This window comes from Pocillopora verrucosa, chromosome 7, assembly GCF_036669915.1.
Source record: "Pocillopora verrucosa isolate sample1 chromosome 7, ASM3666991v2, whole genome shotgun sequence".
Classification (NCBI taxonomy): domain Eukaryota; kingdom Metazoa; phylum Cnidaria; class Anthozoa; order Scleractinia; family Pocilloporidae; genus Pocillopora; species Pocillopora verrucosa.
The window spans coordinates 10,363,579-10,502,930 of record NC_089318.1 but is presented as its reverse complement, the minus strand read 5'-3'; the positions used below and the strand labels follow the sequence as shown (position 1 = coordinate 10,502,930).

Sequence of the window (139,352 nt, the reverse complement as noted above, 5' to 3'; positions counted from 1 at the left end):
AATGTTCCAGGTGAATACGGGAAAATGGGTTGAGCAAAATACACATGGTGCGCCTCATCGAGCTTATATCAGACAAGAAGTTAAAGCGGATCCAGAGAAGAAAGTACAGGCAACTTCAGCTGAAACTGTTCGATGCCTGGGAGCAGTGCCCGACCAGCAACAAAAACGCTTCATGATTACTCAGCTGCTGCTCCCACCTGAATGGACCTGCTTGTAGCCAGTAAGAACCCATGTTACTGTATTTGCATAACTTGTTTATACGCGTGCGAAGTCATACTCAAAAGCGGCAATTTTCACGTAAACAACCGTAATTCATAATCTTATGTCATCGTAGGCTTGACTTTATGCGTATGAAGGCGACTGAACTCAAATGCGGCGGTTAACATTTGTGGTTTGAATTCACCACGCCAAGTACGAATCAAATCGACTAACTCCGACTTCGAGCATCAAGCAGGTGAATCAACAACAACGACAACAGTGAGCTTTATTTGCATGACTATAACAATACTGTATTACAAAAGCGTGGAAAGCATGATAATTGCAGTGATTTCAATATCAGGGTACAATTGCAACATTGATATCTATCATAACATTTATCCAATAGTCCAAAAAGGGTCAAATCAATTTGTCTCTCACTTCAAAGCACGATGAGATGAACACTATTCATATACTAATCATACGAATTCATTAGTTGTAATATCAAATTTTCATGCGATAATTTTTGAACATCATCAATTTTTGTTTCAATTGAATCAACTGTTTTACACAATGATTGTCATAGTATGGAGTTTAAGATGTAGGCGAACAGACATATTGGACGAAACGACCCCAACTCCGTGAAGGAGTGGATTCGTACCTGCATGCCGAGAAATCCTTCTGGTGAGCGATCGCTTTTGGTTTAGGACTCCTTTCGTGCCCATCTTACTGAGTCAGTTAAAGAGGCATTGCAGCGGCAAAATATCGATGTAGCTGTTATTCCCGGTGGCCTAGCCCCAGTTCTGCAGCCATTAGAAAAGTGCCTAAACAAGCCATTCATCGAGAATATGAGAAGAGAATACCTGTCGTGGATGATAACGAGCCCCTTCGAGTTTAATCCTGCTGGGAAAAGGAAAGTGGCGTCAAGAAACCTCTTTCTACGTTGGATAAAGCAGTTTTGGAGGAAGATCGCAGAGGAGATGGTGAAGAAATCATTTCTGACTTGCGGCATCTCCAATGCACTTGACGGCACCGAGGATAACGCCATCTGTGAAGAAGAGCCAGATAGGTAGAAGATGAGATGGATGAAGAATTTGATACGGAAAGCGAAGATGAGCCATAAGCTGACACCCTCGATCGTGTAGTTCGCAACAAAAAATAAACGGCTTCTTTAGGAGCCACCACATATTAAAAGTTCATGACCAATAACTCTTACTTTTTTTTCTTTGGGTTTTGCGGGGCTTGTATGCGAATATACGCGTATTTCAACGTATTCATCTTAGTTTGATTAACTCTCGGCTATAAGCCGAAACCCCCTCTACAAGTCAGATTTCAATTCAAATTAGGCTAAACTTATGTAAAAATTGCTCGGCTTATAGCCGATAAAATACAGTAACCGTTTCAAATTTCAAGTGGTGAGCTCACCAAGATTGACACTAATCAAATACAAATCTGGAACATTTAATGTATGTGGACGCATTACGTGGGAGGGATCAGCACGGCACCGAAAGAAGGTTCCGCCAAATTAGTGCAAGTTACGATACTGACAGACAGCACCGGCTCCGTTCCACTGTCTGTCTGGGAGGACCAAATCAGTGCCATCTAGGATGGAAAATTTACAGTCTTACGCAATGTAGATTGCGATACTTTAATGGCAAGTGTCAATCGACAACCAAAACTACCACTGTGACAGAAGCCAAGAGCCAAGATTTTGACACTTAAAATGACAAAAAAGTTGTAAGGGGGTTTGCTGCCCTGAAATTCTAAATATTGGCGTTAATGTTTTTTGGCCGGCAACACAAAAGATTGCAAGAAGAAAGGGAACAGCACATCAGGATCAAAGTTATTAAATGCAATTTTTGTGAAAAATTGCTTCTTTGAAATGAGCGTTAACTTGAACATTGAGAAAGATGGCAATGTTTATTCTGTAACGGTCTTCCCAAAGGTATTGACAGTATTCCTCAAAGAAGACATTTTCAGATACAAAGAGGACACAGATTCACTTGAGGTGAAACTTTTAAACTTAAAGAAGATTGACTTTCACCTAACTCAAACCGGAAAATTGTTAAACAAATCCTCGCACATTGTGACAGTCAGCCGGGAAACAATAGAGGATTGCACTAATGCCATATCAGTAAATCCAACTTCATAAGACAGAAATTTTATGACAGTAGACTAAGTAGCCTTCCCTGCTCCTTAAATACTTCAGTTTTTTTTGTGGTTGAACATAAACCAACTCATTTCTAAAATTTGAAGTGTTCCAGTTAAGTTAATATTACATTTTGTACCCTTTTCAGCTATATAATACAGACATAAATGTTTCCTTTCCCAGAATCAAAATAAATATTTATGACTCTGTTGCATTCACATAGCAACAAAAGAAAATTATGATGGCATTTTATGCACAATCAATTAATAATGTCAGTAAGAATGTTACAGTTCAGTGTTTTTACATATTGTGGGAAATTGTTCCACAGCAAAGAATATTATAACAGTTTCATGTACCAAATTATAAAACTTAGAATGTCTCAGTTAATAAGATATCTCCTTTTTCCAGCTATTTAACTAAAGTTTAGTCACAAAAAATGTAACATTTGTCAGTATTTTGTTAACATTACAAATGTTTTGTATCATTTCGTTGCCATTTTCACATTGCAACGACTGATTAAATAACAATTTTTTAGAAGCAATGCTGCAATTAAAATTTTTTTCAATATAGTAGGAAACATTTCCTCACAAGAATATAAATAGTTTCATATGTTTAAAAAATTGTTACAGTTAACTATTTTTATATTGAAAGAAATACTTTTTTACAATAAAATTAGGCAGTCATCAAACTGAAATTTAAAATTCAAAAGGAGAAGCTCAGTAGCTCAATTTCTATTTTAATATACTGTATATCGCTTTAAAACGGCGTGATTTACACTTCTTTTTAAATTACCGTTACTATATTAATTAAATACCAAAGTATTTTTATGCAGCCACCTTTTCAAATCCTGTATAACAGCTAGTTATATCGTTTCTCAAACCCATCTCGTGCGTACGTACGTACATGCGCACGTATTACAACGCCAAATTTTAGTATTAGGTTCTTATGATTCGACATACCCTATTCCACGTTACCATAATTTGTACTTAACAAGTTTCCTTTGCATTCAAATCAGATCAGATCAAAAGACCGGGGGCACTATTAGTGTCACTATTACTAGTTTATTATTATTATCTTCCAATGCAAACTTGACGAGGTATACAGACATCCCCAGTGCAATGGGTATCGCTGATGACATTGTGGTGTATGGCTCTGTGATGAGAGGCTTTTCACACTAACTGAACCTTTTGCGGGAAACGCAACAATAACTCTCAAGAAAATGAACACAATGTCGCCATGGCATCTCGGTAACTCACCCAAGCCGAATCCAGATATTCAAATATTGAGCATGAGTGCTCAGCTGTCACATATGGCTTAGAGAAGTTTGAGAACAACCTTCTCGGTCGATACGTGATAGTTCAAACCGACCACTCCACTATGGAACAAATTTTCAAGAAAAACATAAACAAGGCTCCAAGGCGGTTGCAGGAGCTATTCCTGAGATGAATGCGATTTGATGTCCATGTGAGGTACAAGTAAGGGAGATCCATTCTGGTTGCGGATGCCGTGTCACGAGTGTGTCAGGAAAGCAGGATACAAGCCTGAGTACACGACAGAGGACTCAGAATCACGGCCTAACATCCACTTCTTACCCACCCCCATTGACCTAACAACAGTGAAGTCCTCTAGAGCACAGAACCACACCATGATTCTACTGAAGTATACTTCCTTCAATGGCTCGCCTCCCTACAGAAAGTAATGCCCACAAGAGTTATGGGAGTTTTGACACTTTTGATGCGACCTCACATTAGAGGATGACCAAGTACTAAAAGACGACAGAATTGTCGTACCAGCTTTTATGAGAAGCCAAGTTCTTCAAGCAATCCACCTAGAGCACCAGGTTAACGAGGTGTTAGGGACTATTTTACAGATCGAGATAACAAACCAAAGTTGACTGTTTGCACGAATCTTTATTCTTGAAAAGCAATCAACCACGAACCACAATCAACGATGAAAAATCACGATCAATTGCACAATCAATCAATCTATCGATCGTAAACTGAAACAACAATGCAACGAAGCTCTATCAAATATAATGAAATGTCGCGGAATGCATAATCAAAGAACTGCGTGTAAAGAACTGGGCCTAAACGTCGATAAAGAGATTAAAAGTGACAAAGAGCAATGCAAATAGCAAATAGAAGTGTACAAAAGTACAAAAGTTTCGATACAATTAACAAGAATTTTAGGTGGCTGGATAACAGCCCATTGTTCTTATCTAGATGGTGGGCGTTCTCTTGTATTTGGTACAATTTTGGCCTTTAAATATTAAATCAATCGCGAATACTGCAATACAACGGAATATCTGTTCGTATATCATCGTCCAACACTGCAAAGGTAGACTAGAAAAAACAAAGTTACAAAAGTACTCACATATCGGTCCCGTTTATGCCAAAGGTTAAGAAAACGAGAAAGAGCGAAAGTTTGCCAAGACAACTCAAAACTCAAGAAGAACTGATTAAAGGGACGCTAAACTCGTCTTTTATATGCGCGTGGTGACGCCGAAAGGTCCCATTACAAAACCAATAGAAATGCAGAAAAAGCAGATAAACATTGTAACTATGTACGTATCTAAGATCATTCTGAAATTATTGAACTAATCAATAATCAATTCAATAAAAATGAGCCTTCTGGCTAATGTCCTTAAAACCCTATTCCTGTCAGCAACAAGGCACACGTAGAACTGGAATATTTAAATAATATTTCTGAGCCGTAAAGAGAAACATTGGAACATGTTGACACTCTAATTGGAGTCCTAAGAACCTATCTGAGTCATTTCTACCTTGCTGTCTCTGGGGAAACAGTGTTGCCTTTATGCACAGAGTTGACCATACAAGGGCAGCCCAGGCGGTGTGCGCACTCCGATTGCGTTGCATTGTGGTAGCTTCATTTTCAATATGGCGATGAAAGCAGCAGAAATCGGCTGATTTTGACTGAACATTTAGTAAAAATTAGGCCGTTCCTTTTTCCTTTCACCATAGGTAAATATAATTTGATTTATTCTGAATGTGTAAAAGTATTTTTTTGTTCGTATTTGTCGCGTATTCTATGGCTCCCAAGGACAAATGCAATAACTGTTTTTCAGTAGGTAATTTGAGACCGGTTTTCGAGAAGGTCAAAGTTGATGTACGTCGTAGTTTGGAGCTTTTCAAATATTTGGATGGCCGCTTTGATCCTTCTTCAGCAGCTCTGACCAAACGCTCTCAAATGTGTTCCTAGCACATAAAGCGATAGTGTTTGAGACCGATTATGGCCAAGAAGAGGCCTACTACTACTCCGGAGGACGCCTTTAAGTGTATGACATGAAAAGTAGTTCGTGTATTAAGGGGTCGCTGTCACTTTGTAATATAATGCGTTTGCATGTCAATGGTCGATTTCCCGTTAAATAACTCGCGAATTTGATATAATTCACACAGCCATCTGCTGTGAGTGTAACTGCTACCAAATGAATAGATTCTTGGGCAAGGCTGTAGTTTTGATTCTTTGTGAATTTCTTCAGTTACCTCCTAATAACGAATTTGTTAGAGAGGAATAACACTTTTTAACTTTCGAAGGAACGGTAACAGACAGTGAATCCCCATTACATTCCACGTTTATTCACGCTATCTCGCTGCCGCAAGAGATGTTCACTCGACCGCGACAGGATGCAAATGACTCGCTTTTCGTTTTACGACCATGATGCAACGCAATCAGAGTGCGCACACCGCCTGAGAGCAGCCAGTCACCCAGGAATTCACCATTAACAACGATTCCACAATTTTCACACTTCAATCTAAGTCCACCTCAGAGAAGAATTTTGCAGTGCACCTGGTACAACAATTTTTTTCCCTCTTCCAAACTGGATGGGTGGAATGTCATAAGAGTTTAGAACAAACTTCCACTTCACACAGAAAAAAATGCTTAGAATTTGGGAAATTGTGTTGAGATAATTTCTGTTGATCAGGAAGGATTAAGGCATGACTGTTGGGTTATGATTGATTCCTGCCTAAGGAATAGGAAAGGCATCAGGAGGTTTGCCCTAATGAATCGTGCAGTAATTAGAAACTGGAAAAGTGCCACATTTTAAAACCTTTTTTCTTTATTTTTTGACAAACTTGTTATAATCTTAGATTTCCCTGCTGGAACTGGGTTTTCAAGTTGTTGTATGACATATTTTGTAAGTTAGATCATTTAGGTCGATTAAAACAGTTGTGTGTAATCACTTCTGTCTTAAAATAGACTTTATTATTTTACCTTCAGATCTCTTCCATTGAGTTGAAGTTTCGTTGACCCCAGTTTCAAACTTTGACGGTTGGCAGGTCGTCTAGGGAGAGAGTCTAAGAATTCTTAGCAACCAAATGGCCAACTTGTTAATGTTAGGAAATGAAAGAAATAGCTTTACGCGACAACCGAAGCATTCGCACACAAGCTGATCAAGATCAGTAGACCAGAAGAAACCAAAGAATAATCTCTCCATACTACATGTAAATCAGTACATTTCCAGTAGGATTCGAAACATGATCAGATAGAAGAATACCTTCAACTGTTGGATACCGTTCGATTTCACAAAATCTTTCACCTTCAACGCGAGAACTGGTAAAGATCAAAACTGCAAAGTTACCATCAACTGCAGTCATCAGACCTTCCTGCAGTTCGAATTCGCAGGACACTCCCAGTTAGTTTTGTAATCGAGCCAATAATTAACCGTTCACAGTAGCTCACAAGCGGTGGAGGTAGCGATTCGTTTCTAATTTCTAGAGGGAGAATGTCTTAGTGAATATTAATGAATATCTACATTTCTTAAAATTTCGAAGACGGTAGACCACACAAAACGAAAACGATGACGCATCACGACATGCTTTTCAAAAATGTAATCCCAAGACGTTGAATTAAAAGCCTTTTTCCAGGACAAAGAGGATGATTTTCACACCCCTAACAAAGATACTTCCGAAACACTTCAGATTCGAAAGTCTTTATGGACTTCCCTAGAGGGCCAGTTCGCATCTTTTAATCTATTCATCGAAAAATGTCGTCGTCTAAACCCTAACCCTAACCCAACCTTTCTTCTGAAGAGTGTCGGCACTAAAAATTCCAAAAGAAACGGAAACACATTGTTATCAAAAAGGCAAAGGTCGCGTAGTAGTTGGTTGGCGGGCCGACCTCTACCAAAAAGCAGCTTTGCGGCAACTTTCTGACACATTTTTTACGGAAAAGTTGACAAAGAACTCACTTTCATCAAGAGATAGTTCCAGTTTCTGAATCGTTTTGGAGTAACTTAATGTACCATCAACCAAAACATTGTACATACGATTAATGATATTCTAGCTTATCAAGAATTTATCTGCAAAAAATTCTCACCATTACCACTCCAAGAACTTTATGTATTTTTTTCATCTATTATCCACAAATCTCACAACCTAGGTCAACCCATCGATATCGTCTCTGCAGTTGTTCCACCGAACTTATTTCCAGCAATTTAGACGAAATGATGGCTCCTATCGTCAAACCTTTACCATCATACATTGGAGACGCACACACTTGAAATTTTTCGCGACTTTCGATTCCTTGGCTGAGACGAACTCCTTTTCACTATGGATTTGACATCTCTTTATACTGAAATTCTCATTTGTTAAGGTCTCCCGGCCTTCTAACTTTCTTCGATCAACGTACTGTTAAGGAACCTAGTTCTGAAACACTACTCCGCTTAGCCGATCGAACTAGTGCTAACACTCAATTGCTTTTCATTCGGGAATAACTATCACAAACAAACTAATGGCGTAGCCAAAATGATTAGGGAGATAAAAGGGTCTAGCAACTAGTTTGGATGCATCCTTGTCATTCCTTCCTACGTCGCGAAGGTGTTCTCGAAGTCGGTCATCTAGTTGTCTTCCTGTTTCACCATTTAAGCATATCTTATTATATTCAGTGCAAGTTATGAAATAGTTGACATTGGCGGAGAAGCACGTGAAGTGTTCAGTAATCTTAATGGATCGCTTGGGTCCCGATATTTTCTCAACGCTATGAGGACAAGTTTTACATCGTCCGCGGGTACATTTGATAAGTCCCGGATTGGTCATTAGTTTGTGATAAACTTCTGACCAAAAAGTTGCCTATGTTTTGGTCAAGTTTGAAAGAAACGCGATTCAACGATTCAAATGCAACAGGAACATAGGCAACTATTTGGTTAAGAAGTTCATTACAAACTATTACTATTCGCAACAGCTTTGTTATCATTCATCGACAGCGAGTGAAAAGTCCCATATAGAGAAGAAACGATGGGTCGAGCTGAGTTGCTAGGTTTGAGGATTTTAGGTAAAAAGTAAATACGCGAAGTTCGAAGAGTGGTGATAGTGAGATTTTTTGCAGTGACCGGAAGATTGTTAATCGTATTTTGACAGTTTTGAAGATACTTTAAATTATTCCAAAACGATTCAGAGACTGCTACTATCTTTTCGCAACCTCCACGAATTTCATTCAAACGTGGCAAAAACAGAGGCAACTTTTTGGTCAGAACTTAATTTCAGACCAATGACTAACCTGGAACTTTCAAATGTGCTCGCTCTTGATGCAAAACTTGTCCTTTCCCAGGAAATATCGGGGCCCAAGAGATCCATTAAGATCACGGATCATTTTACGAGCACCTCCACCAATGTCATTTACTGCATAACTTGCACTTGTTGCAAAAAGTTAAACATTGGTGAAACAGGGACACGACTAGGTGACTGATTCCGAGAACACCTTCGCGACGTAGAAAGAAATGACAAGGACGCATCCAAACCAGTCGCTAGACATTTTAATCTCCCTAATCATTCTAACCAGCGCATGGCAGTTTGCGGCCTTTCCTTACATCTAGGCAGTTTGGAGAGCCGCAAAACACTGTAACAAAAATTATCTTCTAAATCGGCACTCTAAATCCCCAAGGTATCAGCGAGCACTTTTCATTCAACTAATTTATTCTTGTTTTGTCGTCTCCATATTCCCACCAATAGCTAGCTCCATTTTCTGCATATAAACCCATATACAACCCAAAATTCCTCCAATCGCTCTGACGAAGGGCTAACGCTCGAAAAATTAGCCTTTAAACTCGCCACGGTGGCCAATTTACGTTTTTAACTCAGTTGTTAACACTAAATACCAAAAATAACAATAGTTTTACAAGCATCGCAACCATCCATGCTGAGTTAACCGGGAAATTGATCAGACGTCTTTATTTTCACCTCCTTCTATGGCTGCTAGAAAAAGGTGTTTTAATACAAACATTGCCCCTTAGATGCAGGTAATAGTTGCCAGTGTAAACGAAGAAAGCACTAAAGAGTAGAGCTCGTACGAAAAATCTGCTTAAAAACGCGTACGAAGAGGCAATCCAAGACAAAGCAGAGGGTTTTAATACGTCTGAAACTTAAGTTTGTTCTTGCAATGACAGGGTTGCACATTACCATTCAGCTCGAATGATGTAAAATTTACTCAACTTGAAATAGTCCTAGGCTTATGTAGGGTCTATTGAAAGAAAAAAAAAACCAGTTTCTGAAAGTTTGGAACCTCCAGCCCCTCCCTCTATTAAAATTTCCGGATCCGCCCCGATGTGCTCTGCTTATATTCTACGCTGTTTAAAGACTGCCTAAAAGGGAACCTTAGCATCTTTGTGTCTAAAGCCCAACTAAGCAAAGTGAACGGAGAGGGATTCTGTCATTGGACAAGGAGACGTATGTGGGGAGATTGAGAGCAATTTCCGCGAGGCCCAAACTTGTAGGATTTTCGTTATCGACAGAAGAGGAGTTATATCCACTACTCATGAGTTCTAGAAAAATTGGCTCTCGAAATTACTCGGTTACAAATGCTTGCCAGTACCTTTAACGATACTGTTGCAGAGATAAACATAATTGAAAAGCAATTCTCATCTTACTCATGGAAGATAATTCATCTGATGGTTTATGATTAATTACTACGCACTGGGAGCAAGTATTAAAGTTATGATCTCTGCAACAGCCTATTGGCAAAAGGAGTTCTCTAACGCAAAGTAGTTTATTTCTCCTTATCCAAGAGTGTGGGACGTACTGAGTGAATATCAACCATAAAGTTTCTTTTGTGCAGACTGAGAGCAGTGCTCAATACAAAAGAGGTCAACGGGCGATATGTTTCCAGTGGGGGAAATAACAAATTTAATAAGTGAGGAAACACACTGGGGGAATAACAATCATAATAGAAAATGAAATTAAGTTTTCTTTCATTTCTGGCATTTCTGGTTTGTGTATTACAAACTCAACTGGTCATACTAGAGAGCAGACATCTTGAGATGGTTTCAAAACAAATTTTATTGTCATTACTGAACGGCATCAACTGAACATTTTATCCTTAAACATATTCTATCGCAATAAATACCAAGAAGAGAAATACTTTTCGTCTTCGACAACATAATTTTGATTTTCGAGGAGATTAACTTTACTGATTACCTGACGAGTTAAATACATCTCTTATGATCAATCGACCCAAAATCTTAAATAATTTAAATTAATTTGCAACGAGTCTTAACTGAATGTCGAAGGCCACATAACGAAATTCAATCTCAAAACAACATCAGTCAACTCAGTCAAATGACTGTGACATTCAATTTAGGGAAAGGTCCCAGGAGGTTCTGTAGAATGCAAACTGGATCGTTCCTTGGCTCCACACTTCCTTTCTATGTTGAAAGAAATAAAATGTGAACTAAAAAGTTTCGAAGGGTTAGAGAATATAAGTTAATATTTGAGTAGAGAAGATGCAACTCAGTAAAAGGAGCCGCCAAGTGACAGTAGTGTTGACTGAAAAGTGTCAATAAAGTATCAGCTAAGTGCCAACCGAGTATCGTCAGACATGCGTGTCGATCGTGAGGCGACCGATGTCATTCGACATGTCAACATACTCGGTCGATATGTCAGTTGAGTATTAACCAATATATTAACCAACACTTGGCGGACATATCGACCGATAGTATCGACTAATACTCGTCCGACAGATGCCTTAGGTGAACATGACCCGACAAGACCACGTTGATTGTGACGGAAAACAAAACATTACTTTCCCTGGACACTGTTAAAGTTATTTAAAATTTCTTTTTAACTGTCTACCAATACCAGATAATGTTGTTGTAAGGGAACCATTGAATCGGAAGAGAGAATGACTTCGAAGACTATCGTTTTAAAATGTTGAATTCATCAACCCAACTAATTTAGTGAACAGCACGAGGTTTCCCAAGCTTTTAAAAGTCAATTCCCGTTTTGCACCGAAATCAGCTGGGTCCTCAAGTTGGTTACTGTCAACATAACAGCAAGCCCACGTAGGAAAATTTCCTACGCGCATTACTTTTAATGAAGCCGTGGAAGAGTATACATCACTGTAAAGCTTATAAAGTATAAATTATGAAAATAACAACCGTTCTGGAAGTTTTTATTTTGGTAGCCGCGCACAAGGTGTTTCCTATACTGAGTTATTAGTCTCCGCATTACTGCGGACGTCAACACAAACTGGACAGTATCACTTAGCAGATGACAGGCCAACCATGTATGTGAGGCTTATTTGATATTCCTATTGGTTCCTGAGAAAATATATTTTGAAGTTGAACTATAGTAAATATTTCGGTTGTTGTCACACTTCGGGACGACACGAAATAAATATTTCGAATTTCCTAAAGGTGTCACACACTTTGGTGCCTGACGAACAATCTGTCAATTTTCATGAAAATTGAACAAATGTGTCTACGTACCCTTTTAATTCGTTAAAGCAGAAGTAACTGACGTAAAAACAAACCTCGAGTTTTCGGCCTCCTGAGAAATTTACAGTTTTATGCTACACCGAGCGATGAATGGTAACACCCTTGGCCATTTTAGCGAATTATCCATTTATAGATTTACTACTACTCCTTCTCGTATGAGTAGTAAACCCAGAATGGATAACTCGCTAATTTAAAATGGCTTCTTTTCAACATAATAAGCGGTCAAATAACAAGCAATGCACTATGAAAGTAAGGTAAGGTATTTCAATTGAGAATTTGACTGCATTTTTTTTCATTCCTGAGAGCAGTCGTAAACATTTCCATACAAACTCTTATAATTTCGCCAGGACTCTAATTTTGCAAGATTATCATTTTGAAAATATTGACCAAATTATGTTTGATGAACAAGTCCCCCGCAGGCAATCACTGATAAGTATCAGAACTAACCTTCATGGTCCCCAAAAGAGTTTCCATTGTGAGAAGAACTTCATATTTCACACCAAACTCTACCATACGGCATCTCCAAGGAGACGACTGGAAATTTAGGATTGTACACGGCTGCGCAGTCTCGTCCAGTGCATGACGAACTTGGAACTCGAACCCAGGTCCACCAGGTAGACCAACTATGGTCATTCCAGGTTTAATGTGAGGTCTAAGGGCATTAAGATAATCTTCATGGGCAGACGCAGGAAAGACAAAGACTACGAAATCGATATCTCGCATGGCTTCACCTGGGTTCTTTGTTATTAATGCTGGTTTGGATTTGATAGACATCGGCTCATGTCCCCTGCGCTGTACCTCAACTTCAACGCTTGTGGTCTGCAATGCAGAGCTCCAGCGCTCTGCTTCATCTTGATTTAAACTCAGCACACGAACTTCAATTCCCTTCCGAGAGGACGCTATGCCAGCAAATGCGTGCGCATCAATCCCTTCGCCACAGATCAACAACTTAATGGTCTTCACACGACTGCCCTGATAATAGAATTACAAATGATGTAAACTTATTGATAATTCGTTGCTTACAAATTCTTATTGATAAAAAAGAAACAAAAGACAGAAATATTTATCAAATTTCGAGGAAAAGACACCACTTACAAGTGTCGAAAAGCGCTCATTGATTTTCTACGTTCCTTTTTTTGACAGCTATTAAAATTTGAAAAAATAAAGCGTGAAAGAGTTTAAAATTACCCCAAAAGCTCAAGATTAAATTTGGATGTTTGGTTTGTAGGCACAAAAATTGCTTCAATTAATTAAAACACCAAACAACATTTTATCAATACATACGTAAAATCCTGCTCCTAAACCTGATAAAACTCCTCCAACAGTCGCACCGGTTGCGCCAATGGCAGCATTTCCTGCCAGTCCTATGCCAGCAGCCCCTGCACTCTGCAGAACCGAAAAAACACCCCCTGTAAATCCTCCGTAAATTGCTGACTGTGCAGCTGCCGCCACGGAGCCAGCAGCAACACCTCCAGCAGTGAAACCAGCAGCACTAAGGACCACCGGAGCAGCTACCACTGCTGCAACACCAGTTGCTACCGCACCACCTGCGACTGCAGCTACATAGCCCCAGTTGACATCACCTGAAAAAAATAGACCAACTACACTGCAAGACTAGATATGAAACAGTAGAGTGGAAACGCATAAGGGCACAAAGAAAAACCCTGCATATGTCAGCTAGTTGTAATGAGCAAATCAAAGGTAATTCCCTCGTTCCTGTAGAGTGTGCTGCTTCCACCACTTGTACTGAAGTTTCTGTTTTTGGTTTATTTAAATAGTTGCTGTATTGGTAGGTAGCCTAAGTATCAGTGAAATAGGATTTACCAGATATGCTGCTACATCGACAATAGTTCCTCATGTTTTTAATTCCTTTTACCTGAAAATGCTAATTTTCTCGTGGCTTAATCTGTTTTAAATTATTCCACTTCCTTTAGTGCCTGACAAACTTTGAGTTTCACTTCTGCACCTGAGTGTTTCACATGCCCATGCATACTATGTTTTTCCTCAAATAACTACCCATGCTCATTAAACGCCCCTCCCCCGAGCAACCGCCACACCCAAGGCCATAAGATTAAACATTAGAGCCCCCAGCCCCCATTCCTCCCTCACTTTCTTAAATAGCAAGGATACCAGCAAATGTCGTTTCTGTTTCCACTTCATTTATACTTTTTAAGCTTCAATAAAAGCGGATCAGGAAAGAAGAATAATAGGTTCCCCATCAATAAGTTTCCCTCCTTTTAGCCCAGGCGTTTATCCGAGGAAGTAAACCAAATATGCAGTAAATTTCAATAAATTACCTTTTTCTAAAAAAAAGCGTTTCCATGAAAGTAGACCATTCAAATCATTTTCAAAGAAGAGAAAAGTTTTATGAAAGATGAAAATCGCTAATCTTGTGTCGCAGTTGCGCAAACATGCTAGCGGATAGGATTATACAAAGAACCTGTGCATGAAGAGTTCTCAGTTCCTGGAATCTGTAAATATTATAAATGACCCTGAAATATTTCAATACAAAAAATGTATTCAAAGCAGTTCTTGAATTGCTATTAGAAGCGAAAAACGTACGAACTTCTGTAAGGACGATACCCATGCATTTGAATTCACCACGCTCAGATCGTGGTTTACTTGAATTCAAGGCCAGAAAGTCATTTGAGGACCGTCATACTGGAAAAAATCGGAAACGTGTACATTTGACAGAAAATCTTCAGCAATATTAAACACTTCTATTCGGAAATAACATTAACCGGGTCTTGGGGTCTTCAAATTGTTGCTAGGCCTGACTTGACATCTAACAATTCGGTTTTCACTTTACGGCCACGGTTCGCATCGCTCTGGTGAATCGAAGTGACTTTGACTTGACTGATGAGCGTATTCTGTCGCGTCTAAGACTTAGATATCCATCATTTCCTAATAAAGTATTCTGTAGCATGGTTCCCTTAAATTTTGATCTCAAGAAGGTCAAATTCGATCGGAAAAGAACGGAAAATCAAACTTGAAAATTTTGAGAGTCGGCCGCGCGGACCATATTTCTCCATCATCTATTGAACACCACGGGAACGAAGATCGGTCGGATGAACACCGAATGCAAACGAAAATTCTCGAAATCGGCTATCAATAAATTTGATCGTGCACTCATCAGATTGATTGATTACCAAGTGATAACCGACTTAATTACGCGCTCTGCACTAAAACAGTAGACACAAAAACACAGAAGAAATTATACGGAAACGAACACAGTAGACCAGCATCCCCAGTTTCGAGGAGTAACAGTATCCTTAGTTGCTTTAGGCTGTAGAAAGCAGATAATTTATATTGTACAGGAACAAAACCATTAACTGCTTTAACTTACCCCCATTGGTTGGCGGAGGGTTTCCTGCTGGATCCCCTTGACTGGTTGACGAGGTCGTCTGGGAAGCTCGGTCCTTGCAAAACAAGGGGGACAGTACTTTTAACTTTTTGCTAAAACCAAGCAAAGTATAAACCAAGCTGTGGACATCACCTGTTCGAGATGCAAACAGTTTTCAGAGAGCAAAGCTTGAGGAAAACTGAAACCTTCAAGAAACAGGTAATGTCCATGAAGAGATAAACAAGGATGTTTTAGTGCCAAATGGAGGCTATTATGTTTTTATCCTTCAAAATCTTAAAAACACCTTAGTTTTTGCTTTGTGGGATGTTTACTTCTTGGTGTTCACTGGTATGACTGAAGCAAAAAAGAAAAACATTCCTTCCTTTGTAACAACTGCTTAACACTCTCTCATCTTGAATTAAATTTTTAACAAACGCTAATTTTATTAAAGCAGGTGTAAGGTTGAAAACTTGGAGAATATCACTTAGGGTATATCCTCAGATATTCCCCAGTTTTAGCTGGGGCATATTTGATCATGTATAAGCAAAGCTATTCAAAGCCAGATTATAAAAGTTAGATTTCTACATGTGTTGCTGCATACTTGGACAGCATTTCTGCACACAAACACAGAATTCATTAATCAAATAAGATTTGCTAAACAAATTTCTATTTGTTTGTTTGTTTGTTTGTTTTCTTTTTTAATAATGACGATGCCATTTCAATTTAAAAACAGCATCCTCCTGATCATAATAAGAAATAAGGAGTTACCCCACATGTTCATTTGTTCTATCTCGACAAATAAATTAAGCTGTTTCCTGTTACTGGGATTTAGCACCAGTTGTGAACAAAACTGTGTTTAACTGCCCAAATCTTGTCCCAAAATAACCTTTTCTTTCAACTGTGTAAAAAATATTATTTCAAAGTTTATTCTTGAATGTTATTCACTTGTATAGGCCTTTTGATATTGTTTGCATTTGTACGTCTATTTTAACTCTGCATATCATTATCACTGAAACAACATTAGTCTCAATACTGAGCCAAGTCCAATTATCAAGCAACAAATAAACCAGTGAATAAATTAACAAATTAACAGTCATATCATGCCTAAAACATTTCTCACTGAAAATATAAATGCTTTCATCACAAACATCATGAATTAATAATTAAGTTTACTGTGAAATTACACTATATGCTAAAATATACTCAGATAAAATATATATCTTTCAATTTCATTGGTTACAGTTATCAATAAACATGATGTTTCCACAATTCATTTCATTTCTTACATCTTTCATGGAGATCTGATAGCAATGATTGAGGTACCTATCACAATGACCTTATAATTGCCTGTAATGCCTTGACAACTTTTAGGTTGTCAATCCAAATTGGCCTGATTTATCTCTAGTTTTGTTGTTTAAGTATATGTGCACACACTGTTCTAGTCCCATAGTGAAAACTCAAGAGGAAGATCAAGACAGTGTCATGATATAGTGGTAAGTCTGGTTGTCCGTCATTTTTGTCATTTATCATGATTGAAAATTAGGTAAGTCCCTTATAGAGCCAACTTCTAGCTGATAGCTTTACTTGTGGATTGTAACCCAAATTATAATAAGAGAACCCCTCAGAATAAAAAGATGTGACAATATGCTGCCCTTCGTCAAATGAAAACTTCCCCAATTAGGTGAACTGAAATTTGTATTAATAATTCAATTATGAAATTTCCTTTGATCTCGAAATGTTCGGTTGCTTGTGCAGAAATCGCAAGAACTGGTTCCTAGCGTAAATCTTGGTCATCTCGAACTGCAAATTTAAATTTTTTGGGCAAAAAACAGAAATAGGAAGTCTGGAAAATAGAAATGACTTCTTCAAAAGCTGGTTACATTTGAAGCGCGTTTAAAAATTTCCCAAATGCTCGTGAGATCTTCAATATCTTTCCGAAAAATAGCTTAAGGGGCTGTTCACCAGAAATTAACCGACAGTTTTCTCATCTTAAAGCTATTTGAATCACTTACACGTCCTGAGATTTGCTTCTTTCTGTCGGTTGTTCGGTTCTCTCCTTCGTCCGCCATGATTTCTCAACCCAATCACGCGCTTGACTTCCCTAAACCTGATTGACGATTATTTCACTTCCGGTAAAATACTTGGAATTTGTCCGGAAGTTGCGTCTGTCTTACCGTGCAGACACAGGAGATTTCGAATTTTGTTCAAGAGTTGCGATGCAACGAAAAAAACCCAAGAAGTGAGCGCAGCGAACGAGTGAGTGAAACAAGTGAATAAAAATCTTTGAAACACTTTCCATGGTACGGTACATACTGAGATTTTTCCTTATTGACCGATACATTCCAAAGATTGAAAGCGAACGACTTAAGGCCTATTTACACGGTACGACTTTGTCGCATGCGACAAGCTTACGACAGGCCTACGACATGACTTAGGACAATTTACACGCGCACCCCATTTTCACCTACGACATGCCAAAATCGCGTGCAATTCCACTCGTTTCGGCCGCGGTCATTGTTTCAATAATTTGCAAGAGAAGGAAAAGAACCTCTTCCTCGCTCCACAGTGATATCATATTCTCTGTTTCCTCATCTGAGAATGTATTTTTCGCTTTGGAAGCAGTCTTCGACTTTCCGGAGGCGACTTCCTCCGCCATTTTGACGCAAGAAAATTTCACCTTCCTCCCCTACTCAGTAGAAATTTGTCACAAATACGTCATTTTCTATCAATTTCGGCTACAATTGTCGCAGCGTTTTAAAACATGTTTTAAAATCCTACGACATTTTTCGTGACGTGCACGACAGTCGTAAGCGAGTGGTAGGTTTGATTTACACGATACAATTCGTGTCGTAGGCCTGTCGTAAGCTTGTCGCATGCGACAAAGTCGTACCGTGTAAATAGGCCTTTAAAGTGCTTCATTACGACTTAAAATCGTTCGACCAATCAGAGACACGAACGATAGTACAGAGTAAATCTCAGTTTGAATGAAATTTAACAAGTAGAGAAGCCTTGACTGTTCTCTCTTCTGTTGTAAAGCACGTAGGAAGCGGCTAGAACATGAAAGAAGTGTGGGGAGAAACACGAGACGTAGGAAATTGGGGAATAACCAATTCTAAGTGACAAATTGTGCCTTCGTGGACATTCCAGGCAGTGTCCGTTTAGCGTGGAAAACTGCCGCTATTTTTTGGATATTTTCAAGTGAGCAGAGGCTTCAGCGAGGTGACCGCTTCTGAAGGGTAAATCACACACAGGAGGACGAGCGGGGAACAAACTTTACCTCTCCTCCTCTTCCGCGTATAACTCGGTCTGCCCGCTCTCCGTGCGCCTGCGTCTGCTTAATCGCAAAACGCCAAAGGATGAGGCTGTTCTATAGGTTAGCGTCTTTTTGTCATCTACTAAAACATGCAACGATTAAGCGAAGTTCATGGAGCATTATATTTAGGAGAGACCAGGTACCATGTGTTTAAAATGACCGAAAAAGAGCTACTTTTAACCATCCAGCCTCAACCTTTGGTTTTCTTATGAGACTTCTATGAGTAAAGGTTATTTTCCACTATTCCGTCATTCCGCCATTCCGGCTGTCAGGGTCGCCCAAAGGCGGCTTCCATTGTAATTCTTTGTTGCTTCACGATCTTAAGAAAAATCCAATGTATTCTTTAGCATGGTTTGATTTTAAAATCTTATAGTGGTTAATGAAGTACAGAAAGAGTCGATGATTTTTTTTCGACGATGAACCCTTACCTGATAGTCTTCGAAATAAGGGACAAAAATAAAGCACCCGCTTCACACTCCGTAAAAGAACAGCTCAAATTTTTGCTCAGCTTTCAATTTTTCAACCTCTACCACTAGTAATTTCCCTTAATAAACACAGTCGTTTGTCATTTCTTCATCTCATCTTCTAGGTCAAAAATGAATGCAAGACATTTCGATGAGCCAAAACTTGCCGAAATTTAACCAATTTAGGAAAGAAAACAAATGCCACTTAATTCGTTTCATTGCACACCAGCACAATTATTCTGTGGTTTTGCCTATGTTTGATCCTTCTTCATTGAAGGCTTCACTTGCAAACGAATTGTCCTCGAGGCTTTCCTAGCCTCGTCACGCAATCATTTCCTCCCATGAACGTTTGTGGAACTAGAACGAGTGCGTGACGAGCCTTAGAAGCTTGCTACCAAGAAGCCCACGCTAAAAGCACCATTGTAACTTTGCAGGATCTTGCCACGATATGTGTCATGATTCCTATTCACAGAGCCTGCTCGTATGTTGTCCGGTGAAAACCTCACTTTTTGCCGAATGGTTTAAAAATGTACATTTCGAGAGAGCTCTATTTGGATCTTCTGAGATAGCTCATGAACGTGAAAGAATCACCAAAAACGTTTTACCTCCAAATTATAGTTTTGACAACCACTCGACGACTGTCACATATAACTCCATTTTTAATTTTTTCAATCGTTGTTCTAAAGTAGGGATAAATTAGGGAAGAAAAAACTGAACATTTTTCGTAATGATCTATTTCGATTATAGCATCAATTGAATGAAACTGAAACTAAACACATTTCAAGTTTGATTGACAGCTGTTTCACTCTTAAGAAAACCAATAGAAAAGTTGATTTGAGCCTCTTTTCGTGCGAGGCGATGCAGCTGTTGCAAGAATATGATTCCTGTAAAGACTGAGGCAAGGTGACATCAAGTCTTTCTGTCAAGTAACAACTTATGCTTTTAAAAAACTGATAAATTATTGATGTCCCTAAGAGCTCCCATACAGTTTAGAGTGAGGCTCTTGATAATACTTTCCTTGTCTATCTTTCGCACATTCCTGCGAAGTATCATGAACGGATAGATACACCTTTGTCATAAAACTTGGGAAATATTTTCGTTGTGTTGCTAATTAAATATTTGGTTTGGTGATTTTTCTTCCAATCTACCCTTTCTCTCATTTCTAAATTAGCTCCCCAAACTACTCAGATATTTACAAATGCCTGGCAGTACCTGAAACGATACTCTAGCAGAAATAAAAATAATTGACGATCAATTCTCATCGCATTTATGGAAATAACTCATTTACATATTCTTAGTTTATGAAGCACACGGTTTACAATTAATTACTTCACAGTAGGAGGAAGTGTTAAATTTTTAATCTCTGCAAAAGCCTATTGATAAAAGAAGTTTTTCTGACACAAAGTATATCTCCTCTTATCCAAGGGTAAGGGCCGCGCTGGATGAACATCGGCAGTAAGTCATTTTTCATGCAGACTGGGAGCAGTGCTTAATACAAAAGAGGCCAAAGGGAGACATCCTTCAAATAGGGTCTCGAGCAAGCTTGTATTATTCATGTAGACGGGGAAGTAAATAAAAGTAAGAAGGTAGGAAATTAACCGAGGGAATAACACTCCTGATAGGAAAGGAGAAAAATTAAAGGGAAATCAGGGGAAATTGGAAATTTAATTTCATCAATAAAATGAAGTTTTGGAAATTAAGCTTCGTTTTATTTCCGGCATCGCTGGTTTGTGTATTGCCAACTTAACTTGTCATACTAAAGAGCAGACATCTTGAACTGGTTACAGAATAACTTTTAATGACTTCAACTGAAAGTTTTATCTTAAACCATATTCTTTATCGCATAAATACTAAGAGGATAAGTATTTTTTTGTCTTCGACAACATAATATTGATTTTCGAGAGGATTAACTTTAATTACCTATTGAGTTCAATATAGTCTTATTTAATTCATCACTTGTGGAACTAATTCCTTGAGTGAAATTGTAAATCAAAGAGCACAAACTCATTGCAACACATTATTGTCCTGCATTTTGACCAAATACCAACTCACCAACTTGGCTATAAGGAGCTGCTCTTGTTTTGTTAGGGTCAATAGCAATTAGAGGACCACGATTTTTTTCCATATTTCCGTTTAATTTACATCTGCAGTAATTTGCTACATTGGTCTCAAGAAACTTCAGTTTGTTACAACAAAACATTTTTAAATATCGACCAGCCCGATAATTCATCTTTCTTATACTCTGACGAATTGTTCCACAACAATTAAACAAAAAAGTCGTCTTATTTTGTTTTCTAACTTTGACAGTACACTGTAGATGACCACCATTTGTCTTAACCTCACTGCTCTTGTTCTTTAGAGACTTCAAAGTTCTTATCGGTATTCTGCTTAGCTCTCGATCACGCGCAAATGTGGGACGAGACTTACATAGATGATTGTTTAGATCAGTATTTGATAGCTTTGATATATTATCGATAGGCTCTCTCATAGGCACCTTTGATAAAGCATGATTTACGACAGTCCTCAATGAAAGATTCACTCATAACTGTTTGCTTATAAATTGATCTCTCGTAACATTCGCTGACCGACAAGTCCCGAAAACGTTCGACATCTTTTGGTGTGGGTCTACCGCGAACAGTGAGTGCATAATTTGCATGTGCTTTGAGCGTATTATCCATAGTATTGGTGCTTACTTTTAGTCGCTGAAACGTCAATTTCTGTGCCAGTACATGTGGCTTTTTACACGTAGACAAGTTCGCGCGTGCGTGTTAAGGACATTACTGCGATTTGCCAATGAACGTAAAAATGGAAAAAAGGAACGAGACTAGAATTTCAAAACAGACCCCCCTACGGGAAGTGCGTGGGTAATAATGAAGTTAACTGTGAGTTGATACCATATGCAAAATGTACTTCAATTGCTTTAAGAGAAATAGAAATCTACCATTGGATACAGCTATCGACGAAGGGCATGAACTATTTAACTGGGTGAATGAGAACACAGTTCTTTGTTTAATGCATTCGTAGTGAGTGTCGATTTTGGTTCGTTCCATTGCAACATTTTTTGGCACCCTAATTCCCTGACATGATTGACAATTTTAAGAGGGACAATACCCTGACACCGATTGGTGCAAGCTGGTACTTTATCTTAGCCTTCGTAGGGCAGTATAACGGTAAAGCAATAAAACGTTGATTTCATCAACAGATTTATATGCTTGTGTTATTTTTTTTTTAAAAACGGAATGAACTTACAAGAGTATGTGTTTGATCGATGAAGATAATGGCGCCAAGAAGTTACAAAGATAATTGCTGTGTTATAGGGAAAAAATCCTGTACTTATTATATTGTCCACTCGATGGATAATTGCGGGCAGATACTCTTTAAAGATTCCAAATATTCATGTTTAATGTCTCAAACGTGAACCAAAGAAACTCTTAACATAGTAACGAGTCCAAACGATGATTTTGAAATGTTTTTGCGTGACAGCACAGTCTTTTTGGTGCGAGCTACATACAGCAAATATCTGTCTTAAGAGAATGTCGTGATCTTATTGGTTCGAGCAACATACTGTAAATATCTTTTCAGGACGATGCTGTGGTCTTGTTGGTACCAGAACTTTACTGCAAATATTTGTCTTACTCCAATGCTGTGATCTTATTAATGCGAGCAACAAACCATTCTATTTGCTGACATTAATAAAAAAGTAATTGAGTTCTTTAAAATGGGAAAATTTGAAAGTTTTAAAACAAAAAAAAGTCATGTGTTCAGGATTGAAAAAAAAAGTCATCCAGCAGCTTTTATCAGTCCTCGTGTCTTAAATTTTTTGAAAATTGGTAGAACAATAAAATCTCCCACTTAGTGATAAATAATAATAATTGAACTGAGTGGAGTGCAATTTGTATAGATAATGACATGATTTCGAGTGAGCTTTGGTGTTAATAAGCACGGGTAAATTTTTCAAAGACAACACAATTGCACGAGCCCGTAGGGTGACTGCAATTTTTCAGCCAATCAGACGCGCGTCATGTTTTCATGTACTTTATTACATGAAAAATGCTTTAGATTTCAGCCAATCAAATGTGCGTAATTTTTTCATGTATATTATTTGGTATAAAATCATACGAGTGATTTCATAATTGAACGAGCGCGCAGCCCGAGTCTGATTTGAAAGACTAACAAAATTTCACGAGCCTGTAGGGTGAGTGCAATTTGTGGTCCTTGAAAAAATTTACAAGTACTTATTTATTCCAAATTGCACCAGAAAAACCGTGTGATTACGTATTAATAATATACATGAAAACTACGAGATAGCTTATTATAATTATACAGAAGCAAAGCGCGGCTGCAAAAATGATTTATTCAAACCCTGCGAGTGACATTGTGCGTTCGGTTGAAACAACCGCGTACTATCAAAACAAAAATATACAATGCCATTTTTATATTTTTTAGGCGCAAAAAAGATCAAAGTCCGGCAAAACAGTTCAAGGAATTGTTCAGTCTGGTTTTTGTTACTTCTTTGCCCTGAATTAACCTTCTTCTGCATTGAATCATCTGAAAACTGCATTTATCTTAACCAATCAGAACTGGGTAGTTTTTTCATGTATCTTATTATAATGGTAATTGAACTTAGTGGAGTGCTATTTAGTCTGAAATCATACGAGTTATTTCAAAATCGAAAGAGCGCGCAGCGAGAGTTTGATTTGAATTCACAAATATGATTTCAGATCAAAATTGCACTGCATTGGAAATTTCCGTCGCTCGTATACAGGATTTTTAGCCTGTGCAAATATTTCATTGAACCAGTAAAGAGCTGGTCTGTAGAAAGCTTCAAAAGTTATACTCAAACAAAGCCTTGAAATCTAATTGTTTGCTGTGTTTTAATAAAGTTTTCATATTGGCTGAGAAAAAAATGTGATTAAGAGAAAAAAATGGTGCGATTCGTGAAATAATCGCACCAATGAGAGCCAATCAGATTGCAAAGATTACCAGTGATTTCAATATGGATATAATTACGGACCAGAATTGGTCTGCACTCAGTTCACTTACCTCTTTATTACATCAGGAGCCCATAACTTGATTACATCCATTTTAAAATCGCAAATTTCAGTCGCTCAAATACAGGATTATTAGTCTGTACAAATATTTTATACTTAGCTGGTTTGTAAAATAGCTGTAAAAGCTGTCTTTTATTTTCACCTAATTTGATCGGTTACATTAAACAAGACTTGAAATCTAATTAGTTTTTGTGTTTTAGTAAAGGGTTCGTATGAGCTGATGGGAAAAAGATGCGATTTAGAGCAAAAAAATGGTGCAATTCATGAATAAATTGCTCCAATGAGAGTTAATCAGATTGCATGAATTACCAGTGTTTTCAAAATTGATGTAATAAAGGCATAAAACTTCCTAAATCTACAAATTTTATCAAAGCCTTTCAATTTCTGGTCCATATTTTACTTTGATGACACAGCCATTTGTTTCTCCTACAGGAGAAATGTTATAATCGAGACGAGTGATGGTAAGCAACAAAAGAATTCCGATTTTGACCCAATTGACCCGATGTTTCCTGGTGCTTCTGATTGTTTTTTTTTTCAAAGTATCTTATTAGTTCGACATTTGTATTAGATATTCATTGGGCTCTCCTATTGTGATTGCTGAATTATAACCACTAGCGCATTATGTTTTCAGTTAGGCCTACTCTGAGACCTTAAGTCGCCTTAAGTCGCCTTAAGTCGCCTAAAGTCGCCTAAAGTCGCCTAAAGTTCCCTTAGGTTGCTATTGGTTATACAATGTTATAAGGGTTTCAGCCTTCCCAATTGACCCTATCCACCCCACTCCAGTCATAAGGATAAGAGGAGAAGGCATGGTGGCTGAATGGTTGTGCGCTGGATTCGACATTAAGCAGTCCAGTTTTGGTCTCTAGCGTTAGAGCAATGCATCTTGTTCTTGGGAAAGATACTGTAAGCTTCAAAGTGTCTCACCTATTCCGGATGTAAATATGGGTACTGGTTGGGGGGGAGGTAATCCTGCATATGAATCATTGTGAGGATGGCAATGGCTTCCATATACATGGAAACCCCTTGTGAAAATAGTCATACACCTGTCTAGCCCCTGTGCTGGCATGGGTAATTCCAACATGCAGACAATGCACTAAAGTACACACAAGAACAACATGCAGGCAAGCCTGCAAATATGGCCACCAGTCATATTTGATCACTCAACTTAGCTTTGTCCACTAAAGTGCACACAAGAACAACATGCAGGCGAGCCTGCTGACAAGTGTACAGAGAAATAACTAATTTATCTGTCCCAAAAAAAATCATCAAAAGCTTCAAAATAATTTACTCTGAAAGTTTAACTGGGTGATCTGAAATTAATGTCTGATCTAGAAAACCTCTGTTTCCTTTGAACTGACAGAAGGAAGCTACTATGTATCAGCCTCCACAAAAAACAGGACATTCTTAATGACCAAAAAAACGTCATTCTGAATCAGCACTCAATATTGAGGAGTTTAATGTTAATGAAACTTCAGTCATCTTTAAATGCCCATCACAACTTGGAAGAATTAATTCTAAATGTGAACTTAACAGTTACTGGTTACCTAACTCTGAATAATTAATGTTTACGGCAATACATTTGTAAATTTGTGACTTAACCTATATTATAGTATAGGAATATAGACATAAACAAGAAATATTAAACCTTTGAAAAAGCATAACACTGCGTCCCAACATGTACATTTGACTGACTGATCATGTCTTCATACTTGGGCATTGTCAAATAAAACATTAATAAATATTTATGTCAGTCAGATGGTATAGTGGCACAGCAGTTGTCAAAATCTTCAAGACCTACTATGTTGTAATTAAATACCTTCAAATTAATTGTGTTACCAAGTTTACCAACTGCTCTATAATTATGTCTGCATCCACACTCCGCAGTGGTCAAATGCACTAGTTCTGTAACATCTGCTATTCATGTCTTAATTTTTCTCTAATCCTCCTCATCAAGCTTAATGATAAGACAGTAACTGAAAAGATGTGCTTTGTTTGCTGCATGTAAGTTAATGTACCAGGTAAATGTCAAATTCACTTATTGAATTTGAAGTCATAATAAAATGATGGTAACAATTATTATCAATTATTTATGTTTCTGTATCTCACTCTGTTTTTCTCGACACTTCTTCCCACAAGTTTAACATAACTTGGCTGCAAATGAGATGATTTAAAAAATAATAAAAACATAGGAATAAACTTAGAAGCTCTTGCATGTCGTTGTTGATCTCTAAAGTTGTGATAACAGAACGGATGTCATTTACCCACGCGATGCAGATTGCGGCTAATGGAAAAAGTTAGATGGTTCTCGCATTTCAATGCTGTCTATCAATTTATTAACTGTTTGAGCTATAATTGACCTCGGACATCAGATCGCTTAAATCATCTGTTAAATTGCAGCGCTAACTATAACGCGTTGGTTCCATTCGCCAATATTGAGTGTTTTGGTATCTGCTAATGATGGCGTCCAAGTCATCCAACTTCCTCGATGGCCTGGAATTTTATTTCATTACCAAAAAGCCTGACAAAGTTCAGAGATTTGAAGGAACTGTGAGCAACCGCTTCATGATCAGTTTGCTTGATATTGGGCATATAACCCATGATGTTTTCTTGGCTATTTATTAACAAGCTTTGACTGTATAATTTTACAACAACTATTGTGGTAATTCTGTCTAAGTATTTTTAGCTAAATTGATTTGAAATATGGACATTTTAGACTATGGTGACTTATGAGCATACCAAAATAACCGAAATGACTGTTGTGTTTATTGCAAGTGAGTCTGTAGACATTTTTAAAGTTTATGGAAAGACTTTTGCTAACTTTGGTTTTACTGCTTCAGTCAAATAAAATCGCTTTAAGTCGCCTTAAATCGCCTTAAGTCGCGATATTTTTTGTGCCAATTTTGCTAAAGTCGCCTTAAGTCGCCTTAAATCGCCAAAAGTCGTCTAAAGTTACGGCGACTTAGGGCCCAAGAGTAGGCCTTCAGTTCTTGCCGTGACACGTGTATTTGAATCCAACCTTTTCCTTGCAGAAATATTTCAAAGGTGTGGTCTGTGCATCATCGTATTCCAAAACCATTAAAAAGATTGATCTACGCATAACCAAGAATTCCATAACCAAGAGTCTCAAAGGTAGGACATTTAAAAGTGTCGTTTATATTAATAATGTTCTTTTGCTTGAGTTGAGAATTGCAAAATTCATTCCTGTCAAAAATTCAATCATCTCGAGCCACTTCTTTTAAACAGAAGAAAAAAACGTACACAAAATACTGAAAATAAAAACTCATTCGACATTAACAGCTAGATTTTGTGTGCTTTTAGAATTCTCGCAAAATTATAAATGCCCGTGAGATATTCAATATCACCCTGCAAAATAGCCTTAACTTGCCGAGAAACATAAATAAAGTTTTCTAGTCTTACAGCTATTTAAATTACTTACATTTCCTGAGATTGGTCGCGTTATGTCGGTTGTTTTGTCCGCCATAATTTTCTGAGCTCCGAGTATCAGTGCACGTGATGTTTTACCACACTGTTGTAGTCGGCTACCTCGCTTTCAGTGAATTGCTCAAACTCCTAGTGCCTCCCGTTTACGCTTTGTATTCGAGCTAGTTTCCCCCAACAGTCCAACAATATAAGACCACTGATTAAAACAAATTTGAAATGCAGTTATTTGCAGAGTCTTTCTGTGGTTGTCGAAACTGTAATTTGGTCATTATTTCACTTTCATGAGCCACATGTATCCAAGAAGATCCAAATAGAACTCTCCAACTATTTTTGAAAAAGTTACATTTTCAAATCATTTAGCAAAAGATCAAATTTCCCTAGCAAATATATGGGCTGGCTCTGCGGGCATGGCAAGGTGGTGGTAAGATCCCACAAAGATAAAGCGTTGGGGGTTGCCCAATACACGCAATAGATTCCATCCTTTCGCTGGCTAGAAAATTCTGTTTGTGCTTCAGATAACCACTTCTCCCACGATAGAAGCAAATGTAAAAGTCTTCATTTTGATAAGAAACTAAAAGACATGGAAATAATAAATTACTCCCGGGAAAAGAGGAAATTGACTCTGCTTGAGAAAATCGACATTGCCAAGACGCTAAGGGTTGTATAAACTAACAGACAATGCTTCAGTTTTATCATTACCTGAAAATTTCACCAAAAGGGTTGATAACACCTTATTGAAGTTTACATAGGACAACAAACCACATAAAATTTTAGGAAAATACATGAATCAGAGACAGGAAAGAAGGTGAATTAAAAATGATTGAGTTCGATTCTATGAACAAAGCCTGGGAAAGAAGATTTAATACAGTGGGAAAAGCGCCTTGGAAAATCATCCTTAGGCGGTTTAAGTTCTTACTATCATACAGTTATAGAACCAAAGAACTCAAGTTAAACAGCATCCCAAAACTTAAATAGGTGAAGACAAAACTGACGCCATAAGATGGAGCAACCATGAAATAAAAATCGCAACTAAGCCAATATTTCATATGTCATGGCGTAAGGCGGATATTACAAAAGTTAAAGACCTCTCAAACCTTATAGTGGAAAATTTCTAACGAATCAATAATTTGTTAACCTAGTTAAAGTAAAGTCCTGTTTACTACAGAATAAAGGGGTAAGTTTCTAAAGAAACTGTGGTGCTGCGTCGGTGGGAGAGTATAGCAGGTAATTTAGTGTTAACAACTGGGTTGAAAACGTAAATTAGCCACCGTAAAGGGTAAAAAAGCTGACGTTTCGAGCGTTAGCCCTTCGTCGGAGCGATTAGACTTAGACGCTCCGACGAAGGGCTAACGCTCGAAACGTCAGCTTTTCTACCCTTTACGGTGGCTAATTTACGTTTTCAACCCAGTTGTTAACACTAAATTACCTCCTGTTTACTACAAACTATGATCTTCTCAATGCGATTAGCAATAAATGGAAAATTTTGCCTACTGATAGACAGAGGCGGACATGAAAACAGAGCTGGTACGACAGTGAAAAAACTCTTTTTAGCGCTGCTCTGTACAAAATAATTGTTGAAAATAAATTCCAACCACCCACCAATGAAAACTGAATCAGTCATGGAGTGGAGCCTTCTGTAATCGAAAAATTATATAACTGCCTTTTTCTATTAGAAAAAATACAAAGTTATTATTTCCAATTCAAGATGTCAAAATCTCAGTCAAGCTACATTTCTAAATGAAGCTTGACAGAACAATCTTTACTCTTCTCACTTTTTGAGATGCACCTTTGAGAAAAAAATGATACATTGTGCTGTAAAAAAAAACTGCCAATAACAAGACAATTTACATTTAAAAGCAGCAAAGTTTGTATCATAACAAGGTCACCCTTAGCTTCATTAATAAAGATGGCTGCCTATACTCCCTCCAGAAAACGCAACGAGTCCGGACTGTTTTTCTTTTCTGACAATTTCAAGATAATGCTTTCGACAGTATCTTAATTGGAAGAGGCAGAAAGATGCAATAACTTGTCATTTGAGGATGTTGATCACGCACCTGATCGATTGAGAACTGCTGCAGAGACCATTCAGTTACTCACCACAGATATTGGGAACAATAAAGATTTCACTGATGAGGCATCAATCCTAAACCTGTCTGATTAAGGTTAGGAACTTGATTGATCAGCTGCAACAATACAGAAATGAGATGTTAGATATTTTTGGTGAAAGGGCATGTAGCAGCCCACCCGATTCAAGTAGGAATAGTCCTGGGCGCCCACCTTGTGTCATTGAGGAAGAACAGATACGTTTAAGAGAGATGCATTTTTCCTGGAAAAAGATATCCGATTTACTTGGTGAAAGCGAGAGTACCCTCAGAAGGAGGAGATTAATATTTAGCGTGACTGACTAAGAAGAGTTAAGTTGGACTTAAATAACTGATTCCAACTTAGAGAACATTGTGAAAGAAATTCAAGAACTAACTAGGCCCGACTGGTGGCCGCTCTGAGAAGTAGAGGGCTATTTCATGAAGGCGTGTGAGAAATTGTCTTCGAACCCTTGATCCTGTTGGAATAGTTTTGCAGTGGCAGTCTACAATTTATGGAAGAAAATACAATGTTTCTACACCAAATGCTCTCTGGCACATAGACAGATGGAGGTCAATAACTCGTGTGTGTTAATGGATATTCCTGAATTATTATTTATGCCCACTGCTGCAATAACAACAAAGCTGATACATGACTGGAGCAATTTACTGGAGATGTCAACAGTTATGGATTACCTTCTAAGGTGAGAAGTGATTATGGTATAGGAAATTTCAAAGTAATAGAGTTTATGCTAGAACAGAGACTGGTGTTGACAGAGGTAGCATTATAACTGGTAGCTCTGTGTACAACTGTCATGTAGAAAGGTCACACAGAGATATTTACTCAGGAGTATTATGCTTTCTTGCAAGAACACTTTCCTGCTTGGAGGACAATGAGCTACTGGATCCGCTAAATGAGTTGCATTTATTTGCATACATTACACCTTCATCCTCAGAATCAATAAGTGCTTACAGGAATTTAAGAGTCAGTGGGAAAATCATCCACCATCTTCTGAAAAAAAACCTTTCTCCTATTCAATTACACACAGCTGGAATGCTTGAAAGTGAACACTCTGGATATGCCGCAGTTGGAAGTGTGTTTGATACTTGTAATAGGCATGATTATAGAGTTGACCCCTCTACCCCTGTCCCTCTGGAAGAAGACCATCAGGTTGTGGTTCCAGATACAAGTCTTCCACTTTCTGATCAACAGATGGCATTCCTGGAGAATCATTGCAACCCCTTGCAAGAAAATGACAAAAGTGGTGAAAATACATACCTACGTACTTAAGTTGTTTAAGAATTTTGTGTTCTCTGATTTCACAGGATATATATCAACTGAACTGACTTTAGTTGCAAACTTCTATTTAGTATTAAAAAAGCACTGTAGAAGCTAAAAACTTTACAAAACATGATGCGTTTTATTGCACGTAATGTTTTCAAAAGGGAACTTTGGATAATTATGGACCTCATTGTATTTTAATAAATCTAACAATAAAGTAACTGTTTGAAACCCAACAAAAGAAACCTAACATAATTTCCATCAATTACTTTTTCTGACAAAACTCACACTAAGCAGCCTTGATAACACAAGCAAAAATGTAAAAATGTGTATGTCGTAAGCAAGCACACCATTCTTGTAATGACATAACTCAACATGAAATTACATCGTAACTGAACAGTCTGAGAGCAAATGAAGCCTATAAAGATGCACACATACCCTCGTGAGAACAGTTTATGGTGTATATTTATGCTATTTGTTCACATTATATATTCACAGACATATTCTTGCAGTCTATTTTTTTTAGTCAATAGTAACACTTGATGATTGCTTAAAATTGATTGCCATATCAATCATAATTTGTTTGTCTTCCTCTTTTTGGCATGGTGCTCAATAGGCCATTTCACAGTGTACTTAGTTGCCAAGCCTTTGATTTGGAGTGAGGCTGAAAGGGACCTTGCTGTGATAGAGACCAGTATCTAGTTAGCAAAATAACAAGACAATTTACATTTGAAAAGCAGCAATGTTTGTGGCATAACAAGGTCACCCTTAGCTTCACTCCTGCTAAAAGGCTTAGCAACCAAGTGTAGGAAACAGCACTTGAGTATTAAACGGAGATTTATTGTAAAACAAATATATGGAGTCGAGCGACGTTCTACAATGTTTTAGGAACTCCAGCACACGGTTGTGCAATCACGCGTAAATGCATTTCATTGGCTGAATCAACAATATAACAGAAACTCGTGTGGTTAGATATCACATAGCAAGTCACGCAACTTGTCACACCAAGCATGCAACTGTATTTTACATGGTTGAACAACCAAACCCCATTTCAACTCAACTCTGTTTTCAAACTCCTTTGTGATATAGTCCAAGGAAATGAAAGGGTTAATTTCTCATTATAAAACATTCATAAGGAGACAAAATGACAAGACAAAGCCAGGACCAGAAAGAGACAGTCAAAAGAAAGAAAACTGTAATGCAATTTGTGAATTTAATTTGCAACTCATTAGTGTAATATTTTAACCACACAATGGAGCCCTTCCTAGTGAAGCTTACTTGATAGGATAATTGTTACATTTCAATTCTTGGTTTCATAATGAGAGAGTCATGCCAGTCCCCTGTATATGTGGACGTATCTCATTCCTGCATTTATTTTTTTTCCTTATCTAGAAAATTGGCTTCCTTTTTATGAAAACATCTGGTCTGTGAAGTATTTCATCCACATATATTCTCTAGGAGTCATCTCTATAACACAGTAGGAAACTGGAGAACTGTTAGTGTGAAAAACTGAATTTGAATTTCCTTCACTCATCTTTAGCAAACTGCATGAAATGTGTTTACTTTTACATACTTTTTGAAATTGTGATGCCTTAAATTACATTTTGGTTTTGAATGACCCTGCTGATGTTTTAGGACATTTCTGACCACAGAAAAACCAGCCCAAAAAAGAAACATGTTATTATTACATTCTTATGTGCTCAGTATTTAATTTCCTGCAACAACACATTATTTTATGCACCTATAGGTATGTGCAATCAATTACAAATGTTCCCAACACATGAAAGTCATTCAACTGTACAAATTACTCATGGGGGGGGTCTGAAGAACATTTTGGTCCCTCCGCACATGGAGCAACCTTATTCTTGATGTAAGTGCTCACTGCTGCACCCGAGGAAAAGAGAGCCACAATTGCCTTGGCTCCCATGCCAGCTGCACCTGCACTTTGAAGTCCTGCAAATATGCTGCCTGAAGCCACAGCTCCCCCGTACACTGCAGACTGGATACCAGCGGCGACAGAACCTGCAGCAACACCTGCAGCTGTAAATCCTGCTGCAGAAAGAACAAAAGGGGCTCCAACTACTGCTGCTGCACCTCCTACTAAGCCGACAGTAGTATACTCTTTCCAGCACCATCCACCTTTGTTTGAATCATCTAAAAAAAAAAAAGGGTGTTTGTTAAACAGAAAGGCACATCTGGTTATGGGAAAAAGGGTGCAAGATTTTGCAGAATCTATTTCTGTGTCAAGTTTGAGATTGTTGAAATTGTATGTAGTAAAAACAGGGAAGGCCTTCAATTTCAAATTAAATTTAGGCTCAGGGGTTTTAAGTGGGGGAGAGTCCTGTGATTTAAATAGAATGATGTTTCCTTAAAGGGGTATAAGAAATAAAACAATTTACCTCTTCTATGGGTTAAAAGTACTTACTGGTAATATTAAAAGTCTCAGCATACCAAGATGAATTATTGCGAAGCAACAGCTGTAATAAATTGCCCAACTAAAACTGGGTCTTTGGATATGCATTTCTTAACAGTCCTACGCAGCCGAAACCGCGACTGCAAATTATTTTAATTTCCATTTGGAACTCAACGCTTCTTTCAAACGTTATGCTGAAGTTGAGGTGTGACGCCGCACGAGACAGTAAACAGATGCAGCCATTTTTAAAATTCTAATTAAAGGCAGAAATTAATTTTTTAATCGAAGTCTTCCTTGGCGTTGCCGTCCTGACTGCTCAAGGTCGCTATTAATTGAATTACTTCGTGCCTAAACATTGACTCAATTATATTCGAAATAACCTTCTTTACTTCGTAAAAGTTAAACAGCTGATATTGAAGGACGCAAGTCATTCACAACTGTAAAATGAAATAAAAATCATGTTTCTATAAGGCCAGTAGTCCAGCAATAGTCAGTAGTCGGAATCGCAATCATTAAGAAATTCGGAAATGTTTAGAGTTAAGGTAACCACCCTTTCGATACATCACGATTGTTGGCGACATGTAATGTTTTCTCGCAGATTTACATATAACAACTCTCTAAGATGCAGGAGCGTCGATTAACGACGAAATACCGCAATGAGTTACCGGCAGACACAACACTGGAAGCTGTTGCACGGTGCACAAAGTCGCTGAAAATATTTTCCCCTTTTGAAGCAACAAACAAATTTAGGAAAAGCAGTGGGGAAGTTGAATGCTAAAATCTTACTTTAAAACAGCGTTTATGTCAAATAGGCTTAGGAAATAGTTTTCTTTTAATTTAAGGCGTGTTCCAATTCAACGGTGGATACAAAACCGAAAGTTTGGCAAATTTCAGTTGCTTGGACTTACCTTCCGCCCTTATTGGTGACAAGCATGTTATGATAAGATAAATACAAAACTTGGTAGAGTTTTTCATGATATGTGGTGGATAAGATCCTCTTACTCCTTCCCGATTACAAGAATAACTGCCTATTGCTTCTGGTCGGCGAAAACCGAAAATGCTGTAATGTGCATATTAAACTGTTGACGATGCACGCTTGGATTGCATAATAAATTTTTCCGTGACTGCGTTAATTGGTGACCCAGCAGACAAAACAATAAGCCACGCGCATATCAAATTTCCGGATATGTCCTGTAAAGGATCGTTGCAAAAACAAACATGGCGTTCCAACACCGCCAAAATTCAATTGATCAATGTTTATTCAAACATATAAACATTGACTTGTGCTGTGCAATATTTGCTGTTAACTTTCAACTTGTGATTCAAATATTTAATTATGCGCTCCAAATAGTCAGTCAATTAGGTTAAACATTTAATGATAATCCTCAAACCCTTCATGTAACATTTGAATGTTATCCTCCAATAAGCGGGTGTTTGATTTAAACTTGACATCCTTTATCGAAACTTTCCCCTTGAGTATTCAAATGTGTAAATCACACTTGCATGTCGGACATTCATCATTCGATTCAAACATTCAATTCCGACATTCAATGTAAATATGCATGTCGAACATTCGATGTAAACATTCAATTCAAACATTCAATGCGAACATTCAATTTGAATACTCATTGCACATAATGTCAACTTTTATTAACATCGGAATCCCAATCTCACCTTTTTCTGATTTCATTCTATCTTTGAAGCTTTTTGTGGTAGAAAAAGGCAATGGCATGAGATTACTGTTGTGTTTTCCTGCTGAGCGATGAACGCTTGCATTTCAAGTAAAGTGTTATGTCACGCATTCGAATCTTTCATCGTAAACGTTCAAGTGAATAATTGCATGCGGACGCCGAACGAGAGCTCTTAAATGTTGAAGACGTTGTGCTTGCAAGCACTCTAAATTTTTGGTACTGAAAATTTGCTTCATTGTTTGTAATTTATTTCAAACAATTTTTTGCGCTCTTTGGCAGAAGAGGCTATTTTGATCTGCTTCAATTTATTGCTACAGCTTTCTAGCATAAATCGAACAGTTACGTTATGTAAACATTCAATTCGAACATTCAATGCAAACACGCAACTCCAGCATTCTAACCTCCAGTGTAAACATTCAACTCAAACATTCAATCCAAACATTCAATGCGAATATCCAATTAGAACATTCACTGCAAACATTCAATGTTCACGCGGTTCAGTGATCTGGTGCCGAAATTACGGCGCGAGGACGAGGCTAAGTGCGAACGCGCCCTCATCGATATGGATAGTGAAGTAAGAATGTTGCGGTAGTGAACTGGGTATGGGACTCTGAGAATGGGCTTAGCGGCGGCTTTTAACTATCCATTTCCGTTCATTCCATTTTTGTACGTCGTTTTAGCCGATAATCTGTTCTTATATTGCCTAATAGGCCTGTGAAACATTAAAGAAATTTGCATAAATTTTTGCTACAAGGTTCTGCACCAGTTGTAGTTTCTTTATTTTCGACTTGGATATGTTACCCCAAATATTCCCTACTGGAACATGCGGGGTAGGGAGGTGAGCCCTCTCCACATTTTAGTTTCGCTGGAACTGAAAGCCCCCTGACCCGCTGCTTAAGACGTGAATTATTTCTCTCTAAATACTGTAATTTCTTTCAATAGAGAGATTGAGCGACAGAGGGGCTTTAGTTCCCCAAAAGCCTTCGATTTCAAAATTTCTCGACAACGAAATGAGCCTTTTCACTCAGAAACGTATGAGGGTCGACATATCTTTTTCCAATGGTCACATACGCCTCTCACGCGCCTACTTTTTCAAACGAAAAGAGAGCGGGAACGAACAACCAAATTCGAGGCCGTTGCCGTGCTGATCGCGGGCTTGTGCGAGTAATCGACGACAAAACTTTTTTTAAAAATTACCCTGGAGGTAGGAAGGGGTAAAGGGGGGAGAATGGAGGCAGGGAATTTCCTTTTTATTCTATTTGCCAGCCTTTTTCCATTCAGCTCAGCCAGAACGCGTTAATGAACGACGCCGCGGTAGCAACAGTGCGAGAAAAGGAGGATCGACTTGGTCGAGTCACAAGAACTTTTCGAGTAAGAGTCCTATTGAGGCCAAAATCACTCGTACTTGTCCAACACACTCTCTTAAACATTCTTCAACAAACGAAAAAAACTGAAGTATTGAAGCGAAGGTAACAATTGGAGCGAAATGAACATTTGAAGCAGTTGCTAAAATAAAATAACAAGTAACAAGTTACCTATAATAACCCGTAAAGAAATCGACAAACAGGAAACAACATAAAAGACATCTAAAGACTCTTACAAACGTTGTACGAGATGCTGGCCGGTTAAAGATAACATAAAACGATGAAGAAAACGATGGCACAGTGCAAGTTAAACGATAGAGCCAAATGAATAAAATTTACGGTAAAGAACTTGTACGAATGACCCAAACAAAGAGAAACTTGCTCTGTCAAAAAATCGATGAAAGTAAGGTGCGTGAAAACAAAAGAACTTATTGAAAAAGCGACAAAGGCGAAAAAATGAATAATGTCAAAATAAACACCCAATAATTTTGACGATAACATGTCCTGAAACCACAAACCAAGTAGTCACTTGATCAGATAAAAAAAAAATATCACGGAAATACCAGAAGAATTCCAAACAATGAAATAATCACGTGAAAACACGAGTGACCAAATCACTGTTGGCTGGTAATTTAGTGTTAACAACTGAGTTGAAAACGTGAATTGGCCACCGTGAAGAGCGTTAGCCCTTTGTCATCCAATCGCTTCCTATTGTTAGAAAAAATGACGCCAGGATAGAGTTTCTATTCACCCGGCAGTAAACTCGAAATGTACAAATCAAAAGGAGCGAAACAAGCGAGGAGATCTGACTGAGGGAGATAGGTGCAAATGAATACCGAAATTACAAATTAGAATAGGAATAATAATATCGATAAACTCCATCGGATTTCATGAGACGAATCTATTCTGATGGATGACTTTGGACAAAGTTTCTACCCTTCCCGATATAAGTCTGACTTTTTAAAGTGGTCAGCTCACGAAACCTTTGGGGGGTGGGGTGGGTGGGGTGACCTACACTTAAGTTCTCCCTAAGGATGAAGTAGTTTTTTGAAAATGTAAACTGCAAATTAGACAACCTTCTCGTTCACGTCTAATACACACCAATACCTTCAAGTCGTAAAACGTGGTTATCCGAAAAGATAGGAAAAGCGAGACAGCCCGCCGTTTCAGAGCATGCCAACAACACCGGACATAAGCCACTCAGAAACGAAGTAAAGTTTATTGATCATGACCCTCATTACTACACGCGCAGGGTCAAAGAGGCAATTCATATAAGACTTCACCCTGAAAACATCAACAGGGATAGTGGAATAGAAATTCCAGAAGCGTGGATGTCCAAGATCAAAAAACACAACAACAGGAGAGCCGTGAGAGCAAATCACTGAGTGAAACAGCAAGGATCGAAATGCGCCAAGCAGAGCTGTTGAAAAAACAACTGATCACAGCAGAGCATCATGCTTTATAGGATCACGCATGACCAGTCGACCTCATCGCCTGAAGAAGACTAGCAGTATGCAGTCGAAACGTCGCGATCTACATCACACGTGACTACATCGTGAGACAAACGAAAAACCTAGCTTTTATTGTTATTTTCCACGACGAATAACCACAACCTCTTTTACACAGCATTACTGATCAATGGTAAGGTCAAGATGGTTGAATATTCCCCGAGTTTTTTTTTTTTCGTGTTTTTAAGGACCGAGGCGAAATCAAGGTCCACAAAAGCACAAAAAAAGAACAAGGGTAATATCCAGCCATCCTTGCCGAACAAACTTCTTCAGAATAATAGCACACAGGCGCGGGTAGCTTCGGGTGCTGAACTCGATAGCTTAAGAGTGAGCGCCTCGTGAATCCACAACATTTTGACTACTGTGATAAAAAATGTTGGATAAGAATACAGACCACGCTAAACCAATGACGATTTGTCAATTGGCAGTGGACATTCCGTAAGGTGGCTCTTCTTGTCCTCAGTTTCTAGGTCGAATTGAAATATAGAATATTGCGGAGGAAGGGAAAACTTGAGGACCTGGAGAACAACCCTTGGAGCAAGGACGAAAACCAGCGACAAACTCAACCCACATTTGACACCGGTGGCCCATTTCTTAACGGGCCCGGAAAGCTGTTCTGTGTTCTGTTTTCATCCAAGAGAAGGATTTAAAAAGTTTTGAGAATCATGCGATAAAGCTTTCAGCTAAAGAAACAAAATGGACTGGTTAGGGAGCCAGAAACTGCTTTTCTATTGTTTAGGGACGGTTTATATTCTCTTGTTACTAGTTTTTGTTTGATAGATTGGCTGTACTAGCAATGCTGAATAATCAGAGAGACTTTGAAGGGAGACTTGCAGTGAAGGAACTCTCGTGAAAGAATTAAAGTGATTGTCGCATTTTTTAGGGGTTAAATAATTTGTTCGGTATGTTTATCGGCTATCCCAGCATCTGCGTAGGAAATAATAGATTGCAAATGAAAACTGTAGGATTGATAACAAAAAAGTGTCTCGTAACAAAGACAATATCGTTATTTATGCATTGAATGTTACTCTGGTTTCAAAACGAGACCGAGAACGTGGGGCACAGCTGGTACAAAACTAAACACATAGTTTAAGTACTCTGTCGTCTTTATTTTCATGTACTGCGATCGCTTTTTCCCCGTTATCATCGTTGGCAGTACATCTGCATTCACTTGTGTCCAACCGCACGAAGAATCAACAGAAGACATTCAGTTGTGCTATGTCATCTTTGAAGTGGCCATTAAAACTGTCCCAGAAAAAGAAAGAGATTTAAAACATAACACGGTGGCAACGAGTTTACAAAAATAACAGCGAAATCATTAGGACAAAATAAAACAAGTTTGAAACGCCTCGTATTCGATGTGATAAAGGACCGAAGTAATTCATTTGGGTAAAAATGTTGTGAAGAGGTGAGGTACGTTCAGGTGATTTTGATATAATTCTCAGTATATAGTTTACAAATATATTGAAACCAATATCATTAATATTTCGATGCTTCAATTGTCTGCAAATGGCCGTTGTGAAGAGTTTTACATCTTTTTGTCCAAAGTTTTAGCAGATAATAGAGGTACAGGTTGCATGCAAATTGGTTACAAAAATTTTGCTCTGGCAAAGAAAGTTTACGGACTTCATTTAAGAAACAACTTATCACACAAAACACAAGTTTGGAGAATTAAGCATACATGTGTACGACTGGAACTGAATTCGACGACTTGACACAAAAATTTCCTTTGAAACACATAGCAGTTTTGAGTATTACAAAGTCGCTTGTAGTGAATATTTGAGGAGTTACAAACAGTTTACGGACGGCATTTAGTCTAAATTAATGAGAAGATTCAAAATGAAGACAAACATTTCATTTTACCAACACAAAATCGATCCTTACTGGGAAAAACTAAGCGTTATGTGACCCTCAGCCTGTGGCCTCGGGCTGTTCTCGAGACCAAGAATCGTAATGTTTTCCAATATAGCCCTTTCGCCCATTAAATAACAAACAGATATACCGTGCATGTAGAGAGCTTTGAAAGCACTGTCTATGTTCGGTGAAAAGTTGTACTGATACAACAGCCCTGCACGGTTTTGATGGAACTGTAATTCCTTCGGTGTGTATTTCTAGAGAATGGTAACTCTTCTTGAATATGAGTTGCCCACCGATGATAATCTACAAAAAAATACTCTTAAGTTACAGTATTAATAATGAACCTGAGATTCAGTCATACGGTCACTCAGTCAGTGAGTCAGTCAGTCACTCAGGCGATAAAACCGTTAGTTCGTTCGCCAGTCAGTCAGGCAGCCACTCAGAACGTCCGTCCGTTCGTCAATCAATCAGCCAGACAGTCAGCCAGTCAGTCTGTTAGTTAGTCAGTAAGTCAGTCGGTCAGCCAGTTATTCACGCGGTCAGTAAGCAAGTAAATCAGTATGCCAGCCAGTGATAACTATCTTGATCTTTAGGCCGAGTCTAAAAAAGTTACTGGAATATTCTGTTACGTATGTCCAAATTAGATGAATGAATCTACGTAAGAATTTTCTTAAATTTCCATACTTGATATCTGCGATACAGTGAAAAACTTTTGTGTGCTGGGTAACCAGCATGGTACTATATAGTGCCACGCATATATTTATCTCCCTTTCTTCAGCATTGAATAGAATGCACTGTGTTAGTTATTAGTCGTAAAAAGCTGTTCTTTCAGCAATTTAATATGATTCCTATGGATCCTTGATATGTAACACCCGTAAGAATACAATTTACTTCCCTGGTAATTTAAATACATGAAGCGATTCAATTCATGTGCAAGTTTACATGGAGTGTTGCACGAGTGTTGTTAAAGGCAATATTGTGGGTAAAAACTTCACTGATGTAGTCAGACTTTGATCGATTTAGCTATTAAATTTAGATAAAGATTTTTAAATATCTAATTTCCATATTTGATTGAATAGATACAAAAGCAAACAGAAACAAAATTTCGTAGAAAAGGTTGTGGTTATTCATCGTGGTGAATAACAATAAAAGCTCAGTTTTTCGTTTGTCTCACGATGTAGTCACGTGTGATGTGGATCGCTCTACATCACACGTGACTACATCGTGAGACAAACGAGAAACAAAATTGTTAGTAAGTACATACCATTTCGGCTCCACTGCGCAGTACAACATGAATTAGAAAAACCATGAGGTTTAGTATGGCTGTTTCGGCCGAGCACCGCACATATAACAATACGTTATACAACAACCTCTGTTACATTCAAACATGTGGTGGAAAAACTAGAATAGAGCTGAGCGACAGTTTACACAGAATACAGTCAGAACAGAGGCCAGAAAACTCGGCAGGAAATCTGGTTAGGATCCATGGCTCATGCTCTGAAAAGCCCATCCTACGAAGGCTACACGGCTGGAAGGTCTTTACCCTTATTTACTGAACATGTGTTCCAACAAAGCACGGAAAACTCTAAATAATTATAGGAAACGCAAACAAGCTAAGAAACCCCTGCGAAACTCGAACTGTCACTAGTAAATCAAACATATACTAAAAAATAATGTAAGCAAGACGAGGTGTCGGCCTAGAATGCTTCTCCACGTGATAAACATCCCTTTTATAGCACCCCATTCTACCCATGCTGCACCTCAACTGCCCCAGTCCAGAAATATTTCATTTCCGGCTAATTCGTATCCACTCAAACGCCGGAAATTCCATTATCTGTCGGTGCATTGGGCGCATTTCCTAAACACAATAGGGTCCCATCATCAGCCCCTAGCACCAGCTCCAAACCTGTCCTCTCTCAGCGCTAACTGCACTCCCCAGCTCAGTTTTATGAACATTGATCAGTTCTGTGCAGCGATCAATACCCCGTATGATCGCCATCTGGCCATTAACCAGGGGAACTACCTAAGGAAGGATGTGGATCAATTTGTCACATAGTGATAACACGGGGCAACTTGACCTGCTTCTCCTTAAGATGCATGGCTCTAATCCATGTTTCATGGTTACCTTTATTCATAGAAATTCACATAAAAAAACACGTTTTTAGACACGGAGAGAAGGTATGACTTTCTCCAGGAACTAGTTTAGTGACCAGAACTGTGTCTCGCACTTCACTTGGGTAGTAGGCGATCTTCGTAATGTGGCAAAATCTTCGCGATTCAAAGGTTACTTACTATATCTGCAACACAACTTTCTCCAGGAACTATTTTAGTAACCAGAACTGTGGCTCGTACTTCACTTGGTAATTTGACAGGCCATCCGTCCAGTACCTTACCACTGTCTCCTTCTAGAACCCATAGATACCTGTTTTAAGAACATCACGTGTTACGGTTATAGCTTGATAAATTGAATTACGTGTCCCTATTGTAAACATGCTAAATAATGATTTCGCATGCGATTGACACAAGCCAATTTAAGAAATAAAGCCGTTTATTTTTCCAGCAGATGTTCGTCAGAGATACATCGCCATTTCACGAAAAAGGTTTTTGTGTATCTTTTTTCCCTTCTGATTTGTTCATTGAGCAATTTCTTGGGCCTATTTTTCATCCAGACCTATTGAAGGGACGGAGGTTCTAATAGTTCGCTCTTTCCTATCAAGTGAGTTCTTCCTACACGTACCAGTGCATCATAATCTTCACGTTTCACAAAGACTCACTGAGAAAAAAACAAAACTTTCATGTACTAGAACAGATTTGATAGAGATTTATTTTTTCAACCATAAATACCATATGAATGGCTTCCCGTATTGAAGTAACTTTTACAGTCCAACTCACCCATCAAACGTAGCAACAACAGCTTCCATAAAACCATCTCCATTCACATCAGCAACACCGATTCCTGAAGCACTTGAATTGGAAACTGTGGCCTCTCACACCTAAATGAAATTAGTTAATTATCACTTCTAGCCGGTGCAGATTTTCTTGTAAATTAGTTATGAAGAATTTGGTGTTAGATCAAGATAACAACTGTACTGTTGTAGGTCGGTTTTATCTCCCTCCTTGAAAACAGGGGTCCTTTCCACCATCTTCCACATGTTTGGCCAATTTCCCTTTCTAATAAGGGTGTTGTAGAGACTTGTTAAGGACGTTGCTAGACCTTTGGCAGTTAACTGTAGAATTTTCGGAGATTCCGTCCTACCTTGTGGCTTTGTTTGATATAAGCATTTTTAGTTTGTTTTCCTCTCCACCAGAGCCAATTTCGTTAAATCAAAATTGAAGGCCATGATAAGCTTTCCGAATGCTCTCGACACTCGGGTGTTTTTCAAAGTCTTTCTCAACTAAATTCATCACCTGTGCACCATCAATGGCATTTGCAACAGTTGAAAAGTGGTCTCCAAGCTCGTCTGCCGCTACTTTCTGGTTTGTTACAATTCACTCGTTAATCTTAGTGGCAATTTTTGTCTCCTCTTTCCTCTTATCACTTAGGAAAGGTTTAAAGGTTTTGTAGAAATCCCTTGGTCTCTTCCTCAGTTCATCCGATTTCTGGGCCCAGTGAACTTTAATAGCACGTCTCTTATCTTTAGTGGCAAAATTTCGCCATTTCCTTTTTAACTCCCAGTTTTCTAGAGTTCGGTTTTGGGCAAGCAATTGAGCATATTTCCTTTTGTTCCTAATTGCCACTTTCCATTCTTCCGTCACATATGCTGCATCTTTCTGTCTAACTCTCATCTTCATTTTTGGCACATGTTTGTCCAGTACACTTTCAAAAATGGTTTCCATACCATCGCCAGAAATCAAGGACAATTCGAGCCCGCTAACAATTATCAGCGGTATATCGTAGCCTCTCCAGGTTCAGACCATCTGTAATAATAAATATCTGTTTTTTGGAGGGAAGCCCACATGCAAATGTCATTCAGTTCCTCCCCTACACGTTCTAAGTAATGTGGGTCTGGTTGGTGATCCGACTGCTTCGGGGGTCAGTATATCCCGAGGAAAATGACTTCGTTGTTGCCAAGTCTAGCTTCTACTGCAATAATCTCGAGTGTTTTGTATTTCTTCTTTACTTTCAGCTCCTTCGAGGGTAGTCTAGAATCAAAATAGGCTATTATCCCACCGCCTCCTTTCTTTCTGTCTGTTCGATAAATGTTGTAACCCGTTAAGGTGAACTAGCTGTTCTAATAGGACTTGTCGATCTTTGTCTCTGAGAGAAAAATAATTTGCGACTTCATCTCATCATTTAGGAGTTTCAGTTCATCTAATTTATTTTGGAGGCTGTTGAAGTTCAGATGGAACATTAGTATCCGATTGGAATGTTCCGGCCTTTCTTGCAAGAGCAGATCAAATTCCTGTTGGCCGCAGTTGTTAATTGCCGTATTCTCCTGGGAGTGAAATTGTGTGTTATTCATCTCATTTGCATTAGGTTGTAGGAGAAGCTGATTTGCATAGTTTCCTTCGGTACTTATTGTTTCTTCATCCTCAAGAAAAAACGAGTCCCCTATAATCTCGGAAGAAAACATAGCGGATAATTCCATTCGATTGCTGGTCGTTCAAGAAAATATTCAAAAGTCGATGTCGACTTACATGAATCCATGGAGTTGGGAATCTATGTGTAGTGTTTGTTCCTATTTGGATAAATACCTTAGCTGTTATATAATCTTTATTCTATTGGTTAGCACACCTTTGACCGCAGTCACGTTATTATGCTTATAGATCATTGTGTGTAATTAAATTCATGGCATTCTAATAAAGCAGTTGTGTAGAGCACTTGGTCTGTACACGCTTTACTCTATAGTAGTATATAACGAACCCTAATACACAACATTATGTTTCAACGAAAAAGCATTTTTGGCTGCCGTTTACCGTTACTGGTGGCAGATCTATCTTTCAGGAGAGATCAGACTGATTTTAAAACTCCTAAACTAGTTTGGTTTTATATCCATTTGGTGTTGGTTTGGGAACTTTTTAACCCCCCAAAGAAATTTGTACCTTACCATATATACATGGAGCATTTCAGAAGGTTTAAAAGGTTATGCCCCTGTTTCTGATTGGAGGAATTAGTCCTTTTTGTTTCTTTCAATCTGCTTTTATAAGGCCATTATTATGAAAATTGGCAGCTGCATATTTCTGTCTAATAAAATCTCTAGTTTTATTCTCTACTCCTCTAGTTTCAATCTTCTTGAAAGGCACAATACAGTTCATGTAGAACTCCACTAACTCAAACTTCCAAGGGAAACAAAAAATGGTTGGAGTTAGCAGGGGCGTGAGTTAGCTGATCGTGAATGGGTCATGGGAAATTGGATCTTGTTTAAGTTACTGGGGGGGTTAGAGTTACCTAAGTTCAAGCAGACAGGTAATGAAAATTAAGAAAATTATTAATTAGGAGGTAAGGTCTTGATATAACACTCAATTCTCAGGAAAAGCCAACAAAGAAATGTATAGTACTCGCTTAGGAGAATTAGCTTTCAGGTCTTGGAAGTAATAGGGTTAAAGAAAGTGGTTTTTTAGTGACGTCTCGCGTATCGCGCGAGTGTGGGACGGCGAAGACACAAAGGCGGTCGCCCGGGAAAGAAAAAATAATTTTTAATTAAAAGGACAAAGGTTTCTTCCTTGGGCTGACGCCGTCGTGTGTCGCGGCTTCACCGCTCCATACTTGCTAGATACGCACGATCGCAATAAATCTCCACTACCTTTAAGAAAAATAGGAGACTGTTCGCGGTCTAATCTGAGACAATGATAGCGGAGCTCACAGAGCGTAGCCCCATAATTATACAAAATAGTAGTAACCCATCAAGCCGAAAAAATTTGGTTGTACGACCTTACGACCGTACAAGGTGCTACTTTTAACATGAGTGGTCAACTGTACCGCGGGCACGCTAACGCCACGGCTTTGTCCAGTTGTCAGTGCACTGGGCTCCGAGTCGGACGACCCGGGTTCTAGTCCTGGCCGGGGCAAGGCGTTGTGCCCTTGAGACGTGCGGGAAAAAAAAATGCGAGCTCCGCTTTTAGGCTTGGCTAAATCTATATATTAACAGCTGTTAAAAAGCAAAGCTGACATCAAGGCCGGGGCAAAATGTTTTTCTAATATTTCGTTAGGCATGACCTAAGTTCTTCAGGGAACTGTTTTAAATTGTTACGTTTTGATCTTGTCAAGTGAAGTCAATAATTCCCTAAAGAAGTTATGGCTTGCCTAACGAAAAATTGGAAATACATTTTGTCCCCGCCATAAAGCCAGCTTTTTTAAAATTTCCATTAAGGTTTGAATTAACATTCGCCATGAAGACTTTGGTGCATGCGTACAGCATACAGAAAAAAAAAACAGTTTTTCAATTAAAGAAAAAGATTTGTCTGGCTGATTTGGTTCATAGTAGCACTGTAGAGTTTAGTCGATTATCATCATTTCTTGGCATGGGAAAGCTTATAGAACCCTCCAAATATGTGTTCCTTTGGAAGATCGATTAAGTTGCATTTCCTAGTTTCAACTTCATCCTCAGTCACACCTTTACAGTTAATGTTCTTTTTGCTTCCGGTTCATTATCCTGTGGTATGATACCCTGAAATAGGCAGTGGAAATATACATAAATTAAAAAGAAATTAATGGTACAGATATTTCAAAATGAGTTTGACCAAATAAAAAAAAGGCCTTTAAACCAACATCTTGTGGACATTCTTAATATTTAAAGTTTTAAATGTGCACATCAATGAACATCACTGTTTGTCAGAGACGGGAATTTTTTTAAAGATATTCAAAATATGTGTTTATTGAAAGGTCCATTCAGTCACACTACCACGATCGACTTTCTCTCCTTTAAGTTTCAGAGCCCACACCATTTCCATTAATCTGGTTAATGTTTTTTTGCCTTTCCAGTCGCTTTCCTGATAATTGTTTTCCCAACAGTCGCGCTGGTGTTTGCGCATCATGTTTCATCGAAGGTATAGCGACAAGAAATTAATTATACCGACATTGCAAAGTCAGCACTATCTCGAAGTATTCTTGAAAACAGAAAGAAGCCTTGAAAAACATCTCTGTGAATACCCTAATATGCAGAGTTTCAGATGAGCATACAAAAAAGAACCTTTGTTTAAACACAGTAGTATTTAAAGGTTGTAGCCTGTGGCGCCGTGTATGGAAATAAACATTTCAATTAAACATAACATAACTGGAAGGAGGTGACCACAAATGAGCTCCAAACTTAAACTGATATCAGTGTGCCCTTTGCTGTGATGAACTGGCGAAAGAGATTGCGGCAGTGACAACATTTCAACTAAAGGCTTTAGTCGTTCAGGTTAGTGTCGGGATTAATAACACGGTTTGTTTTGCACTGTAATAACGTTAGGGTAATCACTTTCACAATATATGCTTCACGGTTTGATTTGGTCGGGGTATTGAATGGAACATATGTTATTCCGTGTAATAGTGGTAAAAAAGTAACTTTATTTAGCCAGGTCAGGGTAGCCCATTCAGCTACGTGGCTGCTCCAATTGATTATCGTTTTCCCCTCTTAATTAATATATGAATTAAAAGGGCGAACGGTTTGGCACCCTGCTTGAAGCCTCGTTGTTTTTCAGGGATAAGTGCACTGCTGGAGTTTATGATAACATGTTGTGATAGCATTAATGTAAGTATACCGTTTCAGTTTGCGACTTTTCACGCTACGTGGTTCGACTTCCTGTCGTTGGTCCAGTGAATATATGTCATCAGTTTCCGGATATATTGATCCAATATTGATAACTGTTTCCACTCCTTAAATGTAAATGCAGAAACGGTTGAGCACCTCGATTGAATCCTCGTTGTTTTTCAGGGATAAGTTGACTGCTGGATTCACATCATAAAAAGGTACCCTGCAAATCATTGCCTACGCTTTCTTCATAGTTTAGTGTATTAGAGCCAACAAGTGAATTTATCTGGACATTGCTTTGATTGAGTCATCGTTCCTCACCGGCTGGTTACACCGTAAAGTTAGCAGGTTTTGGCATGTTTATTTCTTTTTAATATTGTTGAGAATTTGTATACTATGTATGCTTTTATTCGACCCAAACTTAAGTCAAGAAAATCCACTCAATCTTCGTTTGATTTCAAATCAGAAATCGGCAGATTTTGACTGAACATTCCGTAAAAGTTAGGCCGTTCCTTTTTCTTTTCACCACAGGTAAATGTAACTTCATTTATTCTTTATGCGCAAAAGTATTTTTTGTACTTATTTGTGGCATATTCTATGGTTCTCAAGGACAAACGCAATCACTGCTTTTCAAGTTAGTACGTAATTTGAGACCGGCTTTTCGAAAAGGTCAAATTTGATGTACGTCGTAGCCTAAGTAAAAGCAAATTAACTAATCGCGATTGTTGCATGGTAAATCAACTATCTTGATCATTGAATGAAGGGCGGTTGAATTAGAGCAATGAAAAGAGTCACTTGATCAATGAATAACTCTACAGTGCACACGGCGACGCGCCGGGTAAGTAAAGGGCAGTCCATCGTTAGAAGGTTTTGATAGGCCTATGTGACCCCTGCAATTTGCTTCCGCTTTTAAATCTGCTGACATGAAAGTATACCGTTTCAGTTTGCGACTTTTCACGCTACGTGGTTCGACTTCCTGTCGTTGGTCCAGTGAATATATGTCATCAGTTTCCGGATATATTGATCCAATATTGATAACTGTTTCCACTCCTTAAAATTAAATGCGGAAACGTTTGAGCACCTCGATTGAATCCTCGTTGTTTTTCAGGGATAAGTTGACTGCTGGATTCACATCATAAAAAGGTACCCTGCAAATCATTGCCTACGCTTTCTTCATAGTTTAGTGTATTAGAGCCAACAAGTGAATTTATCTGGACATTGCTTTGATTGAGTCATCGTTCCTCACCGGCTGGTTACACCGTAAAGTTAGCAGGTTTTGGCATGTTTATTTCTTTTTAATATTGTTGAGAATTTGTATACTATGTATGCTCTTTTTCGACTCAAACTCAAGTCAAGAAAATCCACTCAATCTTCGTTTGATTTCAAATCAGAAATCGGCAGATTTTGACTGAACATTCCGTAAAAGTTAGGCCGTTCCTTTTTCTTTTCACCACAGGTAAATGTAACTTCATTAATTATTTATGTGCAAAAGTATTTTTTGTACATATTTGTGGCGTATTCTATGGTTCCCAAGGACAAACGCAATCATTGCTTTTTAGTACGTAATTTGAGACCGGCTTTTCGAAAAGGTCAAATTTGATGTACGTCGTAGCCTAAGCAAAAGCAAATTAACTAATCTCGATTGTTGCATGGTAAATCAACTATCTTGATCATTGAATGAAGGGCGGTTGAATTAGAGCAATGAAAAGAGTCAATTGATCAATGAATAACTCTACAGTGCACACGGCGACGCGCCGGGTAAGTAAAGGGCAGTCCATCGTTAGAAGGTTTTGATAGGCCTATGTGACCCCTGCAATTTGCTTCCGCTTTTAAATCTGCTGACATGAAAGTATACCGTTTCAGTTTGCGACTTTTCACGCTACGTGGTTCGACTTCCTGTCGTTGGTCCAGTGAATATATGTCATCAGTTTCCGGATATATTGATCCAATATTGATAACTGTTTCCACTCCTTAAAATTAAATGCGGAAACGTTTGAGCACCTCGATTGAATCCTCGTTGTTTTTCAGGGATAAGTTGACTGCTGGATTCACATCATAAAAAGGTACCCTGCAAATCATTGCCTACGCTTTCTTCATAGTTTAGTGTATTAGAGCCAACAAGTGAATTTATCTAAACATTGCTTTGATTGAGTCATCGTTCCTCACCGGCTGGTTACGCCGTAACGTTAGCAGGTTTTGGCATGTTTATTTCTTTTTAATATTGTTGAGAATTTGTATACTATGTATGCTCTTTTTCGACTCAAACTCAAGTCAAGAAAATCCACTCAATCTTCGTTTGATTTCAAATCAGAAATCGGCAGATTTTGACTGAACATTCCGTAAAAGTTAGGCCGTTCCTTTTTCTTTTCACCACAGGTAAATGTAACTTCATTAATTATTTATGCGCAAAAGTATTTTTTGTACATATTTGTGGCGTATTCTATGGTTCCCAAGGACAAACGCAATCACTGCTTTCTAGTACGTAATTTGAGACCGGCTTTTCGAAAAGGTCAAATTTGATGTACGTCGTAGCCTAAGTAAAAGCAAATTAACTAATCGCGATTGTTGCATGGTAAATCAACTATCTTGATCATTGAATGAAGGGCGGTTGAATTAGAGCAATGAAAAGAGTCACTTGATCAATGAATAACTCTACAGTGCACACGGCGACGCGCCGGGTAAGTAAAGGGCAGTCCATCGTTAGAAGGTTTTGATAGGCCTATGTGACCCCTGCAATTTGCTTCCGCTTTTAAATCTGCTGACATGAAAGTATACCGTTTCAGTTTGCGACTTTTCACGCTACGTGGTTCGACTTCCTGTCGTTGGTCCAGTGAATATACGTCATCAGTTTCCGGATATATTGATCCAATATTGTTAACTGTTTCCACTCCTTAAATGTAAATGCGGAAACGTTTGAAACGTTTTTCGACTCAAACTTAAGTCAAGAAAATCCACTCAATCTTCGTTTGATTTCAAATCAGAAATCGGCAGATTTTGACTGAACATTCCGTAAAAGTTAGGCCGTTCCTTTTTCTTTTCACCACAGGTAAATGTAACTTCATTTATTCTTTATGCGCAAAAGTATTTTTTGTACATATTTGTGGCATATTCTATGGTTCTCAAGGACAAACGCAATCACTGCTTTTTAGTACGTAATTTGAGACCGGTTTTTCGAAAAGGTCAAGTTTGATGTACGTCGTAGCCTAAGTAAAAGCAAATTAACTAATCGCGATTGTTGTATGGTAAATCTCCTATCTTGATCATTGAATGAAGGGCGGTTGAATTAGAGCAATGAAAAGAGTCACTTGATCAATGAATAACTCTACAGTGCACACGGCGACACGCCGGGTAAGTAAAAGGCAGTCCATCGTTATGCGGGTATCAGCGGCCATCCCGAGGGGTCGACCCCGGGCACCCAGGGGCATTTGTCACAGCTGCCGTGACAAATACATGCTAAAGCCCCTCGGGTAGGGCAAAAAATTGGGACAAATACCTCCACCCCTGGAGCAACCTGGGCAACATATAGTCGGTGTTGCCTGTTCCTCGATGCAAAAGTACGAGTGATCATGGTTTACTGAAGCCACATCAGTACTAAAATCCACACAAGTCTCTATGGAGTCCTCAAATTCGAGCTTTCTGGGGCAAACTTTCTTGGCTTGCGGTTGTTCATCACACTGTCTCTTCCTACCGGCAAGACGCTTCGAATGCGAACTAACCGTATGAAATTGAAATCTCGATGTCGCTTTCCTTAAAATGCAATGAACAGATTCTTGGATCGCCGAGTGTCTTGAATTTTTTATCCGCTCGCTTACAGAAAACCTCCCACTTCTTACTCTCATTGGGCCTTGTAGGAAAGCAAAAATAACAGCAGATTACGTGCAAATCCCGTGGGTATGGCCCCGGGGTATTTTGCCAAAAACGCAAAAGCGCTCTAATGCCCCGCGTGCGGGGCATGCCTTTGCTACAAATCCCCTGCTAAGCCCGTGGGTTGCCCTTGGGTTGCCCGGGGGTCGACCCCTCGGGATGGCCGTTGATACCCGCATTAGAAGGTTTTAATAGGCCTATGTGACCCCTGCAATTCGCTTGCGCTTTTAAATCTGCTGACATGAAAGCTTAGCTGTTATTGGAATATATTTTAATGACTGATAAGGGTTAGATTTAAGGTGTCATTTCGCAATTTGTATGTTCTTGAGGTTTGACAAAGCCGGATGAGATTGTGTTGCAAAAGGTAATATTTTCATGTGTGCGCGCCATTTTTTTGTTTTCAAGGTTACTGTCTCTCCCGCAGAAAATAACTCCAGGGATACGTTTCTCAAAACCTTATCTAAAAACAGAGGTATGCCTAGCATTAAGGTCGAGATTTATCAGGATATGAATGTTACGCATTTAAAATTTTTAAATTAAAACGTGTCTTTTCCGCTCCTTTACTCACAATGCACACGCGAAATAACTTAAATTTCATCACGTAACATGAAAACAATGCGTAAAGTCCAATCACAACATACCTAATTATTGCCTCACATGAACACTAGGCAATTTTTCACGTGCTTGAATTGTATTCCATCAATCAAATTCCATTTTGCCATATTGGACTTCCCTCTATCGCGTGTCATTTTCTTGTAAATAACCTGCATTTTATTACGTGTTTTAGCTGCATTGTCCAAACCCACCGAAAAAAATTCACGTGGAACTAGATGCTACTGAAATTGGGTTTTCCACGCAGTTCTCCCACGTTTGACTTTCTCTACGAATTTAAGTCACTTTAAGCTACCTTGGACTTTACCCAATTGCGTGTTCATTCCTTGTAAAACAACCTGCATTTTTTCACGCATTTCATGCACAGCGGGTAGAGTCCAGATAGGCAACAACCAACTAAGGAGCCCTCTTTGGAATATTATCCTTTCTTTTGTTCAATGTATCTTCACTTATTCGAGATCGCAATATATCTTTGGTAAGGGTCTATCAGAGGTACAACAGAGTTTCAGTTTGCTTTTCGTAGTAAAATTACGCGGAATTATATTTTTGAGGTAACTAACTGTTGACGAATAATTTTGATTTTTACAACAGCTTACTGTACTGTACTTACTGTACTTAATTTTACAACAGTTATTACTTTTACAACAGTTATTTGGTCTCGTCACGCAACGCACTCTCTCTCAAATGGGAAATAGAGGGCGTTGTGTGACGAGACCAAACAACGGCTGCGAAGGAGACAAAAGTAAGTGCGGTACCGATGCATTTCATTTTAACTTAGAAGTATTTGGACAATAGAGACAGTAGATCACGTAATATCTGTGTGAGTTCAGATAAATTAGGTTTTTTTCTGTCTTTCTGCGATATTTTCGTTTTTTGAAAGTTATGCTCTTTCGGTGACAAAAATGAAAACATTAAGTACATAAACTGTCCCATCTCAACCCACCCAGCCAAAACAAAAAAAATAATAACTCTTGCATGCTACGCATGCCTATGTTTTATTAAACTTTTGGTCTTTGGAAGCGGCAAGGCTGAATTTTTTACTCTTTCTGAATCTCCGCAGTTGCCCCATAAAAACGAATTTGTCACGGAGGAATAACAGGAATCGCGCAGGGCCGCAAACACATTTTAACTTTTGAAGGCAGGGCAACTGAGACAGTGTATCCCCATTACATTCCACGTTCATTCACACTATCTTGCTTTAAAAATGACCTACTTTTCGTTTTACGACCATGATGCAACGCAACCAGAGTGCGCACTCAGCCTGATTTCAAATTAACATGGTATCTCGCTTGTATCATTTGTAGCAGTAAATACAACATATTTTGGAGACGAGAGATGTTGATGTCAACCGTTATCTACAAATAAATTTCATATGACTCCAAGAGCGGCATATTTATTGTAACAAAAAAGTTAGTCTGTCCATTACCTTAGTTTGGTTAACTAATTGCTACTGTTGTCTTAAGTTCCACAATTTCACTGTTTCCTTGTTACCCGGTGTCTCCGCGCATCGAACGTTCGGTTTTCGAACAAAATCGAACTCAAATCGTTCGATTTTGATCGATTGTGTTCGGAAATCGAACTCACAAAAAAAAGATTTGTGTTCGATTTCGTTCGATGATAGAACAATATCGCACTCAATCGTTCGATTGAGTTCGATCGAGTTCGATCAAGTTAGATTAAGTTCGATTAAGTTCGATCAAGTTCGATTAAGTTCGATCAAGTTCGATTAAGTTCGATTAAGTTCGATCAAGTTCGATTAAGTTCGATTAAGTTCGATCAAGTTCGATCAAGTTCGATTAAGTTCGATTAAGTTCGATTAAGTTCGATTAAGTTCGATGTTTACTTCCTCGCAAATCACTTACAAACGTGACTTTTTCCGTTTTCTTGTCAAAAGTTTGATCGGTCTGCTATTTTTTTTCTGTGCACGCCGACATCCCCATTAGAGCAGAATAATAACTTTTTAAATTTATGACCATTTCTTTGGGTTGTGAGCGGTCATCAGAGTTTAAAAATACCGATGTCTCAGCCCCCGTCCACTCGTGTATCCGTTTTCGTATGAGAACGCAAAAGATTTTCATTTTTGACTTCCGCGATATATCGGATTAAAACGGTTACCAAAAACGCAAATTTTTGAAAACGTTTTCCAAACTGGACATTTTTGGTTTCTCGTGCGTACACCTGAAAACGGAACGACATACGGGAGTCAATTCACTTCGTATGTGAGCGCTTCAGTATTCAACATGGCGTACTCCATACATTCGAAACTAAAACACAGACTTGCACTCTAACTTTGTGTCATCCGCTCGTGTTCTGCTTCAAATTATTCTAACTTCATGGATCGAAAGCGTTTAAAATCCTGGAGGCCTTAGGAGTCCTTCGTATCTCGAAGATTGTAGTGGTCTTAAATTGTCTAATTTACATAAAAGGAACCCAAAGCCCTCGCATTTTAGAGACATAAGGAAAACAAAGATGGCTATTGAGAACATTCTCGGAATTTCACGCATCGAGGGTCAAAAACAAAGAGTGCATTATATAGTGACCGATTTCGTTGATTCTTTGAAACATAACCCAGCAATGAAATGAAACGTCATTAAATACTTATATCCACTTGACTTACCATTTTCAACGGTTTCCGTTGGATAATCCAACAGATATTCCTACGGTAAAATGGCGCGAAACACCGCATTCAGCGCTATTTTCGTGAATAAATCAGATAAGGAAAAATGGAAAGATAGTAACCCCCCCCTTGATGCTAATATTTGGCGAGTGGTCATTTTTTGTCAGGCTTTTTTAGATCGATCATCAGATCCCACAATTTCACAAACTTGGTCATTTGTGAAGTCACACTTATTACTTTGTTCCTTTGTTCGTAATGGCTTTACGCCAGTTTTTCCACTGTTTTGATAGATAAAGCTTTAATTAGAATAAAATAAAGAACCTTACATAATATACTTTCTTGACGCTGTGAAAGATAATTTTTAAAGTAAAGCGCCATGCAGCATCTCCATGTCTATAGGGACTTCCCCTTTGGGAACATGGCTGGAGGTGTCTTGCAAAACTATGTGATTCCATCTAGCTAACCCTCACTAAATTATTCATTTGAGGGGCTGTGAGGAATAAACGTCAATAAGATTTTAACCATGTCAGTGTTTTCTAATGTAGAATGCCAAGCTTTGGATTTGGTGAAGTTCCTGCTGGAACTGATGTTACACACCTTGTTAGAACTCTAGAAGCAGTGCACCGAAACCCCGCATCTCTGTATGCCATAGAAGAGGCCACAACATCCTGCATACAGTGGGGAGGAGTCTTGCAACAGCTAATGCCAGATGCCCAGCCGTTTTTTGTCCGCAAACCTAACATCAAGATAGGACCCAAAGATTTCAACAGGATTGCTAAAGAATTACGCAAAGGTTATGCTGTGCTTGTTAGCATGAAGTTCCCAGGGAGCACTAATCATGTATTTGCAATTGAAGCTCGTGAAAATGGAACAGCACGTATATTACATGCCTGGCAGGACAAACATCAGTTGAGAGTGGAAAGAACAATGCCAGTTGATGAGATGGTTGGCTATTTGAAACGTCTTCCCGAGTTAGACTGGGTAACCGACAAACCTGAGTTGCAGACCATCCGTCGTCAGCTATGGGGTGAAGACCATGCTGAGGTTCCAGATATTGGAACAAGTTCAAGAAAAAGAATTAGCTATGAAATGCTATTCAAAGGTAAATCTTTCTTTTTTTGAAAATGGAATGGAATACAGTGCACTCTATGTACACTATACAAAATAGACTGGCATTCATCGGAAGCGGTTTGTTTTTACGAGGCAAGAATATTTATTCCCACTCTGGTTCTTTTCTTTTTTGATTAAGGTAAACCTGATCGACCATTAGCTTCCCCTGGAAATAGAGAAAGACTGACCAGTCTCTGCAGTGAGTTGTCCGAGTGGCAGTGTGCCAGGTCCTCAACCAGAGGTGTATCAGAATGGCGTTCAGCATCTAGTAGGCCTTCGCAAATTGAAGGCCAGCGAGCTCAAGGTCGTGGAGGTATTAGTATACGAATGGGTGCCGGCGCAGGTGCTGGTCTTGGCTTTGTGTTTGGAGCTGGCGGAGTCTTGCTTGCTGAGCTTAGAAAAGGAGAGGGGGTTGATTGTGTTGAGGTAGGCTTAGGGGGCCTAAAAGGTGGGCTTGCTGGGGGTTTAGGCGGTGGTGCAGGAGCAGCTGTTGCGAAGGTCGCTGCTCCAACATTTGCAAGGATTGGAGTCTCTGTAGTTCGTTCGAATGCCGTTGCCGGGGTTGCTATGTATGGTGTCCTTGCTATTTGGGATGTGGTTGAATGGAAAATGAATAAAATTACGGAAGTGCAACTGCGCCAACGTCTTGCTGAAGGTGCTGGAGGAGCCGCTGGGGGCATTGGAGGTGGCGCTGCCTTAGGAGTGGCTATGGGTGTTTGGTTGGGCCCAGTTGGTGTATTAGCAGGTGCAGTGATCGGTGGCTTTGCTGGTGGCGTTGCTGGTGCATTTGCTGGTAGGGCAATTGATGGAGCGATGTGGGATCAGAGTGAAGATGCTCTTATGAACAGCTACGAATTTTTCGGGTGGCGCGGTGTAAAGAGGAATACGCGGCCCAAAAAATCTGCTGATGAAATCGGGAAAGCCTATGACAGAAAGCTCGGAGAAAAGCCTGAAAAGGTCAGTGAAGAAGACTGGCACAAATTTTGTCTGGGAAATCTCATGGTTCTTCTTCCCGCAATGTACCCAGATTTTATGAAAATGATGCAGTTGGCAGTTGAGCTCAAGGAAAAGAAAAGCAGTGGTTTGTCAGCCATTGGAACATCCTTCTATGAATACCTCTCTTCAGAATAGATGTATTCGTTGTTACCTCGATAAGTGTAGGTTTGCCACAACAACCGTACGTTTTTGACTTTTAGACCCTCATTAAAAGTAAAAATGGACAATTTAAATGTATACAATGGCCATTACCAAAACTGTAACTCTCTTAATTTACGCCACGAATATGTTCAGCAGCACAAAAGGTATTCGTTTCTTCCTTTGGTTTGCTCTATGTCGACCGCGGCAGGGTTCGACGTCCTCGCCTCCAATTTACCGACTACTTGAACAAATTCAACAGGTCACTTTTCGTCCCATTTTCTCTTTTCCTGGGGCGTTCGTTTCCCTTTTTTTCATTCGTCCTTTTGAATGGCACCCCTTTCAGCGTCGGAGCGCAAAAGTTACCTACATCCTCCAGGTTGTTTCCTGTAAATGCATGTCACATCTTCGTTTTATTTCACAAAGTGTTTCGTTACTAAAGTGTACTTTTGTGATGTTGTAATCTGCACCATTTGAACTTTAAACGCACACACCCAATTAATGTTTTTCAATTATCTAGCATGTCTATTTCATCACATTTGACTCGTTTTTGTGGGTCTCTGCTTCCCCTCAGTTACAATTTTGTGTGATTTATATACTACTTTTTATACCATCCAGATTTTGAGTTTTTTTATTTAGTATTCACTTTCTATTTGCTTCAATTTTATAGTTATTTCTTTATATCCATTTCGGCTTTGACAATCGTAGTTTTTCCCATGTCAGTTACTATCCCTCCTCTTACGGCGCCTTGAGGCACCTCTTTCAAAAGGAGGGAATAATATATTAGCACGCAATTTTACATATTTTGATATTTTGGCGTTTTTTTTTTTATATTAGATTTATATTTAGATTTGAGTGTTTTTATATTTAGTTTAAGTACAAGGTTTAATACAATAAACCGGTTAAGTTTCTAGAAACGTGATCTGCATAAAGTTAGAAACTATTCACATGTACTATAACCAGGTTGTCTGTAAGCAACGCGCACTGTACGATGCGTCCCATGTTGCAACAGGTTTGGAAAGTTCCCACAAGATATTTCGTACGTGCTAAAACCTGTCCTTTTGTCGGTTCTGCGCTGGTCTTAATCAACTGGCCAACCTAATTACTGTAACTCTGAAATCGTAAACAGCCTTTCTTCCAGTTTCCAGTTGTTGTTGTTGTTGGGTTTGCGCCTTATCTGGAGCACAGCACTATTCTGGTTTATCTATGTCACTTAGTGCGTGTAATGCAACACCTAAGTCCTTTAAGTAATTATACTGGTATAGAGAGAATATGTTTTCTTGCTGGTATCTAGAGGCGTCCTGACCTATTCGCCAGCGATGCAAGAACTGTTGAAGTACCTAATATCACTTTTGCAGTGAACAAGAGACACTTTAATTAGTTTGTTTAATTACTTCCTTAGTTTACACGCTGCACTAATAAGCTTTTAACTTTTTGTGATCTGTTTCAGAAACAAGATCATGCTTTGGTAGTTTGGATTATTAGAACTAATCATGTGCGCCACGAGTCAACTGTTAAAGGGCAACGTACGAAGTCCAGTAAACGCAGTATTAAGACATTATCAACTTGGTTTCGACAATTCAGTAAATTTGGCGTTTACCTAAACCTTGGGATACAAACAGTGAAGTAATAGTAATCCATCAAAGCGTTCTGAAAAGTCGTCACGCTTTGTATAGCAACTACTTTTAGGCAAACACAGCCTTGCATGTGGCTCTGCGCGTTTTATTACAAGCGTAGTTTTAGGTTAAAAACAAGAGCTGTTGCTGATCGCCGAGCCGGTACAGAAGAGACAAACCCTACCCTAGACAAGAACACCTTAAAGTCGTCGTGCTTGCGGCAAACAAGCTTTCCCCGTTAATCTTGCTCCGTAACATATGAACTATATATGCTCAGAAGCTCAAAATGAAAGGTTAGGCTAAATAGGACTGACGAGAGGGAGTGCCTAATACTTCACAAATAAGATATCGTTAAGTATCCTGTCCAAAATTAGACATGGGGTAAAGGTGATAAAATTTCCTCATGCTGGAAGGATAGATCCACCAGTGAGGCAAAGGATAGTGCTGTATAGTGAGAAAAAGAAATGTGATGCGTACACAAAGAATAGTGCTGTGTAGTGAGAAAAATAATAGTGCTGTGTAGTGAGACAAAGAATACTGCTGCGTAGTGAGACAAAGAATAGTGCTGTGTAATGAGACAAAGAATAGTGCTGTGTAGTGAGACAGAGAATAGTGCTGTGTAGTGAGACAGAGAATAGTGCTGTGTAGTGAGACAGAGAATAGTGCTGTGTAGTGAGACAAAGAAAAGTGCTGTGTAGTGAGACAAACAATGATGCTGTGTAATGAGACGAAGAAAAGTGCTGTGTAGTGAGACAAAGAATAGTGCTGTGTAATGAGACAAAGAATAGTGCTGTGTAGTGACACAAATAATAGTGCTGTGTAGTGAGACAAAGAATAGTGCTGTGTAGTGAGACAAAGAACACTGCTGTGTAGTGAGACAAAGAATAGTGCTGTGTAGTGAGACAAAGAATAGTGCTGTGTAGTGAGACAGAGAATAGTGCTGTGTAGTGAGACAGAGAATAGTGCTGTGTAGTGAGACAAAAAATATTGCTGTGCAGTGAGACAAAGAATAGTGCTGTGTAGTGAGACAAAGAACAGTGCTGTGTAATGAGACAAAGAACAGTGCTGTGTAATGAGACAAAGAATAGTGTTGTGTAGTGAGACAAAAAACAGTGCTGTGTAATGAGACAAAGAACAGTGCTGTGTAATGAGACAAAGAATAGTGCTGTGTAGTGAGACAAAGAATAGTGTTGTGTAGTGAGACAAAAAACAGTGCTGTGTAATGAGACAAAGAATAGTGTTGTGTAGTGAGACAAAAAACAGTGCTGTGTAATGAGACAAAGAACAGTGCTGTGTAATGAGACAAAGAATAGTGCTGTGTAGTGAGACAAAGAATAGTGCTGTGTAGTGAGACAAAGAATAGTGCTGTGCAGTGAGACAAAGAATAGTGCTGTGCAGTGAGACAAAGAATAGTGCTGTGTAGTGAGACAAAGAATAGTGCTGTGCAGTGAGACAAAGAATAGTGCTGTGCAGTGAGACAAAGAAGAGTGCTGTGTAGTGAGACAAAGAATAGTGCTGTGTAGTGAGACAAAGAATAGTGCTGTGCAGTGAGACAAAGAATAGTGCTGTGCATTGGGACAAGGAAAAATGCTGTGTAGCGAGACACAGAATAGTGTTGTGCAGTGAGAGAAAGAATAGTGCTGTGCAGTGAGACAAAGAATAGTGCTGTGTGGTGAGACAAAGAATATTTCTGTGTAGTGAGACAAAGAATAGTGCTGAGTAGTGAGACAAAGAATAGTGCTGTGTAGTGAGACAGAGAATAGTGCTGTGCATTGAGACAAAGAATAGTGCTGTGCAGTGAGACAAAAAATAGTGCTGTGTAGTGAGACAAAGAATAGTGCTGTGTAGTGAGACAAAGAATATTGCTGTGTAGTGAGACAGAGAATAGTGCTGTGTAGTGAGACAGAAAATTGTGCTGTGTAGTGAGACAAAGATTAGTGCTGTGCATTGAGACAAAGAATAGTGCTGTGTAGTGAGACAAAGAATAGTGCTGTGTGGTGAGAGAAAGAATAGTGCTGTGCAGTGAGACAAGGAATAGTGCTGTGTTGTGAGACAAAGAATAGTGCTGTGCATTGAGACAGAAGAGTGCTGTGTAGTGAGACAAAGAATAGTGCTGTGTAGTGAGACAAAGAATAGTGCTGTGTAGTGAGACAAAGAATCGTGCTGTGTAGTGAGACAAAGAATAGTGCTGTGTAGTGAAACAAAGAATAGTGCTGTGTGGTGAGAGGAAGAATAGTGCTGTGTAGTGAGACAAGGAATAGTGCTGTGTAGTGAGACAAAGAATAGTGCTGTGCATTGAGACAGAAGAGTGCTGTGTAGTGAGACAAAGAATAGTGTTGTGTAGTGACACAAAGAATAATGCTGTGTAGTGAGACAAAGAATAGTGCTGTGTAGTGAGACAAAGAATAGTGCTGTGTAGGGAGACAAAGAATAGTGCTGTGTAGTGAGACAAAGAATAGTGCTGTGTAGTGAGACAAAGAATAGAGCTGTGTAGTGAGACAAAGAATAGTGCTGTGTAGTGAGACAAAGAATAGTGCTGTGTAGTGAGACAAAGAATAGTGCTGTGTAGTAAGACAAAGAATAGTGCTGTGTAATGAGACAAAGAATAGTGCTGTGTAGCGAGACAAAAAATAGTGCTGTGTAGTAAGACAAAGAATAGTGCTGTGTAATGAGACAAAGAATAGTGCTGTGTAGTGAGACAAAGAAAAGTGCTGTGTAGAAAGACAAAGAATAGTGCTGTGTAGTGAGACAAAGAATAGTGCTGTGTAGTGAGACAAAAAATAGTGCTGTGTAGGGAGACAAAGAATATTGCTGTGTAGGGAGACAAAGAATAGTGCTGTGTAGTGAGACAAAGAATATTGCTGTGTAGGGAGACAAAGAATAGTGCTGTGTAATAAGACAAAGAATATTGCTGTGTAGTGAGACAAAGAATATTCCTGTGTAATGAGACAAAGAATAGTGCTGTGTAGTGAGACAAAGAATATTGCTGTGTAATGAGACAAAGAATAGTGCTGTGTAGTGAGACAAAGGATATTGCTGTGTAGGGAGACAAAGAATGTTGCTGTGTAGGGAGACAAAGAATATTGCTGTGTAGGGAGACAAAGAATATTGCTGTGTAGTGAGACAAAGAATAGTGCTGTGTAGTGAGACAAAGAATAGTGCTGTGTAATGAGACAAAGAATAGTGCTGTGTAGTGAGACAAAGAATAGTGCTGTGTAGTGAGAAAAAGAATAGTGCTGTGTAGTGAGACAAAGAAGAGTGCTGTGTAGTGAGACAAAGAATATTACTGTGTAATGAGACCAAGAATAGTGCTGTGTAGTGAGACAAAGGATATTGCTGTGTAGGGAGACAAAGAATATTGCTGTGTAGTGAGACAAAGAATATTGCTGTGTAGTGAGACAAAGAATAGTTCTGTGTAGTGAGACAAATAATAGTGCTGTGCAATGAGACAAAGAATAGTGCTGCGTAGTGAGACAAAGAATAGTGCTGTGTAGTAAGACAAAGAATAGTGCTGTGTAGTGAGACAAAGAATAGTGCTGTGTAGTGAGACAAAGACTAGTGCTGTGTAGTGAGACAAAGAATAGTGCTGTGTAGTGAGACAAAGAATAGTGCTGTGTAGTGAGACAAAGAATAGTGCTGTGTAGTGAGACAAAGAATATTGCTGTGTAGGGAGACAAAGAATAGTGCTGTGTAGTGAGACAAAGAATAGTGCTGTGTAATGAGACAAAGAATAGTGCTGTGTAGTGGGACAAAGAATAGTGCTGTGTAGTAAGACAAAGAATAGTGCTGTGTAGTGAGACAAAGAATAGTGCTGTGTAGTGAGACAAAGAATAGTGCTGTGTAACGAGACAAACAATAGTGCTGTGTAGTGAGACAAAGAATAGTGCTGTGTAGTGAGACAAAGAATATAGTGCTGTGTAATGAGACAAAGAATAGTGCTGTGTAGTGAGACAAAGAATGGTGCTGTGTAGTGAGACAAAGAATAGTGCTGTGTAATGAGACAAAGAATAGTGCTGTGTAATGAGACAAATAATAGTGCTGTGTAGTGAGACAAAAAATAGCGCTGTGTAGTGAGAGAACGAAAAGTGCTGTGTATTAACACAAAGAATAGTGCTGTGTAATGAGACAAAGAATATATAGTGCTGTGTAGTGAGACAAAGAATAGTGCTGTGTCGTGAGACAAAGAATAGTGCTGTGCAGTGAGACAAAGAATAGTGCTGTGTAGTGAGAGAAAGAAGTGCTGTGTAGGGAGACAAAGAATATTGCTGTGTAGGGAGACAAAGAATATTGCTGTGTAGTGAGACAAAGAATATTGCTGTGTAGTGAGACAAAGAATAGTGCTGTGCAATGAGACAAAGAATAGTGCTGTGTAGTGAGACAAAGAATAGTGCTGTGTAGTGAGAAAAAGAATAGTGCTGTGTAGTGAGACAAAGAATAGTGCTGTGTAGTGAGACAAAGAATATTGCTGTGTAATGAGACAAAGAATAGTGCTGTGTAGTGAGACAAAGGATATTGCTGTGTAGGGAGACAAAGAATATTGCTGTGTAGGGAGACAAAGAATATTGCTGTGTAGTGAGACAAAGAATAGTGCTGTGTAGTGAGACAAAGAATAGTGCTGTGCAATGAGACAAAGAATAGTGCTGCGTAGTGAGACAAAGAATAGTGCTGTGTAGTAAGACAACGAATAGTGCTGTGTAGTGAGACAAAGAATAGTGCTGTGTAGTGAGACAAAGAATAGTGCTGTGTAGTGAGACAAAGAATAGTGCTGTGTAGTGAGACAAAGAATAGTGCTGTGTAGTGAGACAAAGAATATTGCTGTGTAGGGAGACAAAAATAGTGCTGTGTAGTGAGACAAAGAATAGTGCTGTGTAATGAGACAAAGAATAGTGCTGTGTAGTGGGACAAAGAATAGTGCTGTGTAGTAAGACAAAGAATAGTGCTGTGTAGTGAGACCAAGAATAGTGCTGTGTAGTGAGACAAAGAATAGTGCTGTGTAACGAGACAAAGAATAGTGCTGTGTAGTGAGACAAAGAATAGTGCTGTGTAGTGAGACAAAGAATAGTGCTGTGTAATGAGACAAAGAATAGTGCTGTGTAGTGAGACAAAGAATGGTGCTGTGTAGTGAGACAAAGAATAGTGCTGTGTAATGAGACAAAGAATAGTGCTGTGTAATGAGACAAAGAATAGTGCTGTGTAGTGAGACAAAGAATAGCGCTGTGTAGTGAGAGAACGAAAAGTGCTGTGTAGTAACACAAAGAATAGTGCTGTGTAATGAGACAAAGAATATATAGTGCTGTGTAGTGAGACAAAGAATAGTGCTGTGTCGTGAGACAAAGAATAGTGCTGTGCAGTGAGACAAAGAATAGTGCTGTGTAGTGAGACAAAGAATAGAGCTGTGTAGTGAGACAAAGAATAGTGCTGTGTAGTGAGACAAAGAATAGTGCTGTGTAGTGAGACAAAGAACAGTGCTGTGTAGTGAAACAGAGAATAGTGCTGTGTAGTCAGACAGAGAATAGTTCTATGTAATGAGACAAAGAATAGTGCTGTGTAGTGAGACAAAGAATATAGTGCTGTGTAGTGAGACAAAGAATAGTGCTGTGTAGTGAGACAAAGAATAGTGCTGTGCAGTGAGACAAAGAATAGTACTGTGTAGTGAGACAAAGAATAGTGCTGTGTAGTGAGACAAAGAATAGTGCTGTGTAGGGAGACAAAGAATAGTGCTGTGTAGTGAGACAAAGAATAGTGCTGTGTAGTGAGACAAAGAATAGTGCTCTGTAGTAAGAGAAAGAATTGCTGTGTAGTGAGACAAAGAATAGTGCTGTGTAGTGAGACAAAGAACAGTGCTGTGTAGTGAGACAAAGAATAGTGCTGTGTAGTGAGACAGAGAATAGTGCTGTGTAGTGAGACAAAGAATAGTGCTGTGTAATGAGACAAAGAATAGTGCTGTGTAGTGAGACAAAGAATAGTGCTGTGTAATGAGACAAAGAATAGTGCTGTGTAATGAAACAAAGAATAGTGCTGTGTAGTGAGACAAAGAATAGTGCTGTGTAGTGAGACAAAGAATAGTGCTGTGTAGTGAGACAGAGAACAGTGCTGTGTAGTGAAACAAAGAATAGTGCTGTGTAATGAGACAAAGAATAGTGCTGTGTAATGAGACAAAGAATAGTGCTGTGTAGTGAAACAAAGAATAGTGCTGTGTAGTGAAACAAAGAATAGTGCTGTGTAGCGAGACAAAGAATAGTGCTGTGTAGTGAGACAAAGAATAGTGCTGTGTAATGAGACAAAGAATAGTGCTGTGTAGTGAGACAAAGAATAGTGCTGTGTAATGAGACAAAGAATAGTGCTGTGTAGTGAGACAAAGAATAGTGCTGTGTAGGGAGACAAAGAATAGTGCTGTGTAGTGAGACAAAGAATAGTGCTGTGTAGTGAGACAAAGAATAGAGCTGTGTAGTGAGACAAAGAATAGTGCTGTGTAATGAGACAAAGAATAGTGCTGTGTAACGAGACAAAGAATAGTGCTGTGTAGTGAGACAGAGAATAGTGCTGTGTAATGAGACAAAGAATAGTGCTGTGTAATGAGACAAAGAATAGTGCTGTGTAGTGAGACAAAGAATAGTGCTGTGTAATGAGACAAAGAATAGTGCTGTGTAGTGAGACAAAGAATAGTGCTGTGTAATGAGACAAAGAATAGTGCTGTGAAGTGAGACAGAGAATAGTGCTGTGCAGTGAGACAAAGAATAGTGCTGTGTAGTGAGACAAAGAATAGTGCTGTGTTATGAGACAAAGAATAGTGCTGTGTCGTGAGACAAAGAATAGTGCTGTGTAGTGAGACAAAGAATAGTGCTGTGTAGTGAGACAGAGAATAGTGCTTTGTAGTGAGACAAAGAATAGTGCTGTGTAGTGAAACAAAGAATAGTGCTGTGTAGTGAGACAAAGAATAGTGCTGTGTCGTGAGACAAAGAATAGTGCTTTGTAGTGAGACAAAGAATAGTACTGTGCAGTGAGACAAAGAATAGTGCTGTGTAGTGAGACAAAGAATAGTGCTGTGTAGTGAGACAAAGAATAGTGCTGTGTAGTGAGACAAAGAATAGTGCTGTGTAGTGAGACAAAGAATAGTGCTGTGTAGTGAGACAAAGAATATTGCTGTGTAGGGAGACAAAGAATAGTGCTGTGTAGTGAGACAAAGAATAGTGCTGTGTAATGAGACAAAGAATAGTGCTGTGTAGTAGGACAAAGAATAGTGCTGTGTAGTAAGACAAAGAATAGTGCTGTGTAGTGAGACAAAGAATAGTGCTGTGTAGTAAGACAAAGAATAGTGCTGTGTAACGAGACAAAGAATAGTGCTGTGTAGTGAGACAAAGAATAGTGCTGTGTAGTGAGACAAAGAATAGTGCTGTGTAGTGAGACAAAGAATAGTGCTGTGTAGTGAGACAGAGAATAGTGCTGTGTAGTGAAACAAAGAATAGTGCTGTGTAGTGAGACAAAGAATAGTGCTGTGTAGTGAGACAGAGAATAGTGCTTTGTAGTGAGACAAAGAATAGTGCTGTGTAGTGAGACAAAGAATAGTGCTGTGTAGTGAGACAAAGAATAGTGCTGTGTCGTGAGACAAAGAATAGTGCTTTGTAGTGAGACAAAGAATAGTACTGTGCAGTGAGACAAAGAATAGTGCTGTGTAGTGAGACAAAGAATAGTGCTGTGTAGTGAGACAAAGAATAGTGCTGTGTAGTGAGACAAAGAATAGTGCTGTGTAATGAGACAAAGAATAGTGCTGTGTAGTGAGACAAAGAATAGTGTTGTGTAGTGAGACAGAGAATAGTGCTTTGTAATGAGACAGAGAATAGTGCTGTGTAGTGAGACAGAGAATAGTGCTGTGTAGTGAGACAAAGAATAGTGCTCTGTAGTGAGACAAAGAATAGTGCTGTGTAGTGAGACAGAGAATAGTGCTGTGTAGTAAGAAAGAATAGTGCTGTGTAATGAGACAAAGAATAGTGCTGTGTAGTGAGACAAAGAATAGTGCTGTGTAGTGAGACAAAGAATAGTGCTGTGTAGTGAGACAAAGAATAGTGCTGTGTAGTGAGACAAAGAATAGTGCTGTGTAGTGAGACAAAGAATAGTGTTGTGTAATGAGACAAAGAACAGTGCTGTGTAGTGAGACAGAGAATAGTGCTGTGTAGTGAGACAAATAATAGTGCTATGCATTGAGACAAAGAATAATGATGTGTAATGAGACAAAGAATAGTGCTGTGTAGTGAGACAAATAATAAATTCTCGCCTTTTCATGTAAGAAGATTTGGCCGATATTTTATCAACAACTTTAGCATTATTCATTGTAGCTTCATCTACTTAAATCACTTAGGGAAGTAAGTTGTATTCTTTCGGGTGTTACATATCAAGGATCCGTAGGAATCATATTAATTTGCTGAAAGAACAACTTTTCATGACTAATAACTAACACAGTGCAATCTATTGAATGCTGAAGGAAGGGAGATAAATATCTGCGTGGCAATGTATACTACCATATTGGTTACCCAGCACACAAAAGTTTTTCACTGTATCGCAGATATCAAGGATGCAAATGTAAGAAAATTATTTCGTAGATTCATTCATCTAATTTGGACGTACGTAGCAGAATATTTCAGTAACCTTTTTTAGACTTGACCTGAAGATCAAGATAGTTATTACTGGCTGGCATACTGATTTACTTGCTAAATGACTGCGTGACTGACTGACTAACTGACTAACTAACTGATTGAGTGACTGGCTGATTGTTGACGAACGGGCTGACTTTCTGAGTGACCGACTGACTGACTGACGAACGAACTCACGGTTTTATTGTCTGAGTATCTGACTGACTCACTGACTGAGTGACTATATTACTGAATCTCAGGGTCATTACTAGTACTGTAACTTAAGAGTTTTTTTTGTAGATTATCATCGGTGGGCAACTCATATTCAAGAAGAGTTACAAGTCTTTAGGAATATACACCGAAGGAATTACGGTTCCATCAAAACCGTGCAGGGCTGTTGTATCAGTACAACTTTTAACCGAACACGGACAGTGCTTTCAAAGCTCTCTACATGCTAGGTATATTTATTTGTTATTTAATGGGCGAAAGGGCTATATTGGGAAAAAATTGTGATTCTTGGTCTCGAGAGCAGCCCGAGGCCACAGGCTGAGGGTCACATAGCGCTTAGTTTTTTCCAGTAAGGATCGATTTTGTGTTGGTAAAATGAAATGTTTGTCTTCATTTTGAATCTTCTCATTTAATTAGACTAAGCGTCGTCCATAAGCCGTTCGTAACTTCTCAAATATTTACAACAAGCGACTTGACAATACTAAAAACTGCTATGTGTTTCAAAGGAAATTTTTGTGTCAAGTCGTCGAATTCAGTTCCAGTCGTATACATGTATGCTTAATTCTCCAAACTTGTGATTTGTTTGAGAAGTTGCTTTCTAAATGAGGTCCATAAACTTTCTTTGCTAGACAAAAAATTTTTTAACAATTTGCAACCTGAATCTCTATTATCTGCTAAAACTTTGGACAAAAAGATGTAAAACTCTTCATAACGGCCATTTGCAGAAAACTGAAGCATCAAAAACTTAACGGTATTCGGTTTCAGTGTATTTGTAAACTATATAGAAATTATATTAAAATCATCTGAAAGTACTTCACCTCTTCTTCACGTTTTTATCCAAATGAATTACTTCGATCCTTTATCACATTATCGAATACGAGGCGTTTCAAACTTGTTTTATTTTGTCCTAATAATTTCGGTGGTATTTTTGTAAACTAACCCGTTGCCACAATGTAATGTTTTAAATCTCTTTCTTTTTCTGGGACAGTTTAAATGGCCATTTCAAAGATGACATAGCGTGGCTACTATTGGTACCGTTTACAACAACTGGATGTCTTCTGTTGATTCTTCATGGTTGGACTCAAGTGAATGCAGATATACTGCCAACGATGATGACGGGGGAAAAGCGATAGCAGTAAATGAAAATAAAGACGACAGAGTACTTAAACTATGTGTTCAGTCCATAAAAACGCAAAAAAAAAAGAACTCGGCCAATATCCAGCCATTTTGACCTCACGCTTGGTCAATAACGCATATGAATATATTTTATGCAGACCCATACGAATCTGGCAAGGGAAGACAGTACAAAAAATGCACTTCCGAGCCCGGAATTTGTCTAACGTATAAGTCGGTGGGCTTCCTTTTCCTTGTAATTCAGTTCATGAAGTGTTAACTTCAGCACTGATCACACAAGTATAACGTCAAAATCTGTTACACTTAAGAGTCTGAGCCAATGATATAAAAGAAGGTTTAAGTCAGCGTTCTCGTTACTTTTGCGTCCGTCAATTTGATGCTAAAAGCACATCAGTATCAGTGTAAGGTTTTGTAGCCAATGCTTCCCAACCTACGTCTTAAACAAATAAAAAGACGCTGATAAATATCAGTGAGCCCACAATATGCCATGAATATTGGTCAGAGGATTCTTTGGTGCAACAGCCGTCACTTTAACATCTCAATGTTAGCGCAGTTAAACGATTGCATAGGAGGTTTATTACATTTAGGACCGAACGTTATTACATTTAGGACAACATTACATTTAGGACTAAATGTTATTATATTTAGGGCTTTATCACATTTAGGACCAAATGTTATTACTTTTAGGACTTTATTACATTTAGGACAGTTACTACATTTAGGACTTCAACACCACCTCGTTCTGTTCCTTAATTATCTATTTAAATTTTTACGTGAATTAATAAATGGTGATTTGGTAGTCCAAAATTTCCTCTGATTTCCACGAGTTTCTTCGCATACTTTGGTAAAACGCTGTTTTACGACTTTCCTCCTCATACTAACGACTTTATTTCGAGTTCTGCGGTAATTTTCCCACTCGTCTGGGCTCCTAGAGTTATTAAATTTCCTCTTGAAACGATCTCTTTGCCTCATCACTTTCCGAATATCGGTTGTAATAACGTGGGATCCAGAAGTTTAACTTTTCTTGAAAGAAACGATGGGAGCATGATCATCATGAATTTGGTTTTTTCCCAACACCAACACACATCATCTGGATCATCGAAAACGTGAGCAGTAGAGAATGGGACTTTGCTAAGATCTTCTAGAAACGCCTCTTGGTTGAACTGTTTCATCGATCGTTACATAAAGATTTCAGATTTCGGGAGAAGTGGCTTCGAATTTAGAACCGCATAAACAAGTCTATGGTCACTTAAACCAGGTTCCAAAACACCCGATGACTTAATAAGTGCTGAAGCATTAGTTAAAATCACTTCCAGACACGATTCCCTTGTTTTGGATATTCTAGTCGGTACATTTATGATGGAACCCAAGTCATACACGTCACAACCATCAGCGGATGGAGTATATCAGAATTTAGGTCCCCAGTACATATTATAGTGTCACTAAACGATAAAGCTTCATCTAACATGGTAGACAGTTCCTTAGAAAATATAGCATTGTCAACGGACGGTGGTTTATTGAGGAAATGTTCTGCTGTGATTGAAAAGAACATCGACAAAAAAGCTTGCAAATAGAATTAGTTACCAAATATGATAAAAAGAATGCTTAAAAGAAAAGTTTGGTAGGAGGGGGGGGGGGTTCAAATCGGCGAGGGGGGGTCCATATCCACTAGCGGATTTGGATCGGGGGAGTCCAAATCCGCGGGGGGTCCAAATCCGCTGTGACACCGGCCGCCATCTTGACATCTCATAAATCAACAACTGTGTTGAAAACGTGAATTGGCCACCGCGAAGAGTTAAAGACTGACGTTTCGAGCGGTAGCCCTTCGTCATCCAATCGCTTCCTATTGTTAGGAAAAATGGCGCCAAGATAGAGTTTCTATTCACCCGGCAGTACACTCGAAATGTACAAATTAAATGGACCGAAACAAACGAGGAGATACGAGCAATCTGACTGAGGTGCAAATGAATACCGAAATTACAAATTAAAATAGGAATGAAAATATCGATAAACTCCGTCGGATTTCATGAGACGAATCTGATGGATAACTTTCGACACTGCCCTTCCTGATGCAAGTCTGACTTTTAAAAGTGAAAAGCTCACGAAACCTTTAAGGGGGGGTGGGGTGACTTACACTAAAGTCCTCCCTTAGAACATAGTTAGTAGAGGTTAGTTAGTAGTCCGCTCTACTAACTATGCTTAGAATGAAGTAGTTTTTTGAAAATGTAAACTGAAAATTGGACAACCTTCTCGTTCATGTCTAATATACACCAATACCTTCAAGTCGTAAAACGTGGTTATCCGAAAAGATAGGAAAAGCGAGACAGCCTGCAGCGCAGATCATAAGTGTGTGTAATACATATGCATTATTGAACAATGGTGAGGTCAAGGTGGCTGAACATTTTCCAAGTTCTTTTTTCGCGTTTTTATGGACCGTAGCGAAATCAAGGTCCACAAAAGCACAAAAAAAGAACAAGGGTAATGTCCAGCCATCTTTGCCGAACAAGCTTCAGAGTAATAGCACATAGGCGCGGGTGGATATGGGGTTTCTCTTCGATCGAGTGCTAAACTCGATAGCTTACGAGTGAGCGCCTCGTGAGTCTACAGCATTTTGACTTCTGTGATAAAAAAATGTTGGATAAGAATACAGACCACGCTAACCCAGTGACGATTTGTTTATTGCCAGTGGACATTCCGTGAGGTGACTCTTCTTGTGCATGTTTCCCAGGTCGAATTAAAACATAGAATATTGTGGAGGAAGGGAAAACTGGAGGACCTGGAGAACAACACCTGGAGCAAGGACGAAAACCAGCGAAAAACTCAACCCACATTTGACACTAGTGGCCCATTTCTCGAAAGGCCCTGCGACTTAACGGGCCCGGAAAGCTGTTCTGTGTTCTGTTTTCATCCAAGAGAAGGATTATAAACGTTTTTTTAAATTATGCAATAAAACATTCAGCTAAAGAAACAAAATGGACTGGTTAGGGAGCCAGAAACTTCTTTTCTATTGTTTAGGGACGGTTTATATGCTCTTGTCACTAGTTTTTGTTTGATAAATTGGCTGTACTAGTAATACTGAATAATCAGAGAAACTTTGAAGGGAGACTTGCTGTGAAAGAACTCTTGTGTAAGAATTTAAGTGATTGTCGCATTTTTTAGCGATTAAATCACTTGTTCGGTATTTTTATCGGCTATCCCAGCATCTGCGTAAGAAATAATAAATTGAAAATGGAAACTGTAGGATTGATAAAAAAGTGGCTCGTAACGAAGACAATATCGTTATTTATGCACTGAATGTTACTCTGGTTTCAAAACGAGACCGAGAACGTGGGGCGCAGCTGGTACAAAACTATAGACTAAACACATAGTGTTATAAACGAAGTCTCGGTCCATAAAAAAAGTAGAAAAAGAACGAGGCTAAAATCCAGTCATCTTGACCATAAAAGCTTGGTCAAGAGAGTTTATATTCTCTTGGCTTAATCATTAAAGGATTCATTGTGTAGCAAAAGATTTCGCTTTGATAAGAATCAAGAATGGCTTGTGTATTTCGAGAACCGATAGTGAAAGCCAAGTGTGTTTGCAGCACAATAAATCCAAGAGGGTCGTTTATTTTTTTCTACGTATATGCCAACATTGTCCAAAAGTTACGAACTTTGTAAGTTTTCTTGCGTGGGATCAATACGCGGAATCCCGAGCGGGCGAGGGTGGGCCCATCATGCCCGCTCAGGTAGCCAATCAGAACACAGGATTTACGTCATCTTACACTCTTGCGCTGCTAGCTATATGATAAAGTGACTTACAGAACAAGATATCTACTGACCAATCGTATGTTATCCCATTTCACGATCACAGGTCTCGACATGTTGCCTTTTTTCCACATAAGAGTCAAATTGAACCATTGAGCTACAACGTTCAACACATGATAGTCAGTTTGTGGTCTAATGAACCATTCATTTTTTCCTTTAGCCCCTTATGACGGGTTCATCAGTTCCCGAACCGAAATATTGGGAAAACATATATTTTACAGTTGATCCCAAGTTTATATTTCATTTTTTGCCTTCATCTCTTCTCCCCGCCGTGAGAGGAGAAAATAAATAAATAATTAAAAAACTCATTAATAATTCATAAGCCCATTAACCTATCAAATGATAGATAATACATCACGTGCAGTGACTTTATATCGATAAACCTCATCCTTATTAGTATGCGGTGTTTTATCAGATATAAAGACACTGCACGTGACTTATGAATATTAATTAATTATCAACACAGAAACTGACACAACAAATAGTGGGAACATATTTAATGTTCTTTCAACAAATTTCACACAGTAAATTTACTTTTGCACCAAATTAATAGTACAGTTGTGAAATACACATCTGGAAAAATTCTCTATTCCATTAGTACAGTAATCTGGTAAAGGCATATTAGACAATACATCATCTGAAACTTCGAATTCAAGATCAGTTGGCAGAAGTGACTCCAACTCGTTTTCGCTAACCTCTGCGTTTGACCTTTTCGTATGCTAATTTCTAACGTTCACAAAAGCATAATTGTTATGAACTCTCTTGACACACGCTTTTCCAAGAATGTTTTTGAAGCCGTTCAAAAAACTCGCAGCACGTGTTTTATCGGGTCAAAAACCCGATAAAACACTCCTGCTCGTTTTTTAAACATTACATAAACGAATGAAAAAAGAAAGCTCAACAGTTTCCACTTATAGTCATATGGTACATGAACTGATTACTGAGGTGGAGTAAAGCCGTAGAGGGCTAGAAATGCAGTATCCCAGTTCAAAATTGAATAAATCAAGATAGTTATTCTTAAAAATGAACTCAAATGCTTCATTAAAATAAATTGACACTAAATAACATTGATGTATAAAATTTCAGGAACACTACTGATAATAATAGTTTTCTTTTGGATTAACATGTGACACAGCGAAATCATTCAAACTGCTCTAAAATGGTGCATCACTACTTAAGACTTTAACACGAACAATAACATCAACCATAGCATGCTAGTTCATCATCAGTTGTAGTCAATTTCTTTTCCAAAAAGTCTTAATGATTACGTACCAATCGATTCCATCCTATTGAGCTTCCAGCCAAGCACTAGCCCACTTTGGGCTGGAAATGATTTTCTTAAACTTTGATCAATAAACCGCTTTAAGGACCATACATCGACTGCTGATATTTCTTATGTCAAGCAAGTAAAAAGACGCTGATTGATATCAGGGAGCCCGTCATGTGACATGTATACTGGTCAGCGGTTTTTTTGTGCAACAGCTGTCACTTTAACATCTCAATGTGGATCGTCTTGCTATCCTTCTTATTTAAAATGATGTGACAATCATTTGAAAAATTTTCTTCCCTGCTTCCTCAAATCGTCCTACTTTAACAGTCACTATTGCAGAACAAAATTGCTTGATCTGTTGAAACTTAGCAACGCGCTTTAAAAACAAAGATCAGTACGAAGCTCATGGCGCTTAAGTTTTTTCATTTTTTCCGATAATTTCCAGATAAAGTCAATACAAGACAGTTGTTTACCTCAAAGGAGTGGAGAAATTTCGTCTCGAAGCACACAACTGCCATTATTGCCTTGTGTACAACAGCATAAAAGAACACACTCTTCAATCACATTTTGCATTAACGTGAGACCTCCCTTCGCGTTAAAATTGACTGAGAGCAAACAGCAAACGGGAAAATTGGTCACTTGTTCATCTTTACCGTTTCCCGTTTGCCGTAATCACGTCCTGCCTAATATCTCCATCAATAGATCACGTATGACGTCAAAATGTGGTAAGAACAAAAGAGGGGCACACGAGGTACATAAAATTTACTTTTTCCTAACTAATACTTTGCAGGTGAAAGGGGCATCTAACATTGTTCATAACAAGAAAGATACAGCACCCAACAACCGAACCTGTATACAGCAGAGGGACATACGCTTATTTTCCATTCGCAGACGGATTTGATCTGACATGTGACTATGTTTTAGTGGGCTGCTTCGGGCTAAATTCTGAAAATATCTCAGTGCCCCAGAGTATTCTTGACGGTTACTTTTGTGGAATTTTTATTACTTCAGAATTATACATTCCTATGCTTTTCACTTCCTGGACTACACAGAATGATTTAACCTCCTAATCAACTTTTGTTGAAGAAAATCCGTCGCTGCAAATACATTCTGTAGCGTGCGACGAGAACTTGGGGTTTGGTGTCTTCTTCATTGAAAATTATGGAACATGTCAAAAAATAATAACCAACCCATCAGTTTCACGGTATTTACAGAACAATGGTTTCCATATCATGCATGTGCTGGCCGAGGCACAGTAATTTATACTGTAATGACAAGGGGTACAAAGGAATATAAAGGAAAAGCACAATTTTGGTTCGTGTGTAGGACATGGCCTGAAACTTACAGCGCCACATAGCATTGGCTCAGGTTAGGGTACAATGCAATGTAGCAGGATGCTCGTCAGGATTGGGTTGGCACTTTGTTGTTGTGCCACCATAGGGTTCAAAACCCCAAGTTGTTTACTGTTTTGATGTCTCAAATCCAATCTTTGATATCTGTATAATACAAAGAAAGAAAGAGAGTTTTCATTATACTATTCTGTACGTGACTCGAGATTGTTACAGTCGTGAAATCATTGTGGTCATGACCGATGATAAAACTGTAAGATTTTCTGTATTGTGGCCAGTATTGATTTCTCACTAAATGCTTTTTTAATAATTAGACTGTTGTTTAGTCAGTTGATGTGCAGGGGATCAAATAGACCCAATTACTTTTAAAAAAGTAAACAATCCTGTAATACTTCTCTGAGAGATACAAAATCTGAAGTGAGATCGTCAGTTCTGCAGGTAAGTGTTTATGATGAAGGTAGTTGCAGTGTTGCACAGTGTTGTTAGTATCATTAGCTACATATACAATGAAGCAACGGTAATTATTACCAGAGCAGTTGCAAGTCATTTTAACTCTTAATATTTTGTGTGTAATAAATCATGTTATTGAAGAAAAGAGATGTTCTGAAATCTTTATTTGAAATTCCGGGTTCTCTTCATCTGATAGGAGAACGAAGTTTGAAATTTTGTGTTTCCTTTTAGTTTACTTCAGTGAAACTTCACTGAAATTTCACTGATGATGAGGGGACATTGTGAATATGAGCCAATTAGGGACATCATAGAAAAACCTTCATTTGAAAAAAGAAAATGCAAAAAGCACCTTGTACGACAAGTTAAGGTTACTGTCAACAAATCGGGTCAAGATTTCGTTTTTCCGCTCTTTAGTGAGAAAAAGCAGTTAAGTAAAACACGAGAGACGTCGCTGAAAGAAAGTTTTGGTGAACCTGTACTGAAGAGCAGACGGTGTCATAATCGGAAAGGCCTCTGAAATATCTTGATTTGCATACTTTGTTTTCTTGCACTGCGCAACTAAAGGGAATTGCTGGCACCTTTCGGAAAACGTCGAGAAAGAAGAGTTCAAAAAGAAGAAATCAAAGTAAAGGTGTTTTTCTCTTAGCTTGCTTTGCCCACTTCTTCTTTGTTTTTCCGGATGAATTTTTGGCAGATTCGTTTTCCTCTTTCGCGATATGACCTCTCCAGGGAATTTCAAAGGAGTTTTTTATCACGAGACTTGCCAAGGGGTTCGATGTTGCCTTTTAATGGTTGGCGGCATGTCCAGTCTGTTTGGAGGTCGGCGGTAACGCGGAGGATGGTAATTCAGTAAAGCAAACACCGTTGGTTGAGTGTTTAAAATTTTGTCATTATCAGAGTCTATACTTTACATTGATATATAGCTTTCCAAGGTTTCTTCTAAAGGTGGCACGTAGGAAGTTTTTTCCGGAAGGTACCCTATTCTGTTGACAGCAAAACTGTAAATACCTGTTTGACCAGTCGACTGCGCGGGCTACGCTTCTCTATTTGCATCGCTTTTCCCGCCTTAAAAATGATGCGCAAAAAATTGAATAAATAACTAGACATTTACATATTTATATTGCTAGTTAACCTCGTTGTTTTGTTTTGACTCGACTGTGGGCTTGTCGAAATACAGCACAGCTCTTAAAAATTCTCACCGAAAACGTCTAACAAGATATATATACTGCACAATACTACAAGCATACACTGTCCTATTAGACCCCAAATTGGGCTGGTCATTAATTTTTGGTTTGTACAAATGTTTACCATCTTCATTTTAAATTATCACTACGCGTAAGCATCACATATCGTCAGTCCTATCCTCGTAGTTTGTCACCACGGCTTAGCTTGTCATGGGTTTCCTTTAGGTGGTGGAAAGTCTGAAGTACTAATCGGAAGGTCGTATGTGCGACTCCTATTGCGAACACTTAGAGTTTTCTTTTTCTCTGTTAATACCTTTGTTACTCAGTGAATAACATCTTCCTTAACCTAAATCACCAGGCTTAATATTAACCATCTTCATTTACATCATCATTGGGCATAGGCATCGCATATCGACATTCTTATTCTCGCATTAAGCAGGAACTTTCCACGAGTCTGAAAAAGCTCAGTGGTAGAGCGTCCGAAGTACTTACAGGAAGTTTGTAGGTTCGAGTCCAATTGGGAGCATTTGGATACTTTCTCTTTCTGAGTATGTCTATGTTATTCACTGAATGACATTTTCATTTATTTAAATCACCAAGCTCGATATCTACCAACTTCATTTATATCATCACAACTCATAAGTATAACATATTGACGTTCCTATCCTTGCAGAATGCAATAAGTTTGTCACCTTGAACGTAATTAACAGGCCAAAGATTAAACCTTGCCTGGGGTCTTCTATAACATAGTGGTAGACCTTGCGAAGTACTAAAGGGAAAGTCGTATGTTGAAGTCTTATTAGCAGCACTTGAATATTTTTTCAAATCTCTGTCTGTCTCATTCTTCATTTACCTAGTTTATGGTTCTTGTGGGGTGTATATTGGAACAATTATTCACCTCCTCCTGGGTAAATAATTGTTTAATATTCTGATACCTATAGAAAAAAGAGAAAAATCATCCTTCTAAGATAAGAATGGTTAACCTATAATGATTCGGGAAAATAAAACTGATTTAATATGAAGCCATGATGCTTTGGGCCCGCTTTACAGGTTCATAATTTGGCTTACGGCCAACGTAGTCGTCCATAAATCGTCGGTTGGTTTTATCATTCTGCGTTGCTTATTGTTTGAACATAATGTTACAGTCATTTCTTGTCTGTTTTTTAAGTCTACATTACTGGTTTGTGCTCACTACAGGTCATACGACAGGAATTGTGTTATAGTTAAGTTGGTGACGTAACTTGATCGCAGACCATGGTGCTACCAAACATCGTAACGCGTATATCGAAGTTTGACACTCCGGCGAAAGAGAGACTTGATTAAGTCTGTTTCCCGATGGAGTAACCTGGTACAAATTTCAGTTATGATCTACACTTCTATTCCAGCGTCCACGACTCCCGCTTCGGCTATCGGTACAAACTTGTCATCAATCTTAACCAATACAATAGGCCGATCAACATGGCTTCTTCGAGCAGGGTCCCTGTGGCACGGTGTCCATCGATGTACCACAATCCCCTCAACACCTTCCACTGGGTTCCAGTCCTTCCAATAAGATCTTCCTCCGTGTTCCCTCATAAGTTCTGAGGGCCACTGAACATCAATTCTCCGCCCCAGGTTAATGCTATCATAAACCTGCCCGCGGTCAATAATCCGTACACGTTGTGTCAGGCCCTCCGCGGATGCAGCCCCGGGACTCTGGAGCTGAGGCATTTGGTGCTGAGCTATGCTCACGGATAATGTACTAGGTCTCTTAGAGCCCGAGCTCGCCGTAGATCTTTGACTTGTTCGGAACCCCTGTTGCCCCCGATTAAATGAGGAACTTGGCGTCGATCCTCGGGTACTAATGTACACGGGGCCCTCACGGAAGCTCGTACAACGTTCCGTAAAAGTTGGCCCAATAGAAACTTCCGGCACATTTGCACCCGTGATGTCTCCACCGCTTTGACAAGTGGCGCCACAACGCATGCGTATACGATGCCACAGACGGCCGAGACAACCAGCAATGCCATTGAAACTCAAAGGACCTCCAACAACTTTAGCTAGTTGTGGGTTTGAGTCCGCATATGATGTTGTTAGTGGTGACACATATATTGGATATCCTATTGGCTGATCACACACTGAATTAATAATGTTCCTCAGCGCTTGTTTAGCGTTCTGAATCGAGCCACGCTCTGGATTCCGATTCCTGAGGAAGATCAGTTCTTGAAGTTGTCCTGCCCACAAACCTCGAACACACTCGCGATTGACCTACAAGGCAAGGGGAAAAAATAGCATTGAACCATTTGACTTCTAGAAGAGAATAATATCTAATTGTCCTTTCAATATCACCCCGGGTCACACATAAGGATCACGACAATGAAGGAAATGATCACCAAGTAAAGAAGCTCTTGATTGCTGATCAAATTCTCCTTGTCAGCACCTTAGGAAATATATACAGAACAGTATGGAGAATATGCATAGTGATGTTAGGGTGTAAAGGGTTAAGCACTGCCACAAGTTAAGACTACCAGCTATATCTTCGACAAGTTTTTAAAAGGCACATCTAAATCCATTATTGTTGTACTTCGTTTTCCTAAATATTTTCCCTTTTCATTTTGTGCGTTTGGCACCAAAATATGAACTATTTAATCTTTAAGAGATGGGTAGAGTTTCCATTTCCTACACTTATATTCAAGAATTACTCCAATACTCACTTTAATTACTCTAAAACTTAAATATCTCTTGTTGAGCATGATAATCTTGTACTCGTCTGTTCCATCATCAAACACATGCCTGAGGAAAGAAAAGTGTCTCGAGTGTCTTCGCCCTCCTCTTACAAAACATTGACGAAATATTACCGCTAATGGAGCCAACTGTTTCAAAACGTCTTATTTCCTATAAAATTCAGTCGTCATACACTTATTTAATTGAAATTCGAATCACTAATGATTCTGAAGGTGATGCCCTACAGTTAAAATAACTTGAGGGAATTACGATAAGCTGACTGAACAACAGCATCCACTTGCCACGAAAATTTGCTCGGGAATTTGTCCGCAGATATTATTTGTTCCAGGAAGTACAGATTTCCCGAGATCGACACCGTTCCGATTCAGTTAAGGACGTTAAGACAACGATGACGACGGCGGCAACAAGAACGTAGCAAAAGATAAGATCTAAATAAACCTCGACAGAAATTTAGTCAAGTTTTCACTTTGAATTCAATACTACAGTCACATGTTGTGCCGCAGTGAAGATGTCGAAGCGTCAGAAACGGTTAACGTATCGAGCTATTAGCGAAAGGCTTACAGGAAAATAAGTAACCACACGTCGCCGTAGAGACACCTTAAACTCCCGAACTCCCAAATGAAGTGGACGGCCAGACTGCTCATGTCATGAAGAAAATTTCCTTTATAAATCAAAACTGTCCAACACGATCTGTCATTACGTTATTCTGATAGCATTATTAAATGAATAAGAAATTGAAGTCTCCACTTAATTAGCCGGTCTGTTCGTCCATCTTTTACTAGTCAGCGCCCTATGAACGCGCTTCTATTTAAAAGCTGACCTGAGCGCCAACAAGGACTGAGTATTAGCAAGCACGGCCTGTCTCCATTTTGGATCTCCTTCATGTGAAATGACCATGTTTTGTTCGTGAGCTGTTATGGCATCGTATAAAACTGAAAGTTCATCGTACTCGTCTGGAGAGGTAAAGTGATCCTGAAAGACGAGAGTAAAAACATAACGGGTTATTTTGTTTTAAAAATGTAAAAATGATTTTGAGTGTGTGGCGTATTTCCCTCAAAGAGCACATTGTAAAATAAGGGTGATGCTTGTAGCAATAGAGGAATGTAACCTCACTATCAAAGTACTGGTCTTCACATTTCCTTAAAAATATCGTTACAAGGGAAACTACGGAAAAGTAACCAGCGTAATAAGAATCTCGAAAAGTTGCGGTCAGAGTAAGAGAATTTCTTGTTTACATTTCTGTTTTAAATTCGTCTGCCTTGTCTTTCAATTAACTAAATATTTTAACCATCCAAGCGCACTATCAATTTTTTATGCGCAACAATATTCTAGTTGAGCCTTTAATATCTCAATACTTCTTACCTGGTGCAGTTTTAGTGACATGCGCACTCCAGGTGCAACAATTTTTCGTAACAGATCCATGTCAGCAAACACCCATTCATCCTTGGCGTCAGTGATTCGAAAATCTCCTTTAAACAGGGCGTGTAGACCGTACAAAAATGATTCCAGACTGGTTGAAAAGTGAGAGGCAGTTAAATAATGATGAAATCCTCTTATCTTCTTAGTTATTATTACACGTTGGTCAATTAAATGTCTGTTATGTGATTTGCTTTATACATCCACACAATGATAATAATCAGGTTTCTTTTGTCACGTTTCTGTTTGGCGACTTGAAATTAATTTTTTTTTGATCGCCCAGAAGGGAATCACTTATTTCGCATTTTCGAAGTTTATTTTCACGAACGTTAATAATAATTTACCGAATGAACAAAACTCCGTATCTTCGAAAGGACGCAGTGCAGATCGACTCATACTTTTTCTTCTTCCAAGCTAGTGAAAGAAAAGAATAACACCTTTCTCTCCTCTACGACCGAGCCCAACACTCACCAGGTCTTTAACCCCAGCAGGTATTTCGTTGCTACAGAAATGTCAAATTCATTTAAAAAGCTGCCGAGAAAATCGAGTGAGCTGACGAGAGAAATCTGAAAAATGTTCGTCAATGGAAATGGCGGCCAAAAATTAATGAGGTTCTACCGAGTATCTTAACTCTTAAAAGTCTGAACAATCGTTCACGACAACTTTTTTAGTCAACCTAACTCTAATTTGAAAGTCACGCTATGCATTAACAAACCTGGCAGACTGTGGATGTGAAGCAGTCCCTAATGCTCTTCTTCCCAGGAGACACAGCGCAAAACAAAGAGTTGCTAGAAAAGAATCTCTCTCACACTCAACCGGCTGAAACCAAAAACAAAAAGACAATATGATGATCAAACTAGATAAACCTGTGCCTAAAACTCGTCACCGGCCCCCTTTTTTGAACAAACAAAGCCTCCGCCGGTTTCAGAATATAGTTATGTCAGTAGTGAAAAGGTGGCTTTCAATACACCCTCAGTCAAACCCTCGAGCTCATATTGCGGACATCACAAATTAGGAGGACTTGTGTGAGAGCGTTCAGTAGAATTGCTGCTCGTGTTTTCTCTTGCTTCTTCCAAGTCAGAAATTTTCCATCCTAATGTTTTCACCCTACCTTATTCTTTATCTAATAAATATAAGAATCTGACTTATTTTTGTGGCACGTAATTATGGAAAAATTTCACTGGAGGGGGGGGGGGGGGGGCGGCGGCGGCGGCAAACAGTTCTTGCTTTTCAAGGAGAGTACTAAATTGCCTAGTTCTTACCTAGTTATGAAATAATGACTTTCTGTGGCAGTCACCTGAAAAGTTGCATTCACACCGCCAACAACATAATATTTCTATTTCTTGGATTCATATAATACAAATCCAGTGGAAAAGTCACCCTCATTGGTCAGATGACCAAATGTTTTTAAAGGTCTCGTGTAATACTTGCAATTATTAATAATCTGAGATTGAACTGTTAACATTTCCTCACCGGATCCTTACGTGAGGCACAGTACTGAATCCAAGAATAGTAACAAGTGAGAAAGCTGGTTCTAGAGATGCCGCTCTGTCGCAGATCGTAATCTTCGTCAATATTATGATAGAAAGATCGATCAACATCCACATACTGCGGGTCATGAACAGACATCAACTGCTCACGTAAGGTCTCGTCACCTAACCAATGATCCAGCTTTGGTGACTTAATTGTGTAGAATATCACCGACTGTAGAGGGAAAACACCAGGTATTTGATGTCACTATTTTACTGTATTCAATGAAGACGTATAGCTCAATCTTTGGCACTTTGGACATTACATAAAAGGGCGATTATACTGTGTTCTTGGGTAAAACGCTTAACTCTCACAGCGCCTCACTCCATTCAGGAGTATGAAGGGGTACTGTTTTGGTGAAACCTGATGAAATGCCAAGGGAGAAGGGGTGGGGAGGACTTGCATTAAGCTACAATCCAAAGACCAGGGATAAGCTCAGTATCAATCTCGCATGGAGATTTAGACCACTTTGTAACTTGCAGAAATTGGTGAACTGTTACTGCTTGGGTTAGCAGACCGGTTTTTACAATTTCAAAAAGCTTTGAAAGGTTAGCTGCCATGTTTTAAGTAGTTAAGTTGTGTGTGTTAAATTCAGGAGACCTAAAGCTTAATTTAGTCATTTAGTGGATACACACCGATTAATGCTCTTTACGTTTTTAAGGCAAATTTCACGATTACACGTTCTTGAAAGAAACTTTGCGACAAAAGGTGGAGAAAAACCAGTTGCCCTTCAAATCAACTATCATCTAGTTGTTTGCACAAAACATTTCATCCTTCAACATGAAGCGATTTTCAAATATTGATAAAGAAACAGCGTTTTCACAGATGAAAAATAAAAGTATTAACATACCTTCACATAATAAGTGACGAGTATCTTTCGCAGATCAAACACTTGTAACATAGATGCTGCTGAGTTGTCACTGATACTGTAACCTTCGATGATATACTTGGTCGCGCTTACTTCCCAAGCTAACCACCGCTGACCAAACGCCGCATTCAGAGAGAGCATGTTGGGAAGATGGCCCGGCTCACAGCAACAGCAACCTGGGAACAAGTAAATGAATAAGAGACATGTACAATTGGTGCGTGCACATGAGGAAAAAATGGAAAGAACGTGAATTCTTATGAAAAGAGTTTTCTTCGTGTATTTTAGATCTATGGCATGGCAAAGAATTCTGTGAGTCTGCCCGAAGGCCGGGTGTGAAGATGAGGCAAATATACTTCCAAAGTTTTTCTATCACTCACACAAAGTCAAACGAAAATAAGAGGCTCAAGGTTAAAAGAAAGTTGTTGCTGCATTAAATTTCACTAAAAATCTGCAAATTCAGAAACAAACCATCATCATCTTCGACTCCTTCGGTGATAGCTTCAACTTCTCGCTGCTGACAGTATGTGCCTAAAGTTAAAAAAATTAAGGTTTAGATTTGACAATGTACCTGAATATTCATCTATTATCAAAACAGGGCTGAGGCAATAATAAGAGATTTAGTAAAGAAAAGGAAAACATTCAGAACTAAATTGAGATAAAAATTTCATGAGTTTCTTTATGCATTGTGCCTACAATGGAATTTTACCACGTAATCCTATTTTCACAAGAATCTATCAAACTAGGAAATTTCGTAAAAACAACTTGCTTGTTTGTTCCCCATATAAGAAAGTTAATAATATGACTGAGATTCTCTTTCATAATTTGCCAGCTCTTCCAAAAGTCCATAGGGGGGGCTGTCGTAAAGACTGCAATTCTTACCTCTAAACTCCAACCCTCGAACCTGAAAGGTAACAAGGCCATTTCCAACCTCTATGACGTGAACCAGAGCATTGAGGTAGTCTGAAGCTAACATGAAACAGTCCCCTGTAGAAAACGGCCCCCAACGGCCCATCATAAGGTCCCCACACAGGCTGTGCTGCAGGGACCTTGTTAGATGTTCGTAGAATATAGAGTTGAGATTGTTGTCGTCACTTCCTGAATTTCGAGAAAAGAAGACGTTGGAAATCGTTTCAGCGTCAAATCAATGATAGTTATCTATTATTTTTACATACGTATATTCTTACGAGCGCGTCCTAATGAAAGTCATACTAAGTCGTTGGACCATTTCACAATTTGGTCTACGTTTAATGACAGTCATTTTTCTACTTCATTAACAACCTGTTTAAGTACAAAAATAATAGGAACAATTTCCAACACTTCGATAGGAGTCAAAACTATTCTTCCACGCGTTGACCCAGCATTCCTCCCAGTGTTGAATTATGATAAAACCAGCTTTGATTGTTTCGTTTGGAAAGGTAATGCAACAGGAAATCATAAGCTCCCTGAACGGTGATTGTTAAGCCTATCGGGTGTGGGAGTATCTGAAGTTTGTTACACTAGGTACTTCAGCTTGTGGAATCTGAGATAAACTGAGAGATAGTGGCTGTTCGTGTTAAGCACCAATACAGGGAAGGACCCAATTGGATACGATAATTTGTGGTTCTCAAGATGAATGCGAAATGCCACTCTCTCATATATCCTCCACGTGACCAACTGCTGTTGGTCAATAAACTTGAAGGCTCTGGGCAACCCTACTGAACAGCACAAAGAAGGAATACATGAAACAAAAACAAACTTACCAGGATTTCTGTCGAGCTGCGAGGAGAGGCGTGTGTTAGAATGATCCACTCGACTAGTGCTAAACACAAGAGAGACATTAAAATAGTTTAATACACTAACTCCTTGTATCTTTAAAAACCATACGTAAATCTACGGCTGAAAGACAGAATTGTACTTACTATATACGAATTGAAAATTACGATAAACGCATAGTTTCCAAAATGTTATTGAAATAACTATTCGATTAAGACGAGGAACGTTTTGATGTTAATTGTATGCATTTATCCGTACCATGTTGGTGGAGAAAAATCTGTCAATCCAGCTATCGAGTTGAGGAGTTACCGAGTTAAAATGTCTTCTATGTAACGTCAGTGTTGCTGAGTCGAGAAAGCTGTTGACAAAGCTCAGCGACGCGAACTAAGCTTAACATAAGGGATACCTTTCGTGCTACTTACTTGTAGTCCTTCTCCCAGAATTTGACAGGCCGCACGTATGACGTAATGAATATAGCGCTACCCAGGAAAGGGTTCAATGGAGCAGACAGCACAGACGACAATACAGCTTGGAAAAACAGCATGGCGGAGTCTGAGGGGAAATATGTCAAGGAAGCATCGAAACAGCAACAGCGACTAGTGAGGATAGCCGGCAAAAAATGGTAATAAAAGAAAGGGTGCTGCACGTATGTGCTTCATGAACGAACACAATCTTCTGTTGACGATTTCACACACTGTGACTAAATACATGATTAAAAAGTTTCCACTGGTCATTTAGGAGAACATTGACCGCTTAGCTCGGTTATGCCCAAGAAAACAAGTGCGGTTTCAAACCCATTACACTTTATTACTGACCATATCAAAACTAACATTCCAATTCATAAACAGCTGGGACTGAAAAGACAAAATCAAAGCTATTTTTGTTTTGAACTCGGAGATCAGGGATAAAAAGGTGCTAAGAGCGTTCGCGTCTCACCGCTGAAAGCTGGTTCTCGTACCAAGGCTTTCTCTTCCAAATCTTTTCTTTCCTCTCTTTCGAGAGTCAACACTCTAAATTAAAATTCTCCAAGGAAAAAGGGAAAGAAGGATGTGTCCTTTCTGAGATCAGTATTCATTGCACTATTTGATTACCACTAGAAAAGGATACGAGGAACACTGAAGGGTTGTGCGAATGCATGAAAAGCAGAGCCCCACGTGATCTGCCATGGAGCTATGTACGTCACCACGAATCGGACCTTTAAGACAAGTTCATACAACTGAAAGAGAAAAAAATGATGTTATTAATTATAATAACAACAATAATAAATGATTATTAATGCCATTTGAGAACACTTTTCGGTTGAGTGTCACAAAACCAAAGTCAACGGCCAATCAGAAGAAAGTAAATACCTTTAAGGGCTAATGAGAATTCAAAGTAAAAACAATGAAACTGCCAAAGTGCGGGAAAACGCCGCCGACCAAGTCGTGATTGGTTTCATTATTGCATCTGACTGATTGATGGAGTGAAATGATTACAGAGGGAAGTAAAGGAGATTCATTGCCATCTCGGAATCACGGATCACTCAATTGAAATTGCTCCAACTTCTCTCGCTGAGAAGCAATTTTATTGCCAACTTATTGCTTTTGCTACACGTTTTTACGTCTTGTTACTCAATACTTTGCATTATTGTGTATATTAGTTTCTATCTTACTCTTACATTTACCTTACTCATGAATATTGACATAAAGAAATAGTCCACAACAAAAGTCTCCGAGCTGTGACTGTAGTCAAAGTGAAAGAAGAGAACTGTCCATAGCAACACCACATGCTGCCGAGAGGAGTCTGAGAACGAGGAGCGCAACAGCTTCAAACCCACGATACATATGACTACTGGCCCTCCGCTACAAAAAAAATCAAGAAAACAAAGTATTGTTCCCTTAGTTCAGGAATGTTCCAAATCGGATTTTTTGAAAGATTCCTGCTCTTAAAGAAGGGCATTCAAATACCATTATAAGAATATGACGCTGAATATGAAAAATGTCTTGCGAGGATAATTTTTTTTTTACAACCAAGGTAAATGTTTGGGGAAACTTACCCTTAATGTTTTATGACCCTATCAAGTGAAATTGAATGGCAAAATGAGCTTCCGTGCACACAAAAACACAACCGTGTACTTACAAGTGGCCAAACTTGTCAACTAATCGGCTAGCATTTGATGTCAGTGCACTCAAAATACAGCAGGATAAATAATGTTCCTCTCTACAAAATTCAACCACACGTGAACCCATTCGTAAGCCATGATCTTGGCTGGAGCTAAAAAAGAGAAAATAATGCTTAAAGTAAGACTACAAAAGTCTTTACTTATTAGTTAAGACGATATGCAAACAAACTGGAGACTGAATCTCCAAACTCAACACGCAGGGGAAAATAACAGAGGAGAGTATTTTAAGTTCCAAACGAATGGTCATAAGTTCCACCTTCGAGAACATTCAGATGTTCCTTTTACCCAGAAGAACTGTGTCACGCAGAGAACTCGAAAAAATGTTTCACCAACCTTTAACTTCGTATTGGTTGAACTCACGACTTCGTAGAAAGGGCCTTGCGAAACACAGCCAGGGAAGAGGTTTGTGAAGCTGAGGCCAAATATAATGGTTGACGACGCCCAGTAATCCGGCTACAGCGTACAACACATAGCTGACATATGGCTATCGAAAGCAACAGGCAAAGATACCATAAGTCAAAACAAGATCACTTCGGTATTGTTTTCATCACCTGTTCGATTGCATTTCGTCTAACCCTTGCATTCTTAAGCTCTGAGTCGCAATTCTCCCCCCCCTCCCCCCCTAGTTGCTACACAAGTCTTTGGACATTAGTTACAAAAATTTGGTAATAATTCAAGACAGCGCCCTCAGTTTATTGGTTTTTGTATTCTCCTACAGTCATTGCTGTAAATCGTATTGATATTGCAAGGAGAAGATAAACACTTCTAGATTGATGAGTTAAAATGACTTCTCAATCTTTTACCATTTTTGCCCTTTCCGGTCTATTATCGAATCAACTTATTTGTCTATTCAACTAAATAAACATTTGAATATTCATTTTTACTCAGCGGCACTTTTCATTACCACAAAAGCGACTCTTAAATGTTGTAACGCTAGCTGACTTCCTAGAGACACCCAACCCAAAACCTCTCTTAATCAAAGTCATTTACGAATGTGGAACCCTACAAGGCATTAAATAATCCTATCAGATTCAGCCACATACTTGGATAAATTGTCAAATAAGCAATAAAAATCAACTCCATACCTGTAGAGCTGTGAATACTGTGCTCAGATGAATAGCAAATACAAACACCAAGATGAAGATACAACAAACGACATCATTCTGAAGACGCTTGGCCTGTCAAAAACAGGAAGAAACTCAGTTACAAGACAACAAATTTTGACCTCGGTCTTGAAATTAAGAGAAGTGATTGGTTAAGCATTTGTCTCAAACGTGGAGCAATGGCAAAGTTTGATTATCCCTTAAGCATTCGAATCTCAAACCTTATGATTTTACGATCGGTTGCTCTCAGTAACTCAACAATAGAGAACTGATTGGTGAGATTGCAAATACAGGTACATATGCCACCTTCCTACCTACTGCCACAATAAATAGTTCTCAGTCCCTGCTGCTCATTTGTTACAGCATCCGACAGAAAAGTGAGAGGTGGCTTGGGCAAGAATCTTAGGGAAGACATAATTTTCGTCCCAAGCTCGCGACATTGTTTGAAATCATTGTCCATTAAAGTAATTTTAAGTAACTTTAAATCAATCGCGAATTGGCGTCCACTTTTTTCCGCGCTTCAAGCTGATTGAATGTTGTTAATTCGAGTTCTCATCGGTTCTCGTTATTTCCCTTCCCTCTGATTGGCTGTTGTGGTAACTTAGGCTTTGATACGTCGGTGAATCGAAAAGCGCTCTAATAAGAGGACAATTAGCTAACGTACCACAGTCGCTCTAAGCTTCTCAGGCAAAGGATCAACAAATTCCTCTTCATTATCCTTAACAGCATCTTTCCCAAAAGCTTTCTTGAACACCGCCCTGTGACACAAACGGGAAAATACGTTATATTAGGTCAAAAAAAATAGGTAAAAACAAAATAATTGTATGTAGTCGAACAATGAAAATGAAAATGAACAAACACACAACTGATCGAGAGATCTCGCAAATTATTTTAGGAAGCGTAAGTATTTTTCAAATCTGGCAAAGTAAGCCTATCATATACTCTTGGTTTAAAGGGATGTTAGACTACTCCGCCATGCAGACTCTCGCTATTTGGTCTCACCCCAAAACTGTAGGATCACTGGCACTGCGGCTCAGGTGATACGAAATGACAACGAGCACACCACTGAACACAGAGAACAGAATATGTTGGCCGCCTTCTTTACCGTGCTATGAAGAAAGAAAACAATAGTAACGTATGGTATATTATTAACAATCACTCTTATCCCCTCTCTTACACTGTTACAACTTGTGACGTTACATTTAATATAGTTTTGACCATGTGGAGATCTCTTCCTATGCGTGCAAAAGTTTTTGGGATTGTCTTGGTTTTGCTTTCCCACGTGAATTTACTTTTCGTTCTGATTGGCCTCTTGTGGTGTTTCCTTTGTTCTGATTGGGTGCTGCAATTACTTTTGTTTTTGATTGATGACTTTCAATAGACCTCCTTGGCTTGGATGTTTTGTTTACCCATTTCAGGTCTGAAGGGAATTCCCAGCTTTATCTTTTGTAGATTATACCTACATAAGCACGTGAATTTGGAAGACACAGTGTCCTAAGGCGATAAGTATCACAAGTTTTTAGTTTCCTTACCAACATAGCTCCATAGCAGAAGCCATAAAGAAAACAGACCGCCAAAAGATTACGAAACAGACTCCAAAGTGCTCCCGTTAAACTTGTAATGGCTAAAAAATTAAAATAATTTGAAGCATTTCAATGATATAGTCAGAGGAATTACACACTAAATTTTCAATGGAATGTGTTCCAACTATTGCAAAATGTACATTAAAGAGTTGGTTCATAGCGTACGTACATCGAGTTATAGATGCACGCCGGAAGTTTAGAGAGCACGAAGTAAGCATAAATTTTCCCTGTTCGTTTCTAATAACAGTGTGGGTTTTAGAGTACAGTTGGGCAATTCTTAGTTGCATCAAGGCTTCCTGAAAACTGATAGATAACATTACTCTCAGAAAGTAATCTAGGTATACTTTACTTTAATTGTTTTCCTCCTTAAGAAAGGTTCTGACTGTGGTCAGTGACGACTGATTGATTGACTTAACAAACAAATTATCTTTACCATTTCCTCCAAACAAATGCATATCCAATTGTTCCAGTATGTACATAAAAAATGTGTTGACTTGGGGTAGGAGACCAACAAGGAAGATTAAAGGAAAGCCAAGAATAAACCCTGCAAAAAAAGAGAAAAAAAATCAAGCAAAGATTTAATTGACTCAAGCATAGTTTTTTCAAATCCCTGTGAGAGCTTCTCCTTGCCCTAGGATACTATCTAAGGACACGTTTTCCAAGGGTTAGCTGGAACCGTTTTGTTCTGTTCTGTGGCAGTGCCTCCTTACACTTAGCTGCGCAAATGGGTACCTGTAAGTTCTTCACAAACATTTGTATGTTTGTAAGGTATTCCTATGAAATACCTTATGTATGACCTTTGCTTAAGCAATTGCTTGGTGATTATAATTCAAATGGCTTTGAATGGATTGCAAAAGATTATGAGAATTGTTTTCCAATAGATCTCAACCACAATTCAGTAAGACTCAATAGTCAACTAAATGCTGTGTTGATTGGTAACCCAAGCATAATGGGTTTTATTGTGCCTGCTTATAGTCATTTATTTGAAACAATTTGTCTTTGTCAACTATGGTAAAAAATGGAAGACAGTTGATTTTTCTTAAGCTGCCTGGAGGTGCAAAGTACTTTGCTAATCACCTCTAAACTCAGACTAAATGTTACCACTCAGTTGTGAGGTACATGTATATACCAAAAGTTGATAGCACTACCTACCAATCAGAAAGTCTCTTGTGTATGTCAGAGTGGAATCAGTGGCAAATGGGATACCATATAATGAGACTGTAACCACTTGAGACTGAGTCAGTTTGTCCAAGGTAAGAATACATATTGCTAAAACACAGAAATATGTTGGCCGACTAAACACAATCATGTGATTGTGTCCCTAGAATTGAGGAAAGAACATGGCTCTATTTAGTTTAAGAAAATTTCAATGTATATTATGAAAATGATAAACATAACAACACACTTTTACTGCACTTCCAGAGATAGTATAGATTATTACTGCTTTGAAATGATGAAAGCAGCCACATCCCCATGAATAAAACATGTGGGAGATGCTCCTGATATTAAAATCAATCAGAATTCATGGTAACAACACTTAAAAGGTGGCACAGTACTTACATGTGTTGGAGAGGCAGCATCAGGCTGAACACTCTGCAAAAATGGTTAAGACATAGATTTTTATTTATTAATTTTTTCTGACATCTGTCTAATTATACATTGCTCATATATCATCTGTGGACAAATGTGGCAAACTGATATAAATTTTCTTTGAGAACTTCACTTTTTCTGTTTAATTCTTATGTTTTCTTTGCAGGTCAACCCCATAATCAGTACAATGAGCTTTCACAACTCAGAAAAATACCTTTCATTGAACACACTTGAAGTTTGAAGAGAACATATATTCAACTAACCACATGCATCAAATCAACTGCTGTGACAGCCACACAGTCTCTTGCAGCTCTTGTGTTTTACATTTAAACACCACTTGCTTGGTTGCTCAAAGAAAACGTCTTACATTACAAGTATAGACATTGCTGTTCATTCATGTCAAAGTGGACAATAAGCATTGTACACCGGACAATTGGAGATGTTAAGTAAATTACTTGCTGGTTATAATTGACAGCTGATTCCAAATAACTCCCAACCTTCGAGTAATATTTCCTTCCCCTCAAACTTTACCCTTGGTAATAGAAAGTCCCAGAATTTTTTCTTGGAGCTTAGAGCTAAGGAAGGTAAAGTGCATGACGGAACTGTTCATCCCATGCAATCATACAATTAACATGCTTCATGAGTTCATTTTTGATAATTCCTGACACTGTATTCAACATTTTGACTAGTAACAATTCATGACTCACCATATTGACTGTAACAGTATTCTAACCTTAATAAGAGAAAATTGGCATCCAGCCAGCACAAAACAAAACACAAAAATCCAGAAGTCTCTAAAGAAGTCTGCCAACAAAAGCCAATAACCCAGAACTGCCACAAGAACAGCCAACAATACAGACACTGCTGCTTCTATCATGTATTTGTTCCTTTAAACAGAATGGTACATGTGTTACTACCAATGGTGATCAATAAATAAAAATCTCCTCTTATGTAAACTTTGGAGCAAAATTACTTCTTTTGATTTAACAATACTGAGAATAAGCACCTGGATCTGTTTCACTAATATTTACTAAAGGCAATATTAAACCCCTCAGGATGTATATGATAGTGTCAAACATGAAAAACAGAATAAATAGCACGAATATTGAAAATGATAAAAGTTCATCTACTACTTGAAATAATTAAAACATTCTCATTGGTTGAAAGTGAACATACTGTATACATTACATGGTTCAAATTTATCCTTGGTTCAAGAAAGAAATATTAAAATTGAACCAAGCCAAGTACATAAAAATGTACATTTTGTATTAAAACATGGAATGCTTATCTATAAGAAACAATGGAATCAAGAAAAATAATGCATAATGTTTAGCCCCTTAAACTCCTTGGAGTGATCATGAAAAAAATTTCCTCTTACAATATCAATGAAATATCAAGTAGCCATTGGCAAGTGATGACAATAAAGAAAAAAATTAGGGGATTATTATTGATCCAATATCAAATTCTCTGAACTAACTTTACAGGAATTGTATGGCAGACAGTAAAGAGAATTACTGATGAGATCTAATTGCCCCAAAGCAATGGAATGATATTCCCTTAGACATTAAATTAAGTGGATCAGTTGATGTTTTTGAATCTAGATTGAAAACTTATCTTTTCAGACTTGCTTTCATTTGACTTTTTGTTTTAGTGTTATTGTTAGTTAGTTATTTTCTTTTTTGATTGTAAAGCGATATAGAGCTTTTGTATATACCGCTATACAAATAAAGTTATTATTATTATTATTATTATTATTATCATCTTGTGGTTATTTCAGTAAGAAGTAAGGTTGGAAATCTGTACCTGTCCATTAGAGCTAGGAGAGCAAGTCGATCAAATTTGATCTTCATGAATTTTCCAGGAAAAAGCTGAAATTTGAAATAGTGAGGCATAGGTTTTATTGTTGATGACACAGATGTTGGCCGGGTGAAAGGAAGGCTAGCTGATGAGATGGTTTCCTGCCATCTTGTCTGAGAAGACCCACGACGCACAGATGATGAGTGTGACTGAGGATTTCTGGGTGAAGTGGTGTGATCAACAACAACTGTTGATGCAGAGCTACTTGTTTCCCTTGAGTGCAACAAAAAAAATTTTCAGTCTTAACAACTAAAACAAAGATCCCATGGGTACTGCCATAAATGAGACTTTTTCTTCATAGCAAGCACAAATACTACCGGAAGTCAATGCCATAAAGGCCTACTGGTCATTGTAAACTTCTTCTCTTTCCAGAATGCAAGGCTATAGGCATTTAATCTTTTTGGTTAATGGTTATGTGAGGCAGAGGGAGAGAAGAATTCCAAACTAAAACAACACAGTCATCAAAAGTGGCACTACTTCAACCACAATCATTTCAAATATCCCCTCAGTGATCAATATTCCTTTATCATCTTATACTTGATAAATGTTTCTCTGGCCAGCTAACACAGCTCTTTGGTTTCTTAAAAAGCAAGTTACCTGTTCATTGCAAATAGGACTCCACAACTCCTCCATTTCAACTATATTTCATAGATAATCAAAATCCTTTTTCCTTAACTATACAATGCTTTGATCAAAGGGAGACCAAAACAGACTACAATAGTAACTTCAGGAAAATCTCCAGTCTCCTTCATTCACACATTTCTACTACTGTCTGTAAGAGTAGGGACATGGAAATTCCCATATGCTTCACAATAAAACGATGAATCTTTTATCATACCAGGTGTCTCTACCAACTAAGTCCCTGATTCGCAAAGGAGACTGAGTAGTGGGTTGTAGCACAGCACTGTAAGGTGAATCAGAATTGAATATATAGGTCTGCCATACACCTACAGAACAAAAGACATTGGTTACAATCACTGTGCACTTATTGCCTTTGATCACTGGTGAATGACGTAAAAATATCTTTGACAAATATTGTGTGCAGATATTTTCAATGTTTGTATGAACAAATACTACCAAGTCAGAGCTATAATGAGATGCAACAGACAAGTAGTTACACACTGTAAACAGTGTCTATATCCAAGAAGGTACTAAGAAGAATTAACATGTACTAAGCAAAAAATCAAAATCTATTACTACTACTACTACTACTCCATCCTTAAGGAGTGTTGATTTGTTTTTTTCTCAGCCTTAATTGATTCATGGATCAAAATATTACAAGGAACTGCAGGTACAGTGTAAATCTGATAGAGGGAATATCTCTCAGATCCAAACCGAATCAGAGGAATTGACACAATTGGAAGAAAAACCCACAAAAAATTCATTTTTATGACAAAAAAAAGTGCCTACCAAACTCATCCTGAAAGCAATGCATAGCTCCTGGTGAGGTATCATCATGTGAAGATGCTACATGAGTTGAAGCACCACCCCCACCACCCCCACCACTGTCAACAGCTTGAAGAAGCATATCAGCCAGCACTCCAGATTCATTGTGTCTACGACGTCTAATACCACCTGTTTCAGCTCTCCTCCTTCTCTGTAAGCTTGTTCTCCTTCTGCGAGCTAAAGAGGAGGAGCGCCTTGCTAGTATGAGGTCTGAGCTTTCTCTTCCTGATCCTTCAGGTTCCCCTATGCTTCCTGTCTGTGCAACAGTGGAAGCAGTGTCTTTGTTCATTGTAACAACACTAACACTATCTATTGATTCTGGTTGTGAGCTTGTTGAAGGATTATGAAATCTTCCAGAGTCTTGCAATGACAAAGTGTCCAAATTTGAAGGAGATGCTCCCACCCGCCTGTCATCTTCCCTCTCTCCAGCCTCTTCTGTTTCTCGTACAATGTCTGATATTGACCTCATTCTTGGGCCTACAGATTTATCACTTTGTGATTCATGGCGAGATAGACTCGCACCTTCGTACTCTGATCCAGACCTACTTTCAATTCCTGATTGGGTACCAAGTCTGGACCCAAATGATGCCCCAACATTTATGTCCCCTGAACTTGTCTGCTGTCTGGGAGAGCTGTGGCCTTCTAGGACTGACACAAGGGCCTGATATATGTTCCTTGGACTATTTGCACCATTGACATTAGAGCCCTCGCTTTTGGTTTGTAAAAGAAGGCCACGATTGGCTTCTTCAGTGGATTTCCATATGTCTGACACAACTAGACCAGGAACAGATCGTGACTCCATGTGGCTGTCCAAGATAGGTAAGGGGAGCGTGGAAAGGTCACTTAGGGTATCTAAAAATATATACAGTTGGTGTCTGGAGTTAAAAGATGTGTTTTAGGGGACAAAATCTCATAGGCAGGATCAGCAATTTCCCCATGGGTCACTGCACTATAGGTGAATCATTGTTTTGCTTGATGATACAGCGGATTGATGCAAATCTTGTAATGGTTAACATACTGAGCACTGAATCAAAAGGTACAGGTTCACACCCTCAGAAGAGTTGAAATTCCTGTATTTGGTTTCGTGACAAGACATCTACACATATAGCTCTTGCAGTGTACATCTCACTAAAGAGTACAAATTAGAGAAACCAGACAAAAATTCTGTGGAAACCCCCAAATCAAATTATATATGTTACCTTTGCTGTCTGATTCCAAGTCTGTCTGCTCTTGACTTGTGTGATGTTCACTCTCCCCACCCACTGCTCCCTCCAAGGTATCATCAGTTTCCATAGTGGACTCGTAGTCTAAAAAATAAAAGCAGTTAGCGGTAATTATCATTATACATTTACAGGATTATGTGCAACAATCACAACAGATTGATACTGATGAGAATTTTTTGACTTGTAAAATTAACATAACACCCTACAAATACTTGAGGAGAAATTGTCTTTTTTCTTTTTTTGTAATGTAGGGCGAGTCAATCAAATACAGTCAATCATTTGCTGACAGAACTCAATGTAGACAGAAACTTTCAGGAACTGGATGCAAATTCAGCATCTTAGCCACATACAACTCATCTTTTTTATTATCTGGTTATTAGTAAAAACATCTCCAGAGATGGGATCTCTTCCATGGCTGAAACTGAGCCTGAACCAAAACATGCCTGGGTGGAAACCTTGCCCTTTTGAGGCAGACACCTCATATAAGCAAACACCTCTCTTGTAACAACACATCTACTTGAAAGACACCTCGGCTACATGTAGATAGCCACCTCTTCCAGATGGACAACTCTACATAAACATCTCCTCAGCAAACAACTAGGTACATCATTTTTGAACACCTTTCTTATAAAGACTCATTGCCACAGAGCCTGCCTCTTCTCAGTAGACATCTCATTTAAACTAAGCCTCTCAAGCTACATTTCCAAACTCTGAAAATAGTACCACAAAAAAAAACAAAAAAAACCTATTCCTTGGAAGAAATGAAAAATTCACACAGTCAATTTCTTACCATTGGCATGTTCAGGGATTGTCTCACAAGAATCTATCTGACCACTTGGACTAAGAAAAAAACAAAATATACTCTAGAACCATTAGCTGTACAAAATGGACCGTACTGGTGTAACAGATCACAACTGAAAATAACTAAAAAGCATTCCAAGTGGAAGCCTAGAAAGTGAATCTTAAAGGGAAAATGAGTATTATTAGCTAAACACACACAAACACACACACCAAAAGTGCATGGACCTGGTTCATGAACAAAACATTACAAACTGAAATGTGAGAGTCATGCTGTTACACATGCTAGTGGTACAGTAATTTATGTATGTTGCTCCTTGACTTACCTCTGTCTAATACTGTTTTCTAATCTGTCTGTTTTCTCTAATTCATCAGCAAAGCTTATCTATGGAGAACCAATAATTACCAGTCATACATGTTTTAAATAAATCATCAATTACAGAGCAATAACTCAATGCACTTCATAAACAGTTGTCTCCTTTAAGCTAATCAAATCCAAATTTGGAGCAACAGTTTTACATCACTGAATAGTTTACAAGTTTTGTGATATTGGCTTAAAATGTACAAACTCACAAGAATGACTTTGACAGAGAAAAAGAAATGACAGTGAATAGTGCAGCAGAGAAACTTTTTTAAAAAAAGGTGGAGGTTTCTATGAGTGCACAATTCTTACTGAGCATGCTCTCAAAAGGCATATTTGGCTTAAGGAGACTGCAGGCCATGATCAGTTCACAAGTTCAACTAAACAAAATAATTTTCATACCTAAGACGCATTAGATTTAGTACTGAGAGAACGCGTTATGAATAAACTGGTGCAAACAGCTAACCTTCTGCACTAACCTTGTTTATAATAAAACAAGAACTTATTATAATGCATTTAACAATCTGAAAGGATTAGTTATTAAAATAAACTATTAAAACATTATAATTGTACCTCTCTCTCCTTGATTCTGCTATTCCGACAAGAAACAACAACTGTGTCTCCATCTTCACCACCATCATCTAAATCTGTGGAAAAGTACAGTACATAATTAATTCATGGTTGAGCTTTTCTCAAACATGTACCATTCTGTTACATGTTACAAACTATCATTTCCTTAAGCTCAGAAATCCAAATGTTTCATAATTTATTGAAACAAGCACTTTGAATCATGTGGAGTGAATGAAAGAAATGTCAGTGTCTAAAAGAAAAAGCTCTACAATTTTACTGCTTGCAAGTTCCCTTCCATGACAGTTCAATACATAATTTCAATTTGTAAAGAATGTAATTATAATAAAGTATATATCAAAATGTATTGCATTTTGCAGTTTGTTGCTTGATGGCCCTCAAACTTTATTTCAACAAGTAATTCAGCTGATCAAGCTTAATGTCCCAGTAGTTTAACCCTTAATACCCTAACATCAGTATACATTTACTCAATACTGATCTCTACTCAATTCCTGAGGTGCTGTTAAGGAGAATTTGTTTAACAATCAAGAGCTTCTTTAGTTTGTGACCATTTCCTTTATTCTTGCAAACTCAATGTGTAATTCTGGGCAGATATGGTGAGGAGACATTTGTTCGTAGTCACTCTTACAGATCAAAGGGTTAACAGAATCACAGCTGAATTTGGTAAAAATGTTCAAAATAATTTATACCTAATTTTCCTGTGATATACGTACCATAACATTCTACTTTATGTATTCCTTGTTCTTCACTTCCCTATCAAACAAATCAAGCAAAACAACATGGACAATCATGAAAAAAAAGAAATGTTTAATTATGCATAGCCAACAAACAGTATTTTCCTTATTTTTTAATTTCATAATAATTATAATATTTTGTATGGAAAGAAATGTGTACAAAAGGCTCACAAGTGATTATGTTAAGATTTTTCACCACTTCACTGAAATTAAAAAAAAAAAAAATTACAGCATACAATAAAGCTAAAGTCTGACTTTAAAATTAAATTGTTATTAACTTTCTACCCTTCCTGAATCCATATCTTTTTAGACAAGCTCCTCAGAGCCTTGGGCAAGCTACCTTAAAAGACAATTCATGTGCCACAAACTGCCATATGTTGTTTAGAAGGATTAGGGAGATTCAAGTGTCTAGCAACTGGTTTAACAAGAGATCCATAAAAATCACTGATCACTTTACGTGTACCTCTGCCAACGTCATTTACTGCATAACTTGCACTTATTGCAATAAGTTATACATTGGTGAAAGAGGAAGACAACTAGGTGACCGATTTCGAGAACACCTTCGCGACGTGGAAAGAAATGACAAGGAAGCATTCAACATATGGCATTCTGCAGCCTTTCCTTATATCTAGGCAGTTCTGAAAGTTGCAAAACACTAGAACAAAAATTTATCTTCCAAATTGACACTCTTAATCCCTATAGTGTCAACTAGTGCTTTCCATTCAACTAATTTATTTTTGTTTTCTCATCACCATACTCCCACCAATAGCGTAGCTCCACTTTCTGCATATAAACCCACACACAACCCGCAATTCCTCCACTCACGCTGACAAGGGGCTAATGCTCAAAACATGAGCTTTTTTACTCTTTATAGTGGCTCTTTACATTTTCTACTCAGTTGTTAACACTGAATCACCTGCTTTACTCTCCCACTCATGCAGCACCACAGTTTCTTTAGAAACTTACCCCCTTAATTCATGTGGATTAGTTTAGATTAGGATGAAGATTAGTTTATTTAATTGCTTTGATTTTACCCCTGAAATTACAAATGCCAGAGCAATTGTAATATAGGCATGGCCTAGCCGTAGTGTTGCCTTTTTTCAGAGATATACACAAAAGAATAAGAGGTTTTGTGCCATAAAGGACAGTCAGTCAATGTTCAAATAGTGTCTCTGTGCAGTGTACGCAAAGTTTGCTAAAGAAAACAAGATCTCTTTTAGGTTTCCTTTTGAACACCTTTCTTACTTCCCTTATCTCTCTATAGTATAGTTGTTTAGATAATAATAGAGATGCAAGTGTTCTGACTGGTCAATGATTGTATCATACCTTGCTATAGTCACTCTGCGCAGGGTGATCAAATGATTAAGTACACTATTGCAATTAAACAAGCCACAATTGGCTTCTAGTTAGACATTTAAGTCTGTTTGATACTTTCTTGCAAACATGCATAGAAAGTAGGACTACAAAGTATCTCTTCTTATTCATTTTTTCTGTGAGAAGTTGGACATAAATGAATGAAATAAAATTTACCTTTTTGGTCTGATGATCACCTGAACAATTGTACCAAAACAACTGTTTGCTGAATAGTGGATTATTCAACAATAAACAGTTAACTTTAACAAATCATTAAATACTATGGAACAGAAGCAATGCTCACTTGAGAAGCAAGAGGTGGAGACCTAATTCTTGATTTTACAGAAGGAGGTTGAAATACAGCAATCTCACTGGTTTCACCACCATTCAGAGACGTTTCACTTTCCCAGTGGTCCCTCTCCTGTTCAACCAATCTCTGCATCTGGTCTTGTTTATCATCAACTTCATCAGGATCATTCTGTTTGAGCAAAATAACATTCAGGTGTTAGTTTATTTCACATTTATAAAACACGCAGAGGTTTGTACTCACTCAAGCCTAAAAAATTGCAGGGAATTTCCATAACCCTTCATGACTTAATGTTTTCAACAGTTTACTATAAATTTAAGAATTTGAGACTAATTTTGAGGTTTGTGTGCAGAGTAAAACAGTCACCAGCTGGGACAATGATCCTATTACCTGGACAAACTTTTCTACTGCAATTCAGTAGATAGGTGGCATAGAAAGGCATTTTGGATCAATGCCAGTATCTGAGAAACTCTGCTCCAAATGACATTGATTCCTGCATTTTCTCATTTACCATGCACTTAAAACCCCTTTTTCCTGTTTTGTTCTTCAAAAAACCATTTCCCGATCAATCTCTAAGTTTCCTGTAGAAAATTGAGATTGCAATACCCCAGCATTTTCAGTTTGCATCACCCACACAAAATGTACTATCTGGTATCATGAAGGCACAATAAACTTAGCACAATGTGAACTCAGGCAACTTCGTTCAAAACTCATTAAGCCGTGGTCACCTGTTCAACAATTTTTCTTTACTTTGTTTTCTACAACTTTAACTCCCAGAGGCAAACATGTCATGAGTTTGAAGGTGTTACCAGTGACTTGATAAAACACCAAATTCTCTTAATTACTTTGCAACAGAATACATTTCAAAGAGGGAGGAAGGAAGGGAGAATTAAACATCAGATCATGAAAATAACTAGGTACATGTACACTGGAGGCATAATTAATGGCTCTGGCTTCCACAAGACAAGAGAAAAGAGATAAGGATAACAAGGCTGTCTAAGATAACACAAATAATGCAGAGCGTAAGAATTCCCTCAATCATGTTTTACAAAAAGTACATGCTGCTTCGAGAAATAGTTTTAGAGGGGGCTCCGATCATAAATTATCATCAGTAGCTGTCAAACATTTGGCAAGTACTGCAAATTATGGATGTGCACAACAAGATCCCTTTCAAGAGCAGTCATGAATATCAAAGAAGGCAATTACCAAGTTATGACATTTGATGATCAAAGTCATACATAATGAAGTAAATCATTCCACACAGAGAGATTAGACTCACAAGTGAAGAAGGGAATGCATGTAAGGGGCTAGTTACCCACATGATGAAGTTGAATTATTTTTGTTACTGTTAGTGTTTTTTGTTTTTTTGTGTGTTCCATTTTGGTCATTTTCTCTTTTCCTTCCTCTTGCTTTCCAGGTAAGGTTTAAAGTTACTAGTCAAAAAATAGTCTGAGGATGGACTCAAAATTGGTAAGTGAAGCAAAGTCCTCTTAAAGAAGAGAGTGGGGTTCAATAAACCTTGATAGCTGATAAGCTGTCATGTTCTAGTGGAGGCTGATTACATTACAAAAGATGCAAGCAGAGAGGCAAAAAAATACATTAGCCTTAAAATAAAATAAAAAGATAAGCGGTTGTTTTTTCTATCTTGAAATGTGTGAACATGATTAATTTACCAGGTAAAGAATATTTCACAAACACCACACAGAAAATTGCTTGTGGCTGTGTGCACAAAAAAATGAAATGGCTTTCAGGAGTTGTTATGAAAAGATCTGGTAAATATTATAGTTAACAAGCATATGAGTTGGACCTGGTGAGGTTTTGTAGCAGTTGCGACTGACGATGCGTTTAGAAGCAGAGAAGTAGAAGAAGGAGGTAGCTGTGGAGGTAAGCCTGAAGGACAACTTGTCGACTGCGCTACATTTTCGGCCCCGGGTTCGTTGGCAACTTCCTCCGAACAACGGTTTATCACCTCCAGTTCAATAACTTCCCCTCCATGTTCCACAGTGCTGCTTCTAACCTCCGCTCTTGAATTCTCGTCTCTGTCGCCTCCCGATTCTCCACTCCGTACTTCTTCCTGTTGTTCACTTTCGGTGCGTATTTCCTCCCCATCGAACATCAGGTGTAGTCGGTAATTCAGACATTTTATCGCCAAGAAAATGACTGCAATGACGATGGAATACAGAATCCAGACCAAAATCGAAGGTGCTGTGCCCTACAATAAAGAAAGAAAACCTTTATCAAAATCGCAACAAAATAATCTATATGAAGAAACAATCGATAAACTTTAAGCTAGAAATCTGCAGAAATCTGCAGTATCGGAGTTTTCGTCAACTTTTGATATCTCTATCGTTCATTTCTTAACTTGTTTTTGCAAAAAAATAAGGAGTGTTAAGAAAAAAGAATTTCTATAGAAATGATTTATCTCACCAGATAAAGAGAAAACGGTAGGCAAAGTAACAACATCCATAGATAAAAATGAAAAGTGTTAGTGAATATTTCTTGATGAGGGTCAAAGAACCAACCGCCAGTGAGTGAGGCCCAAACTCCCTGCCTTAGAATTTCTAACGTCTGTGATCCCATTCTATACTACCTCATGTACTTCCAGGGATCTATTATGATAAGCATCGTAAGGTTACCACGACAGTAAAAAGATTTTACTGCCCGATACAATTTGGGCCTCCATGTTTTCCCTTATGGAACGGGAAATATAAGCGCCTGCAAAACAAACTAGTCAGCCGTGTCATTTTGAAGGACGCTACAATGTGATGTACATGCAATGTTATATGCAGAAAATAATAAATCAAGATGGCTGCCTGCTAAATGATTTGTAGTGAACTATGTTTCGGTGAATATTTGCCACCCGTTCCCCACCGAAGATGATAAATGAAGGGGATTATGTGATTTTAAAGAAGGAGAATGTCACAAAAGCTGTGAGAATTCGCAAGGGAAGGTAGGGATGTCAAGGATGATAATCTAATTTCATCCAAAACCATTGTTGAAGCACGTGGAAACAAAACCTTTCACTTTCTACTCATTGATCGGCAATGAGTTAACTATCCAAGTTTTAAAACCTAGATCTCGTAGAACTTTTCTTCTGAGCTATTCAATCACAAAAGTGAACTCATCATCGTTAAACGATAAAACGTGTGCTCCGCTGTAAAGAATTGACACTTCTGGTTCAAATTCCCCACTTCCGGGAAGGAAAGGTTAAAATTACCCACCCTTTGGGCACAGATGACAGTCAAATGCCCCTTTAGCTTTAGTTTGATCAGTGCCACACTATTGATTCTGAAATGTGCAGTTTGAATCTTGATGATGATACCTGCACAGCTACACTCTGCAGAATGGCTTACACTTACATGTATTATTGCAACAAAATCATCAAAATTTAGCATGAAAGAGTAATCAGTTTATTGACTCTCATACAAGTACTACCTATATACATTAAAGAAATTGCCTAAGGTTTTCTTCATATTGCTCTTTTTCCTCAACTAGCGTACAGTATGTTCTTTTCTTTATCTCAATTTGATCAGATGATGCAAAACAATAACAACTGAAATAGTTTTTGTTTGTACTCTCTGTTGCCTGATTAACTTATTGCAAAAAATATGAAAATAAAGTAAGATTAATGGCTACCTGGAATAATAGGGGATGCCAGTTTGCATTAGCATCAAATGAAAATAAATTACAGGTCAGCAAGATAGCACAAATGCACTCATAAAAAAGAAAGCAAGAGAAGTGGAAAACAACATTACCATGTTAATAGGGCTGGAAGGGTCAAATAATTCAATTTATGAAATATTTATACAAGAAAAGCACACAGTTCATAGCTCTGAGAGATTATCACACATAATAACATAATATACATATTAAATAAATTGTAAAAGAAAATAAATTATATTAAGGCTTAAAAAAATTTAAAGAAAGTGACAGAATACTTTTTACACAACTGTTTTTGTGTGTGTGTTATCATATAACAATGCAGTTAATGCGAAGACATTGAGGAAAAGAGAGCTCTAAGGAGCATAGAGCTTTGATTTGAAGTCTTCCCAAGTCTTAGTAGATTTAATAATTCAGAAAAGAAGCGTTGTTTGCTTAGTACATGTTGAAACAAAAAGTATAATGGTGTGTTTTTTATATAGAAATATCTTTGTGAGTTGTTTTAAGTTTAAAAACATATATCAGCTTTTATTACACCCATTTTGAAATCACTGGTGGTCCCTGTAATCTGATTGGCTCTAAGTGATGCGATTTATTCACAAATTGCACCATTTTTTCCTTTAAATCGCATCTTTTTCCCAGCCAATGAGGAAACATGAGGCTACACTAAAAACAAAAGAGCCAATCAGATTTGAAGGCTTGTTCAAAGTAACCGATCAAATTGCAGAAAAATTAAAGACAAAGAGTATCATGTGGCAAATTTTGCAACTTTTGTTGACAGTTTGCCAACTCTTACTTTTTCCACCCCAAAAAATGGATGAATTTAATTTCAGAACAGTTTGGTACTGCATCAATAAAATATTTGAACTGACCAATTCCTGTATTTGGGCGATTTCAAAATGGATGTAATAAAGTGGTAATTGAACCTCATGTCGTGCAATTTTGGTCTTAGATCATACTTGTGATTTCAAATTGAACTCGTGCTGCGCACTCATTTGATTTTGAGATCATGCATATGATTTTAGCCCAAATTGCACTCCACTCTGTTCAATTACCATTATTAATGGAATTGGGTCAAGAGTTCCATATATTTGGTCCTTGAGAACTTTTTAACATCAGTCCCACAATGGTGAGAATGGTAGAACTTTCCCAGTTTCCTGTCAAGTAATGATGAATGTGATTACCAATTTGAAAAATATGGTTAAAACAAAATGGTAACAGATTATTGTGTTAAAGATACATGGAGTTCATATTTTATGTTACTGATTAAATGAATCTTTCTGTTACTACACTAGGAAGGAGGCTTTTGATAAGTTACACTTTACTTTGGATAATGCAATTGGTTTACCTCTGGGATCATTATTTGAGGTAAAAGGGGGCAAGCTGAACAGATTAGATTTAACAGAGGATGTTGACGAACTTCTTGCAGCAAAGGATGATGTTGGTAAGTGAGGATTACTTTACAGTAGAAAAATTGAGTGGAACCTGTATTTAGCAGTCGCCTACAGGAAATTGTGGGGTGACAGGTTCCACTGCATAGGAGTGTTATTAAAAAAACTAAAATAATGCCATTCTATGACATAATTGACCACTTCATGTACAATGTCAAGAATACTACTAACATCTAAACTTGGATGAAATTTCACTTGAATGAATCATTAACCTTAGTTATACTTGAGTGGTCAAAACCAGTCAATACGGCAGGAGGACAATACTAACAGGCCATTGGCACTTAATGGAGGTGACTGCTTGATAGAAGTGAAACTTAAAGTCCTTGTCAGGACTTTGAAAATTAACTGCCTAACACAAGATGTTTGCTTTATATGGAGCAGCTTAATACAGGTCTGACTGTGATAAAATACCATCATTTTTTTCGTTGTTTGATTTATGAAAGACATGAGTGGGTTTGTATTACGCTGTCTTTACCAAAAGCAATTAAAAAAAATTTATTCATAAGTCATGAATTGTTTCTTGTAGCAGATGATAAAAGTAATCGCTTCCTACAAAATGATGGCACTTCACAGAAGTTGTCCAGAGATGAAATAATGAATCTCAAAGCACAAGGAGTTAGTGGCAAGGTCAGTTTAGTGTGATAGACATGTAACCTATACAAATACAATGTAAACATAATTTTTAGGAAAGGAATCTACAACAGTACAGTGACAGACAGCTTTGTTTTTGGGTATTTAACAGGTCAAGTAATGAACATCATTTGTCTTGTTTTGGTTGGTTTCAGGACATTGTTGAACATCTGGTAGAGAACAGTACAACATATAACGAGAGGACACAGTTTTCTAAAGCAAAGTACAAGAACAAGAAAATGAAAAAGTATGATTTGGCTAGCTGATGTATTTGTCATTTAAATGTATGTGCAGTGAAAGTTAATGCAGAAAATTTACTATTTTCCAGGCATTTTGTGAGATTTTCAATACTGAGGCCTACCACTGATCTCATAGCACAAATGTACTATTGCAGAGGAGCTTCAAAAATATGGTGAGTTTGGTTATTTCATTTAAGAAATATAGAGAGCTCAGCTTTTGATTAATTGAAAACATCCATTAAAATTCTGTTCGCTAAAATTTGTGGGCTCTACACAAGTATGTTTCAAATGTATTTTTTAGGGCAAAATGGAGTTCAGGTTAGAATGATTTCAAACTGGTTGATTTAAACAAAGGAAAATAGAATTAAACTTGTTTAAAATCACTTTGAACAAAACTTGTTTTAAACTATTAGGCTAACCATCAAAAGAAAGGAAAATTTTGCTTAGGGTGTCACAAAAATGCATCTAAAAGATTGAAATAATTAAATTTGAGAAACTACTGATGGAAGATAATGATTACTAAATATTATTTTGATGTGTAATTTAAGAAATGCAAGCTCTAAGGAGTCACAAGTTTTAGGAAGTCCCCCTTATCAAAAAAAAATTTTTTTAAAGTAAAATTGTATATTTTTGTACAAATTCTTTTTTCTATAAATTTGTAGGACACCAAAGGAAAATTAAAGCAGGTTCAACTGTGTCTGAATATATGAATGAATGTTTGTTGAATAATGGTATTTTTTTTACCTGACAACCAAAAGTATGACCTTGAGTAAGTGGGTTGCATTCCCTGTGATAAAGTATAACTACCAAATGCCAGTCAGATCACATGCAAACCAGGGCTCTTATCTACAATAAACATCAAATGTATAGGGATAAGCCCAATAGACAGTCATTGAAATGTTTAGAGTTCTGTGTCATTTATTCAAGTTTGCATTCATCAGGGATATATTTAATGTTTCCTCTAGTGACCTCAGACTTGACTCACTGTCTCAGATTCTAACACTGTCAAATGTAAGAGCACACTGTCGTATTATGGTGACAGAAAGTTGTCAAGGGATGGTGGCAGGAGCTCTACTGGAGAGAATGGGGGGTAAGTATAACACATTTGTAAATACGTCTGTCTCTTTAAGATGGCCATCTTCTTAGAACCTGGCAACCTGTTTTGTCTGGGCAAAGACTACATACTCAAGGAAACACTATGTTTAAATTAAGAGAAACTTTTGTTGTCAATACTTACACTGTACTTTTCTTGTTTGTTTTGTTGGAAATTTTCTCCAAGCATCAATTTCTGGTTTCCCTGTTATTGATAGAATTTGATTGCTTTACTACTGTATTTATTGTCTTAAGTAAGCATATCTACCAGATACATGTCTAATCTTCAAAATAACACAAACATGCATTGTGTAAATATCATTTCCTCTCCATAACAACCACTTCCTTCTGTCCTTAAGAGTGGCCATCATGAATAGCTATGACTGTATTTTGAAAAAGCTTTTCACTTCAGGATTTAATCTTTACACCTTAACATCAATATGCATATTCTCCATACTGTTCTCTATACATTTTCAATGGTACTGACAAAGAGGGTTTGTTTTAATCAAGAGTTTCTTGAATGGGTGGTCTTTTCTTTTATTCTCATTGCCTCAATGTTTGATTCTGGAGGAATTAGAATCTTTGCACTTCTAGAGGATAAAAGGTTCATACATCTCATGTATTGTGATCATAGTGACATCCACAACTTTTATCTTTTCTTATGAACAGGCCATGGAAGTCTTGTTCAGATTTATTCTGGTGATTTTCCAGGAAGGTAAAAACTCATTTTTAAAGACTTAGAAAAAATATGAACAAAAATATCCTGGTGACATCTGGAAGTGCACACAGAAAGATTCTGCAAAGATTGCTGTCTATCTGCCCTTAATTTTCAAAACAAACCCACAAAAATAAAAAAAAACAGAGAACCATAGCTTTTTTTGGTTCTCTTATAGGAAAAGAATTGCTAAGAAAGGTGTTTGGTATTTGATTAATTTTATTGCCCATAGACTGTTCATAATTATGTTTCTTAAGTTAAGGGAAAGCTGCATTTCAAAACTCAGTTTTCTCTGCATTTTGAAAAACCACCTAGAAAAAAAACCTTTTTCTTGTTTTTTACTCATCATAACAAATTTAGATAATTTATACCAAACAAACCAAAATACTCATGCCTGATCTACTGACTTGTTTTTTACCAAATGCACAGTGAAACAAATGTAGTGTGATTTTGTGTACAGTTTCATAGTATTGGGAGTAACACAGGCAATCAATCAATCATTTTATTTTGTGATGCAGGTTGCAAAAGTGGCAGCCATGAGGCTGATGTGGACCTACAATTAACTAATAAAAAGTGAAATAATAAAGGAAATAATTTGTAAAATCACCCTATGGTATTTGAATTCAGTACAAGTCAATAAAATGAGGTTCATTGGCAAATAAAAGTTACAAACTAATCTAGAAATTTATGTACAGTATAGTAATACTTAAAAATATACAAGGTCAGGTCACAAAATAAAAATTAGAAAATAAAAACTTGTCGGAATGGTATTTATCCATTTCCTGTAGTTATTTGTTATAAAATATTTTTCTTTTTTAGACAGGCACTAGATTATTTCAACTTTCCTAAGCATTTTTTGGGATGTTTGAGTGGATTTGCAATGGATAAAGTAACAACACTGGGCCAAAGCAAAGGTAAACATTCAACTTGCAGTAATGTGATACTACTGGAGTGTGAATAGCATCATAAAACTGTAGTATTTCTCACCATAAGTCAAACTCAAAGGTCTGATTATTTAAATAAAGTTTAACCGTTGTTTCACTCAATTTAGGTGAACCTTTTATCTGAACTTTTACTTTTGTGAACAGCGTCAGGAGGGCTGTAAGCTAACAGTGGAAGGATATTTTCTCAATGAAATCAACCCCCTTGTAGAGAAAGTCTGGCCTACTGATTGTGTAAAATTGTGGTTGAAGTGAGACGTCATGTGAATAACTGGTCCATAGTGTTGTAACATGTGTAAGGTGTCAAATAGGACATGTAATTGTAAGATGTTACAGACAGAAGGTTGTTATGTTACTGAGAACAATGAAAGTAAGAGCATAAAGTCATGTGAAGCACACAAGAAATATTTAATTTTCATGCGTTTAGAGCAGTTTTCAACTGAGTATTGAAACTGATCCTGGATTGCTTTGGTTTTACTTTAATTATGTTATCCTTTTTTTCTGATGGGTAGTTGCGATTACTTTGCTTTCTTTTTTTCAAAACTCAGTTGAAAATTTCTCTATCTATGTTAAGTTAATAATTCAGAGTTGGTTCACTTTGTGATTTTGATGTGGTGCGGTGTAGATAAACTGTCTTTTAACCAGAATGGGAGCATCAGGTGTTGTAGTGAGAGTCAAATAGTTAAGCTCAAGACTGTGTCCAACTGTAGCTTAATTGAAGTGAAAGACTTTTTCAGTCTGATAATGACAAAACTTGAGTAAGCAATTGAGATATTCTGGGTCCTGAGTCATGGTAAGACCTTTTTCTTTTCAAGGAAAGTAAGCAGTTTCCTTAAGTTTGGGAAATGAAGATGAACTTTGTCAAATGATGTTAGGAAAGCTTGCCCATAAATGAAGTTTGAACATTTCTTTGTCTAATTGTCTAACAATTTCCCTGTGAATAAGTCAAGTGGTGCCATGTCATTGTAATACTTTCCAGGTGATGATTAAGCTCTTTCTTTTCATTTGCTTGCTGGATGACGTAGCGAAGAGACATGTGAATAAGGGTTTGGAGAAGTAATATGATTAAATATTGAAAATATCACTTACTACAGTGCTTGTTACTCGTTAGGTGCTGAAGAGAGATCAGCATCAATTACTGAGGCAAATAGTTCCACAGTTCGGGATCAAGAAACTGCAAGTGAGCTCTCGGAAAATGGCGACAACTCAGGAAAGGATCAGGAGGAACTAGAAGGTGGAAACTCCATGAGCGAGGAGGTGTGATGAAGTGGTGAACTTCTTGTTTAGAGTGCTTTTTCGACTGAGTGTCGTTCAGCCAGAATTGAATTATATATATAATCACAAGATTATATATATATAACCAATCAGAACGGGCACAAATTCCTTGCGGGTTGCTCGGAAGTGAACAGTACAGGGTCAATCAGAGCGCGCCTTCGACGTTATCCACTGTTTTAGTGTATGATTTAAAGGTAAATATCAACTTTTCCTCAGGAAAAATCTGCGCGGAGATTGTGCAGAAAAATTGAGGAAGCAAGAGCTCGAGAAGAATTAGAACGTGGAAATTTAGACAGGTAAAATGTTAGTTTGTCACATATGGTGTAACTGCTGGAGGAGGGTACTTCTGGCCTTCAATAGGTTACCGTGGTATTTATTGATAAACGCCGCGGCGTCTTAAATCTTTTTAGCGTTTCCGATGCGGCGTTCACTCCAGGAATGAAACTCACTTTCGTGATTAAAAGTATTTTCCAAGAGGTTTGAATATTACTAAGTTGTACCTTGCTTGTACTCATTGCTTCTACCCAGAGTCAGTGAATAAATTAAGCTTCCTTCAGGTTCTAACCTGTTCCAGGCGTCTAATTAGTAAACGGAGCGATAGCTGCGGAGGAGTAAGAAAACGGGCGAGGCTTGGGTCGGATAATGCGATCCGATCCACGCCTCCCGTTACCTGGCTTATCGCGTTAATCATTGTCGTGCTCGGTTTTATTAACTGAACGCCTGGAACAGGGTAGAATTTTTCGTTTGGGTGCGGTGTTTGTTCGAAAGTTTGCCTCCTTCTGCAGCGCTTAATAGAGTTAATAAGGTATACATTTGGGTGGGGTGCCTTTTCAAGCTGTGAGGGATGTAAAAGTTAGGGCCTGAATCTCAGGGAAGAGTATTCTGAGCATCCCCCTTCCCCTTTCCAAACCCCCTCCCCCCTCAGTCTTTCCTGGTCAACTCTTTAACTTTAAATTTTTATTTCTATATTCTTTTAGTTTGGTTGTCGTGAGCCGTTTTCAGCCTAGCCCCATTGTAATGTCTCTCATTCCTCGTCTTGCCCCATCCAGACCCTTTGTGGTTTATTGTCAGTACAAAGAGGTAAGGTTCTTGCTTTATCTAACACCAGCCTTATACTAGCGGATATTTTTCCCGGAGTCGTGCACAATCTGGGAAGTATTAGGGAGCGGATTTGTATTGTGAACGGAGGTGGACAAATTGGAAAAAGGAAAAATGCTTTTCTAGAGATTCCTCGTTAAGGCAGTTTGTTCACAACAAGAGAAGATGGTGTTATTCTAGCGTCGATGTGATCACTTAAAAAATTTTGCTGTGTTCATTTCAGCCTTTGATGGAGTGTTATGTAAATTTGAGGGAGAAAGGTACAGCTATTAATATTCATCTGTCTGAAACATGGTGGCGACATTATCAGGTAAGAGAGCTTGTGTGTGTTGTGGCAAACGAACTTTCCTGCAAAAAAATAGGCGAAAATCTGTCACAACGGAACAAGACTGTAGTTCACTTAGTTCGAGGGTGCATCAGGGGATACGAAGCTTATTGTCCACTTATTCTGAGCCACAGTGGGATAAAATGCGTTTTTATCCGATCATAACGAGCGCTCACAGGAATTAACAAATGCAATCCTTTGCAAATAACCAAAGTTTGATTCAGCTTTTAAATTTGTGACATTTGCCTTCCTCACTCAAATGATTTTCCACGTGCTTCTGTGTCAATAACAATGCTCTCACAAAATTCTTTCAATATTAGAAAAATATTCCACGAGCGCGCCCTATGGGCCTCGTTGGCTATCTAGCATCTCATATGCAACAAGCGCGAGTGGAATTAATATTTCTTGGAGACGCCCCAAAATATAGATAAATATTCCCAACTTATTTTGTACGAAAAAAAGGAATGTTACAATTTACAAAACCACTTCTGGTTTAACTCGCCTTCATGCGCGCGCGTGATGTGATGGCTCATTACCCATGATGACAAAGCTAACGAAAACTCTAGAATTGCATTATCCAATGATCCAGTCTCTAATGACACGGATTGTGTCTCAAGAAATTAAATTAAATTCAGTTCCAATTCTTTTAAGACTATTACATGCAATCCGTGTTCATTTTCTCCATTCTTTGATTTTTGTACATCACTAAAAGCTGTCATTTAAAGACGTCAAAAGCAGTTGTATCATCAACATTAATGAACCGCCAAATAACTTATCTTAATTTCTCTCCCCAGGTTCTCCCTGCCCGCACACACCCGGAAATCAACATGAATGGTACAGGAGGGTATCTTCTGTCCGGGATAACAGTCGAACCAGACACACCCACCACAGAGACACTACAACAAGCCAAGAAACCTAAACTTGACGAATGTGGTTGACTAGAAATAATATTGAATTGACTGTTAATTACGTCAATTTTTTTGCCAACGTTAATTATTTAAAAGACAATGATTTGTTATTCGTCTTGTCGCACGCATGAAGCAGAGATAAAATAGGAGTTCCCCTTGCGAGAATTTAAACCCCAGACCGTTGTAAGAATTTCGCGTTCTAAGGCTCTACCACTGATCTTTACATAACTCGCTGGTATTAAGCTACTTGTAGGTTTCTATAAGACAAGCGTTGTACATATCTCTCAGATGAATGACGTCGAAAGTGTTGAGTGTGTGAATTTCTTGCTCAATGAAAAAAGATTTCATTCATTTTTTATGAGCGTGAAATAAAACGCCCTCGAGACAAATCAAAACCACTTCCTGAATTCGATGAGTGAGGTTCATAATTTACCCTCTGTTGATCTATTAGATACCGTTCTTTGCTTTTACAGTTGTGAGTTCTGTGTGAATCTTTAAAAATTTAGTCTTGTTCTTTTGGGGTTTTTAATAAAGGCCAGTTACCGGCGGTCTATTGTCGCCTAACGCCATCTGTTTAGCCTATGAGCACTCTTTGATTCCTAGAGTGCTGGAAGTTTTCGAAGTTCTAGATGTCAAATTTTCCCGGGGGAGCATACCTCTAAACCCCTTACTCGTGTTAATCTGTGGTTTCCTTGTCATCTTTTCATCTTGTCTAGAATAATTGGGATTCAGTTATTAGATAGAAACTGTCACGAAACTGTCTGGTTAACTGAATGGATATCAGGTTTTAGTTTCCTCAATCCAATTATCTTTGAGCCGAATATTCGATTTTTTTTTCTTACCCCCGCCTACCAACGCATGACCCCAATGGGTTAGAATTTCAATTTTATCATGCCCACAACTGATTTACTCTTATCAAACAATTAGCACGCTTACTTGTGACATGAATAAAGGGGGTACGTTTCTAAAGAAACTGGTACTGCGTAGGTGGGAGAGTATAACAGAGTAATTTAGTGTAAGCGACTGAGTGAAAACGTAAATTGGCCACCGTAAAGAGTTGAAAGGCTGACGTTTCGAGCGTTAGCCCTTCGTTAGAGCGATTAAACGTCAACTTTGAAGCTCTTTATGGTGGCCAATTTACGTTTTTAACTCAAGATGTTAACACTAAATTACTTGTGACATGGTTTTCCGCTGTAAAATAGCTATAGCTTACGTAAGCTCCCTTAGTATCATTCATTGTTATCAGTGAAACCTAAGCTGTCTTCTGGTTCTTGGATCGTCTCTGACCTCATTAAAAAGTATTTTCTTTTTATACATACGGCCATACTGGTGTTTTGTGAAAATACACCAAGCAATTAGTGAGAAACGCTCACAAGCTAGGTTTTAGGAGTAGAGTGGAATCGGAAATTATAACCATCGGCAATTTTCTCATGCTCTGGGGAAAAGACGAGCTTCATTTAGACTGTCCAAAAACAAGATTTCGTATTAATAAAATCAGACAACAACTCAGTTCAAACTTTCTGTTCGCAAATAAACGCACTGGCATAAAATGGTATCTTTCTTTCCTACAGCACACTCCAAACGAAGTTTATGTTTCTCAAACAAATTTTTATAATTTTTACCATTTTTAAATTTCAAAACGCCTTTCCTGACGCTCGTAGGAAGTTGACACAAGGATATCGGATGAAAATGCCCTCCCTCGCGAACTCATTTCCTCTACAGTTGTATTTCGCAAGACTAAAAGGAAGGTAGAACTGCAATGTTCGATCACAAATGTCAACTTCAACAGCATTTTTCCGCCGCATGCAGAAGTGTACGATGATTAAGTGGGATCCATATCAAGTTTACATGTCCTCCCTCACATTTTTTCGTTTCCTTCGACTTATGTTACGCAATCAGGAAAACTAAACACGTTTGATATCCTTTGTGGATTGTAATGATTTGAAAAATCAGATGAATCTTCAGTTGCCAAGTATATCATCTTTTTTTTTTCATATCCAAAGTGAACAGATTTTCTAGGACTCGTCTACTAAACTAGCGGAAGTGTTCTAAATATTTTTTTACTTTATACGAAAAAACTCATGCCTGGCTTATTCGAGTGTAAGAAGCATCTTAAGACGGAAAAGGAGAGTGAGCTGATAGTTGATGCTGAGATAGATCACAAGACTTCTCATAAGGTAACCTAACATTGAATGGCGCTTTTAGGGAATATGAAGGGATTCTTCTGAGAGGAAAAATTGCTTACAAGGATTTCGGAAGAAAACTTGGAAAAATAAATGTCATGTAAAAACCAACAAAAAAAGGAACTCATCAGCTCAAAATGTTTATAAACATAAATAGGAGGCAAAATAATTTTGTCATCATTTTGTTAAAAGAGAGAGAAAATTTCATGCAAAATAAGAATTTTAAAGTACACAAAAAAGGTAAACAAGCCAGAAATAACAGGCCGGAAGAGCTGTGTAAACGTGATCCTAACTGGTAAAATGAACCGGAATTGCTTACTATCTTTATCAGACCTGACCTTATTATGAAATTATGGAAGGATATTTAATGATCACAGCTGTCAAATCTCTCGCGAAATATGCAAGAGATCCGAAATAGCATATTTGACGTAAATACGCCTGTCACGTACATTTGTTATTTTTATGGTGTGAGGCTTCAAAATTTATTACTGGCCCATATCACATGCAGAATTTTGGAATTTTTAAATAGTTTGCTTTGCTTTTGCGGGATATTTAAACGTATGTAAAGCGTGCAGCTCTAAAAGGTGTTCCGAATAAATACTTGAACGGTGATGTATATATATTTTTTTGGATTGATAACGAAGACCTTGGTTTTTGGGAACAAATACTCAACAAAATTGAAATCACGGTTTACAATGAACCCAGATTTTTATACTCGAATCTCAAATCAAACTGTTGAGTCATGTCTAATTATAGCGATGACTTGGTTGGAAAGGCAGTTGGTCTGAAGTCAGATTCTTCTGGGGGATTCCCCGGCAAGCAAACAACTGTACGCAAGGTTACCTCGACTTCGAGACTTTTTTTTAAAATCGGTTGAAAGGAATACTGTGATACCCTTTTGCTTAAAATCATTTAAAAGGCGTGATCAAACTGTTTACTTCTTTGTTTACATGTTTTCTATTTTAGGATTGCTGGAAAGTAATTTACATGATTTCGCCTCGGCAGAATTGCAACAACATTTCAGCTGTCGAAAAAGCTATTATGATAACGATTTTTGAAAATGATATGCTTATGAATTTTTAGAGACCCCTTCTAAACTTATAATTCCAAAACGTAAGGAAGTCCAAAAATTTAAAAAAATGTTGTCACGGTAACTTGTACAATGTCAACTTTCTTGGACACGGAAAGTTCTCTGCCAACCTTTGTACCAATCATATACACTCGACATCTGTCACGTGATAAGATATTGCAACCGCGCCCGCTGTGGAACTGCCTCCATTTTGACCAGCCATTTCAGGGTTTCAGAATTGGAGCTGATTGTTTATGCGGACGAGAGCGGCGATTTTCGAACGATCGCGGTCTCCAAACTCTTGATATTGTCCGCAAGCTAAAGGAAAAGGCCACACGGAGTAATATCTATGTAGAGCGTGCTCAGAGCCGATGCAAATGCCTAGTGCTTTAGTTCAAAGCGAAGGAATGGATACATTCACGGGGAGAAATTCTCCGTTGACGAAGCTTATGACAGGGGAGTTTTGCACAACGTTATACGACTACGATGCAGTAGACGACGATGAACTAACCTTCAAAGTGAGCGATCGCATTGAGATTTTATCTCGAGATCCCGAAGTAAGCGGAGACGACGGATGGTGGGTCGGTCGTGTTGAGGGGCAATCACGAATCGGCTTGTTTCCTTCCAACTACATTACGACTGATACGAAAAGGACCAGTTTGACCGAACCTCTCGAAATCGATTTCAACGAGCTCGACCTGGTAGATGTGATCGGCGTCGGTGCATTTGGAAAAGTTTATTGTGCTCGATGGAGAGAGGAGGAAGTTGCTGTAAAAGTCGCTCGCACTGAGACCTACCAGGACTACAGCGAGATTGTGGACGCCGTCACTAAAGAAGCCAAGTTATTTTCCATTTTTCGGCATCGTAATATTGTTGGTTTATACGGTGTTTGTTTGAAAGAACCGAACTTTTGTCTGGTTCTAGAATATGCCCGAGGTGGTGCTCTCTCTCGCGTTTTAAACACTCACGGTAGAACTATTCCTCCGAATGTTTTGCTAGACTGGGCCTTGCAGATAGCTCGTGGTATGTATTACCTTCATAATGAAGCTCCGCTGAGTATCATTCACAGGGATCTCAAGTCTGGAAACAGTGAGTAATTACATTTCGTGTTCCTTTTCCTATTTGAAGCGAGAAAACGGAGGTGTTCCACGCATTGACCCCTAATTCTGCCGCCAGCTTGTAATACATCACCATTGTTTTCCTTCGTTTGAACATTGTCAGTTGTTATTGTGAATTTTTCATGCTCATTACGTTTTAATGATGAAGACAGTGAGAAACTTTGGAAAATTGTTTTGCACGATATTAAGGAAAATCTAGAAAAGCGGCCAAACGGTGTTTTATTTTCTTTCCGCAGTCAGTAATTCATACCATTGCCTTCTTGAGTGGCTTTTGTTGCGAATATTTCAGTTCTAAGCTTTTGTTTTTCACGTTCGAAACAAAAATTTAAAACAATACTGGACATGATTAGGTGATATTGTTTTTAGTTCCAGTGAGATATATTTTCCCGCAGCATAAAAAGGTAATTTATACGAGGGAACTGAGTGTGTGTTGGGCTTTCCCAGACAGGAAGTGAAAAAATTTTTACCTTCTCATCGGAGATTAAGACGAAAATCGTCTTGCTTGTTGAAGAAATTTCAGTCAAGTCTCAAAAAGACCCTCAGTATTTAATTTGCACGCAAACTGGTTTTTATATTTCATCTGTCTTCGATTGTAATAGAATTTTACTAATTTTGAGATCGACATGCCTTTATCAGATAGCCGCTTGTAGGAAATCATTTTAGTCTCATCCCTATCTTTGCATCTATGTAAATTGAAGTACCACAACATTTAAATACAGTGCTGTCGTTTGTTACTCTTCAAATAGCCTTTGATTAATCGTTCGATTTGCGTGTTAAAAACTTCGTCACCGCATAGTCGGATGCCTTCTCATTTTTTATAGTGTAACCTCATTTTTCTTGTGAAAGAGCCGTTACTGAATTTCTACAAAATGAAAAAGTTATTTGTACATAAATGAATCAAGACAAGAATTTATGACACAAAGAATAACATTCATCAGTATTGCATTTGTAAGAAATTGTTTGCATCAAAAACGACATTTACCTTTATTCCATTTTCCTGTTGTGTATTCCACATTCATTTTGTTGCAAGGTTATTCAACAATAACAGTGAATTTTAAAATGACATAGCATTTTTGTGTGTGCTCTGGTTTATGAAAAAAACAATTAAAATAATTCTGATTGTGCTACATTTTGCACCTATTAGTTGTACATAAATAACATTCTTATCATCTGAGATGAAACTCCTTTCTCCATTTAATTAAGCATCGTTATCAGTGTCACCATTTACTGTAATTTTACCCATGCGTAAACTTTGAGATCAAAACCCAGTAAGGTTTCTTTCGAACCTATAATTCCATCTAATAACATCATAAATATTTCCGGTGATTTGATACAAATAAATCAGTTTTCAATGGACATCTTTTTCTAGTAAATTTCAGTTTTGAAGATGGTGAAGAAGTGAAAGCATTGGCAAATGAAACAAAATCTAATATTTATGCCATGAAAACTTTTCAAGCTTTGTTAGGGTTGAATTAGATACCATATTACTGTTATGTGGGTCCTACATAGTGCAGAACCTGTCTTGTGTCAATCAGACCTTGACCTTGCTTAAGTTTGTTATGAAGAGTTCCATTTTCTACCAGTTTTGCTCCTCAGAATGAGTTTCTCAAGGTTTGCCAGAAATAAAATCACACTTTGGTTGTGTATTATTAGATTACAGATTTGATAGTATGAATGTGCTTGCTGTATGCTGACGTTGTTTAGTGTTTGTTTAAAAAAATTGGCAGTTAACAAAGTTTGGTTAAATACAATTGAACTTACCTTAAACGTATAACTCCCACTCATTTTATTTGTTAAATTTTTTATCCTTTTTTTTCCAGTTTTACTCTTAAATAAAATTGAGGATGGAAATTTTGAGAATGTACTGAAAATAACTGACTTTGGGTTGGCTCGAGAGATAATGAACACAACACGAATGAGTGCTGCAGGAACTTATGCATGGATGGCTCCAGAGGTGATTAGAACCAACACTTTCTCGAAAGCAAGTGATGTTTGGAGGTGGGTTTAAATTCCACTGAGTAGTATTTAATTGTGATTTTTAAATTGAACAAACACATGTGGAAATGTACCATGCAAAATTTTAAACAAATTTTTCAGGGTTTCAATATTTATCTCACAGTGAAAGGTAAAGTCTCTCTGTTTGACTCAATCTTCCATTTAAAATTTTTTACTGATAACTGTACACTGAGCTTGTGGATTGTGCTGTAGGAACAGATCTCCAATCTCAATATTGAGTGAAATTGTCAATAAGAATCAGAAAAATAAGTTCTCTTGCCAGGGAATGAAAAGGTAACTGGCAATTCCTTACTAGGTTCATGCAACACTACAAGGCTCAGTACTCAGGCAATTAAGGAGAAGTAGGCAAATTTTTTAAAAAATAAAACAATAGAGCATGAATAATATTTCATGTAATTTTTATTTAACCCTTTAATCACTAAGAGTGACAAGGTTCTAATTTCTCCTTACAATATCATCCCTGAATAAAAGGTTTAAGTCACGAGAATAAAGGAAATGATCACCAACTAGAGAAGCTCTTGATTGTTAAACAAATTCTCCTTGTGAGCACCTTAGGAAATGTATAGAGAGCTGTATGGAGAATATGCATACTGATGTCAGGGTGTAAAGGACAGAATTTCTCCTCAGAATATCAATACAATATCAAGCAGAAAAGTGATGAGAATAAAGAAAAATATCAGTTATGAGATTACTAATTGATTCAATTCCAAATTATCCAAAGTAACTTAATGAGAATCATTTGAGAATTACTAATGAGATCTAGGGAGTTAAAGGGTTAAGGTTAACTCTGTTTTTAGCTCTTAGAAAAAAGGGGCATTTCTGGTGACTAATTTAGGAATTAAGCAGCAAATTTTATTGACAAAATGGTTGTAATTTGGAATTGTGAAGCAGGGAAATTTTGGTGATGACCATATTTAAGATACATGTACCTTATTGGTGCAGTTTGTTCTTCCCCCCCCTCCCCTCCCTTGACTGTCTCATTAAGGTGTATGGAACTAATTTATATCCTTTAATGGTTCAGTTTTGGTGTAGTTTTGTGGGAGCTTCTGACAGGACAAGTTCCCTACAGAGACGTGGAAGCACTTGCTGTTGCTTATGGTGTTGCAATGAACAGTTTAACTTTACCAATACCCAGCACTTGTCCTGATGTTTTGAAAGAATTAATGAAAGGTTAGACTGGTATACATGTACATAATAGTTACTGTTTTCAGCCAACTGCCTAGAACATACACCTTTACATGAATGACCAGCCCAAGGGATCTGTCTGAGAGAGGCATTTGCCATCAAATGGCAGGAGTAGACTACAAGTATCCATGGTTAGGTGTCATTTGAGAGAAAACTGACTGTAATGCAGAATTATGATTGAGGGTTTTCAGCAACTTGTGCCAGAAAAATGCAAGAGACATACATGTTACATGTAATGGCTGAGTGGTTAGTGCATTGGGTGGGTTAATTTTTTTGGTGTACTTGGCCAAGATAGGTTGCCCTCTTAGCACCTCTCTCCAACTAGGATGGATCATATTACTGGAAATTTCAACCTGGAATGGACTTCTATCCCATCCAGGAGGAGTAGCTTCTTCGAAGTCACTCGTTCCTTTGGAAATTTGCTGCTTTAGTGGCTATCTTAGCCCTTTAATTCCTTGGAGTGACTAAGACAGAATTTAACTTTACAATATCAAATCAGTATCAAGCAAACAAGTGATAAGAATAAAGAAAAATATCAATAAGGGAACTCTTAATTGATCCAATACCAAATTTGCAAAACTATAGCATTGTAAGAATTGTATGGTAGATAGTAAAGAGAATTAGTAGTGAGATCTTGAGTTTGAAAAGGTTAGTTTGTCTTCTGTAATCTTTTTCTTACCCTTACTGGAAAATTCATATAGAGAACTAAGGAATAAAGGCTAAATGTAATTTTCTTTTGTTTAGAATGCTGGAATCAAGATCCCCATAAACGACCTTCATTTCAGGGAATTCTAGAAGATCTGGAAGAAATTTCAGATTCTTCCTTTGTGCAAGATGATCCTGACTCATTCCGCACACTACAGGATGGCTGGCAGACAGAGATTGATCAGATATTTGATGAATTAAGGAAGAAAGAAAAGGTATGATGGTGTGCCTTATGTTGATATCCATACATAATGAAAATCAGCCTTAATTCTGTGGTGCAGTTTAACGCTGCAAAGTCAGTTATTCAAAAGTATAACTTTCTTCTTACAGGAACTTTCCTCCAGAGAGGATGAACTGCGGCAAATACAGATGGCACAAGAGGTACATGCTGAGAGTTTGAAAAAGAGAGAAGAAGAACTTGCGCAAAGAGAGATGATGCTTCTTGGAAAAGAGATTAACATGCTAATACAGGTGAGTGAATGATCTAACCTTAAAAAAGCAATTCTTCTGTCACCTCTTATTAACATTAAAACACATGGTTATTTGTAAAATGACTCACTACTTACTGGTACTTGCTTTAAGTTTGTGTCATCCAGTATGTAGTCATCAATTTAGCAATGATAAACTTATTTCTTCTTGTTGTGATTAATATACAGCAACAGAAGCAACTCAAACCATCTCCAAAGAAGAGGAAAGGTCACTTCTTTAAACTGAGGTTTGGAAGTGGAAGAAAAATTAGTGCACCAACAGGTTTGAAAATGTTTTACCTTTTTTTTTATTTTGTTTGCACCAATTGAATACTTACAGCTCACTACCTGAATAGTGTCTATAGAGTCACAATATCTAGTGCAAGAAAGTCACTTGCTTTCCATGGAAATTAAGTATAAGAAGCACTTGTAACCAGGAATAATTCTATTTTTCAGCATGGTACGTGTGTGCGGTTTATTGGCAAGACTTTTTTGTTGCCGTTTTCAACGTTACATGTAGTTCTGAACAATAGTAGTTTTGGGTTCCTGATTTGAAAGCAATCCCCGAAAAGAAAGAGCTAAGAATTGTGTTTCTTTTCCTTTTAAGGGTTCCAGCATAGGTTTACCATCACGTCTGATATCTTTGACTCAAACCCAGCATTAACAGAAGGCATCAACACCACAGGGCCACCATCCCCTGCAGTACATCAGAGATTCAGACTGCTGTCCTGTAAGACAACTTTGTTTTCGAGTTGTTTACTTTTTTTGTTTCGCTTTGTGTTTGTTGGCATTTTGTTATTTTTTCATTGTATTTAATGAAAAACTCGGTGATTACAAGTAGTGTATAGCTACATGAACAATGTATTGCACACAACTTAAATGTTATTATTCGTTATTGTTCAGTTGATGATCCTGGCGAGGTCCCCGTCAGTCCCCCGGACAAAAACAAAAAGATCCGCACGTGGGGACCCAGCTCAGTACATCAGCGAGACCGAGACAAGAGCAGGCGTGTAAAAGCCAGGGATAGCTTTATGACAGAAAGGTGTAACTCAGTTCCTAACTTAGGATCAGTGATAAACCAAAATATTGGTAAGGAAGTTCAACTATGTTGCGTACGATACCACTATTTTTGCCTTGTGAATAACAACTTCCCTTGATTTTGCCACGTTTCGTTTTCTATCTGATGACGAAAATCGACAATTTTGTTTTGAATTTTCCAAAAATTCTGTTTTTTTTCATACAACGTGTCGTGTTCGTTCCAAGAGTCCTTTTCTCACTTGAGATGGAATTCACTTTTGAAATGGCTCACTTTTTTCCAATTTTAAGATATTTTCGAGAAAAAATTTTCTTTAAGGCTGAAATTGAGGCAGTATATGCTCAGTTCTTTGGCGCTTGCGCAAACATTGTTCTAATTCTTTCTCTTGCTTTATTTCACGTTGTTGCGTATTGAAATTGAAATACAGATTGCGTGACGATTCAGTCATCGTTACGCTTAAGAGAACTTTTGACACACACATGATGAGCATACACGATTTTCTTTTGATTTGACATAAAGAGATGCCAAAGCTAGTGACTTAAACGATCTTGTCGTAAGTTCTCCAACTTAACTATGTTTTCTTTCTTTTTATGAGACAGGTGTCAACGGTAAGTACGTAACAGCAGATAACAGCCCTATGTCCACTCTCAAATCTTCACAGAAAACCAAATCTAAGCATCGTTGCGAGGTAGCTGTTTGCTGTGTTGGTATAATGGCGTCCGCAGTAGCTTTAGGAACTGATTTAAGACAGGGTGCGAAAGATCTTCGTCCCGAATTGCTAAGATTAAATTCGAAATCGGACAAGCACAAGTCACCGAATTCCCGGCGACGGCACGAAGTCGGAAATTCCAATCGTCGATCGTGGTTTGGTTCAACCTCGACCGAAGACACCTCGGTTAATTCAAACTCGAGCACGCCCGTTTCTAGTCCACAGAATGTGGAGTTCACTGCACCAGTCGACATGATGCGAGGTCAAAACAAAAGGCCTCTGTCCACTCCTGTTCTACTAAAGGCGACTTTTTTTAGCGATAGTCAACCTCCCTTAACTTACACAGAGCCGAACTCTCTCCGAGGTCGGTCTTCTTCAACTTCGTTCTCAGTCACGGTGTGTCCCGAACAGGGCGACAAAGAACTTATCGACTTAGCGACGGAAAGACGAGACCGAAGGTCCAAGTCGATGGATTCGAGTGAACTCAACAGAATTAACATTTCGAATGATAGTATTTCCAGTTTTGCGGATGACTCTTCGACCAATACAGTGGTGAACTGCAAACGATATTCACAGGAGCTGCAAGACATTTTTAAAATTCCTCCCCCTCCCTTCTCTCCCAGGGGAGCAAGTTCACCTCGCCTGGATTGCAACTCCACGGACTTTACCCCTAACGCGAAGTTTTGTTTCCCAACTGGGGAGGCTATGGGCGCCGCTAGGCCTCGCCCCAGGCCGTGGCAGGACAGTCTAAGTCCATCACCTTCGTCTTCGGATCAAAGTCCGACGAGCGAACAAGACAAGTTGACGCTATTGGACATGCATATGGAGGGGGAGTCACATGACACGACCCAGCCCCTACTGAAGTCGGAAACGGTGATCAGGGTGCCAACTTCTGAAGAACTCTTTAAGGAGTTTGGCCAGAGATAATGTGTAAAACGTAGTTTTATTGTAGGTAACAGAAACTCCCTCTAATGTTGCATTACGTCCTACTTAATAGTCGTGTGTTCGGCATGTCCACGTAAATCAGATTTTCGCGTTTTACTCCGTAGAACTTTATCATCTTCTCCCCCCCCCCCACCACCCCACCCTAAAAAAATTTCACGCTATGAAATTTCCACCGAAAATAGGACTTGATTGTTGCATGCTTCAGGTACAAAACTATGAATATCTATTGAGTAAAATGTTACTTTTTTTTGAGCTTCGAAAATGAAGAAGACGAGAAAAGTAAAATATTCGAGAGCAAAATAGAAAAAAAAATTTATTTTGTTCTGATTGGAAATTTGGCTGTTCAAACATATTTTATCTTTTTAAACCGTCCCTGTACTGTGCAAAAATATGCGAACAGTGAACAAATTTCGAGAGATTGCTTGGAGTTAGAAATTCTTTTTCGTTTTCGAGGTTTTCCATGATATTTACCTCGGCGGGACTACAAAGCTCGCCTACTTTTTCAGGATAGAGCTGTACTTGTGAATATTTTTCCGTATTGGCGATACCTGTGATTTTTGTTTTAGATTTTTCCATCTCTTTTTAGGGAATTGTGTTAATATGGTTCAAATAAATAGATCGCTGGCGAATATGAGTAAAACGCTCTACGTTCATTAGACCTTTTTTTTTTCTTTCTGATCAAAGGGGCGTTCGTTGTTAAAACGATAAGGTCACCGTTTTCGAGGAAAAATTTATTTCACGTCAATAGAAAAGAAAAGATTGCCACTATTATTTTTATTGTTTATCGAAACTTGATACAACGCGAGGGGTACGAAATGAAGAGATGTTTCTTAGTTCTACTAGGTTAAGTCCGAGGGTATGTCTTGGCTTTTTCATCAAGTCCATCAGGCTGGAGTCCTTATCAGACACTCCTGTAAAGTGATATTCTCGCTATTTTTTAGCGACAACAAAATATTTCTAATTTGGCGTTAAACTAACGCCTAAGAGCATCAGCATATGGGGATACAAAAACTTCATTCTCCACTAACTTACCCTTGGAATCAACTTTAGGAAGCTATCTAACCAATTTTCATAGAATGGACACAAAAAATTGCCTTTTGAATCAGAGAAAACCGTCTAATAGGAACATTTTTGGACGGAAAAATAAAATAAAAGCAAGAATATTTGATTTTTGTATAAATCTACTGGCGCTCTGTTACAATGCGGAAAGATGATTGGCTATGCTTCTCACTATCTATTCCGTGATGTACAGTGCGTAAAATGACAGGTCAAACAGTATGCAGTGATGAACATGAAAGTGGATGAAAAACATGAACCTGTCTTGTTGTCAAGTTTGAACGTCCAGTAGATTTGTACTAAAACAATTCGATTATTCGCCCTCGATTTATGTACGTGATAATTGTTAGGGGGCGTCCTTTCATCCTTGAAATTTATTATTACTAACTATGGCACAACGTTCATTGTTGATAGTATCATTGCTACTGGGTCCTTTTGATACTTGCTTAGAGATCTCTATTCTATAAGATTTGTAACGCTTTACGGATTTGAACTCTAGTGGCGAGCCTTTTTTTACAGATCTTGTTTATATGCGTTAGGAAATGTCGTCGTTGAATTCCCTTTCCGCACAAATTGTTTTGTAACTCGCAAATAATCAAATTCGCACTTCTCTAGATGTGAGATTGTCATGAATCAATCGAATTTTATTGTACAAAAGTCGCCAAGTCCCTGAAGTAAAATGTATTCCAAATCATGTTCAAGCCCCTTTGATTGGAAGAGCCCTCTGTGGTAAAGTTGTCCATTCCGTCTCGATAAACAGAACGACTAATCATTTATTAAAGAAATAGAGAAGACTTCAGGTTTCCGTCAACTTTTTTAAAGGGAGTATTACGTAGTTCGCCTAAGAAGGTATTAAAGCGTTGTTCAGTGCATTAGCTCTCACCGGCCTCGTCACAAAAGCAGCGATGCCCGCGTGTTAAATTGCGTCAGCGAGAGATGCGAGCGTCACCGCGATACACGCTGGTTGTAGAAAGGTAATTTTTCGTACCAGACCCTTCCCAGGCTTCTCGCACGATCGCCTCGCTCACCGTGTCGAATCTTACTGGCTTAGTCGCTTGTACCGCAGCTCCAATTAGAGCCTGTACACAGGCAATGTGTAATGGTAATAGGATCGACTGAAGTCCAATTCGGTCTGTAATCATACGAGTGATTAACAAAATCAAACGACCGCGAAGCGGGAGTCCAATTTGTCAATCACGAGTGATGATTACAGACAAAATTGGATGACAAGAAGTCCTGTTACCAATGAATCATAACCGTTACAATTTCCGAAAACAACAAATACATATTATAGATCAATATCTCCGGTAGAAACAGTGTCTAAAGTAAAAAAAATGTCCCCATTTTGGAAATTCCTCAGTTCTTTTTTTTATCAGGATTAGTGGTTATTACTATGGTTATTGTGATTAATTCTGTAATTGGTGGATTTGGCTGAGTGGACTACTTAACTGTCCGATTACAGCCAACTGTCCAATTACACTGTCCGATCACAGCTGTACAGAATGATTGGTGAAAAATAAAGCAGCTAATGTACCAATCACATTTGAGGAAATTGTAATGGTTATGAACCAGTACAACCCCTAGTTCATCTGTTCACCCACCATATAGCACCTATTCGATAGTCGCACCTCTCCTGATGAACACAGCAGTTTAGAAATATTTTTATAATAAACTAATTTCGATACTACGCCACCCCACACTATTTTCCTTTTGTAGTTGTGCTAGATCGTTGGTTCATAACCATCTAATTCGTTCATCAGGTTTCACCTGTACATATGGGCTGACGAGAGGTGCATTACGAAATATGGGCTGAATGTGATTTGTAATCGTTCTTAGAAGTAATAATTATTCGGAAACTTAATTGAATGATTTGAACGTTGGATTGCTTAGTGGTCCGACCACTGACTGAGCACCAATAATAATTAATAGCTGCGTACCCCTTTCGGAATTGAACACCGACCTGTAATGTTGCATGAGAAAGTCCGTATCTATGAATTAAGCTATCATTCTGTACCCCAATCCGGTCTAGCACAAAAGCTGGGATTTAAGAAGACTTCGGTATAGCCACCAAGCAGTGTCATTAATCAGTGCTCTAAGGCAACACCACTTAATCGTAATTCCCAACTCTTAACCCTTTACAACCTTACACCAGTGTGCACATTCTCCATGCTTTTCTTTACAAGTTTCCTGAGATGCTGACTAAGAGAATTTCATAAAAATTATGAGCTCCTTTAGTTGGTGATCATTTATGACCGTTATTCTTGAGACCCTAATGAAAACAGGCCTAAGGGAACGAATTTTGGATGTGAAATGCGATCCTGATAGGGATTCATCGGTAATATGGTTACGGAGCCACATAAAACAAGAAGCAGAGCTCCCGGCGGAGCAATTTGCTTCTCTTTACCCTCAGACTTTCTCGCTACACTGCTGAATTCCAACAAAGCAACCACTGAGTTACGCAATACAAAGTAAAACTAACTTCCTCCATAAAACTTGTGTTCATTTTTAATGGACTGGTAAAAAAATCTCACAAACGTTTTCGTTGTCACAATATCCATGACTAAGCTAAGAATCATGTCGTTCTCGAGACAAGAAATAGTATTTTTTTACATATGTATAATATATAAATGTGATCTCTTCTATTCGAAGACCTCTAGCAAGACTCTTTTGTTTGCTACCATGCAAAATAGTACCTTCCGATGGAAACATTTCACTGACATTGAACACTAATAAATTACCCGGAAATCTAAATTTACTTTATAAAACGAGAGGCATAAAAATACTTCTGTATAAGTAATTCTCTTTGGCAAGAAGCTCTGTCTCCTAATTTGCTTCAAATTTGTCTCACGCGTCATTTTCTGTGATTAGTAAAAAAAATGGAACCTTACAATTCTACAAATACTCGGTAGGTCAGATAAATTGATGATTAATAACGAAGGTTAAAATCGAACACGACATGTATTCCCGAACAAATGGCCATTTGAAACCCGTTTCTTGGGTGAATTTGTTTTAGATCCTTGGTCAATTCCTGCTTCAAAACAACCGGCTGGTATCGTGGATTGGTACACGGATGTAGTGAGCTTTTCGCAGAATGAAAATTAATTGACATTCTTTGTTTTGGTAAGTTTCGCTCTATTCGTTAATCCCCAGCGATAATCAAGTAATTACAATGTCATTTGGTATAATCAATCAGCACAAACCTAGCAAATTTTAACCATTGGCAATTAAGATCAAAACCAGCAATGACGCAAATGGCATTTTTTCCCGCGCTTGGCGCCGGACGCACATTTTCATTATTTTTTGATAGGGTGATTGACACTGATAAGCTTTCGCTTTGATTAGTCAGAACTTGGTCTTAGTTTTACCACAGTTACTCAGCAACCACTCTACAACAAATTCGTGCTTTTGTGATGCAGTGTTTGTTAGGACTTTCCTCTACATAAATGCTTGGAAGCTCTGAATCAACTCAGAAGAGGGAACTTTCGTTTGCTGAAACAAGTGGCACTTATGTTTTGAATCTCCAGTAACCACAGTCGCGAAAGCAAAGTATTCAGGTGTCTCTGGATGAGCCATTACATTGCTAACTGAACTTAGGGGGAAAAACATCCCTTGGCCTCCTTTCTGTGAGTCCTTCATTTCAACTCCATCTATACACACCAATAAAGCAACCTCATTCGAAGGCTGTTCGTGTCCGAATTTTTTCAGGAACTTAGCCTGCTGTTTCTGGTATTGTTTGACACATTCACGCAAGTGTTTTGGTCGGAGAGGTGGATTGACAACAGTGGAACAGAGATATGTTACATCAAAATTGTAAACCTTTTCCTCCTCCACTACCTCCCATGAACCTTCGATGACGTCATCCCCTTCCGCAGAACTGATCGAGGTAGTTCTCCCAGAATTCTTGTCGGTGTGGCTTTCCATTTTGAGATTTTTGTCTTTTTTAGAAGACTTACGACTTATTAAATTTGGCATGGAGGCAAAGCGTTTCGGCTTCAGGCTGCTTTTTATGAAATCCTTCTCCTTTGCTTTGGGGTTTTCTTGTTTTGAACTCTGCTGTTTGCTTTTCGGTTTTTCAACCTGCAGAAAAAAAAATGAATTATGAGTTAAGGAACCAAGATAAATCACAAAATTCAATATTAGTAACAATGGGACTTCACAAGCACAGAAAGTTAACCGGGTTCTCAAAGCATAACTGAATCGGCGTTTCTTGATGAGTATTTAGATGCAGGCGTGGTCATATACATGAAATCAAATACGTCTTAGTCAGAAACAATGCTAAAATGATGGTTCAGAGGAAATAGAGATTTTCTTCTTGTGCACACTTTCTTTAGGCAGATGTGGCTTGAGAACTGGATTTCATATCAGACGACTAGTTAACAAAGCTGCGAAGGCAACTGTTTTTTATTACATATCAAAAACTTCCCAAATGAATGTCACAAATCCTAAACCACATAATGACAACAAAAGCAAACTTCCCTAAGAGCGAGAAAATTGGCTTAAACGTTCTGATTGGCTTATAGGATGGCCAGAATTATTTTAATAATCACACAATGCAGAAAAGCAAAAACTTTTGAAATTCCAAAGTTGCTTTCGACTCTAAATCAAAAATTACTTAGGTAGGATTTGCTCATAAACATACCGTGGAATCAAGATGTTCATTCGGCGGCGAAGACATGGTTTCCAAAGATCCACCACTAGAACTATCTGAAATGAACGAGATTCGCCTTGATGATCGAACCGAGTCCCTCCGTTCGGAATACGTGGCCTGGCAACCAAGCCGGATAGCTTCAGTTACAGCCACTGACGTAGTGATGCGACTACATCGGAACGCATGGCAAATCATCCGGGTCTTTTCCCTTGTCGTGCATCCGACACAATGTAGCCGAAGAGCCTTGTGTCTTGATCGTAAACACCGAGCAGTAAGATCCATGGAATGGCGTGTTGATGTATTATTTTATTGTCCCGTGAATCTATTATTCGAATTTGATTGGCATGTACTTCAACAAAAGTGTTTTTGAATTCTTTGGGATGTGCCTTTTCCAGGAGAGATGTGATACTTTCGTTGATCAACAAGTACGACTTTTTGACCTTGAGTGATCCGAGATACGAAATGCCAGTGAACGTTGTGATGTCATCATCTCCCAACCAGCTCTCTGGTCCAACTGGAGTCGAGGCTGGCACCTTGAAAGTCTAGGACGAAGGGAAAAAGACAAACAATGTCTAAACTAATCCCTCAAAATTGAAAGATCGATTTAAATTTGCTACAAACCAACTAACCTACAAAACACAGTAGAAAAAGAATAAAACATATTTTCTAGACAACTACTCTAACATAGTGAAGACCTATAATTGTCGTGTGGTAGAAAATGTCGCAAGCAATTGTCGATTTTTTTGCGTTTTAACGAGATAATGTAACATAAGTGTGAATCGACAACTTACTATCACTATCAAACCCGAAAATGATAAAGCAAATCTACAAAAACGTGGGGAGAGAAAATCACACATTAAAATTATGATTTTTTTCTTTTCTGGTGAGGTTGCGAATTGATAAGTTACTGTCACCATTAGTAACGAAAATGATACTTTAGGAAAAATAACTTTGAGACATTCAAAATGTCAAGAAACATCTCAAGTTATCATTAAAATGAATAAGTCCATAACGTGAGGGTATGAGTCATTCTTCTCTTAAATCGTAAATCTTTTCTTAGGGGAAAGCACTTGAAGAATAAGGTTGTGGTTAATTCCGGATTTAGGGCCGGGTCGCACTAGAGCGAATTTTAGCCAATTTTGTTTGCATAAGTAATAAATCTGTCACCAAGTAACGTAAAATAAGTGCGACCCCCAGTTTCAAAAACTCGCCAATTTTTGCGGATTGCCAAATTTTCGTCAATCTTCAGAGAAGCCGAAGTGCTGCCTCGAAGGCTTCCAAATTTTGGCAAAGCAAACAATTTTGTTTGTTTAACCATTGAGCTGTCATTTTTCTTCAAACATACTTGGATCAAGTTACGGCGGGAAAAATTACTTTGTTCGGCTAGTGCAGGTTCGCACGTACGATGTCGGGACAAAATTATTTTTTTCCCGGTCCATCTGACCCTTCTTTCTATGGTTTTTACAATGGAAACACGGAATACGAGCGGCAGTTTTTTGGAAATGCCAATGACTCCTACCTGGATCCGGCTACCGCATCAAACAATACTAAAAACGCTGCGTTGTTCTGTTGAGACTGAAACACAAAATTCAACACAAGCCCGAAAGCCGCGAAAATAATCACCTGTATATGACGATCCATTCTTGCACAAGCAATGCGCGAGATGTTTTCTTGACTGTAGATATCGTGACATGACATATATGTCAATCAGCGAAGTTTTGGCTCAAACATGTTGGTCCAATGCGACCACTGCCAAAATTTGGCCCTTGCGAAATTTTTGCCAATTTTTCCTCGCCAAAAATTGGAAGTAAACAAAATTGGCTCTAGTGCGACCCGGCCCTTATTTACGAACAAGCAAAGCATGTAATTAAAAGTAGCAAACAAAAGTAGATTGTTAAGAGATTTGAGAAAATTGAATTCAACTTTTATCTTGAGGAATAAAAGCTCATTTTCAGTGCCCTGTTCTAGTGTCCAACATCTATTCACGACAAGAAAGGTAAAGCTGTTTCTTTATGATCCAGTTGGTCAAAGACTACTTCTTTCTCTCTCTATCTTTCTTTTCTTTTTTAAATGGTTCATATTTCAAAACAAACGAACCTATGTTTGATGAATGGTGGAGCACAGATTCTCGCCTTGACGCGAACAGCCGGTCATTTTAATAACAAACCGATAGACTTTGTTGTACCTTCAGGAGTCTCTGTAATTTTTTCTTCCAATCATAAATTCTTAATTTTAAATATATATGAGTTAGTCGCGAAAATTTTAATCCCTGTGTAAGACGACCTGAAAAGACAAGCTAACATCCGGACATATAAAACCTCAACCGGAAATACCTAGGGGTGCGTCAAAATTGTCAAATTGGACAACTATACCGTGAACTTCATCCGATTTATGGTCCATTGGGTGTTCTGTTCCTTAATCAATCGAAAAGCAACATCTTTTGCCGTCAAGTACAATTCTTATTTTTTTCTGTCTATTTGTATTTTGAAAAGTACGCAACAAATGAACCGGTGAATATTAGCGTAAACAAATACTCGCCCTAACACCTTTCCTAAAAAAGATTAACCATGCTAATATCAGATTTCAAACTAACATACTTCAAAGACGTGATTGATTCAAGCTTACCTTTGAGTTTGAAGAATTGAAAGCGTTTCTGACTGCACTGTAGATCTTCTGAGCTTCTGAGCATCGAATAACAAAACATTCAGCGTCTACATCCGGCAAACATACTACAACTCCTAAGGTCGTGTGGTCCTGCTCAAACAAATCAATGCAGCCAATGTTTTCCACATCAAAACTTGCGATCACCTCATAAGGCGCGCAGTTTGTACTAATTCGCATCATATCAGATGTAACTTCTACGTTTACTGAAGAGCAATCCTCTACTTTTGTCTTTGACACAATATCTTGAATTGTCATTTGCAGAGTTTTGCGTTCGACCTCTGAACAGTTACTCGCTTGACAAAATGCGCAACGTAAAATCCGAGCGCGCCTCCACTCAGCTTTCCCAGACTCCGACTCTTCGGTCGTGGATCGCTTGAATTCAGGTTCAATTTTTCTCGAGGAGGTAATTTGGGCTTGACTGTACCGGGAGTGAGCGAGCTCTCGAGTGATCGGTGCTAACTGTCTCGTGCGAGGTACTAACAGGGCTGGTTACAGTTTTTTCAAGTACTGCTCTAGATCGGTGCGCTTCATGGAAATGCAAATCACTGTACACAATATCAACTGGCTCGCTCCCATTTCGAGTTCTTCCAGCCTCATTCACACTTAAACCCTTAATGTTTTCATAGGGCGACTCCTCAGTATCTCTGTTTGCATCCTCTGAGCTACTCAAGCTCTGCCGTTCATTAAAACTAACGCTGCTGCATGCAGAGCTTCGCCGAGAACTGTTGTTGTCCTCCATAAATTGGAATTCCATATTTGAGTAAAGCGGACCTGGCGGACTCCTTTGCGCGCGGTGAATGATTTGGCGAATGTCTCGGAGAAACAGTTTTCGGCAATCGTTGGCTTCCTTCGTTGGGTTTTCGAGCACATTCGGGAGTTGTGGATGGAGTTGTCTTTGCGTTGCGTACTTCGAGAAAGCGATCTTGGGACAACTCAGTGAGGTGCCTGTGCAAATTTCGCAAGTTTTCTGGTAAACCCGAGAGGCTTCCTGAAAAGTCCTGCCTTAGAATGGGGTTTTCCGATTCCCTTGTAGGCCTAGAAGGGATAAAATCTGACACCCTTTTAGTCAGAATTATTTCAGCGTATTGCGTCGAATTCAAATCATCAGTTTTATCCCGAACTGCCGCTTTGGGCGACGATGGAACAGAATTGGATTCGCTCGAAGTCGAAGTGTCCTTGAGCTGTTCTGTCTTCCTTTCAAGACTTTCTTTGTTTCTATCCGCACTACTCAAGCTAAAAGAACGAATCACCGGACAGGGCTTAATATTTTGTGGCGCACACTGATCTCCTGGTATAATCTCGTAGATGTTTTCGCAATCCTCCATAACTTCTTCATGATCCCTTGTGTCGCTACTTGGCATCCCTACTGATTTTGCCTCTTTCCCTCGCGGGACAGAAGTATTGTTTATGTCGATGTGAATATTGCTGTTTATATCAGTCTTGGGCGGGCATGGGTGCTTTGTAATTACCTCCTCGTATAACGATTCTTGTGTGGAGTTTTGCGCCATGAAATTTCCTCCAACCATTGTCTCGGACCCTATTTCGTCAAATGGTACAAAACATACAAAACGTAACTGATCCTGTTGATTTCTAGGTCCACCCACCCGGTGCCAAGTGACGCAAAGTGACGCAACACTCGGGGAAAGTGGGTGACACTTGTGGAAGGGTAATAGCTAAAAGCCAAAAAACCTCTTTGTTTTTGCGTGGACGGACTCTTCACATCCGTCACCATACGGATGTTCTTAAACCCGCTGAAACTCTAAACAACCAATTGATTCGCGTTGAAACTGCCAAACATTCGTACTTGATATCTTTATGAAAAAATTTTTCAAAGAGTGTACGTCTCCAATATGTTGCCGAAGGCATGCAAAAGATATTTTAGTTAACTAGAAACTGCAATTCCTCGACTCTAATGACATCAATAGACTCGCCTTGCAAGTTATACCTTTATGGTCATGCGTAGGCGTTGAGGAACAAGTTCCAACGCGACTCGAATAAATTACGTAATCCAACGGAACTATGTACCGAAATATGCCATGCTAGCATGTTCAGCGTACAGGCCACGTGATATTTTTTCGTTACAAAGTGAACGTGAACTTATTTTTATCTCAGGGTATCGTGCCGGGCATGAAACTGCAAGTTGCCTACTTCAAACGGAGCTACCGTAATCGAACCTCAAGATGTTTCCGTTGTAAAGCATGACTGAGATTATTTATATTTAGAACAGATTCATTTGTTTGAGCCATCACTACTCACTAATGCTAGATTAAAGTTCGGAAAGCACCCTTCGGATGCAAAACTATAGCATTTTATAAAAGAATGCACAGAGCAGTGATCATAAAGACCAAAATAATATTGCTATAAATCCATAAAAAAAGCCTAAAATAACAAATCAACTTCAGAGATTGGAGAGAGAACATATTCTTTTGGAGGCTAATCTATGGTGATAGATGTCGATGAGGGTTTGTTGGCATAAGTTATGATTTAGATCTTGGATGACGACGTCTGAGAAACACGAATCCATACTTCACATTTCGATGTCCCCGATTGCAGCTTGTTACAATCAGAAACACCACTCCAGACAAATCACACATCTAACCTCAAATTTTCCTTTTTCTGTATGAGTCATCGTTCTTTTAAGAAACTGTAACTAGACGCCATTCTTTTACTTGTTCGTTAGGATAAGATGTTCAAATGTCCTTTGCTAACGAGCCTACTAGAGAAGGCCGGAAGATGAGGAACTTGATCACACAAAAGTCCTTGTTACATAGCAAAGTAGTTGTTTTAGTGGATTGTTCTTGACCCTTACCCTTGTTTTGTTACTTTTCTATAGAGCTCGTTATTTAACCTTGACTGTGAACGTGTGCAGACAATGTCTAACACAGAAATCATTGTTTAAATTCGAGCGTTTATTTGTACGTTAAGGTTGTTTCGACACGAAGTATAATATTTGTTTCTGGGGAGAGTAGAGGTTGTGTTGATTAGGGAGAAAGTTATAACATTTCATACTATCCTAGGCGAGTTTCTTGTACACGCGGGGACTGCAAAGGTCACGAAATTAAGTCCTGCCTCAATTCACGCTCGCACACAAGCTGAAAGCGCGTAACAAACGTTCTTACTATTTAGGAATAATTACTCATAAGCTAGTTAAAAATTGATCTAACTTCACAACAAAATTATTTGTTTACCAATGTGGATACAACTTATGAATTCTGCGGCATTTTTTATTTATTTTGAGACTGCTCAGTTTAACGCCGGAAAAAATTACCCAGCTAATTAGTTATATCTTTGCTTGCGAAGAAACGTAGAACATTTAGAAGAAACAGGAAATGATACAAATTTAGAACGTTGTCATAATCGAATCACACTTGTTGAATCGTCTTATTAAATGGCTTCAAATTCAGCTCTGACGTTAATGAAAATGTTGCCAGCTGTTCTTCGCTATTTCTAGATATTCGAAAACACTGGTTATTTTCATTTTGTTTAACTGTAACCGTTTTTCGTATACCAAAATGAAATAAAAGACTTCCTACGCCTGAAAAAAGCACGGAACTTCGGCTAAAAATAATTGAGGTGGTATCGTCAAAACAGCATCAACGACACAATATGTGCACGTCATTTCTTACGTGATAAAATGTTATTGCTTCGTGATTCGACGGTGGCACCGTGATCTGTGAATACACAGTGTCAACAGTATCCCATAGAGTTTGCCAAAATAAACTTAGTCATGTACATATTTTGAGGCTTACGTTTTAATCCCCATCCTCGTGAGCATACGCGTGAATAATAATCTGGCCATAGGTAAAATCCAAGTACTTCGGTTATTAGGGGCCAAACATAAGTTATGTAACAACCCATATCTAAACAAACCTATTGACGAGAAGCTCGGGTCCCACGAAGGCTAACACGCTATCGACATTACTGATCCTAGCAGAGGGGGGCATTGGGGCCTATTAGCAACTGCAAAACCGTAGAAAAAATCATCCAAAACCGAAAAACCGAAAAAAAAAAATTCCATCAAAACCGAAAACCGCATGCAAAACTGTCGCAATTGATACATTTTCACATCCTAGTTATTAAAACCCTGATCGATCCGATACAGTGGTGACAGGTGGAGCATACAGGGTAGACTACACTAATTTTATTACAGGATTTATGAATACCATGAACTTGACATTCGTATCTCTAGTATCTGCTTAAATTAACAGCTGCGCTCTCGAGGACCTCGAGCGTGGTCTCCGCGGACTCAGCAGCCGGCAATGGAGCCTAATTAAATTGAGGAAATTTGCACAAACGTCCTCGATAGGATTGCAATTTTATAGTCGCAAAAAGCTAAAGCTCTAGTAAGTTTCATCAAAAATCCCGAATCTAACATTTCCATTTGCGAACTAAGACCTGAAAAATTTGAGATTCTATTGGAATGTTGAATCAATCAGTCATGTGTGGCCTGTAACTTGGTCACCAACTTCGAGGTGGAGTTGATAAAGAACTCTGGCAATGATCCGTGCTTAGCCGTACCTCAAGTGTAGCAATACCCTCCCCTCCCCTCCCCCCCCACGTTAGGGAAGGGGGAGGATACGGTTACACGTAGTCTACCCAGGGATCCCTGCGATATATCAATTGGTTTGTCACGCATTCCCCTCCATAAAATTCAAGGTCAGTGGAGGTTTAATTCACCTTTTGGGCTTTAGATTTCACGTGAAGTGTCACGTAACTCTTGATGTAAACAAACCCCGAAAGTTACGCGACATTGCGTCGAGTTGGGGTTAACCCTTGTCAGCCGGGGGTGACAATTTGTCATTGGTATAATCGTCTCAAAGGGTGGAGTTAACCCGCCTAGCCGGCCCCCGAGTCGCTCACGTTCATAGGCACAAAAAAGCTCAAAAGCTAAACACGTATGTTTTAAAACTTTGTACATTTCCTAGCCGTCCTCATTGCAGAAATCACCAGAAACACGTCAAACGGGACATCACAAGGAGTGTAAAATGTTCACATTTCGGAATATTTAGCGTTGTAAATCGACCATATTTCGTTTCGCAACCCATTCCTTATAACCGTTAATTAACTCCACGATTCCTTGCGTAACCTAATACCGCGTAACACAACGCGTGACGCTTTCATGAATAAATACATACATGTCCGAGAATTAATCGTTCGTCCTTTCTCGAGATGTGAGCTTGAGACGCCTATGCGCTCAAACTCCCTAAATTGCAAGTGCCGCAACATCACCTTATAGAAACGTCACATACTCCAGCACCCCGGGGTTTGTAAGATTGCATGTAAACGCGTTTTATTTTTCTACCACGGCTAGGCGTGTTACCTCACCTCCCAGGCCCTCAATGTCCAAACTTCGGGGTTTGTTTACATCGAAAGTCACTGTGACCACTACGCGTGACCTCTGAAGCTCAAATTGTGAATGGGAACGACCGGAACCGCATCGGATATCAAATCCGAAAACCCGTTAGTTGTTTTTCTGGGGGGGGGGGGGGGGCGAAAACTGAAAACCAAATGCTAAAAAAAAAAAACGGAAAATCCGCAAACCGCAAGGGACACCAAAACACCGAAAAATCGAAGTTTTTGAAACGACACCCGAAATATATAAAAAAAAATAGCCAAAACCACGCACACCCGAAAAACTCCCAACTGCCCCCTTAAGCAGTTGCAGGATGCGTACTCATCTGGACTTCGAAATAGACCTCGCGCACCGTGGAGTCTCTGTGGCATTAGAGCGCAGAACCCGAAGGTCTGAGGTTCGCAATTTCTCCATGCGGACTCAAAATTTTTCTTTGTCCCACGCTTGTGACAAGAAAGAAAACATATTTCTCTCTACTACCTCTTATTGTTCTAATTGCAAAGAGAAGAATGAAGAAAGAGCTTTCTTTGTGGATGTAAAAGTTACATAACTGGAGGATTCAAACTCTGAAATTTTGTACTAGATTGTAGATCCACTTTGAGCCATGAGGAGCCATTATAAATTGGTTTCAGTGTACCGTTACAATCGACTGAATAAACATCTCACTTTGCTTTCACCCATTTAAACAGTGCTTGTACTATTTCTAACTCATTTCCAAAGATCTTAGAGCAAATTATACCTCTCGAGACATTTTTCGAAGAGTTACGGCTGCCGGGTATCCCCCTTATTCACAGCTCACTTAGTCCGTACTCCCTGACAACCATTTATTAATGTATGTTTCACTCACCTCTCACGGGGAGGGCTTCAAAGCTGAAGAACACGGCAATATCAACATAAGGTGACCGCATCGGCCAGCAAATGCAACGTAAAATATGTTGTTCTAGAACTCTTAACAACCTGTAGCACCTGACTTCATACTTGAAACTTCCATCTGAGTAGATGTTTACATAATAAATAACGGGAAGTCATATTTAGTTTATGATCAAGTCGTCATTTATTTGCGCTTTCTGTACGTGGTTCCATTAAGGTCACAGCCTTTAAAAGATCACTGTTGCTGTGTTTTTGGCAACTTAAAGCTCACAAACGGCCACTCGATCTGTTACGGGCGGATACAGTTATCCTGTAACTACCAATCAAACCTGTGTCAAGTTGTGCGCTGTTTCAGTCGTTTGCGGCACGAAAATCACCCTGAAACATAAGTAAGGTGAACATGAAAAGAAACCTCAAAAGTAATATTTTGCTTGGGATGAAAAACAAAAGACTAAAAGTTATCCGAAAAAAATTGAGAATAAAGATTTTTGAGGATGGAAAATTGGAAGAGTTTGGTCAAAATGGTCGCCAACCATTCGACAATGGCATCGAGGATTCACAAGACATGTTATCTCGACCTCAAAAAATAAATAAACAGACAGGGCTTTTAAAAGTGGTGAAGGCTGTAAGTTTGTCTTATGGCATTTATTTGAAAAAGCCGAGTCAGAAAAAAATCAAAACACATTTTTGCATCAAGTTAGTAGTCAATTGTCTACAACCACAAGATTGAAACAACAACAACCTTGGCATCATTGGTTTTAATTCCCATTTATATATGTACAGTTTTGATACATTTATCTGGCTGTAATTTGGCTGTTTCTTAACATACTCAGCCTTCCCTTTCTTTTAGCACCTATTTCTACAAGATATAATTTCAAAATATACTGAGCCCTTGTTTAGAACTGTAGGAAACTAAACCAAGCTAAATCAGCGATCTCTAAATCTGAGTTTTGAATACATACAGCTTAGAAAAACAGAAAATGCAAAACACATGCAAAGTTCAGCAAATTTGTCCACAAAGCCACTTTGGTTAGGAGCTACAACAGG

General features: G+C 38.4%; 6 protein-coding genes, 1 non-coding gene and 1 pseudogene across 10 annotated transcripts; 4 read left to right on the top strand and 4 right to left on the bottom strand.

Annotated features, from left to right (window-relative positions):
• Positions 1-10,623: 10,623 nt before the first annotated feature.
• On the bottom strand, positions 10,624-27,870 carry LOC131770990 (tauropine dehydrogenase). Of its 2 annotated transcripts, none has more exons than XM_066169461.1 (5): positions 27,679-27,870; positions 15,418-15,490; positions 13,356-13,654; positions 12,519-13,043; positions 10,624-11,000 (listed from the first exon to the last, which is right to left on the bottom strand). In XM_066169461.1, the coding sequence occupies exons 1-5, from the start codon at positions 27,721-27,723 to the stop codon at positions 10,911-10,913; spliced, it is 1,032 nt and encodes a 343-aa protein (XP_066025558.1). In that variant the 5' UTR covers positions 27,724-27,870; the 3' UTR covers positions 10,624-10,910. The 2 variants fall into 2 exon arrangements, with proteins under 2 accessions (XP_066025558.1, XP_066025557.1); XM_066169460.1 differs by lacking the exon at positions 27,679-27,870 and adding an exon at positions 17,427-17,549.
• A 4,370-nt stretch (positions 27,871-32,240) lies between these two features.
• On the bottom strand, positions 32,241-34,564 carry LOC131770995 (interferon alpha-inducible protein 27-like protein 2A). Its single transcript, XM_066169462.1, has 2 exons — positions 34,368-34,564; positions 32,241-33,200 (listed from the first exon to the last, which is right to left on the bottom strand). Exons 1-2 carry the CDS (start codon positions 34,432-34,434, stop codon positions 32,851-32,853), a joined length of 417 nt encoding a protein of 138 aa, XP_066025559.1. The 5' UTR covers positions 34,435-34,564; the 3' UTR covers positions 32,241-32,850.
• A 14,945-nt stretch (positions 34,565-49,509) lies between these two features.
• Positions 49,510-58,071, top strand: LOC131771006 (uncharacterized). Of its 2 annotated transcripts, none has more exons than XM_066169758.1 (3): positions 49,510-49,615; positions 55,191-55,747; positions 55,895-58,071. In XM_066169758.1, the coding sequence occupies exons 2-3, from the start codon at positions 55,192-55,194 to the stop codon at positions 56,884-56,886; spliced, it is 1,548 nt and encodes a 515-aa protein (XP_066025855.1). In that variant the 5' UTR covers positions 49,510-49,615; position 55,191; the 3' UTR covers positions 56,887-58,071. The 2 variants fall into 2 exon arrangements, with proteins under 2 accessions (XP_066025855.1, XP_066025856.1); XM_066169759.1 differs by lacking the exon at positions 49,510-49,615 and adding an exon at positions 51,843-51,888.
• Positions 58,072-74,279: 16,208 nt separating this feature from the next.
• LOC131770991 (uncharacterized) lies at positions 74,280-74,927 on the top strand (annotated as a pseudogene).
• Positions 74,928-77,160: 2,233 nt separating this feature from the next.
• LOC131770951 (pecanex-like protein 1) lies at positions 77,161-102,633 on the bottom strand. Its single transcript, XM_059086669.2, is given in 35 exon segments — positions 77,161-78,800; positions 79,247-79,325; positions 80,098-80,249; positions 80,640-80,787; positions 81,409-81,512; positions 82,167-82,397; positions 83,074-83,267; positions 83,560-83,619; positions 83,971-84,186; positions 84,831-84,889; positions 85,266-85,395; positions 85,951-86,059; positions 86,507-86,684; positions 86,962-87,013; positions 87,016-87,096; positions 87,338-87,488; positions 88,090-88,182; positions 88,772-88,865; positions 89,110-89,216; positions 89,640-89,731; positions 90,124-90,234; positions 90,843-91,011; positions 91,251-91,283; positions 92,014-92,167; positions 93,084-93,350; positions 93,976-94,084; positions 94,548-95,435; positions 95,783-95,890; positions 96,597-96,646; positions 96,931-96,989; positions 97,539-97,612; positions 98,267-98,306; positions 99,945-100,118; positions 101,755-102,159; positions 102,375-102,633. Coding segments are annotated over 35 exon segments (6,003 nt in total). The 5' UTR covers positions 102,528-102,633; the 3' UTR covers positions 77,161-77,921.
• Positions 102,634-102,747: 114 nt separating this feature from the next.
• Positions 102,748-112,828, top strand: LOC131770952 (tRNA (adenine(58)-N(1))-methyltransferase non-catalytic subunit TRM6-like). 2 transcript variants are annotated; one of them, XM_059086674.2, is made up of 13 exons: positions 102,748-102,897; positions 104,903-105,051; positions 105,588-105,685; positions 105,844-105,935; positions 106,017-106,100; positions 106,893-107,017; positions 107,689-107,734; positions 108,554-108,648; positions 109,787-109,932; positions 110,167-110,246; positions 110,928-111,030; positions 111,272-111,358; positions 112,168-112,828. In XM_059086674.2, exons 1-13 carry the CDS (start codon positions 102,824-102,826, stop codon positions 112,309-112,311), a joined length of 1,323 nt encoding a protein of 440 aa, XP_058942657.2. In that variant the 5' UTR covers positions 102,748-102,823; the 3' UTR covers positions 112,312-112,828. The 2 variants fall into 2 exon arrangements, with proteins under 2 accessions (XP_058942657.2, XP_058942656.2); XM_059086673.2 differs by having other exon boundaries at positions 105,585-105,685.
• Positions 112,829-115,737: 2,909 nt separating this feature from the next.
• On the top strand, positions 115,738-125,564 carry LOC131771002 (mitogen-activated protein kinase kinase kinase 10-like). The gene is made up of 9 exons (XM_059086751.2): positions 115,738-116,622; positions 118,472-118,649; positions 119,689-119,837; positions 120,597-120,772; positions 120,888-121,028; positions 121,214-121,307; positions 121,632-121,754; positions 121,928-122,113; positions 122,660-125,564. The coding sequence occupies exons 1-9, from the start codon at positions 115,905-115,907 to the stop codon at positions 123,694-123,696; spliced, it is 2,802 nt and encodes a 933-aa protein (XP_058942734.2). The 5' UTR covers positions 115,738-115,904; the 3' UTR covers positions 123,697-125,564.
• A 1,689-nt stretch (positions 125,565-127,253) lies between these two features.
• Positions 127,254-134,804, bottom strand: LOC131771017 (uncharacterized). Its single transcript, XR_010718192.1, has 4 exons — positions 134,682-134,804; positions 132,044-133,619; positions 129,410-129,960; positions 127,254-128,847 (listed from the first exon to the last, which is right to left on the bottom strand). It is a non-coding gene; the product is annotated as an uncharacterized protein (transcript).
• Positions 134,805-139,352: the final 4,548 nt, after the last annotated feature.

Bases quoted from the DNA above. Each gene is read 5' to 3' on its own strand.
- LOC131770990 (XM_066169460.1), bottom strand. From the start codon at position 17,483: ATGGCGGACGAAGGAGAGAACCGAACAACCGACAGAAAGAAGCAAATC. The intron at 13,655-15,417 runs GTAAGTTAAAGC...TATTTTTTTCAG, and splicing joins CCCTCCGCCAACCAATGGGG to GTGATGTCAACTGGGGCTAT. The intron at 13,044-13,355 runs GTATGTATTGAT...TTCTATTATCAG, and splicing joins GTTTAGGAGCAGGATTTTAC to GGCAGTCGTGTGAAGACCAT.
- LOC131770995 (XM_066169462.1), bottom strand. From the start codon at position 34,434: ATGAAAAACTCTACCAAGTTTTGTATTTATCTTATCATAACATGCTTG. The intron at 33,201-34,367 runs GTAAGTCCAAGC...TTTTTTTTTTAG, and splicing joins GTCACCAATAAGGGCGGAAG to ATGATTCAAACAAAGGTGGA.
- LOC131771006 (XM_066169758.1), top strand. From the start codon at position 55,192: ATGCCAAGCTTTGGATTTGGTGAAGTTCCTGCTGGAACTGATGTTACA. The intron at 55,748-55,894 runs GTAAATCTTTCT...TTTTTGATTAAG, and splicing joins CTATGAAATGCTATTCAAAG to GTAAACCTGATCGACCATTA.
- LOC131770952 (XM_059086673.2), top strand. From the start codon at position 102,824: ATGATAAATGAAGGGGATTATGTGATTTTAAAGAAGGAGAATGTCACA. The intron at 107,018-107,688 runs GTAAGTATAACA...TCTTATGAACAG, and splicing joins TCTACTGGAGAGAATGGGGG to GCCATGGAAGTCTTGTTCAG. The intron at 110,247-110,927 runs GTAAAATGTTAG...ATATTCTTTTAG, and splicing joins GAACGTGGAAATTTAGACAG to TTTGGTTGTCGTGAGCCGTT.
- LOC131771002 (XM_059086751.2), top strand. From the start codon at position 115,905: ATGCAAATGCCTAGTGCTTTAGTTCAAAGCGAAGGAATGGATACATTC. The intron at 116,623-118,471 runs GTGAGTAATTAC...TTTTTTTTCCAG, and splicing joins GGATCTCAAGTCTGGAAACA to TTTTACTCTTAAATAAAATT. The intron at 122,114-122,659 runs GTAAGGAAGTTC...TTTATGAGACAG, and splicing joins AGTGATAAACCAAAATATTG to GTGTCAACGGTAAGTACGTA.